General features: G+C 35.1%; 5 protein-coding genes and 1 long non-coding RNA gene across 6 annotated transcripts; 4 read left to right on the top strand and 2 right to left on the bottom strand.

Annotated features, from left to right (window-relative positions):
• Nucleotides 1-15,270: 15,270 nt before the first annotated feature.
• On the top strand, nt 15,271-21,628 carry LOC142631368 (flavonoid 3'-monooxygenase). The gene is made up of 3 exons (XM_075805507.1): nt 15,271-15,761; nt 17,561-18,004; nt 20,891-21,628. The coding sequence occupies exons 1-3, from the start codon at nt 15,312-15,314 to the stop codon at nt 21,536-21,538; spliced, it is 1,542 nt and encodes a 513-aa protein (XP_075661622.1). The 5' UTR covers nt 15,271-15,311; the 3' UTR covers nt 21,539-21,628.
• On the bottom strand, nt 21,007-22,242 carry LOC142631369 (uncharacterized). The gene is made up of 2 exons (XR_012843605.1): nt 21,979-22,242; nt 21,007-21,652 (listed from the first exon to the last, which is right to left on the bottom strand). It is a non-coding gene; the product is annotated as an uncharacterized LOC142631369 (long non-coding RNA).
• Nucleotides 22,243-24,004: 1,762 nt separating this feature from the next.
• On the top strand, nt 24,005-29,258 carry LOC142631953 (protein CANDIDATE G-PROTEIN COUPLED RECEPTOR 2-like). Its single transcript, XM_075806326.1, has 6 exons — nt 24,005-24,530; nt 25,547-25,738; nt 28,234-28,396; nt 28,484-28,586; nt 28,873-28,954; nt 29,065-29,258. Exons 1-6 carry the CDS (start codon nt 24,246-24,248, stop codon nt 29,140-29,142), a joined length of 903 nt encoding a protein of 300 aa, XP_075662441.1. The 5' UTR covers nt 24,005-24,245; the 3' UTR covers nt 29,143-29,258.
• Nucleotides 29,259-33,057: 3,799 nt separating this feature from the next.
• LOC142631527 (DExH-box ATP-dependent RNA helicase DExH14) lies at nt 33,058-72,146 on the bottom strand. Its single transcript, XM_075805693.1, has 49 exons — nt 71,880-72,146; nt 71,418-71,479; nt 71,123-71,288; nt 70,199-70,649; nt 70,022-70,087; nt 69,751-69,855; nt 69,317-69,619; nt 67,565-67,681; nt 67,420-67,479; nt 66,836-66,907; nt 66,581-66,697; nt 66,328-66,489; nt 64,451-64,516; nt 64,176-64,328; nt 64,013-64,096; nt 61,837-61,911; nt 61,619-61,750; nt 61,466-61,531; nt 59,325-59,390; nt 59,082-59,204; nt 53,297-53,446; nt 52,352-52,564; nt 51,847-52,002; nt 51,495-51,719; nt 51,316-51,417; nt 51,125-51,205; nt 50,890-50,970; nt 50,180-50,383; nt 49,953-50,069; nt 49,724-49,846; nt 48,905-48,994; nt 48,706-48,831; nt 48,498-48,560; nt 47,509-47,597; nt 47,045-47,135; nt 42,987-43,136; nt 42,713-42,904; nt 42,557-42,622; nt 40,604-40,759; nt 40,376-40,519; nt 40,029-40,096; nt 39,737-39,902; nt 39,600-39,662; nt 38,771-38,866; nt 38,472-38,639; nt 35,040-35,210; nt 34,681-34,830; nt 34,483-34,614; nt 33,058-33,557 (listed from the first exon to the last, which is right to left on the bottom strand). Exons 1-49 carry the CDS (start codon nt 71,987-71,989, stop codon nt 33,483-33,485), a joined length of 6,264 nt encoding a protein of 2,087 aa, XP_075661808.1. The 5' UTR covers nt 71,990-72,146; the 3' UTR covers nt 33,058-33,482.
• Nucleotides 72,147-87,544: 15,398 nt separating this feature from the next.
• On the top strand, nt 87,545-93,455 carry LOC142630587 (PLASMODESMATA CALLOSE-BINDING PROTEIN 2-like). The gene is made up of 4 exons (XM_075804602.1): nt 87,545-87,896; nt 88,453-88,692; nt 88,835-88,868; nt 92,830-93,455. The coding sequence occupies exons 1-4, from the start codon at nt 87,845-87,847 to the stop codon at nt 93,134-93,136; spliced, it is 633 nt and encodes a 210-aa protein (XP_075660717.1). The 5' UTR covers nt 87,545-87,844; the 3' UTR covers nt 93,137-93,455.
• Nucleotides 93,456-95,784: 2,329 nt separating this feature from the next.
• On the top strand, nt 95,785-96,579 carry LOC142632775 (uncharacterized). Its single transcript, XM_075807116.1, has one exon. The coding sequence runs from the start codon at nt 95,785-95,787 to the stop codon at nt 96,577-96,579; it is 795 nt and encodes a 264-aa protein (XP_075663231.1).
• The last annotated feature ends 17,519 nt before the right edge of the window (nt 96,580-114,098 follow it).

Genomic DNA, 114,098 nt, shown 5'->3' with positions numbered 1-114,098 from the left:
ACATTAAGAGAAAATATGTGAACCTAACTTTTGTATTATAATTTTTACCATAATTTTAATGTGGCAGACTGTGAACGGTGGAAACAAAGTTATAATTTGATGTGTCAATAGGTAGCTTGTTAGAGTTTGGCACATGACTTGTAACCAAAGTTCGGACATACAAATTGCGGTCGCATAAGAGAGAGTGCAAAATGTAAGTGCATTGTACCCAGTTTTTTCTTTTAGAGAACACTATTAATGGGGACGGGCCCGGCCCATGAACCCGTCTTTAAATACCTTGGACAAAACAAGACATCCTTTTCACTGGGTATAAAGCCTGTACGATTTTGGGTATTCTAAACTCTAAAGTGGCGCATAAAAACGACATGATTGTATGAATTGAATACGTTTCGTCCGGAATGCCAAAAAAAAAAAATTCTATTTTGCCATTTTCAAACTCACTCTATCTATTTTGTTATTTTATTTTCCAACATACTAATTTTTATTTTTATATACAACTCATTAAAATAATATAAACTATATATATAAAAATTAACTCTCTTTTCTAGGGATGACAATTTTTTCCCGCCCAGTTTGACCCACCCCTCTTCACTTCACCCCATGCGGGTTTTTCCTGCCCCGCAAAGATGATGGGGCGAGGATGGGGCAAGATTTTAGACCTGCACCACAGGCAGGGCGGGGATGGGTTTACACTTTCTAGACCCACCCCGCCCTGCCCCACGCCACGTTAATAAGGATTAAGTTGTAATTTTTTCATACTCTAAAATCCTATTATTTAAACAAAAATATCATCAGCTTATTTTATTCTACCTAACATGGTTCTACCTCTCTTTTCTCTCAAGCAAAGTTGAAAATAAGGTACCAATTTTAACTCTTTTTTTGTCTTTTCATTCATGATTCATATGTCTTTCTCAACTTACTTTTCATCATTAACATAATATGAGACTTTTGTATCATACTATGAGATTTTTGTTGTGATATTGTCTTGTTAAACATTTAAATAATGTTATTTAGTTTTTGCTAAAAATTAGTTTGATTTGATAGGATAAATTTATTTATAATTTCAAGTATATTTTTAATATTGAAACATGTCATTTTATTTGAAAAAATGGTAATAGTTATAGGGAAAATTAACAAGAAATAAAGTTTTACGGTGTAGGGCGGGGCTTCGCGGGTCTTCGCGGGGCCTTAAGGGGCGAGGATGGGGCAAGAAATTTCCCCTGTCATGCGGGACGAGGCGGGGATGGGGCAAGAAAAATTTATACGAGGCGGGGGCGAAGATCCCATCCTTCGGCCCCGCCCTGCCCCATTGCCATCCCTACTCTTTTCTCTCTAATCGGTCTCTCTTCCTATCTTTCTTAGCCACCATAGAGCAACCCAATGCACCACCGACCACCAATAGAGAACCAATACTCAAACAAAAGCCACCCACTGCCACCTCAAACTCCGATCATCAATGTTGTAGCTGCTAACAGAAACACTTCCAAAGCACAGGTTCGAAGAGCAACGCCTGGCCCATTGTCGTCGTAGCATCGGATCCTAATAAAAACACCACCAAACGCCTCATCGTCACTGCAGCTGCTGTTGCTTCGCCGATCTCCAAAGATGCCCATGATTCAACCCAAACAACCAATCCAAACACCACCGGCCCAACCCAAACGACAGCCACAACCACAACCACAAAGTACAAAAAGAAGAGAGATTCAGAGAGGCATTAAGGGAGAAGAGAGAAGAGAGATTCGTATTGTGAGAAGAAATACTATGAGATTGATGGAGAAGAGAGAAGGGAGAAGAAATACAGTCAGACGCAATGTGAGAGAGAGAGAGTCAGAGTGATAAAGTGAGAGAGAGAAAAAACGACTGCATAAAATATATACATTTTTAAGTTCAAACTCACATTTTTACATTTTAAACAACATTACACACATTTTTTCCACTTTTTCACCCACACGTATTTCAAAAAATTACAAAAATTACATCTCAAACTACTCTACCAAACACCCCATAATATTTCAGTTTACAAACTTATGAACAGTAAGTACTGTTCATAAGTTGTAAAAAAATTTAGGTTTACATCCTCAGTTGTAGCTCTTTTTTGGGGATCTTTGCACCCCTATGGCTAATGCTCTTAGAATAACAGATAGCGAAATGGTCGGCATGAATTGAAGATGTTTTGCTTGGTTATGAAATAAGTCTTGTGGAAAAAGAAAACACAATGTTTAAATTAAAAATCTGTAACAAATTATCAATTTTTGTGAAAATATTATGAATATAACACTTCTCTTAATAATATAAATTATATTTTTTACCAATTCCTAAAAGAAAAAAAAATTGATTTAAATTTTACTTGTTGTAAATTTAGTGTTCATTTGCCTCTAGTTTATTCAATAAGCTTTTAGTTTTTAACTTTTATGTATGGTTTTTTTTAAAATCTAACTCTTTTTCACATTTTTAAAGTACAAATATATTTTAGTATAATTTTAGCAAAAAAATTAAATAAGTTAATACCAAACGCACACTAAATTACGTTATTTAATAATATATTTTTATATTACATGTGTGTTTGGACAAATTTACACATTTTTTTTCTTTATATTCATCATGCTTATAAAATTTTAAGATGATTAGAGATTAATTACTATCTTATTTATAAATTTTTTATATTTCATTTTTTTTTTTTTTGGTTTTTTTAAATTATATAAAACATAAGTTTTGAATCTAATAACAAATGAAATTTGACCTAAACGGTATTGATTGTTGTAACATTCATAAAGAATTATATCAGGTTTATCCCACGGATACTTACCAATCTTAACATATATATATATACACTACTTAGACCCGGTCTAGGGGAATATATGAAACTACCAAATGGCGGTAGTTGGCTGCAACTCACTTTTCCTATTAATCCCCTTTTTTGTTTATTTTTTAATGAGTAATGAAAGAGAATGAGAATAGATGAAGATTTATAGTGGTCATCTCTTAAGCCCACATAAAAGGAGTATTCTGACCACCGCGCATTTTTGGTGGAATAATCACACCACTAGTATAAATATTTGTGAGGTGTGGGGGATAAGGGTTTCACACATATACACTTAGATTAGACTAGAGTAGATCTTATATCTTATATAAAAAATAAAAATAAAAAAAGGAGTACTCTGGCTTTCATTGGTTCTCTTGTAACAATCACCGTTTCTCTTGTAACCATAAAAGACCATCTTTGACCCTCACCATTTCTCTTGTAACCAAATTATTCATGAACAGCTTGAGCTCAACTTGAAATAGAGCTTGTTCATGTTAGTTTGTTTAGCAAACAAGTTAAGTTCAAACACAAGTTTTGACTCAACTATTAAACAAGCTAAGTTCAAACATAATAATCTATTTGCGAACAGGGGCGGAACCAGGATTCAAACTTAGGGAGGCCAAAGTTCTTTATTCACAAATTTTAAAAAATTCAAATATCATTACTAGAGGTTGACAATGTTGCATTATTAGCATCAATTTATTAATTATTATTTGTATTTGTATTTTTTTTAAAATCAATAATAGGATTTTATAATTAAGAGTTTTGTAAGTCAATTGACACGTCTTAAACTAATGTGTGGATGGAGCAATCAATATGTGGCATAGGAGTTGTCTCTATAGCTATGAGGGTGGAGTCATTTGAAAGGGGCATAGAGTTCTCAAGTGAGAGGGAAAAATTGGGTAAAGGTTATTGGGTTTTTGTGATTTTTTTTTGCTAGGATTTGTAATTGATATGTTGTTGTTATTGTTTTTGCTTAGACCGGATTTATAATTTGTTCAAAGATTTTTCTTTAAATTTTTTGAAAAAGGGAGGCCAAGTATATAATTTTCATTAATATACATACTAATATATATTTTTCAAAGGTTGAGAGGGGGGGGGGGGGGGGCATGGCCCCCCTTAGCCCTTGAATAGTTCTGTCACTGTTTGTGAACAAACTTGTGAACATATAGACTCAATTTAAGCATATGTGTATGTGCGTGTGTGCGCCCGCATGCAAAATTATTCTTGTATAGAATTGAGAATGGATTGTTGAAACTAGGTTCATTTAATATCAAATTCATATTTATAATTTATTGATAATATAAACAGTTCATTCGTAGTAAAATTCATAGATTTGTAAAATGGTAAGAAATTTTAGTCTTGGTTTTATTATATATGGGAAAAGAAATGAAAATCAAGTAGCTTGTGAATAAGTTTGTACTTGTTCGATAATAAAATGAACCAAGCTTGAATATGTAATATTGTTTAATAATAAACTGGAGCTCAACTCATGTTTAAAATAAAATTTAACAAAATTGAACTTTAAATACTTAGCTCAACTCGGCTCGTTTACCGCTTGCCTTTCTACCCTTTTTTTCCCCAAATACTATGTTGTTTAAGTTCCTTGTAATCTTTCAAAAAAAAAAAAAAATTTCCTTGTAATGTGACAATCTTACAAGATTTTAAACTCACCAGTCACGACAACTTTGGCTCTAATCTTTAATCCAGTTCTAGATACCTTGCAAGGCCAATGTCATTTTTGGTGTTGTCTTTTATATATAAGGAAGTGTTGTCCTAATATTGGATAGATTATTCCACAATAAACACAAAATCTCAAATTTGAAAATCAAACAATTGAGTATGTTTCATAAATGTATATTTGTGTTGATGAATTTGTAGGTACAATTCTCTATATTTAGATTTTAATACAATAAAATACTATTCCGATTCAATCTTTTTTGAAAAGTCTTCAATTCAAGTATTGTGTTGATGTAGTCTTGGCTTGAACACAAGATGTCCTCCACTTGGATTGGAAAGTAGATTGAAAAATTTTTGAAATGAAATTGATGAATATTTGGCTTTGTGCTTGTTTGAGATTTCTTGTTCTACGCGTTCTTCATGGATTCTTCGAATGTTCTTGATTTTCAAAGATTTGTGGTAAAAGTTCTTCGGGGTTTTAGAGCTTGAATCTGATGAAGTTTTAATGGATCAAAGTCTTTGAAGTTTCTAGAGGCTTTGAAGCTTGATTCCAGTAAAACTTTGAGACTTGGAAGAATGATATGGATGAATGTTCTTCATCTTCAAAGCTTTGTAGTGAAAGTTATTTGGGACTTTGGATCTTAATTTCGGCAGAGCTTCAAGACTCCTGAATGTTTCTGAATCCCCCTTCATAAGATTGAGGGGAGTCTCTATTATAGAGGATTTGAAGACATGTGATTGGCTCTCATCAGTGACACATGTCATAATTTGAATGGAGGGACTTCATGCCTTGTTCTCCAACAGATAAATGGCGTTATTTGATTAGCCAAAGTGTTTTAATTTAAATAACACATGACAGTATTTAATTTGACTGTTTATGTCATTTCAAAATTAAAATATCAACAAGTGTAGCCATGTAATTGGTCCTTAAGTATTTTTTGCAATTTTTATCTGGAAACACTTGGAATATTGCCATTGGTCTCTAGATAATGTCAGAGGGACCCACTAAGTAGCATGTGATGTTTTATGATTGGTTTAAATTTTGACAATTTAGAAGTCGCATAATTTGAATGGAGGGACTTTATGCCTTGTTCTCCAAGGGATACATGGCATTTTTTGATTAGCCAAAGTGCTTTAATTTAAAATAACACATGACAGTATTTAATTTGACTGTTTATGTCATTGCAAAATTAAAATATCAACAAGTGTAGCCATGTAACTGGCCCTTAAGTATTTTTTGCAATTTTTATCTAAAAACACTTGGAATATTGCCATTGGTCTCTAAATAATGTCAGTGGGACCCACTAAGTAGCATGTGACACTTTATGATTGGTTTAAATTTTGACAATTTAGAAGTCGCAAGATAATTTATCTCTAGAGAAAATTGTATAAGTCTACACAATGCATGCCTCAATCAAAAATTAAATGTATGAGTATTGTGCATCAAACCAACCAACCAAAAGAAACTTACTCAACCCAACCCAACGCCTTGGGTAGGTTTTTATATAGGGGTTAGTAAATTGGGTTGGGTTAAAATTTTATTTTGAACCTTGGGGTCAAGTTTTACAACCTCCTTTGCATTGCACAGGTTAACATGTAGTATGCTACTTACTTAGTTTTCTTTGTCTTCTAATGCAGGTTTCTAAATATGACTTAATGTTTATTTATTTTTTGCTAAAATGCAAATTGCACCTTCTAAGTTTGATTAAAATTCATTTCAGTTCTCTAACTTTACTTCTATTCAATTGAGTATTCTAAATTTCAATTTAAACATTCTGTCCAATTTCGTTAAAAATTGTCCATTAAAAAAATATTTTTCTCACATGAAAAAGAAATCTATAAAATTTATAAAATTATGTTATAGATTTTTTTTTTGCGAGAATTTTTTTTTTCATTAGGTATTTGCATACTTAACGAAATTGGACAAAAAGCTTGAATTGAATAAGTTTAAAACTTAGAGGACTCAGTTGAATAAAAGTAAAATTAGAGAGTTGAAATGAATATCAATCAACTTTAAAGAGTGCAATTTGTATTAATGATATGTCTTTAATGATTAACATCCATAATGTGCTTGATACAATTCCTAATAGAAGTATTGCTTCTTTACTTCTTTGTTTATACTTTGCATTTTGTTGAACAATAATTTCTCCCTTTTTCTTTTTATGCTTAAATGTAAAACAATTATTTCGATAGCTTTGGTCTGCACAAATGCATTTGGTTTTAATTTTATTTAGTTGATTTCATTCTGATATATGTCAAATATATTTATACTTCAAATAAAATTTTCTTGCTTTTACATGTGAGGTAAATATTTGTGCCTATGCATAGTAATTGAATATGAATTGTAATTGAATATTTAAGGGGTTTTGTGTGTACTTGTGTGCCCTATAAAATTGAATGTTATATAAATTCTTTGTATCATTTCTCAAATTTGTGTTACGCATGGCTAAGTCATATAAAATCTTTCTTTCTTAAGGAATTGAAGTGGTGTTAATTAAGCATGAAGAGATGTCTTATAATTCTTCCTTTTAGTTAATTCTTCCTTTTAGTAAATTAATATTTAGTTTTACAATATCTTGCGCATCACATAAAGCTAGTAATGTTAATTATTTTAATGTACTTATAACACATCAGATGACATAAAGAGAAAGTGATCGAGGTTAATAAAAAAAGAAGAGGATATCCTCTTGACATAATTACCACTTCTAAGAGATTCAATTAAATTAACTGGTAAAGTCTTTGATGGTTGAATAAGAGATTTGAGATTCAATCCCTACCTACACCAAAATTCGATTGGTGTTTTGGTCTGATAATAAAGAATTATCATCAGGAACGAACAATATAGGATGAAATTCTCTCAATAAAAGTAAAATTACCCCTTCTAAGACCTACATTTTATTATATAATAGGGAATTTACAGCGATATAAATATAATAAAAGGTGTATTAATTTAAGTGGTGATCAACCATCATCTTGACAAAAAATATAATGACACATAAAATATTGATTAAAGTACATTCCTGGCCTTAAAAGTTAGGAGTTATCTTTTATGTTGACTCTTTACAATTCAAAAGTTTCATTCTAACCATTCATCTTTCATTCCATTTTCATATTAACACTACCTTTTATATTTATTAGCAATCTCATACAGAGAACTTTTAATACAATATCTGTAAAACCCTATTAGGCAAACTATTTACATTTCCTACTAAGCAACTTGTAGTGAAACCAACCGTAAGTGCAAATCCCATGAGGCAAATGCCATTGTCATCTTAAAATAAGTCCAACTATTCTATAGGGACAGGAATACATTTTAAGCAGCAAGTTTTTTATTTCACTCTTCTTCTTTTTTATTTTTTTAAGGATTTTTTATTTTCACTTGACTATGGTTTGATGAGGACTAAGAGCATTAGCATTGGTGGTGTCAAATTGCCAAATTGCTATTTTTAACAACCAATATCACAAAAATGAACCTACATTAGTAGAGCTATTGCTATAAATTTTTCCACTTGAGTTACAATGCATTGCCTTATTTTATTTGATCCTCAATTAAATAGTGTTTTCTTTCTCTTTTTCTTTCTCTTTTTCCGTTTCATCCCTCTGTTCCACTCACCCTCACCCTTTTATTTTTCTTTTATCTCTTCCTCCACTCTCATCTCCCCTGCCCAGTCACCATTTCTCTTGTTCCACTCACTCTCTCTCTTTTTTTTTTTTCGCTTTCGCTTCTCCATTTCTCTCTAGCTAGGATTGGTGACGATGTGGGTCAGTTTGTTGCTGGGTTTTGTCTTTTGTGGGATTTGGGGATCGGTGGTGGTGGGTGTTTTGTCGTTGGTGTTGTGTTGAATGCTAAAATAAAGCCAAAAAGAAAAATTATTTTATCATCTAAGTTTAGTTACAAAATTGGTTGTGGCCTAAAGTTACAACTTTACTCAATATCATTAACATTACTACATATTTCAAAAATCTAACCGTTGGATTGCATGTTATTTACGCTTTTAATACACATGTCAAGTTTTGTACTAATCAGGTATTATTTACTATATAATCTATAAAATTATAGTTTATGCATAATTTTAAATTATAGAAACTTGCAATTTAAACAATTTATTAATAACATGGCTATTGATATTTAATTTTCTATAAATTTTACAAGTATGGAAGATATAAGAAAAAAAATGTAATTTAATGGTAGATGTGGGGAGCAAAAGGACCCAAGCGGGCATTTGGGCCTTTGGGCTCTAGCAAGAAGGGCCGATCTGTTCTTGAGCTAAGAATTTGTTAGTACTGCGAATCGGCCCATACGCCGAGGGTCCGAGGACACATTCGATGGTGAGTTTCTCCTCGGACAGACCCAAGAGAACTCGGAAATTCACTACGAAGGTCAAGGCAGAATTCCGGAAAGACTGTTGGTTAAGAGGGGGAAACCCTGAACCTTCTAGATACACTGGTGTTAGAAAAATATCATGAGCAAAGACTGCTACCTCCACATTAAAGACTCTGCACCTACCTCCCTGACCGCATTAATGGGGAAGTGACCCCTGAACAATAGAACTGAAACTTCTGGTCACTATTCAAAGGCACTAAGAGAAGAAATATCTAGAGGGGAGAGGGTTTGAGCAACACGTGGATAAAGTATCAGGAAAAGAAATATTTAAGGAGGGCAGTCTGTAACCAAGAAAAAGATAAAGAATTGTAATCTTTAAGAAAGAAAGAGAAATAATACAGAAGTAGTCCTCGGCTCACGTCCGAGGAGGTTCATCTGCCATTATCATTCGTTATTTACAAGCGTTTGCACACCATAGTCTGTTATTAAGTTCTCAGTACCTCTAATCTAGATTTCAAGCCCACACTCTACAAATTTTATTGTTTAAGGCTCATTGGGCCTGAGCTCATAATTGTCTTTGGGTCCAGGTGCAATTGTGCACTTACAGTAGATTTGTCAAAATTCACCTCCAATAAAAAGATATTGAGTAAGATTGTAACCTACTTTGTAGATATTTTGTTATGTTTTTTATATTATTTTATTGTGTTAAATGCTATAATAAAATCCTGATGTTGGGTGTTTTATAAAGTAAAATGGTAAAAAAGATAAAGTAGTTTTTTATGGTGAAATTGCTAATTTTTGGCACCACCATGCTGATGTTTTAATAAATCTGAAATCAATGGCAGACCTAGGATTTCAAGCTAGGGCGAAGGCATAAGAAGAAAAAAAAATCCAAATAGATATCTAGATAATACTAACAAACTATCAACCAATATCAGTACACAAAATCGTTATTTCTTAATACATTAAGATGTAATCATTTACCAACGAAGACAAAATAATATTATTTCTTAAGAGCATCAATTGTTGCAAAATATATATATATATATATATATTTTTTTTTTTTCACAAACCAAACTTACTTTTACTACTTTAATATATCATTTGAAATGTTTCGTACAGTAGTATTTTTGGTATTTGGTGTTTTAAATACTAAATATTTACCATTTAGAACACTTAACGCTAGTACTCTAATACTAAGCTAATTAGGATTTTTTTTTTTAATTTTGTTTTTGTAAAAAATTTTAGTTGAGTAGTTGCTAGTTGGGTTAGGCTAATTAAAAGAGAGGGAGTCCAAATTTTTGGAAGAATAAGGCACAACTCTAAAAATAAAAAAAATATATATATAATCATTAAAAAAAAAAATTCCTTTCGACCAGGGGGCACAATTGTTTTTTCATTTTTTTTTTATTTGGGCCGGGGGCCCGGGCCCCCTGTGGGTCCGTCCCTGTCTGAAATCCACTGCATAGTATTTTTTTTTTTATGGGACACTGCATAGTATTAGTAATAAGTAATAGTTGGGACTTGGGAGCCCATGAAAAAAGTGGGTGAGGGGGGTAGGTACCACTCGGATTTTCTGACTGTAATTATAATATGGGTTATATAACATGTCTGTTAGTGGTACAATAAAATTAAGAGCTATGAAAAAGACAGGACGGGTTAGGTGCCAACTTGATTATTTAAAAAAAAAAAATTGCTTCGACAAAAATAGTTAAATTTTAGAGTTTTTTTTTATAATTTTTTAAGTGATAATTGAATATGAATTAAGTGGGTTCCTTTCATAAATTGAAGTTTTATTTTTTATTTTTTTATGAGTTCATAAATTGAAGTTTAGAACAAGAGATAGCTGCAGAGGATACGAAAGGCTTCAATTAAACCATATATAATGCAGGATTGGTGGTTAAAGTTTACAAGAGATACATTTTTTTTTTTTTTTTTGGTGGCATTTGGATCAGGATGAAATAGCTAAGCGTTTGCATTTTTTTTTTTAGCTGTAATTTTTGACTTTTTTATAAGTATATTTTATGCACTGTTTACGAGATTTACAAACTTTAATTTTTAGCAATTTTTTCCATTCAAAATAGGTCTCACAGTACTATTTACACATTTAAAAATTATTTTATTACAATATTTTCAGTTTTCAATTCTCAATAGAGTAAGTTTTATCCAAACAGACCCTTTATATTGAATATGACTAAGTCAATATGAAGGATAATAAGTGGAAATTCAAATTTTCTGACAGAGTAATAAAGTCAGGTAACTTAAGGAAACATTCAAAATAGGTCATAGTCAGGACCTTTTATATTTAATTTTTAGCAATTTTTTCATTTAAAATAGGTCTCACAATACTATTTACACATTTAAAAATTATTTTATTACAGTATTTTTAATTTTCAATTCTCAATAGAGTAAGTTTTATCTAAACAGACATTTTATATTGAATATGACTCAGTCAATATGAAGGATAATAAGTGGAAATTCAAATTTTCTGACAGAGTAATAAAGTCAGGTAACTTAAGGAAGCATTCTAGAATAACTAATTAGATGAAACTGTAAAGAATTTGAATTATTATGACCACAAGGAACCCAGTTGTCAAATCAAAAAGAAAATGCAGCGTTGGTAGGTAATAAACTAATAATGGAGCCAGTTCTCAAAAAAAAAAAAAAACTAATAATGGAGCCAAGATTTGATTTTAAAGGATGCAAAAGTTATATATAAATAATATATACATATGTCTTGAATGAGCAAGCGTGTCGTGTGCTAGAAACACACAACTCCTGTCAATGATAGAAATACATAAAAAAGATTAAAGAATAAAACACAGTTCAATATCTTATATTTTGTTTGTTTGTTATATATGAATAAATCATAAATATTTTGAGCTCTTTACACTTTAATTTGGAAGGTAACAATTTTTGTTTTGTTTTGTTCTTTAATTTTTTTTTTCTCTTCAATGAGAACTTTTGCTTATTTAAAAGATTTTTTCCCTATCTTGGTTTTTCTTTAATGACTTTTGAACTTTAGAAACACTGATAACATAAGAAATATATATTTCTTCTTCTTTTTTTTTTTCAATAAAATTTGACATATAAGACATAATGAAATGTAAAAAGACATGCAATTGCTCTCCCTCCCCCTCCCTCCCCCACATTGGTCCGCTCATGCTTCTAGACATCTGATATTGTATCTCACACAATGAGTTTAGTCCCGTTCACCAATGATAATACATGAGGGAATCATTACTGAGGGTTTGATCAAGCAAGACACAAAAGAGCTCAAAATTCTTAGAAAGAAAATCCTTCCTACGCGTACGTAGAATTGGTCCATCCATACATATGTTGCTTATGGAAATTTCTACCCGGAAATCAGTTGCAGGACTGATCAGTTGCAAAACTGATCCTACATCGTTGGAGAAGACTTTGAACTTAGATTTTTAGCTATAAAAATCCCCACTCACCCCCTTCACAGAAGAGAAGCAAATGTCCTCAAAAATACACATTATAATTGCTACTCCCAAAGCAATTCCTCCTAAATAAAAGAGGGAGTTTAATTTAAATTCCTTTGAGTTCTTAGTTCTTGCTTGGCCAAAGCCTCTTCCATATCACTGTCCTTTAGTTTTAAACATTATTGGTTTCTTTATATGTGTGATATAATATATGCACAAATTAATTGAGGCAAACGATCAAATTTAAAGCTTTGGACCTTTGGTTCTCATTTTGAGGTAAGCTCTTTTTTTATGCCTTTTTATTTAGTTATTTTACTTTTCAGATTAATTGCTTTCTTGCCTTAGATTTTCTTAGGTTAGGAACATGTTTAGGCTAGCTTAGTGTGCGTTTGGTTCTAAATTAAAAAGTTAGTTTATTTTACTATTTAACTTATTTTTGCTTCTATTCAAGGGTCCACTACACTTTTTGGTACTATTCATGGGTCTCAATGTACTATTTGAGCTAATTTTTACCTTTATCTATAGTATTTTCATCAAAAAGTTTTCACTTTTAATAAAATAAATGAATCATAAACAGACCCTTAGATTGAATATATGGTATCTTTCCCAAAGCGCGTACTTAGGCTTGTCCATACATACATACGCATATTGAGGAGCCTATGTACATGGATTGGACATGTGTGCATAGGCTCGCCTAAAAACCCATATTTTAGGAGTTTATAGTTTGGGTTGTTGTTTGATTTGTTTCCAGATTTTAGAAGTATGCTAAAAACGTACTAAAGGTTTGAATAACACGCTATTAACATGCTTAAGGTGTTTGCATTGTTAGCTACACGTCTAAAATTGTTTGAATTTGAAATAAACATGGTTAGGGTTGATTGAAATGTTTTATTTAAAACCTTGGGTGAGCCTTGTGCACTTTATCTATAGAACTTTTAGCAAAAAAATTTCACTTTTAATAGAATAAATTAATCCTAAACAAACCCTTAGATTGAATATATGGTATCTTTCCCAAAGCGTGTACTTAGGCTTGTCCATACATACATACACATATTGAGGAGCCTATGTACATGGATTGGACATATGTGCGTAGGTTTGCCTAAAAACCCATGTTTTAGGAGTTTATAGTTTGGGTTGTTGTTTGATTTGTTTCCAGATTTTAGAAGTATGCTAAAAACGTACTGAAGGTTTGAATAACATGCTATTAACATGCTTAAGGTGTTTGCATTGTTAGCTGCACGTCTAAAATTGTTTGAATTTGATATAAACATGGTTAGGGTTGGTTGAAATGTTTTATTTAAAACCTTGGGTGAGCCTTGTGCACATTATAATCCTACAATAGCTAAGAGGGTCCTTATTGGAATGTAGCTACAAGCCTACAAGATCATAAGTGGAGGTTGACACACTTGGTTTGTAGTTTTGGGGGCTTAGCCATGGTTTAATAATTATATCAGACAAACCCAATGGGGTTGGCTGAGTGGTTGGACACTCGGTCTCAAAGTAGCTGTCTTGGATTTGACTAGGAGCTCCCTAGTTCAAGTTCGGGTATCAGCACTTTGAAAAAACTCCATAGACCAGCGATTTACCCCGCTATGGGCCCACCCGTTGCGAACAGTAATTAGTCTCTGGTTGAAAGTTTTGAGGAAACACTGTGGGAAACCAAAAAAATTATTATTATTATTATTATTATTATTATATCAGACAAAGAATCGGAAAAGAGACTGGTTCTCAATTTTTTGATTCAACCAAGGTTGGATGATGTCACAAATAATTAATTATAATTTAAAATTATAATAAAAATATATAATAGGTATATAACTAAGGATTTTGCTAATGTGTGTCTTAAGGGCACACAATAATTAATCATTTTTGAAAATATTTTCTCGAGAATTGATGAAGTATTGACAGTTTTTTCAATTTATGAGAAAATGTTTCCAACCCTATAACTAATAGTGTGTTTACAAGCTTGTTGAATTCACAGGAGCTACGAAGAGGTTCATAAGTAATGGATTCAACGCAAATAATGCAATCCGAAAATACTATGCACACAATCAAATTAACTTTTTTTTTAATAAAAGGCCATGCATAACACAACACCACACATTAGAAATACAGCAGGTAGAAGCAATCAAGGAACAAGAAATATGATTTTCAATGATAAAAATCAGACCTCCACAACCTACTCCCAATCCTTGTTTCTCTCCTCTGCTTTCTCTTTCACTCCCTCCTTCCAAACAACACTAATATAATTAATAGCCCACCAATCAAATCAGACTACTACAATCTATTCATAATCGCAATTAATACCATCCATGCATATGTACTTTAATTCTTGTGGAAAATTTGTTTAAAAAGATTTTTTTTATTTTTTTGGTAAGAAAAAATAGAGGATCGCTAGGTTACGCTAGCCACCGGGCAGAGCGCTAAGGTTAAAGCCTTTGGGCCAACCCGTATGGACGCCTACCAACAGAATCCTGCTGGCAGTAGAAAATCTAGGTGGGTTAAACGAAGTATTCGAGTCTTACCAACTGAGCCAAGCTTCCGTTGGCAAAGAAAAAATTATTATACTCTTACAAATAGGATCATACATACATAAGTATATTTATTTATTTATTTATTTGTAATAGATATAATAAAATTTCAATTTATAGTATTTATTTCATGATAATTAATCTTAATCATTCAGATTATGATACCAACCAGTTTATGGTGTAAGCAGAGTTTGAAGGTGAGATCTTTGACCCCACGACAAAAAACTTTACTGGATGGATCAAACAAAACCACTGACTTACATTTCTTTTTTAATCAGACAGCAACATTTACCCACAAAACAGTAACTTACCTAGGGGCAGATAGGACATAAGATTGTAGATGATGTACATGTGCTATGTAGCTATCTAACAGTCAAGTTGACCTACCACTCAACATATCAATAAATGAAATCACGTTTCAATCTAACGCAACGACAGCGTGACTCACCTGCCATCTCATCACATATTTGTTTATAAGCTCCACAAACAAGACGCTCGGACTAAAGCTAAACCCACAAGAAAAAACCATGTCTCCGTTCTCTCTCATTTTGGTCACCATAGCCATAGCTATCTTTGTATATTACCTCCTAAACCTTCGTAACCGTAGTAGTAGTGGTCTTTCTCTTCCACCAGGTCCAAAACCATGGCCCATAATTGGAAACTTGCCTCACTTGGGCGCAGTACCTCACCACTCTCTAGCAGACATGGCTCGAACCTATGGTCCTCTCATGCACCTCCGTCTAGGCTTTGTTGATGTTGTCGTGGCGGCCTCGGCTTCTGTTGCTGCACAGTTCTTGAAAGCCCATGACGCAAATTTTTCAAGCAGACCACCAAACTCGGGTGCTAAGCATATTGCGTATAACTATCAGGACCTTGTGTTTGCACCGTACGGCCCACGTTGGCGCATGCTCAGGAAGATCAGCTCAGTTCATTTGTTCTCTGGAAAAGCCTTGGATGATTTTAGGCATGTTCGCCAGGTTAGATACCAATTCAACATTTTCCAATTTCAATGCTGTTTTAGAGTAGTATTCATTTTTTTTTTTTTTTAAAGTTAAAAACAAACTATATGTATAGTGTGTGAATGAGAGTAATTATGGATATATATATATATATATATATATATATATATATATATATATATATATATATATATATAAAATAGGTATTTCACGTCTCAGATTATGTGAGGGACTTAAAAAAAAAAAAAGTATTTAGTATTAAATAATGTTATGTCAACGGTATTAAAATTTAGTAAATGTAAATTATGTCAACAGAAAATAATTACTTAAAAAATATATATTAATAAATAATTATTTTTATACACATCTCTTATTTATTAAGTTTTAATACAGATTACAGAAGTTTTAATACAGATTGCAGAGTATCATTTTATACCAAATATTTTTTCAAAGGTTACCCACAAAAATGAAAATATTCTATTATAGGGCATGAACACTCTTTCAATAATTCAATGAGTTGACTAGTCCCATTATACAATTGCATACTTTTTCTTTAAATTTTTTTATTATAATTATTTAACCAGATGTCCTTTTCCAGCGTTTTGTTGTTTTCTCTTCCTGTTTTGTTAATTAAGGATTCGATCTTTGAAGTATATATCACGAGAAAGATGTATGTGAGACAGTCACATCATCAGAGTCTGAGACTCCACTCTCTCTTGATGTGAGAAAGTGTAATTTTCTTTTTTCCAAAATGGATGAGTATTATGGACCACGACTTCATGAGACCTCATGTAACAGCATATGGGTAGGGGGACCCGTAAAAGGGACCCTCATTAATGGAGCATATATAGTTCCTGTATGGAAGGTTTTTGATTACTCTTTAATTGCGTTTTTATGAGTTTGTCTTTTATAAGGGTGTGTAGTTTTCAATTTTCATGATGGAATATTGTAATATATAATTTTTATTTTTATTTTTTTATGATTCGATGGTTAGTAAAGGCAGGACTTGAACCGTGACATTTCGGTTGAATATATTAGGAATTATCATTTGAGCAACAATGCTCTTAGCATAAAAGAAATAAATATATTTTTATATTATATTTTAAAATATATAATTATTTTCAAAAGGGAAAATAAATTAATGAGCATAATATTTTTTTTTCAATTGTTGTTTACTTTATTTAAAAAGTCACTATATATTTGTAATAGCTGTATTTTAGTTTGAATTAAGAATGATTGATTTAAAACTGATATTTTTTATTAAAAAATCTGAAATACAACTCATTGAATAATATTTACTTAAAACATTGAATTTTTTTACATAGGACCAATTGAAAGTGACAGATGTCACAATTAATTAGTAACATACAAGACAAAATATATGCAATATGGAATATATATATATATATATATATATATATATATACACACACGTTTGATTGGTTCAAATTTAAAAAATATATATATATTAAATATTCAAAATAAAAATGAAAAATGAAAGAACATAAATAGACGTATATATTAGTAGAGTAATTTTTAAGTACTCCCGGAGCACGGAGAATTGTGAAAATTTTGAGACTAAAAGAAAGATTGTAAAATTATTTGATCTATCATTCTATTTATTCCAATTTAATAGCATACTATACTATTAGGATAATTTCGTAAAATATTATAAAAATTAATTTAAGCAAGCATTCAACATATAAGTATTTATTTATTTATAAAAACTTTGTTAATAAAACAAAAGTTGAAACCACCAAATCTCTCTTTTTTTTGTTCAAGTAAATTGTATTGATTCAATCGACATGAATATCCAGGAAGAGGTGGCAGTGTTGATACGTGCTATAGCAAATGAAAAATCGAAGCTCGTGAATTTAGGACAATTGCTCAATGTATGTACCGTAAACGCCCTAGGGCGGGTGATGCTAGGGCGGAGGGTTTTTGGTGATGGTAGTGGTGGTGGTGATGCCAAGGCAGATGAATTCAAATCAATGGTGGTGGAGGTGATGGTGTTGGCTGGAGTGTTCAACATAGGTGACTTTATTCCATCATTGGAGTGGCTAGACTTACAAGGGGTAGCAGCTAAGATGAAGAAGCTACACAAGAGGTTTGATGCATTCTTGACCACAATTGTTGAGGAGCACAAGACTAACACTGGTGGGCAGCACAAGGACATGTTGAGTACCTTGCTTTCATTGAAAGACGTTGCTCACGATGAGGGAGAGAAGCTCACAGACACAGAGATCAAAGCCTTGCTTTTGGTACCTATCAATCTCTCTCCTTTTAATTCTCTTTTTTTTTTTGGCCAATCTTTCTCTTTGAATTAAAGAATAATTCTAGATCCACTCAATCGCACACATAATTTCACAATTTGTTGATTTGTAAAACTGTGAATAGTCCACATTTTATGCCCACTATTGACTCGTACAACCCACTACTTTTCATTAATCACTTACAATCACACAAGTTAGCAAGTTGTAAAATCGAGTATAGAAAATAAAACATTAAAATAAAAATGTATCACGATTTGGTGATAAATGGGCTTAAAAAAAATTAGGATATATAAGAATTGAATAAGTAATGTACATAGGGGGAACTTATACTTTAAATATGATCTGTTTTAGTGAATCATCATATTACACAAAAGAGTGCTAAAAAGTGAGAGATGAAGTATTGATCTTTTAAACGAGGTTAGTACAATTTTAAATTGACATTGCTACATAAATTTTCTCAAAAAATCTTAAGAGTTATTACGTAATGGACATAGAATTGAAAACTCGGATGCACTTGGTACACGTAAACATTAAAAAAAAAAAAAAAAAGATACCGATGGAGATTTTTATTATTTTGGACCTACAATTTAATTCTATCATTCTACTTTTTCACGTCTCTTACCAAATACACGAAAAAAAAAAAAAAAAAACAAAAACAAAAACAAAAGTCTAGTTGTCCAAACACACCGCACACTCTTGGTATGGTAGTTACTCCACAAGTATACAAGTACTTGTGGGGTGTGGAGAAAGGGTCGGGTTCAAGTCTTTAGGAGGGAGCTTCACACATATACACTTAAATTATGCTAGAGTAGAAATTCTATTTGTATTTAAAAAAAATTTGTCCAAACACAACCAACTCATTTAGCTACTCTCTTAAAATAAATTAAAAAAAAAAAAAAACTTATTTAACTACTCAACTCATAAATGCAAAGTTTTCTAAAAAAAAACTCATAAATGCAAATAAATAAAAGGGTCCACCTTGAATCAAAACAATTTATACTTTCATACATTCTCATAATGTCTTTCATGCTTATTATTGACTTTCGCAATCCAATACTTTTTGTCGATAGTCATAATTGCCCAACTGGCAAGTTGTAAACGAATTAAGGGTGTATTTAAATACCGTTTATTTTATTAAAATTGAAAAATTATTACTGAAAGTACTGTAAATAAATGTAAAAGTTAGTTGAAATAATACAGTAGAGCTTATAAATAATGCCAATAAATACAATGAGACTCATAAATAATAATAAAAAAAGTTAAATAGTGAAATAATTTTAATTTTTAATTCTAACACAAATGTACACTAAGAAATGTATACAGCATATGATTATCTTTTGAAAATATATACTTTAAATAAGCTTTGTTTTAACGAAACATATACCATTAAATAATACTAAAAAGTGACGTGTTCTTTTGAACGAGGGTAGTACAAGTCTAAATTGACATACAACTAACATAAAGTTTTGATAGGTAGGATTGCATTTTTACCAAAAAAAAAAAAAAAAAAAGATAGGTAGGATTGCTACAAAAATTTTCTCATAAAATCTTAGTGGAGTTATTAGGTGATTGGCATTGATAGGAAGATTGGATGCAATTGCTACACGTATAACATTTACGTGTCCCAACTATCTCAATTGAATTAATTAGGGTCTTTCAAAAAGTACAGATGGAGATGTGTCATTCGGACCTAGCAATTTAATTTGTTTCAAATCAGAGAGAAAATGGCTAGGAATAATAAAATTACAAAATTATCCGTGACTATAATAAAAGTATAGTAATATAATTTCTATCATTTTACTTCTTCATCGCTCTTACCAAACGCACGAAGTAAACAAAAATCTTTATTTTCTTTTTCTCCCACTTTTTCTATTGTCTCTATTTTTTTTTTTTCTATTTTTATCATCCTCTTAACCAAACATATACTAAAATAATTATCATTTTTATCAAAATTTTTATTTTGACAAGATCGTTTTTATTAATTAATATCTAAAAGAATAAGAGCGTGCATGGGAACATTAGCATTGTAGGGCCACTCCTTTTGCATGTTATTTTTTGTTTTTTATTTTATTTTTCCAAATGTGGTTAGTTAATTTATTTGCTTTAACAAATAACTTACTTTGTTAAAAGAAAAAAGTGATTTAAAAAATAAATTACTTTTTTAAAACAAAAAACTAAGCTAGCTTTTAAGCAAATTTTAAACAAATAAACGAGTTTATTTACTTTATATATGTGTCCTCAAAATGCCTCTGTGCCTAAAATGGTTAGCTCAAGGGTTTTTTTTTTTTTTAATAAGGAAATGCATGCACTTGTTGTCGTTTCAAATGCAATTGGAATCATTGCTCATTCCCCTTTCATGCTTGCTAGCTTATACCTACCATAACAAATTAACAATTCCCTTGCCTACTAGAATTGTTCAAAAGAAGAAAAGATTGCATGAGCCACTCTCTCTTATATACACTATTTGAAGATAGTGATTCGAATGTCTATCTCTTGTCCATGTGCTTGCCTTTACTACCTACCTACCTTAAACCACTGCACTTGCTTGTATCTTTTCTTGTTCTATCTAGATTACACTCCAACTTTCTAGAACTTTTTTTTTTTGGTTGTGTATAATTTTATAATTTGTATTTTTACCATTTTTTTGTAAACCCTTTATATTTTCTGTTAGGTATAATTGTATAATTTGTATTTTTACCATTTTTTTTAAGAGCTTATAAATTAATGAAAACAAAAACTCCCAAAACACAGAAAAGTGCTTGCTTATATATATTTTTTTCTCATAAAAGTAAATTTTACATAGATATTTTACATATTTTGCTATGACATGATTGAACGTTGCTGACAACCATTGTAATTAATTCATCTTTGCAGAATATGTTCACGGCAGGCACTGACACATCATCTAGCACAGTGGAATGGGCCATAGCCGAACTCATCCGGCACCCCAAGGTCCTGGCCCAAGTCCAACAAGAGCTTGACTCCATTGTGGGCCGAGATCGGCTTGTAGGCGAATTGGACCTAGCCCAACTCACTTATCTCCAGGCTGTGGTCAAGGAAACCTTCCGGCTCCACCCTTCAACCCCGCTCTCTCTGCCACGCATGGCAGCCGAAAGTTGCGAAATCAACGGCTACCACATTCCAAAGGGCTCCACTCTTTTAGTCAATGTTTGGGCCATAGCACGTGATCCAAAACAATGGACCAACCCATTAGAGTTTAGGCCCGAACGCTTCCTACCGGGTAGCGAAAAGGCCCATGTTGATATCAAGGGAAATGATTTTGAAGCCATACCATTTGGTGCTGGGCGGAGAATTTGTGCTGGGATGAGCTTAGGTTTACGCATGGTTCAACTATTAACTGCTACCTTAGTTCATGCATTTGATTGGGACCTGCCTGATGGATTGATGCCTGAGAAACTGAACATGGATGAGGCATATGGGCTGACCTTGCAGCGAGCCGCGCCCTTGATGGTGCACCCTCGGCCAAGGCTCTCCCCACGCGTCTATCGGGCATCCTCTTGAAAGGTTTTCATATCTAACAAAAAATTGGACCTTGTACGTTTTTTTTTTTCAAAGCTATATCTGGATAAGTAGGTGGTTGATTTGCCCAAATCAGTGCCACCAAGGTTTATTTATCTTAGTTTTCCATGATGGTTTTGTGTGATCAGTATATATGAATTATGGAATAACTCAATAAATACTTAGTCACCATATCCTAGTGCATCAAACGTCTTACTTTCTATAGTTTCACTTAGTTGTAGAACTAGTTAAATTAGTGGACTCGAAATTAATTAGAAGGCAATATTTTTAGCAGGTCATTACTTTTTGTGATCTCTTTGCTTCAATTCAACCTTTCATATATGTGGTGGAGAGTTGGTTCCATTCATTGGCTTTGAGATTTATTGCAAATAAATAACAATGTGACCATGTGGGCTTTGTCAAAAGGGAATGGCTTGTACAACCTTTTTTTATGTGGGTTGGTCATATGATCATATCTACTCTGAAGGACTGGATGAGCCTCTCCTTCAGTACTTTGGTTTGTTTTCATACTCCCTACCCTAAGTATTTCATGCCTTCAAGCCTAAAATTTCCAAAAACAAACAAGTTGGATAGAGTTTACCTCAAACGAGTTTGAATGAATTTTCTTCAACCTATTATATCATTATATTTGTAAAATCATTTAAGTATATTAAATCACATAATTCATTAAATTACTTAAACAAATTACATGACCCATTAAATATGACCAAATGTAATGGTAGTCTTATATGACCAAATGTATATGATAGTCTTATAAATTGATATATGGTGGTTTAGAAGAATTTGCCTTCAACTTTTTTTTTTTTTTTGAGAAACAATTTGCCTTCAACTTGATTGGTAAACAAATTTAGTCCAAAATGTTTTATACAATAACTAAAATGATTCATGGCCTACAAATTGCCTAAGCATCGAGGCTTTAATTTTCCTTTTTTTTTTGGCTCATAAGCAGTAAGCTTCAAGTTGACAAGTTAGGTTTTTTTGACCGGCATTTTAGAAATTATACAAAAAATTGAAGCCTTATTAATTAAAAATCATATATGCATGGAATATAGAGGGACAAGAATGGATGATAAATTACCTATTTCTAAAAAGGATTGATTAACAACTTCAACTGTAATATAAATAATTGAGGGTTGAACTGGGGTTTAGGTGATAATCTAATAGTAACGAAGTCATTTGTAGTAGTATATGTTTGTAATTTGATTCCCATCTCACCTCTCCACTATCTACATATCTTAAAACATAGATGGTCGAAATAAAAGAAGGTGCTTTACTGCCCTAGATAGTAATAAATAAATAAAAATCTAGAATCAAGTGAGTTACAAAAGACATAAACTTGATTTCTATTTATCTTTTTTACAACCTCCCAATCTCAAGATGCTAATAATACAAATAAGAGGAAAATTATTTCCCTTAAAAATCCGAGGAATAGGCAATAAGGATTATTTACATTCTATTATTATTGCTCACAAAACTTTCAAGTCAATTTTGCTTAAATAAATCTTTTCTTTTTTAAAAGAAACTTCACATTCTTTGTCAAATATCAACTAAAATTTTAAATTTTCCTTTTTTTTTTCAAAAAAACTAACTTTCTAAATACAATGACTTTGGAGACAAAAAATTTCATAATTGTTGAGAGAGTTAGTTGTTAACCACAACTCTTTTCCAACAAATCATAGGTGACAAATTATTATTAATTCTAATTTTAACCAACTACTAAAATCATTTTTTTGCCCGCATATATCAATTAGTAACAACCTGCTAATTAATATTTGTTATAAAGGTGTTGTGAAAATATAAATTATAGGTAGTAAATTGTTATTAAACTCCTACACTTTAAAACCCACAAACTTACGTACGCTTTGCAATTTTTATCTCTCATTCTTCTTTAGATTGAAGACATTTAGTTTAGCTCTACATCCTCCTTTCTTTTTCTTCAGATTAAAGACATTTATTGTCAGAGGCTCCAACAAATTTCCAAGTTTCCACAACATTTTTATAATATTTTCACAACAAATCATGGGTGATTAGTTGTTATTGGTTCAAATTTGAACCTAACACTAAGATTATTTTGTTACCCCAATAATAACAACCAGTAACAACCTGCCACTTATGATTTGTTATGAAAATGTTGTAAAAATATTATGGACATATCATTTCTCTTTTAAATACAATGACTTTGGAGACACAAAAAATTTCACAAGTATCAAGGTAGTTAGTTGTTAACCACAACATTTTTACAGCACTTTCTAACAAATTATGAGTATTAAATTGTTTTTAATTCTAATTTTAACCCACTATTGAAACCACTTATTTACCCGTATATAACAATCAATAATAACTTACTACTTAATATTTATTATAAAAATATTGTAAAAATGTTACAACAAATCTCAACTAAGTGATCTTTATTAGTTGTCATAAGTTGGAAAAAAAAAAAAGTAATTTAAAATAATACGGCGTCGTGTCAACCAGTGAATTCTGCTCTCCGCAAGTTCATCGAAATTCCACTCTTCCAACAAGTCCAACGACTCGCAAACTTTTCATTTCATCACAATCTCTTAAGAAAACTTTTTATTTTATTTTATTTTCTTCTCCTTTCTCTCTTATTTTCTCACCAACCAAACAATGCCCAACAGTCCAAAATTAGGGTTTCCATAACCCCCACCGACCAAACAAAAACCGGAAAATGTCGACGACAAGCCTCCAAATCAACCCTGAGTCTCCTCCCTTATCTCTCCAGCCACTGCTCACTCCGGCCATCGCCGACGGCCACGATGGTTCACCGGGATGCCACGGAGTATGGTTCGACGTGGTTCTGGTGGTGGCGTCAGTGGTGTTCATAGGGTACCTATCGATCCACGCGAAGAAGAACCTGAAGAAACTGTACAATCGAGGCTCATACATTTTAATTTCCTATTATGCCCTTCTCTGGTTCGCTACCTTGCTCAACCTCACTTGGTCCTCTCTTCAGGTCCCCTATTTACTTTCTTTCTTTTTTTTTTCTTTTTTTTGTGGTAATTGTTAATATATTATCACTTTGGTGAAATCTTGGGGTGCACTTGTATAAGCTGTTGTTGCAAAACGGTGTTTTGAGTTTAGAATGAATGTCTGGAAAAGAGTTATGTGGAAAACACTCTGAAATAGAGTTTTGGGTTTTTTTGGATTTTAAAAACGCTCTTTTTGCGAAACAGAGTTTTAGGTTTTAAAAATGCTCTTTTTAGGCACCCAGAATGTCTAACCAAACGGACCCTTAATATGACAATTCAGTTGTTATCAATTTGTATGGTTTAACTTTGATTCAAATCAATGGCATGGATAAGAGGCATGAAACTCAGTTAATAAATCTAGCAAAAAAATGCAGTTAATATAATAGCAGCAAAGCAATAAAAAGAATTTACTGTTTCAGTTCAAAACTAGATGTGTGCACATTTTGCATCAGCTTAATTGGATTTTTTATTGCTGAAATGGGGTTGAAAGTATATTTGTACTTCAAAAAAGGGAGGTTTTAAAAAGTTGTATATAAACAAAATAAGCTATAAGCTAAAAGCTTAAAGCTAAAGGAAAAAAGCTGGGGGCAAATGAACACGCATGTGATGATTTTTATAACTAAATCCCGATTGTTTGTTCCACACAGCATGTGTAAGGGTTTTGGTGAGGTTGCATTTTGTTCCTAATGAAACATTATACTGGCTCAACCTTAATGATGGAAAGAATAATAACTCTGATTATAATATTCATCATTATAGTTTTTCTAGTGGTGAGAATCCATAGTTGACCCCAAATTTTTGGGACTAAGGCATGGTTGTTGTTGTAGTTCTAGTGGTAGAGAGTGTTAGGTCTTAATATTGTGGAATGAAAAAGTATGTAGAAACTAGATAGTTAAAGAGATTGTCATTCATTTTATTTGACTTGCAGTTTCTTTTCTTTTTTTTATTCTTTATTTTTTGCTGATTTTTGAATGGTTAAGATTTGATTGTGATGAAGTAGACATGGCAATGCTCGCCGGGGAAGGAAGTGGCATGGAATCTCCTGTCATTGTTCACGACATCCGGAATGCTTTGTTTGGAGATTAGCTTGTTGGCTTTCTTACTCCAGGAGGATTACACAAGTGGGTTGGATGCTTTAGCGCATAATTTCATGGTATCAGGGATTATTGTAGGTGTGGATATGCTTCTTAAGGTAATATTTGGCTTTTTCTCTAAGAGGCCCTGTTTTTGGGTGGTTGTGTTTTTAGTTTTGTCACTGAGGCCCATTTAGGTCCTATGTTGAGGGTTTATTTTTCTGTCTTTTTCTCGTACCTTCTGCTTACGAGTGATCATTTTTATGGTAATAGTCTGTGGGATTGGTCTGTAAACATTGTCTCTTATCTCAATGATTACAGTTTCTGTTATTTGATGTTCTTACTGCTATTTTATTGAAGTAGTGAATGCTAAACAGGGCCTATCTAGACAATCTTTAAGCTGACCAAGTTGCCCTTTTGGCATATTACATTATTCTTACATAAAAGCGCTTAAAAGTTTATTACTGAAAAAGAATGCAAGAGTTAAAGAGTGATTTTGGTTCAGCATCTATTTTCCCATTAGATACTCTCTCTAGCAATAAAAATCGGAGAGCCTAAGCAAGTTATTACTTACATTTTTAGATTGTTTGAGGGATATTAGTAGAATCTATTTTAGACGTCTCTATGTGCAACTCATGGCTTTGTACTAGTATGATGTAAATGCAAATTGCTGTATGTAAGAAAAAGAGAGAGAGAGAGAGAAGGAAATTGTCTCATTCCACACCTTCCCCCCCCCCCCCTCCCCTCTCTCATCCTCCATTTTCATTCTATCCTGAAAAAGAAAGTGACTTTTTTGAATAACTTAATGTGATTGTTACTACAAGAGCTTGGGCACTCCTGTACTCCTGTTGGATGTGGATTGTGCAATAACAAAATTGTAATGAATACATTATAATTTCAGATGTGGGGCTGGCATTGCACTGGCACAAACTGATACAGTGGGAAGTGGTTAATTTAATTTACATCTCCTGGGGTTTAGTTATACTTATTCACAGAATGTACATGCATATTTGCTCATATTGTAAATTCTATCAAGTTTGCTCACAGTCCATCTTCAATGAAGATTCTGAGAGGAGGATCTCAGGGTTCTTTCTTACCTCTGGCATGCATTTTGTTCATTCAGTGATACATTGAGTCATATTATTCACTGATTGCAAGAGGAGATCCCATTGCTTAAAGCAGGCTGTTCAATTTGTTATATTTTTGTCACCTGTTTTATGCTTGTTAGAAGCAGCCTAGGTCATTAATAGTTCCAACGATGATAACTTGTTGTCATATTTGGTGAGATTATTAATTGCAGTTTCCTAGGTTTTTATGGTTTGGTAGATTTTTACTTATCAATAAAAAAAAGTTCTTATATTTTGGTAGTTGAAGCTACTATTTTTTTCTTTTCTTTTCTGGAATTATTCTGATGTTGGATTTGGTAGGCAAGTGCGTAGCAAATTTCTGTCCTACATGTGCATGTTTTTGTCCTTTATAGCTGGATATAATCGGTCTCATTTTCGGTAGGCAAGTGAGTGGCAAATTTCTGTCCCACACATCTGGTAGATTTTTACTTTAAAAAAAAAAAAAAAAGGTTCTTGTGATCTGGTAGTTGAAGCTATTATTATTATTTTTTGTTTCCTGGAATTATTCTGAAGTTGGTTTTGGCAGACAAGTGATGTCCTACATGTGCATGTATTTGTTCTGTATGGCTGGATATAAATTGGTCTCATTTTTTGTAGACAAGTGAGTGGAAACTTTCTGCCCTGTAGATTTGGTAGATTTTTACTTGTGAACAAAAAAAAAAAAGTCCTTATGATTTGGTAGTTGGCTTGAAGCTACCTTTTTTTTTGTTGGAATTATTCTGAAGTTGGTTTTGGTAGACAAGTGAGTAGCAAATTTTTGTCCTACATGTGCATGTATGATGTATAACTGAATATATTTGGTCTCATTTTTTGGTAGACATGTGAGTGGCAAATTTCTATCCTACATCTGCATGCACTTTTTTTTTTGATAAGTAATCCGGAAGCTTTTATAAATATAGGAAAGAAAGTCATACAAGGAGTTCATGATGATGAACAATAAGAAAAATCTACTAGGAAACAAAGTTAAGGGAGGGCAAAAACTCAGCGAGAGAAGAGCAATTAGAAAACCCCCAACAACGAGACCACTCTAAGAGACTACGCTGGCATAATAGATTCAACTCAACCAAGGTCTTCTCTTTGTCTTCAAAGGAACGACGATTTCGTTCCAACCACACAATCCACATTAAGCACCCTGGAACCAAATTCCATATGTCCGACTTATCCTTTCCATGCCACTGATGCCAACAAGGAATCAACTCTGCCACCGACCCTGGCATAACCCAAAGAATCCCAAAGGTCTGAAGCATACAAGACCAAAGAGAATGGGTAACAGGACAATGCAAAAGAAGATGGTTGTGTCCAGTGATAACCAGTGAAAGTTATCACTGGACACAAGCTGCACCCATAATATTAATTGGTCTCATTTTTGTTTTTGTTTTTTGGTCTGGCTATGTAAGAAAGTGAGTAGTCTCCACTTCGTCTATTTACTTGTACAACTATTGTTGAGACCATCAGCTTGTTCATATTCTTTAACACTTAATTTTCAGGTAATTTATGTATTTGGGTTTGGGGTCCCGCTGTTCGTTGATGGTGTTGGAATCACTAATAAGCTGAAGTGGAGTTTGTGGATAATCCACAAACTATTGCTGACTGCAGTTTATGGCTACATATTGTTTGTGCATTTCTCAAAATGGAGAGCCAGTCTGCCTCGTGAGTACATTTCTGATTCTCTTATCATCATTTTCTTGCAGGATTTAATCTTATTTAACACGCACTTCTCTCTTTTATCTTCTGCAGCCAGACCAGGATTCTACAACTACATTGTCATAATGTTTGTCGTTAATGCAGTAGCATTATTTGCTTGTGGGCTTGCTGGGCTTGGGGCCGGCTTTGGAATTTGGTACCTCTAAATTTCAATTTTCTTAAAATGAAAATCTATTATACTTTAAGGGTCATGTTAACGGGTGCTCTTAGGGCAATTGTTAATAAATCATATTAAGAAAGTTTTACAACTACTTTCATGGAAAATATAAGAGTTGACAGAAAAATTATTTGCTTTATCATTTTCTCATAAAATGTTTCTAAAAATAGTTCCTAAACCAATGCCCTAAAGATTTTAACATTTCCCATACTTTAATTTGGCACTTGATTTTTCTTCCCCCTCATCTATTACACTTCCACTGCAGGTTGTACAATCTCACAGTTACCTGCTATCACTCACTCTATCTTCCTCTTCTGTATGTAACTTTTCTAGCTGATTTTTTCCAGGTGATCCCTCCACCCGTCGTTATACAAACTTTTCTAGCTGTTTTTTTTTTTTTTGGGTGTGTTATGAAGGTAATAATTACACAACTTTTTTTTTTTTTTTTCTTTAGCAGGAGGACGATTTTCTTTTGGAAAATGCATATTACTCTGAGATGAAAGATGCTGGATTCTTCGATGCAGATTGGGATTAGTACTGTCCATGAACAATTTGTAAATGGGACTACAGCCTTTGTTGTATACTGTGTAAATTGTTTTAAAGAAAGTCACACTGTTGGATTCTGTTGATAAAATGAAGAGGAAAGGTTTAGGCGCAAATGCACTTTTAGTCCTTACATTTTGACCTGATTTTTATTTTAGTCCCTACATTTTATTTTTACCACTTTTAGTCCCTAAACCAATTAACGCGTAACGTTTAAGTCCTTACCGTCACTCAACTAACAGAAAATGTTAACGTGGCAAACGGAGGGTACTGTTTACACAGTAAATGCTGACGTGGCGAATAAAATAATAATTAAAAAATATATTTATTATTTAATAAATGTCCAGTCAGCATAAATAATAATTAAAAATGACATTTTCATTTTTTTTCTAAATTGTTTTAAAATAAAATAAGAAATTAAATTAAAAAAAATTTATTTCTTTCATTATTTTTTCTGAAGAATATGATTCATGTTCTGGGATGTTCATGTTCCTGGGTTCATCCCCAGAACATGAATCATATTCTTAGATCAATAAGAGTTAAACTTTATTACAAACTCAGAAAAAATTCACACAATAAGAATAAAAACTTTCCCAGATCATAAGAACGTAAGAACACAAACCCATATAACAAGAACACAAACCCAGATAACAAGAACAGTACTCAAAGAATTTCTATTCCAAAATTTGTATACATTCTTCCACCAAAAATCAATTGTAAATTAAATTAAAAATGGGTGCTATGTTCTTCGACAAAAATCAAAACCTAAACCATCAAACCCAATGACCACCACCACAATCCGCCACATTAACCCATATCCACCAACACCAAACCCAAATCTCCAGCACCACCACTACCAAATCCATCACCACCAAATCCTACAATCAAATTTCAACCACAACTCAAACATATTTTGAACCATTGAACAACCCAAACCTCCTACACCATCACGGAACAAAGAAAGAGGCACCTGTGGTTCTCTGCAACGCTTCGCGTCGAATTGAGGCGGCTCGTTTACAGTCACCGAGCTGTGATTCTAGCGAGTGCGAAGCGATTTTGCCGACGAGGACCGATTTGACGATCTCCTCGTCTTCTTCAGTGGAGAGAGTTGAAATCAACGGTTCAGGAGCTAGTTGTGGTTGCTGCGGTGGCGTACGGCGGGGATCTTGTACGTCGTCGATGAGGAAGTTGTGGCGGTTGTCGAGGTCCCACGCGTCGCGAGAGGCGCGTGAGATGAAGGATTGCACGAAGTCGATGCCGAAGAAACCGAGGAGGTAGATGAAGGAAGCCATGAGGGAAACAATGGCGGCGATCTCCAGGAGCGAGACCAAGTGGAGGGGCTTGGAGTTTCGGATCTTGTCGCGCCACCGGTGGAGCAAGTAGTATGCCACTGAGAAGAACAACGTGAAGGACACGATGTTCACCATATCCAGATCACTCTTTCTCTCTCTACACCCATATGAGTGAAGTGAAGAACACTCTTTCTCTCTCTGAATTTTTTTAATTTAATTATCTTATTTTATTTTAAAAGAATTTAGAAAAAAACATGAAATGTCTTTTTTAATTATTATTTTTGCTGATTGGGCATTTATTAAATAATAAATATAATTTTATTTTATTATTTTATTCGCCACGTCAGCATTTATTGTGTAAACAGTACCCTCTGTTTGCCACGTCAGCATTTTCTGTTAGTTGGGTGACGGTAAGGACTTAAACGTTACGCGTTAATTGGTTTAGGGACTAAAAGTGGTAAAAATAAAATGTAGGGACTAAAATAGAAATCAGGTCAAAATATAGGGACTAAAAGTGCATTTACGCCAAAGGTTTATTAGTTGCATCCTTTAAAAAATTATTCAATCATTCAATTCATTAACATTATGAATGAAACTTGGTGATGAAATGTTATGAAAGTTGCAAGGGTACTCTACCAAGTAGAGTTCATTAAATCCTAACCACTCTTTAATAATTTAATGGTCTAGATTTTGCCATGTCAGCATTTCATTAATAATCATCTTAATTGTTTTGTTTACAACATTATTTTATTATTTCAAGAATATTATTAATGAAATGTTGACATGGCAGAATCTAAACCATTAAATCATTAAAGAGTGGTTAGGATTTAATGAACTCTACTGGTAGAGTACCCTAAGAACTCTAGAGGATCTGCATCATAATTTATGCGGATGATAAACCACGATAAAAGTAGCATTAACGGAGCCGATATAAATGGTGGGATAAATCTATTTTATTTTTGGAAAAATTTAATTACGCTTGTCTCAAAATTTGCATGATATAAATTTTAGGGGGCAGATGAGGTCTTGGGTTCTGGTTCTAGACTCATCAGCTGCCTATGAAATTTACCAACAGAAAAATTCTAGATAGAAATTTAACGTTAAGCTCATATATAAATTTCAAATAATTTAGGTTTTCCGATATAATTAACAGATGTTCTCATCATAACATTTAATAAACCTAAGTTTTTTTTATAGATTTTGGCAATGAATAGTTACTCTCTAGAGCATTCAAATAGGTCTGCCAAAATAGTTAAAATACTATTTTAGAACCCCATACACCAAAAAAACATATTATATTGGAACTGCTAAATCTAAAAAAATATGACTAACGGGCTACTGTGAGCTGTTACTAGTAACAGCTTACTGTAATAAGTTGCTAATTTTGACTTATTCTTTTTTATTTCATCTCTCTCTCTCTCTCTCATATCGGGTTGTGGTCGTGGGTTGGTTTGATTGAGTTGTGATGGTTGGGTTCTTAGGTTTCGATTTTGTTGTGGGTTGTTGCAATTGTGGTGGGTGTTGATCAGGTTGCGGTGGTTGAGTTGGTGGTTCACGTTGTGGGCCATGGGTTGAATTTGGTGTGGTGGTCTTGGCCATGAGTGGTGGGTCATGCTAAGATTTGAGGTGTGGTGGTCTTGTAATGCGTTTGGTGTGCTAGTGGGTTTTAAGTGCCATGTGTTGCGGTGGATATGAGTTTGTAGAGGAGTTTTGACTTTTAGCTTGGGGTGGAAGATAAAAAGATGTATGGGAATTGTATTTTTCTGGAAATTTTTCTGGGTTTTCAAAGTGATTTTTAGGTTTCATGGCTGGCATTTTTACGAGTATTGCAGTGGGATTTGTGGGTGATCTTTTTGGGTTTCTTGTGTGATGTCACTGGAGGAGAATGTGATGAAAGAACGGGAAAATGTGGAAGAGGCAGAGAGATCTCAGCCAGGTCGTGCAAAAATGTGGGAGAGTTGTGGAAGGTGTTGGCGTGGCTGTGATATTGTGGTGGTTTTTTTTTTTTTGAAAAATTTGAAATTATTTTATATTATTTTTATGAGTTGAAATTAAAATAGAAAATGAGATATAAGGTATATTATTAAGTGAGATATTAAAATAGATAAAGTAAGTTTTTGAAGTACTAAAAGCTAAATTTTTTTAGTATTTCAAATGTAAATGTTTAAGAAGCCAAATAAGGTTAGCTGATCATAATATCTTATCACTATATAATTTTAACAATTAGAACTTGTTCCAATTTTAAGCCCAGCCTATTCTTTGCTATAAATACATTTTCACAGCATGTTATTATCACATCATTAACAATCAAACTATGCTAAGTTATAGAAATTACATAGATATTTAATCTTTTTTTATTAAGATTACAAGTTACGGATATCATATTATAGACATAGGGCTATGTTAACTTATAGATTTTGCTACAAATATTATATATACAACTAATAATCATGAAAATAGTAGTTCTCTTCTTAGTCACATATGAGAGATTCCATCAACATTGTGCGTACATTATCTTCAGCTAAATTTTGAAGAAATGTGGATTGAAAATGTTGTTTATAAAGCAAATTATTTATTGTTACTTTTTCCAACTTAAAACTTGAAAATTACCATAATGGTACCAATAAGAAAGATATTTCAAAAAAATCCGTAAAATGCACATGCTACAAGCTAGTATTAATAAATTCCAAATATGTACTCTCAAATACTATTGCTGGCTTTCTCAAAAAAAAAAAAACAAAAAAAAAAAAAAACTATTGCTGATACCTATGATAACGATTTTAAGGCTGACAGCACATTCGTCACAATAATAAAATGAATCTAAAACTATATGTGTGTGTGTATATATATATATATATCTACTTATTTGTCAAGGTGAGCTGAGACTCCATTACCCCCTTTGATGTTCAATCAGCAAGCCACCCCTGGTGTTGGGAAGAACATAAAATAATTTATTTCACAAAGCTTCGCCCCAATTCCAGCTCTGGGACAGCAAATGTGGTGGTTTTAAAACATCCACATTCCCACTATTTGCTGACATTCAATGAAGATCTTCGAGGGAGTATTCTCGTTCAAAACCAAGATAACAATCTGAAACTAAAATCAATTTCATACCCTGGAAAAAAAAAATACAATATCCAAGTATTATTCCTTTTTAGTTTTTGACGAAGTAACTTGAATAAATACTGTTTTATTTATTTCCAAATAGATTTTTGACAAAAAAAAAAAATTCATGTCAATGCTAATGTTATAAAAAATAAAAAATAAAAATCCCCTTTTTATGATAAATATGTTTGAATTTAAAATTATTAAAAAAAAGAGAGACATAATTCATATAACTTGATTGAATTTAATCCTCTTTGGGAAAAGATAATGCTATTTGTGATGTATTAGTCAATGTGAACATGGATCTGAATTTTGATAGGGAACCTAATATTCAGTACTGAAGTTTTGCCCTTCATATGATACTTCATCATTTTCTCTTCTTCCCATACTACAACCAAACAAAAGAAAACAACATCTACTCTCCTCTTCTCCCTCTTACATTTTAAAACATCCAAATAGAGGAAATAGATGACTAGTCTGTAAAGCCATATCAACTAGTCTATGATGCTATGCTTCCTTTAATACAATGAGATCGTTTTGATTGTTGACGAGTAGTAAAGACCTTCGGATGGATGTTTTTGTCATCTCACAGTTTCTTTTGCCTGCCCCTTTTTATGTATTATTGATTGGCAGACTTTATGGTCTGGTGAGTCAGGTTTTGGGTGTTATGAAATTAGATGGGGCAAATCCTAAACCAGATTGGATTGGGACAGGTTTTTCGATTGAATAATTAATTGGGTTCAAATGGGAACAGGTTTCTCAATTGAATATTTTAATTTTTTTTGGTGTTTTGGGAGGGCTTTGCCATCCCAAACCTAACTGGTTTCCATCCCTAACCATTAAAAACCTTTAACATGTAAAAGAACATTTAGAATAAGAAGAAAATAGGGGGGGGGGCTGCAGGACTGAAATAGAAAGAGGGAATTAAATTTGACCTGGAGACTGCCCAGGGTTGATGGTAACTCCATGTGGGTGACTAAGCGATCAGAGAAAGAAATCCTTTTCAGAGCATATAAATCAGAGGTGGAGGTGTTACCAAGAACCAACCACCATGCTTCAACTTTAACCTGTAAAAACAATCCAAGCTTAGTTGGTGCAACTGACTGCTAATATATAATGAGGTGAAATTTTACCTTGGGAAACCGGGGGGTAAAAGCTCTTGATTTGTTCCGTTTGAAATTGATCTTCTCCAATCTGATGGTTAGAGTGGGGGATTTTGCACCATCAGTGTCCCTTCTCTGAAGTTTTAATCTCACTTGAACAATGGGAAAATGCTGCAAATCCTGGTAAAACAAAATATAGAAGATTAACAACTACTGAAATCATTTGACATTCTTGCCAGCTAAGAATAAAAAATAGCAGCTGTGTTTCTAAATAATCAGACAACTGATGCCTCATATTGTCACCACCCTCCATGTGGGCATGTAGTTGCAAAGACAAAAGTTGCTAGAAGCATTAAAAAATTAAACCATTTTAGAGGGGCACTCCACACCTGATTCAATCTTGAAGCAGGAGAATTTCCAATCACAGTCTGGAAAGTAGCCTTTGGAAGATCCAACAGTTGCTGCACGGTGGAAATTCCTCTTTTGTTTAATGAGCTTGCAAGATCAACATTCATGGATGGCAACATCCAAAAACTGGAATCCTCATCAAACCATAAACTCTGAAAACAATCGAAAAGATCAGAGGCACAGAAGGAGAAAGTGATATTTTTATAAAAACAAATAGACTGAGCAAAAGAGCAAGATCTTTTTAAAATCCAATTTAATAACTTTAACACATAAATTAAGAACAATTTGGGTAAATTCCCCATTCACATACTGAGTAGGTGCAAGTATTCCTTTTGCTTACAAAAAGGTCATATATAATGCACAAAACTCCCACTTCTAAGGGGGTTTGGGAGAGTTATTGGTAGGAAGCCCCCAATGTTTTTATTAGAGGCTGATTCCCAATGCCTTCTGCTTACTGGTGAAATATAATTTATCAAAAAACGTAATTTACCATTGGATTTCATTGCTATAGAAAAGATAATCTATAAGTTATGTTCTCTCATATTTCTTAGACTTAGTATATAACTCATAAAACCCAAATCCTTCAAACTCTTAACTAGAACCCAGAACAAACAAATCCACAAATATGAACCTAACAAGGGTCGTTTTTGAGAAAGCTTCATTTTTCTCATTTCATTCGGTCAGCTGGCATCAAGACCCATATTCTATTCTGACTTTGGTTAAATCTCCCAACTTCAGTAGGAATGTTTATTGTCTAAGATTATGCCTTTTAAGGAAATATTTCACTTGGGAAAATAATTATTAAAAGAAGAAAAATACAGCAAACAGGAGCTTTCATTACAGTAACACCAGATGTAAAACACAGTAAAGAGATGGGAAGTAATGAAATCTAAGAATGCTCAACCATGGCTTCAGCCATTTAGCTGGCAACATCAAAGAAGATAATCATGTTAATATGAAATACTGCACGATCGCTACAGGTTTCTTGAATTTAACATTTATTATAAATAGTCATATGTGGCTTAATGAGAACAAATTATGAACCTTGTCTGTGTGCTTGTGGTGGGTTTTGATTTAGAAGGATTTATGGATCTAGGGTTTAGGGAGTTGTTGACGGAAAGGGTTAGGGTTCAAAATTGGCAAGGGTTTGATAAGTTTTTATGGACTATTTAGGGTTTCCATAGTTAAGAGGAAGTGCTTGAACTGGAGTTATAAGGAAAAAGGAAATTGTACACTGTTTTAAGGGTATGAACAGTATCCACGAGAAAGAGGAGGAAAGAGAAAATAAATAAAAAAGGAGAAAGAGAACAATAAGATTAACATGCCTCAATACTTAATGAACAAAATATTTATTAATCAAGTCCATCTATTCTTCGAGTACATTGGACATATATATATATATATATATATACTTGTTATTGTACTAGCAGTATTAGAGCTCCTAACTAGTAAACTAAAACCTAATAAAGTAATAACTATAAAAGATTGACATGAACTTAAAGAAAATAAAACATAAGATACCTAGGATCTCCTTGAAATTAGACAAATGAAATACCAAGATGTCATACAAAACCTTAATTCATAGGAATTGACGAAATTACAGTTTTACCCCTGAATACAAAATTGACCATAACTTGTAAATTAAAAATTGTTGTAATCCTGAGACGCATATAACTGAACTTTTAAAAACACATGACTTTTACTTCACATGTGGATCACATAAAAAAAATCTTGAATAGACTAAGGGCATGTTTGCTTCAGTGGATTGAAAACCGCACTTTTTCAAAGGTATAAATTTTTAAAGCCTCATTCTTTTTTTTCCTAGGTACAACCTTTTTAAATACCCTATTTCAAAAATCTGAAAAATAAGTTGTATCAAACGGGCACAAATTTGCATAGTAACAAATTAATCTTCCATAATTGTATCATTCTCCCTTGGTTGGAGCCTCAATGTCAAGTTTAAAGTGTTGACGAACAAGAACATTTGAATTTGAAATTTGCATAAACTCTTCAATCACCTTCAAATCAAAGCACTAAGGATAATGAATTTTTCTTCCGCAACACATCATTAATCATTAAATTCGTTTGAAATTGAAATGATAAAATAACTTTTCAATTTTTTTTTTATTAGTAAAAATGCTTTTACTATGGGTCGAACCTGTGTGTTATAGGTGTGAACACGCATGTCAAAAAGATAGAAATTCTACTCTAACATAATCTAAGTATATATTTGTATAAAGTTCACTCCTGAAGACTTGAACCTCAGTCCTTGCCTCCTATCTCACAAAAACTTTATACTTGTGGAGTGACCATCACACCTAGTGTGCGCGGTTTGGAAGACTTTTGAACTTAAACCCTTCTCAAATTGATCCATAGCGATAACATCAATATCTTACTTACTCTTGGGTTTTCCAAGATACCTATTGTGCATCAAGGGTTTAAGGAGTTGTACAAGAAAAGGTTAGGGTTCAAAATTAGCTAGGGTTGACAAGTTTTTCATGACTATTTGATAGAGAAAGTATATGACGTTTTAGGGTTTATTGGTAAAAGGAAAGACTTGAGTTGGGGTTGTAGGGAAGAAGAAAGAAAGATAGATAAATTTAGTGTTCAAGGGCTGTACAAACGGTACCATGGGAAAGAAAAGGAAAACAAAGAGAGAAAAAAGGATAGAAGACTAACAAGGGGAACATGTCTCAATACTAAACACTCATTATTTTTATTGATCAATTCCATTTAATCATCAAGTACATGGAACATTAATATGCAAACTCAAACTCCTCCTATATCTTTTTATTGGACGTGAATTTTGAAAATCTAACATTTGGATTGCATGTTTTTATTATATTCTTCATGCTTACAAAATTTCAAGAAGATCAATGATCAATAACTATGTCGTTAATCAAATATTTAAATTTCAAGTTTTTGTGGAACAAAATTATGCATAAAAAGATATAGGAATTTGAAGGGTTTGGAGAGAAACCTTGTCCTTAAAGTAATAACTAATAAAAGACTGAAATGAACTCAAAGAAAAGAAAACATGAAATACTAAGGATTTCCTAGAAAATTCTAGACTCAAATAAAAGCCATACCTAGTGCACAAAACTCCCAATTCTAGGGGGCTCTAGGAGAGGTGATTAGTAGGCCGCCTTCCCCAAATTTTAGACTCAAATAAATTATCAAAAAACCTTAATTCACAGGGATCTCAAAAATTCAAATTAGCCCCTGAATATAAAATTGACCACAACTTGTTAAATAAAAACCCAAATTAAAAATTGTTTTAAACCTAAGACACATATAATTAGACCTTTAAAATTGAATAGACAAATTTGTTTTAACCCAAATTGAATAGACAAATTTGCAAAAAGTAACAAATTAATCTTCCATAGCTTCATCATGATTGGTATGGAGGATACCTGCATGATCATTTGTAAAAGACGCATGCAAGTAATTGAGCTTGATAGCCATCCACTGTTTGCACATATATCTATCATGGCCTGGATGATACGTATACTTTGATCCAACACTGACTTTAAATCTGTGACATAGTCGCTGATTGGTAATTCTAACTGAGAAAAATGTGCCTGTCTCCCAAAAAATATGTATGGTAAGTAGATAAAACTTTAGGGAAAGGGAAAGTTCAATAGAAAGATAGAAGGATAGAGAAGGACAAAAAAAAAGACATGCTAAAATTGATGTCAAAAGCAGTTTCAACCTGAAATAGCAGATTTGCTTTGACATGTGGATCATCAAGGCGATTCTTATCCACCATATATCGAACTCTCTCAGACAATGCTTCATTGTAATTTTCCTATAAAGGGTAGAGATGAAACAGATATACATACAAAATTCAAACATGTCTTGCCAAAAATATCAACTAAGATGAGGCCATGCAAGCAATGGATGGCATGAATGTTAGAATTCAGTGTGTATGTGTCAAAAATTGAAGAAACAATAGCAAAAATTCATGAATAATTTAAAAGAATGAGATTTTGTTTATCAGTAAGTTATATACGCACTATGTGAGTCTTGAAACCACAACCTTACTCTCCATCCCATTATTAAGGGAGGAGGAATTGTCATTTGAGCTAGAGCTCATTGGAATTTAAAAAGAATGAGCTTATGATGAACAAACTGTTTCAGAACAATAATAATCAACAAAAAATTACATTGACCTTTTTTAGGCCTGAACTGTAGAAAAATAATCGGTACAATAATTTTACATGTCATAAAGAAAATATCTCAAGGGTAGATATAGAACTGACAACAGGAATGAAAATGAGTATGAATATAATTTTGAGGTCCTTTCTTTTTCTTCCAAGTTTTAATTAGCTGCCCGCTGAACAAAGTATCAAGTGCTATTCAGCTTGACAAGAAAGACATTTCTCAGAATTCAGTAAAGCAACACGTAAGTTCATTACCAAATAATATGGGCAAAGTCTCAGATATATTATATATAATTTATTCCTTTCAAACTTGTCACACTCGATTAGTATATAAAGATAGTCAGGATACAAGTATGGGCTACACATAATCAGAAATACCTCATTATGCCGCACAGGAAGTTCATTGTACTCAGAAGCAGCAGAAAGTATATGCAGAAACACCTACAATGAAGAATTTTTGTAAGATTCATGATTAAAATAATAGTAAAAATGAAACCAATATAACTACAACTTACTTCAAGCGACGTGTCTGGACCAATATTTGAACCAAACATAGAAACAGTCATGTAGCTGAGGTAATACTGAGAAGCTATTGAGCCCAACATCATAGGCTCCACAATGTCATCACTCATCTTGATGCATCCACTGTCTTCCAGATCCTCAAATGTGTTTTGCACTAACCTGCAAAAAGATAAAAGAGTTACCCAGCTTAGCACTATCACAAAGAAGATGGCACATCCCAACAAAATTCCATAAGGTCTGGCTAATAAATTACTTCTGATATAAATAAGAACTTAGAATTACTACCGAGATAAATAAGAACTTATAATTTCAGAATCTGTACTCTCCAAGCCATAGTAAGCAGGATTAACCGTCTGTAAAAATAAAACATGAAAAAAAAAATCATAAGCATTGATGTGCACAATATTATCTAATCTTTTTTTCCATATTTGATAAATCATGTTGTGAATCCTTTCTCTGAAAAAAGGTTTTCATGATCTTCAAATCTAGCACTTGAAGAGGAAGAATGGGGGAGGATTAGATCTGATAGGTATATTACATCTTCCAAACATTCAAGAGTGTTTAAAATAACTTGTATGACTAATTCCAGTCTAGCAACCATATATTTGTTTCTGTAATCACCAAAACAATACCAGTCTACGGAATAAGTAAGTCCAGGTAAGGTAATGCACTGCATCCTCCTTATGGCAAATTGTGCTGGAAACTATCTCTGCATTGATGTGATCATGCAACCGCTCTCTGAGACTACTCTCAACCGGAAATGGTTCATACAAAAACTGCATGCAAAAACATCAAACTTACTCTAGATTCCCAAACAAAGGACCATTGAAAGCATACACAGTTACCATTTTGAGTTTAACCTTTTTATAGAAGCTCTTTTTGGGTTCATGAACAAGAATTACTGCTTTCCCATGTTGATCAAATTGTGGGCGGCCAGCACGACCCATCATTTGCAAGATATCTGTGATTGGAAAATCAACATATCTCTTTGCTTTTCCATCATAATATTCTGTTCCCTGCAACAGAAACACAGGTTTTCTTAACAATATGGAGAAAAAAAGGATCTCACAATGGAAAGAGAGTATAGTGAGCTGCCAGACTAGCATGAATTTGAAGGCAGTACTTTCTTGCCTAGCATAAGATTCATGATCTTATGATCGACCAGTGATAAATCTGTATTACTTAAATCATATGAAATAATTTTGTTTACAAACTTCTTTGGAAAAGTGGCACTCCTACCCGTGTGGTCATCAAGATCCAGGGTTTGATCCCCTTGCCTTTATTTAGCAACCCCCTCCCCCCCCCCCCCCCCCGGCGGGCGCCCCCTAAAAAAAATGTTGCAACATCTTTCAAGTGGTACTTAATCCGTGACAGAAAAGCTTTTTTTTTCCTCAAAATTATTTTAAGCTCCTGAAATGTTCACTCTCTTCCTCGCACGAACTGAAACATGATTCTATATTGCAACATCTATCCATGACAGAAACTTTTTTTTTTCTTTAAAATTTCTTGTAAACTCATGAAATGTCAAACTCCTTGTCTCACCTTTAATATTTCCTATAAAACATTGCTAAATAATATACACAAGTTTCTGTAAAGATTATAGATATGTGTATAAAACTACACCATAGCTCTCAAAAACAAAGTCCAAGCTCCTCTCCAACTGATAAAAATATGGTTGATCAATTATCAATAAGGATTCATCCCTGCTGAAATCTGGTAAGTTCAACTAACTATAAGGCAGCTCCCTTTCCAGATGCTTTACAAATTACATGAGCTGCAAGTACAAAAAGTGTATTCTTTCCAGATCATATTAGGTTCATGAATCCTGACGCCAACTTTTAGTAAAACAAAGTTTGTTGGGTTCACTCCTAGATCAGCTGTTCTTGATTCAAATTGTCATAACATGAGTGTGGCACAATTTCACTTGAAATAGCTCAGGATTTTAATAAGTTAAGCAAAACAACACTAGGTAAAAATAAAATGCTAACTCAAAAAAATTCCAAATTTCATTGTGTGGAAATATATGAAAACACTAGCAAGAGATAAAATTGCACATATAATTGCAATCTTGTTATATGGAAGATGGAATTTTGTTTTAAGTGAAAAATTATGTCCCAATGGCTTGGAGGCAGATCAGTATCCCTGTACTTATCTCAAATCTTCATACAAATGACCTACTTAATACAACCTAAGAATATCACAAGTACAATATATCACATGAAGGAGACAAAGTAGAACACTTGGAATCAAGTATGAATACCTTTCACCTACAATGAAATATGATTTCTGCAGAATTTCAGGTGACAAAATGATAAAATACCTTGAAGAAAATTTTTGAAATCTTTTTTCTCTTTTTGATAAGTAAAATAAGAAAAATTTTGAAATCTACTCTTAGTTTGAGCATAACCCTCAACAAAGTGGACCAAAACTTTCAGTTAAAACATCATTTGGATTTTCTTCAAAAATTCAATAATAATTTACAGATGAAATTTGAATGGTCTGGAAGTTCAAATGAAATTTTCGAAATCAAGTATAATGTGTATAACATCCAAAATCTATCAAAATCAGTTAAGAAAGGCTTACAAAACAAGTGCACTTGATTTGAGGAGTATTTTTGAGCCAATTAGTAGGTGCTTGGACTGTTTCATTAGGAGTAGAGTGACTTAATTTGTCACCAGAAGACCAGATACATAGACCAATCTCTTGGATATTTATCTCAAAAGAACTTTGTCACTTTTTAATGCTTGCAATTTTTCTTTGCATGTAAAAGTGTGAAAAAGAACTTCATGACACCATATTTAATTTTTGTTCACCTTGATAATGACCAGATGTGCTGGAAGGTTCACACCCCACGCCAATGTGCTGGTACAAACCAATACCTATAATTGTATGATGTAATTCTTTAGTATAAAAAGTTGAAACAATTTTTTTCCTAAGTAGGAAATAAATGAAAGACTATAGAGTAGTGCCTGGATCTTGTTGTTTGCAAAAAGTTCCTCTGCCAGAGATCTATCCTTGTCATTCAAACCAGCATGGTGCAACCCAATGCCAAATTGTAATGTGTGCCTCAGGTTCTGATCAGTGACCTGAGATAGAACCATTTGAAATGCTTCTTCTGGCATATTAAGAAACTGCCTTGGATGCTCATCTGAAGCTGCAAACTTCCATTACAAAAAAAAACAGAGAAATTTAACGGCACTGGAAATTAAACAATTCATATTCAAGGTATGAAATGGATCACACCTGAATGAGGTCCAGAGCAGTAAGCCTTGTTTGGCGACGAGATGAAACAAATATAAGAACTGGTTTTGTAGGTGAATGGGTGCATATTGCAGCATATGTGGGTTTATTCATGCTATTCATCCTCGGGCAGTAAAACTTTCCAGGATAACCCTGTTCATAGAAACTGACATCAGAATTGAAATATGCAAATACATAAGGCCTCAATCAACTTTCACATCAACCAGAAGAAGTAATCATGAACAGGGGATTTGTTACTATCTCATTTACCATCCACTAAGAATATCATTGTAGTTTGAACAAATAAAGATTTATAAATCCAGAGCAAAAGATTCCAAATTTTGTAATAGTAGTTAGTTATACATGAAACAATTTTCAGAAATCTTGCGATGGTTAGACATGACAAAAAAGAAGAGAATAAAACATTGTCTAGACCTCATACACATCTTCTTACAAAGTAAATTGTCAATGGTGGCAATGATCAGGTAAAAATGTGGATCACTTTCTATACTACACTTCAACAACTATTGGTACTTACATGGCTGAATGTGATACCTTTAAACCATAGCATTTGATCATCAGTTCCCTTTTTTTTTGGGAGAGGTAAGAAGATCATCAGCTCTTATCAAGTGAAAGACATAATGTTCAAATATAAAGTATGTAGGAACATTTAAACAGGCACACATTAAGCAATAAGATTATTACTCACACTTCATTATTAAAATGAGTCAACAACACAAGGAAATAGACTTGATAATAAAGTTTTGCAAGAAAACACTCTTAATGTGTTTATCATGTCAATTGAGAACATACATGATAAAATAATTAATAGAAAGATATGCATAATCTCACAGTGACTTCATAAGAACAGGTAAATATTATACTGTTCATTAATTCTATAGTTTCAAATTCAGGAAGTACTGTTCATATCATTTTGTGTTTATTTTTAAGGGAAAATAAAAGTCCATTACTTGGAAAATATTATGCCATTCTTATTATCAAATTTGTTTTGGTCCCAAAACATCCATTAGAAAAGTTATAGCATAAGAGAGCAACTGTAGAAAGGCTTGGAGTTTGATTGTATTGGGGATATGGAGAGGGTTTGGCTTGAAAGAAAGTTTAAGAGAGAGGAGATTTCTCAAGTTGTAAGAGACTTGGAAGGGACAAATCTCCAGGTCTGGATGGGTTTACTATGGCTTTTTATCATCATTGTTGGAGAGTAGTGGAAAAAGACAACTTAGCGGTCTTTGATGAGTTTTTTCAATATTGTAAGTTTGAAAAATCTCTTAATACTACCTTTATTGCTTTAATTCCAAAAAAGAATGATGTCTCTAATATTAGAGATTTCCGGTCTATTAGCTTGGTGGGGAGTGTGTATAAAATCTTAGCTAAGGTTTTGGCAAATCGTATGAGAATGGTTTTAGATCTGTTGATTTTTGAAACTCAGAATAGCTTTGTGGGAGGTAGACAAATTCTTAATTCGGTTCTTATTGCGAATGAATGTGTTGATAGCCGAGTGAAGAGTCGGGTTCCTGGGGTCATATGTAAACTTGATGTTGAGAAAGCCTATGATCATGTGAATTGGGAGGCTTTTCTAGATTTGTTGAATAGGATGGGCTTTGGGGTGAAGTGGTGTAAGTGGATTCGTACTTGTATATCCACAGTTCAGTTCTCTATCTTGATTAAAGGGTCTCCAGAGGATTTTTTTTGGTAGCTCAAGGGGATCCGCTATCCCCTTTGTTGTTTTTGATTATGATGGAGGTTTTTAGTAGAATGTTGAGAAGAGTGGAAGGAGCTGGCTTAATCCGTGGTTTCAAAGTTGAAGGAATGAGGGGTGGTGGGGAATATGTTTCACATCTATTGTTTGCAGATGACACTATTCTTTCTTGTGATACAGATGTGGAGCAAATTCTTCATATTCGGTTGTTATTACTTTGTTTTCATGCTATAACAGGTTTGAAGGTCAATGTGCAAAAGACTGAAATGGTTCCAATAGGGGAGGTTGACGATGTGCATGCCTTGGCTGAAATTTTAGGCTGCAGAGTTGGAACTTTACCCATGACTTATCTTGGCATGCCGCTGGGGGCTGCGCATAAATCTCCTTCAATTTGGATCTTGGAAAAAATTGAGCGGAAGTTGGCCGAGTGGAAGAAGTTATATTTGTCTAAGGGGGGTAGATTGACGTTACTTAAAAGCACATTATCTAGTCCTTCTACCTATTTTCTATCGCTATTCACCATTCCTACTTATGTGGCTAATAGAATTGAAAAACTGCAAAGAGATTTTCTATGGAGTCATAGTAAGACTCATCTGGTACTTGGTTCCAGGGTGCTTAATGTGGATTGTGTGGTTGGAGCGGAATCGCCGTTCCTTTGAGGACTAAGAGAAGACCTTGATTGAGCTAAATCTTTTATGCCAGCGTAGTCTCTTAGAGTGGTCTCGTTGTTGGGGGTTTACTAATTGTTCTTCTCTCTCTGTGTTTATGTCCTCTCTTAGCTTATCTCTCTAGTAGCTTTTCTCTTGTTGTTCATCATCATGAACTTCTTGTATGACTTACTTTCTTTCATTTATAAAAGCTTTCTGATTACTTATCAAAAAAAAAAGACTCATCTAGTAGGATGGGATAAAGTTTGTGCACCCATAGCTAACGGTGGTTTAAGTATAAGGAAACTTACCACGTTCAATAAGGCATTATTGGGGAAATGGTTGTGGCGGTTTGGGAAAGAAGAGAATCGGCTATGGAGGAGGGTGATAGCTTTAAAGTTTGGGAAAGAGTGGGGGGATGGACTTCTAAGTTAGGTAGGGAAGTTCATGGGTGTGGTTTGTGAAGAGGTATTTGTATGGGCTGGGAGGATTTTAGCAAAAACGTTTATTTTGTTGTTGGGTTGGGAAATAGAGTGAGATTTTGGCAGGATGGGTGGTATGGGAATCAACATTTCCAAGTGGCTTTCTCAAGGCTGTATGGTATTGCTATTAACAAGGAGGCCTCTGTAGAAGCCTCTTTGTCAAGGCAAGGGGCGGAGGATAGAAGAATTTAGGATGTTCATTTTATTTGAGAATTTAATGATTGGGAGATGGATGAAGGGTTGCATTTTCTTCGTATCTTAGGAGCCAATACTCCTTCAATGGATGTTGGAGACCGGTTGAGATGGAAGTTGAAGCCTAATGGGGATTTTGACATCCAATCATATTATAACAAGTTGCGAGATTCTCCTTCAGTTATCTTTCCTTGGAAAGGTATATGGAGAGTTAAGGTCCCTAGACGTGTTTCTTTCTTCGTTTGGTATGTAGCTTGGAATAAGATCCTAACGGGTGATAACTTGAGATTGAGGGGCTTGGATTTTGTGGACTGATGCATTATGAGTCGACATTGTGAGGAGACAATGGACCACTTACTCCTTCATTGTGAGATGGCTTATCGGTTATGGAGCTTTGTTTTTATATCTTTTGGATTGTCGTGAGTCATACCTAGATCAATTCTAGAATTGTTTTTTGGCAGGTGGAACTAGTTGGAGAAGCATTCATCTCAGATTAGGAATTCAGTTCCGTTGTGCATATTATGGTGTCTTTGGAATGAACGGAATCGACGGACTTTTGAGGATTTGGATAGTTCCAGTGATCAGATGCTTGCTTCTTTTAGTGGAACTCTTTTTGATTGGTCTCGGGCTTGGGGACTCACAACTAGTGATTCTCTCCTTTCTTTTCTTAGCTCTCTTTCTCTTTGTAATTAATCTGTTGTTTGGTTTTATATTATGTATTTTCTTTGTTTTCTTTTTTCTCTTCTTGTAATTTTTTGGTTTGTTCTGTGCTTTTATTGCATAGAGTAGCCTTTCGTATATATATCATTCTTACTTATCAAAAAAAAAAAACTGTAGAAGTTATAAACTGAAGTATGAAGTGTCAAAGCATCATGTCCCCAAACCCCCCCACCCCCAACGCCAAACAAGTGTCTCTTTCAAAGAACATGCTTTTGAGTACAGAGGTAGTATATATCATAGAATACATAATATAATTGAAGAACATCTCAAGAAATATCAGACAGTATGAGAAGAAGGAACTACCTGGATATGAGCTTCAAGAGGTACAGGCCTCACACTTGGCTTGAAATTGAAGAGGCCGATTTCCCCAACACCCAACCAATCAGCCAAATCACTAAATTAAAAGAACATGAGAAAATCATAAAGTAAAAAGAATCGAGCATAGTGGTTGCAGACATTGTTCTCGTTATTCAATGTTCAAACAAATTTTTTTTAAGTAGTAGTGCAAACATTTTGTAAACACATAAAATTAACAAAAAATATTTCATGACATTAACTTAATCAAAAACTTATTTCACAAAATATTATTATAGATAGACAGGAATGGAAGCCAAAATATATATATATGCTCTGCTGAGGCCAAATAGTTGAGAAATGAAACACAAACATAATAATGATAATTCTAGGCATGGAAGTGAGATCCAACAGAAAAGAAGCAAGAGCATTCTGAAGATTCAAAGAAACTATAAAATTATGTATAAACATACCCTGCATTTGCTAAAGCTGTCGAAAGGCCTACAAACCGTACTGCGCGCTCTGTTTGTGAGGATATATATCTCATCCTTGAAACAATAACCTGGAAACATTTAGTTTTATAATTGAGATTTCTCTTTCGTTTTTTCTTTTTCTTTTTTTGGATAAGAAAAGGATTTTATTCCACTGGAACCACCTCATGACCAATATAAAAAACAAGATAGCCTAAAGAATTGTAACCATAGAATTCCAAAAAAAAATAAAAGAAATCAAATAAACAAACTCAGTAAGATTTCCACTGTCACTAAGACCCAGGACAGATGACCATCCATAGACTAAATGAAGAAAAAATTTGTAGAATTAAATATAATATTATTAATTTGTAGGTTAATGAAACAAGAAAGAAAAGGAAAAATATTTATTCCTTTAAACTGAGAGGTACTAGGTTTGAAACCTCTAGCCAGCATCTAGGGCCAACCAATTCCTCCCCATAATTACTTTTGTATGTGAAGAGGGGAGACTACACCCCCTGGGGGGATAATCAGGTGCTCAAAGAACTCGGGACACCCTTGTTAGCAAAAAAAAAAAAACGAAACAGAATATTTATTCAAATAAAATGAGAAATGTCTCAGCTATTTTCTGCTGTAAATTTTTTTCCAGTCCATTTTTGCCCTTTCACCAGCAAAAAAATTGCCTCTCTTGAAAATCAAAAGAAAAAGATATCCACTTGCGGAAATTACATGAATGTACACAACTCTAATGCAAAAAAACCTAGCAATATTTCACAACAGGAATCTAACAGACCAGTGAGTCTGGATATCTTAACAGTGAAATTTCTTTCAATGTGCTATGCATTACATTTTAATACAAGATAATAAAGAATCAGTTCTTCAATAAAAAAACCATCAAGAAAGACAAGACGAAAATAATGAAACTCAGAGAACTTAGATTCCATTATAGTGGCAGCACTCAGGAAAAGGTTACAGCAGTTGTTGAGTAATACCTCAAGGATAGGACCACGATCAGCTCCCAGTAAGTGAATCTCATCCAAAATCATAAGACCAACCTATTGATTAGATATTACACATCAATACCTAACTGGCAGAAATATGCATATGATCTAGCAATTCAGTATTGTAATATCTATAAAATGTACAAAAATGAAAGGAAAAAAAATTCCCATTAAATAAAATTACAACAAATAGATGCACCTTTGTGACATAGCTTCGACTATGCCAATTACGACTGATACCATCCCACTTCTCAGGAGTAGATATTATGATATCAGCTGACAAGAGGGCCATCATATCTGGAGTATAATCTCCAGTCATTTCAACCTGATAAAAATATCTTGTTAATACCATTACCAATGTTAAAATTTTTTAATGACTAATAAGCAAATCCTGTCACCATCTCCTTTCCAAGCTGAGAGACAAGACGCTTTTTCCAATCATTCATTCTTTCCCGAACAATAGCCTTCAATGGTGCTATATAAATAACCTGCATTTAGACAACAATTAAGCATACTGCCCTTCATGAAATAAAGCACCTAAAAAATTTAATGACTAAAACACTGATTATGAAACCATTTAGTTCACCTGCACAATAAGGAACCTAGTTTGTTTTTTGATAATGTTTTTAAAAGAACCATAGAATGTGTTCAAAACATATACTCTGGTACCATATGAAAATAGACATTTCTTCTTGTTAAGCAAATTTGGTTACTGTAGTTAAGGTGAGAACACATCTTCTTCTTTTCTTTTCTTTACTTTTTTTTTTTTGGTTTGTTTTCTGTTTTTGGGTATCCTAAACTCTAACCCAATAACTAAGCATCCATATAATTTGACATACTACTAGAGGAGTATATCTAGCAATACTGATTTGCCCATCAATAGAATTGCCCAATCAGCAAACATCCACCGAAAAAACCCTTGTCCTTTTTTGTTGTATTTGTCTCTATCAAATTGTTATATGCTGATCCACTTTTTGTTGGGCAGAGAAAATTTTGCACACATCTTTGTATCAGACTGAGGTTTTTTTTCTTGATACGCATATTTCATTCAAAAAGAAAACAAAAAGGTTGTAGCCTCAACACATGAAAAATATATGAGAGATATGCAAAAGAAGAAAGAAAAAATGAAAGAGGAAAAAAATAGAAAGCAAAACAAAGATCTATAGAGACAATACTCTTCTAGTTTTATAATGCATGGAGAAAATTAATTTACATACCTTCATATCAGGCTGAGTATTAAAGAGGCGAAGCATAGCAAGCTCAGCAGATATGGTTTTCCCACTTCCAGTGGGAGCTCCTAAAAGGACATTATTGTCTGTGTGATACAGGACATGAAAAGTCTGCCCAATTCCAGCAAATGCATCAAACCACAAATTCAAATTGTCATTGTTCTGAAATAGTAAAGTAGCAACTAACAATACTTGTGCTAAAATTTTGGAACCAAACCTGCGTTTGTATAGGATTAAAATGTGAAAATTTGTACAAGGCTTCATAAGAACTGTTACCCAGTGAAGTCACTGGAAGAGGTTTTAAATCTAGAAGTTCTGTGTGTGAAGTACGACCCTGAAGGAACCATAGTCTTTATATGAGAAAGAGATTTGGCATGAGCAAGTAGCAATACAAAACCACTACAATTTGAGTTTAGTCAAAATTGAAAAAATAAGATATGATACCTCTGGCAGTGCTAAATTATGGAAAGAAATGGTATAGAAAGCGTCTGCCTGCAACCAAGAATCACAAACAGCACGAATGTAGTATTGGGGTGGATGTGGTTCAAATATCGGCACAGTGAAGGAAAGCTTCTGAGGTTCCCCTCTAGCCATCCGCTTTGTCAGATTGAAAAGTTCAGAGTGGTAGATATGGTCATTCTCTGAATCCTGTTTTAAAGATTGATCAGGCATCCAATGCAGATGTTGGAAAATATGGAAACCTAATTATTACCATGACCCACAAGGAATGATAGTAAAACCTAGTCAGGACGTATTTTCCACCAAAAGTTTTAAACTACCAGTAGTGTACCAAGAATGAGATCAATTTCAAATGACATGAGCAATTCCTAGAAAACCTAGCAAAGTAAAATTTTCTATACTTAATCTAGTACAAACAGAATTGCCAGATATTAGCCACCGTGATAAAAATTAAAGATAGCATTGGTTGCAGAGAGTCTGAACTCATCAACCCTATTAAAATTTAAAGGATTTTTTCCTGTGCACTTAAAAATTCACATCCTACACGTATTAATCAACAATATTTTTCCCACAATTAAACCCTCAACGTTTTAAAGTGAAGTGATTCTTTAAGACAATTTAGCAGCTAATAAAATAGGTGCTAAATTCCCAAATTTTAACCAAGAAAGTATTTGTCAAGTCAGCAGACTCAGCACCTCAACTAGAATCCACCAACGCAAAGCAGCACCATGAAAACGATCTTTCCATGTAAAGTCTGGCGTTATGAACAGATCCACCTGAGAAATAAAAATTGATTACATAAAAAAGGATAATCAATTTAATCCAACAGAAAAATATATAAATTTTAATTTCACATGATTAGAAAGAAAGTTTCAATTTCAAAGATTTAATAGAAAAAATTCATTGGTTTCAAAGATTACACAGAATTACCTTGAGAACAGTTCTGGTGATTGGACTTACAGTTGCTGATAACTGGATCCATGGAAAATATCCTAAATATTGCTTAACCAACTTCCATCACCCAAAGAAAAGAAAGAGAGAGGGTTATTTAGAATCTAATTTTCATATGAATCCAAGACTGTTTAAAATTTTAAAACACCAATTTATGAAATGATTGATACCTTTCCTCCATGTGCATAACGAATCAGTGCTCCAATATCCTTTTCCTGCATCTCATGCAGGCGATCTAAATCAGCCCCTCGTTCTTCAAGCTTTCGCGTTATCTGGACCAACCAACATAGTTAATAAAAGAGGCAACAAAAGTTTAGCTTGAGAGATAGTAAAGGTATATCAGACAAACTTCTGCTGAAATATCCCTATCAAATTGTCTAAGTGGATGTTGATGGGGCCAAATTTGCCGATCCACAGCCTTGCAATATTCCAACATTAACAAAGACATCTCGGACCAGCCTCTGCGCAAACAAATTTCGAATAAAGCCCTCATAATACGAGCCAAACTAGCACTTATATATGCAGCATCAGAAACCAATGAAAAGGTATCAATCGAGCCTCGAGATATGTACAACTGCAAGTAAAATAACCAATATATTAGTCACTACATATTGCCTTTTCTTTCAGTTAAAAATTAGCAATAGTGCCAACTGCCAAAAAAAAAAAACCTAAAGAAAAAAAGGCGAAAGAAGAAATGTAACCTGAATAAGAATGGAAATTTTTCCATGTTTATTTGAAGGACCACCCTTAACTTCCAACGGACATGAATTGCGTGCCATCATCTCTAACTCATTCTGTTCCTCTTCACGAACAACAATATTTTCAAATTCAGAGGAATGGGCAACCATTTCAATTACCTACGGCAGAAAGAAAGTGGTATCAGGCATCAGCATGTATAAAATGAAATGAAAATTAACGCAAAGAAAGTAACCTTGAGAAAAGAAACTACAGATAAGTGTTTCATAGGGCTCTGCATCTAGAGAATTAAGACAACACAAAAGAAGACCAATCACTGAAAAGGTAATTGGCCTTTGGTCTCTAGGTAAGTATTCCTTAATCTATGTTTTCTTTAAAGGAATTTTTTTTATAAGTAAAGTTTAGCATAACAAAAAGAAGTTAAATAATATATCAAAAAGTAGCCCAAAAAATTTAAACATCAAGTACAAAGGAAACATGTAGCATAAGCAATAGGTTGTAAACAATAACCTCGCTATCATTCATGTGGCGTCTCAACATTTCATTGTAAGTTTCAACACTAGAATACTGAATATAGAAGTGGCTTGCAATGCGACCAAGCTCTGTACAGTAAAAATTGCCACTTTTCTCATCAAACCGCATCATTTTTGCTTTGTCAAGTGACCGCGCAGCATCTGTTACAAGAGCTCTTTGCTTTGAACTTAAACCAGGATCTACAATAACCTGTCAAAAAAAAGTAAAAGATCCATTGTGTAAGCACCCTTACAGTTAATAAAAATATACATTTGTGAGCACTTTATTAGTACCAAATTATGACCAATAACCAAGAACATGTTCAACAAGTGTCGGGGGGGGTAAAATGTCAGACATTTCCTCCAAGCTAAGTGCTCATAGTATATGCATTCCTTAGACATTCCACCAAGGAAGAGAAAGCTTGCCCACTGGAGAGAGAAAAAACTGGAAAGATCAACCCTTGTAGAAAGTTTAGTTATTGGGACTTGGGAGACATATTCCTCTCACCGGGCTGCTCATCAACAAATAGCCACCCACAGATTAAATCTGTAGATTTTTTATTCATTCTGGTTGATCTTATTTGCATTTGCATTAAGGCTTGTTACATGTCACCATCTCTCTATGTATCATTTCATAGCTAATATCCAAGATCACTCATTGGACTTCAAGGAGTACTCAAAGCGTATTACTAAAATTTTCATTAGGGAAAATTTTATTCAATGTGTGGTAACAGATATTATAGTAGTCTGTTAAGCAGAAAATATGAAAAAGCTAAAATCCAAAAATGTAGGGGAAAACAAATGGCATAGACATCAGTAAAAATGTTCAACACAAGTAAATGTCTATATTTACTTGTCAAACCAGACATTATCAGGAGCTAGACTATATCATATCAGATCATCATATTTGCATCAGAGAACAGTATGAACAGACATACAATACCTCATCCCATCCGATACCATATGCCAACGGATTCAACCTCATCCTTATAAAAAGATATGTATATCCAAGCCATGCACAAGCTTCCTTAACATTAGTGACTGTACCCAAAGCTACTTCCGCATTTAAATTATCTTTCAGGGAGCTAATAAACTGCAAAATATAAAGAAAGAAATCACAAAATCAAAAAGTGAAGCAATAATTAACAATATAATCTTCAGATTTATTGGACGATGCAAACATGTAAAACTTGCAGTATAGGGAAATAAAAAACATATGAATTGCAGCATCGCCGAATAATTAATCTGAAATAATGAAACACCAAGTGTATTATCTATCTCCTTCTAATTCCTGCTCTTACAAACAATTTATTAACTTAACATCTCACTTTGCACTAGCTTGGGAAAAAAAAAAAGGGTCCAATGATAAATATAGTTTATGAAAAGTTTCCATTTTCCAGTCTGATTATGGGTCCGTTTGATTACCGCTTATTTTGCTGAAAACTGAAAACACTGTAGCAAAATAATTTTTAAACGTGTGAATAGTGTCATGGAACCTATTTTTAATAAAAAAAGTTGCTAAAATAAAATATAAAAAAAAGTTTGTGGATTCCGTGAACAGTGCACGGGATCCACCGGTGTGACATAAAGCCATAGAAACACGATTCTAAAAAAAATAATAATAATAAATAAATAAATAATTGCAACGCAGACGCAATCCAAACGCATACTAACACCTTTACTTCATCATGAAATTTGCCCAAACTATACCAACCAAAAAAGGGGGCTTTTTTCAACATCTTGTTTGTGCATAAATCCTACGAGAGAGAATGAGGCATAATAGAGATAACTTAACTAAGTAAATTAACAAAATTTTGCATAAAGCCCAACCCTTCTATCACTTCTATTCTATTACATCTTATCCTAGTAACTCAGATCATAAACAACAACACTCTAAACTCAATAAATTATTGTTATGGTTTCTATTTTTGTTTCAAACACATTTAGGTGTAGAATAAGCATAATTGTTTAAAACTTCAGTACCCACTAGATTTTTTTTCCTTTTTTTTGGGGGGAGAGGGAGGGTGTGGGGGAAGTACAATCATAGATTTAGAGATCCATGAAATCAACCAAAGAGTTACAACGTACCCCAACATGGTACAACATTCAACCACCTGGTTTTGTTGCTCAGGGGGAGTCAGGTAAGGTGTACAGACTTCATAAAGCCATACATGGCCTTAAGCAATCTCTCGAGCTTGTTTTGGTAAGTTCAGTGAAGCAATGATCAAATTTAAATCACATCATTACTAATCTAATCACTCTATCTTCTCTTATACCTTTGAAAGAGGAAAGATCTCATTAATTGTGTATGTTGATTGCATAATTATCACTAGTGAGGACAAGAAGGAAATTAACAAGTTGGAAGACATTCCTTCAAAACTTGTTTTGCACTAAGGATTTAGGAAAGTTGTGCTACAACTTGGGCATTGAGATGGTGCAATCTAAAGAAGGAACTATTTTTTCACAGAGAAAATATGTGTTAAGACATTTCAGAAGAAACAGGTTTGTTAGGCTATAAACTTGTACAGATGCCTATGGATCCTAATGTCAAACTTTATAAGGATTTGGGAAGTTGTTATCCAATCCTAAGCGCTGCTGTCATCTAGTTGGTAAGTTGAATTATCTCACCATCACTCGCCTAGATATATCCTTTGCAGTTAGTGTTGAAATTTAGTACATGGTTGTTCCTCGTTTCTCACATTGGGAGGCAACTCTCAAGATTGTGAAGTATCTTTATATATATAATTAATATATATATTATAATAGAATTTCAACCTATGGTATCTGCTCCATGGTTATTGCTCTTTATCATTAGGCCAAGATACTAATTGGTTTTTGGTGTAGACAAGTTCGAATCCCAAATCTTTTTTTCGATGACAATAGACTTCACTAGTTGAGCTAACTAGAAAACCCATAGGATTGTGAAGTATCTCAAAGCACATCCAAGCCGCTGATTTTTGTATAAAGAAAATGGTCATTTATGTGTGGAAGCATTCACAAATTTAAATTGGGTAAGATCACCCTCAGATGGAGATCTACTACTGGATATTGCACCTTTCTAGGGGCAGTTTGATCACTTGAAAAAGCAAGAAGCATAATGTTATTTCCTGATCTAGTGCTAATTAAGCAATGAAATCTTTGCTCAAAAAAATAAATAAATAAATAAATAAGCAACGAAATCTTTTTTTTTGATAAGTAAGAATGATATATATACGAAGGTTACTCTATGCCTGAAAAACACAGAGCAACCCAGAAATACAAGAAAAAGAAAACAAAGAGAAACAAGAGAGAAAACCAAACAACAGAGAATTACAAAAAGAGAAGGGAACAAAGAAAAGAAGGGAGGGAATCACTAGACGTGAGTCCCCACGCCCGAGACCAATCAAAAAGAGTTCCACAAAAAGAAGCAAGCAACTGATCCCTAGAACTATCCAAATCCTCAAAAGTCCTCCGGTTCCGCTCCTTCCAAATACACCAAAGGATGCACAGCGGGACTAAATTCCAGATCTGAGACGAATGCTTCCCCAAATAATTCCACCATCCAAAAAGCAAGTCTCGGAACCAAACTAGGCATAACCCAAGCCAAGCCAAAAGTTATAAAAACAAAGCTCCATAACCGATAGGCCACCTCACAATGAAGAAGAAGGTGATCTATCGTCTCTCCACCATGACGGCACATAATGCACCAATCCACAAAAACCAATCTCCTCAATCTCGCATTGTCTCCCGTTAGGATCTTATTCCAAGCTACGCACCAAACAAAAAAAGAAACTCGCCTAGGGGCCTTAACTCTCCAAATAGCTTTCCAAGGAAAGATAGTTGAAGGAGAATTTCTTAATTTGTAATAGTACGACCGGATGTCAAAAGCCCCATTACGCTTCAATTTCCATCTCATCCGGTCACCAACATCCATAGGAGGGATTATAGCACCCAACATACGAAGAAACCGCAGCCCTTCATCCATCTCCCAATCATTAAAAAATCTACTAAACCGAACATTCCAAGATCTTCTATCCTCCGCCCCCTGCCTATGCAAAGAAGCTTCAACAGAAGCCTCCTTATCAATGACAATGCCATACAGCCTAGGAAAAGCCAACTGAAAAGGTTGATCCCCATGCCACCCATCCTGCCAAAACCTCACCCTATTCCCCAACCCAACCACAAATTGACAATTTTTACTGAAATCCTCCCAACCCATACGGATGCTTCTCCACAAACCACACCCATGAGCTCCCCTACCCAGCTTTGAGGTCCATCCCCCCCACTCTTCCCCATATTTTGAAGCTACTACCCGCCTCCATAAACGACCCTCTTCCGTACCAAACCGCCACAACCATTTCCCCAAAAGAGCCTTATTAAAGGTAGTGAGTTTCCTTATCCCTAAGCCACCATTGGCTATAGGCGCACAAACTTTGTCCCATCCTACCAAGTGAATCTTGCTATCTCCCCACAGGAAATCCCTTTGCATCTTTTCAATTTTATTAGCCACATGAGTAGGAATAGAGAACAACGATAGAAAGTAAGTCGGAAGACTAGAAAGCGTACTCTTGAGTAATGTCAAACGACCCCCCTTAGACAAGTACAACCTCTTCCATCCAGATAATTTCCGGTTAATACTTTCCAAAATTGTGTTCCAAATTGAAGGGGAGTTGTGAGGAGCCCCCAGCGGCATGCCAAGATACAACATAGGTAAAGATCCAACTCTGCAGCCCAAAATATCCTCGCAGCATGCACATCACCAACCTCCCCTATAGGAACCATTTCGCTCTTATGCACATTGACCTTCAAACCTGTTACCGCCTGAAAACTAAGGAGCAACAACCGAATATGAAGAATTTGCTCCACATTTGCATCACAAAAGAGTATAGTATCATCTGCAAATAGTAGATGTGAAACACGTTCCCCACCATCCCTCCTACCCTCAACATTAAAACCACGGATCAAGCCAGCTCCCTCCATTCTTCTCAACATCCTACTAAGCACCTCCATCAAAATCAAAAATAGCATAGGAGATAGCGGATCTCCCTGTCTTAAACCCCTTGAGCTACCAAAGAAATCAGCTGGGGACCCATTAATCAAAACAGAGAACTGAATTGTGGATATACAAGAACGGATCCACTTACACCACTTCACTCCAAAACCCATCCTGTTCAGCAAATACAACAAAGCCTCCCAATTCACATGATCGTAGGCTTTCTCCATATCGAGCTTACAAATGACTCCAGGGACCCTACTCTTCCCACGACTATCCACACACTCATTCGCAATGAGAACTGAGTCAAGGATTTGTCTTCCACCCACAAAGCTATTTTGATTCTCAGAAATCAATTGATCTAAAACCACTCTCAAGCGGTTAGCCAAGACCTTAGCCAGGATTTTATACACACTCCCCACCAAACTAATAGGACGAAAGTCTCTGATGTTGGAAGCACCATTCCTTTTAGGAATTAAAGCAATGAAGGTCGCATTAAGGGATTTTTCAAACTTGCAATGATGGAAAAATTCTTCAAAGACCGCTAAGACATCTTTCTCCACTACCTTCCAGCAATGATGATAGAACGCCATAGTGAACCCATCCGGACCTGGAGCTTTGTCCCCTTCCAGATCCCTAACAACTTGAAGAATCTCCTCTCTCTCAAACTTCCTTTCAAGCCAAACCCTTTCCCTGTTGTCAATGCGATCAAACTCCAAACCCTCCACAAAAGGCCTCCACTCCTCAGTCTCCTTGTACAAATTTTTATAAAATTGTACAGCTTGAAAAGTTACCTCGGAGGCCTCTTCAAAGACCACCCCATCCACCTCCAAAGTCTTTAGATGATTAGAACGTCTATGGGAGTTAGCCATTTTGTGAAAAAACTTGGTGTTATTATCCCCCTCCTTGATACATAACATCCTAGATTTTTGTCTCCAAGATATTTCTTCTAATGAAAGAAGATGCTCCACCTGGGATCTCAAACCAGCCCTATGAACAATCTCCCCATCAGAGAGACCTACATCCCCCTCCTTGGCGTCTAGGGTTATCAACTCCTCCAGGAATTGTTTCTTTTGACGCGCTATATTACCAAACTCTCGACGATTCCATTGCACAATGTCCTCTTTCAGAGCCTTTAATTTTTTCGCCAGCACAAAGCTAGGAGTACCTACGAAGGAATGTCCACCAAGCAACGAAATCTTACTCAAGTCTGTTTGGCAATAGCTTATTTGCATAGTGTTTATCAAAAGATATATAGTTTTTGATAACTTTTATGTTAAATGTGTGAAAAAAAACTAAAAGCTAGTTTATTTCCAAAAAGCTAAAAGTTAGATTATTTGCAAACAAGCTGAAACAAAAGGCAAATAAGCAATTGCCAAACAAACACAAAGCAACAAGAAGCATGAACTTCCTCGAAGAAATCTAAACATCCTTCTCCATAACTCCCCAACTATACCCACTAGAGTTCTTTTTAATGCGCATGTGTAGCTTCCTTGAAGAAATTAAACAACCATATAGACATAGTCCTACGTAATAGATGATAAGGGCGAAGCTTTTGAACTTTTAGTTAACCATGGTCCAAATTTTCACATAATGGTGTCGCAATTGTTTTCAACACCCAAGGAAAGTAACCTTCAGATATGGTTTCGGAGTTAATTATTCCTTAAGTGACCCAGCTCTGATGAACATTAAAAATACAGCATACATCTCTAATGAAATGTTTTAATCTTTTAAAATCAGTTAAACAACACATAACCTGGCTTTCAATGGGGAGTTGACTCGTCAGCAACCGCAAATAGTAGGCTAGTTTGTCATGGGATGTGATGATGATGCCTTCACCACTTTTGTCAAACTGAGGTCTACCAGCCCGTCCAAAGATCTAAAACAAATATATCAATGTGATCAGTAAAAACAGCTACACAGTAAATCAACAACCGCAGCTGTATATTAAATGAACTTGTTTTTATATGTATTTCCAACAGAAAATTTCAGGTCTTACCTGCATAACATCAAGCATGCCTAGATCTCGCCACCCACCAGCCTTCGGATCATATAATTGTGTCCCCTGAAGGATGACACCACGCAGATGGCAACATAAGAGGACAAACGTGAAAACTATATGAGACTTATCAGGCTACAAATGCTAATATATTCATAACCAATAACATTTGCAAGTATACACGTGTGCACACACATTTTGTGTGTGTATGTAAATCAGTAAATGTAGTCAAAATTGGTTTTGAACATTAGTACTTTCATAAATTTCCATCAAAGTTACAACTTTTCATACTAGCTTTTCTCTTAATGGGGCGACACTTCATTTAAGTGTTTCATAGAAAGGGTACTCTTGAGATGCAAAGATGCAAAATAAACCAACTGAATTGAAAAGGGATCCTATTGGTAACAAACAACCGTGATAGCACATGCAAATTTCAGTTTCAGCACATTGCTAGACAGAGCCATGCATCTGCTTGCTAAAACTGGCAAGTTAAAGTTTTCAACAAGCTGAACAAAAAGAAAGTCATCTCAGTTGCAGCATGTGTACTTTAATTAAGAGTACTTTATCTAATATACCAATTTATTTCCTCTCTTTTTCCTATCCCGGTGGAGGTTGCAAACCGTATTGAACAACTTCAACAAAACTTTCTTTGGAGTGGTATGGGGGATGATAAAAAAACTCACTTGGTGAAATGGGCTATGGTTTGTGCTCCTCTTCAATCTGGGGGCTTGGCTATTAGAAGTTTGAGAAGTTTTAATAAAGCGCTATTTGGAAAATGGCTAAGGAGATTTGGGAATGGGCGACAGGCTTTGTGGAGGAGAGTGATGGGGATTAACTATGGTTGTAAAGGGGGAGGTTGGTGCTCTCTTCCCGTAACTAGTCCTTCTGGAGTGAGTGTTGTGGAAGTCCATTAGCCGTGACTGGCCTTCTTTCTCTCGTCACATCCAGTTTGAGGTTGGGGTTAGGTCTATTGTTAAATTCTGGCAGGACATTTGGTGTGGGGACACCCCTTTGAGAATGTGCTATCGAGAATTATTCACTATAAGTCGAAATAAGGAGGCTTATGTAGCTGATTTGGGATTTGAATTTTGTAAGAGCAATTCAGGATTGAGAATTAGAGTCTTTATCCAATTTCATGGATAGTATTTATGGAGTCTCTTTGAGGGGAGATGGGGAAGATAATATTTGTTGGATGCCTGCTAAGAGAAGAGGTTTTGAGGTTCAATAGTATTACCAGATATTGACAAAAAGAATAGACCAGTCCTTCCCTTGGAAGACTATTTGGAAGCCTAAGATCCCTCCTAGAGTTTTTTTTTTTTTTTTTGGACTGTAAATTTAGGGAATATTTTGACAATTGATAATTTATGGAAACGGAAATTTTGGATTTTAGATTGATGTTATATATAAGAAACGGGGAATTAGTAGACCACCTCCTTTATCCATTGTCCTATTTGCTTCTGACTTATAGTCTATTGGGTTTTGCCGAAGACAATAGTTGAGCTTTTGGCTTGTTGGCAAGGAAAGTTTAGGCTACATTGGAATGGTGCTATGTGGATAGTTGTCCCTCATTTTTTGATGTGGTGCATTTGGTGGAAGAGAAATAACCGGCACTTTGAGGATTCAAAAAAAAAAAAACAGTTCCAGATCTTAAACCTTTCTTCATTGAGCCCCTTTTGGACTGAGTTGCAGTGTTAGGGTTTCATTCTTTTTTGTTTTAGTTCATGGTTTAATGGACTCTTGTACTTTATGCACTGGATTGTACTTTGTCCCTAATGTATACTTCCTGTAGACTCAGGCAACACTTTTTAAAATTTTAATATATTTTTCATTACTAATCAAAAAAAAATTTTAAAAAAAAAATGTGCTCAAACTTTACAGCAGAGGAGGGTTGAAAGCACGACCCAAATCGTCTATTATTCCAAAAACATGTAAAAGAAGTAGAAAAGTTTGACCAAGCAAAGAATAGACAGACTTAGAAGTAAAACAATTGATATTGAGGATAATGTAAAACTTTATTCCAACTAGCCTATTATCCACTTGTCTTTGGTTATGCGATTAGAAAATAGATTACTTAAATTGCACTGATGCAACAGTTAAACAGAGAACACTTGCAATGAACAAATAAAACAATTACCACAAACCTTTATCACAACAGTGTGAGCAGGCAAATTTACACCCCATGCCAAAGTTGCTGTACAAACAAGTACCTAAAGCAGCAAATTATAAAAATGCGCAAATATGTCAGTGAAAATCCAAAATTACTGAACTATGAGTGAAAATTGAATGAGCTTTACCTTCAAGAGTCCATCAGAGAAAAGCCGCTCAGTCAAACCTCTATCAGCACGTAGCATCCCAGCATGATGAACACCGATTCCATATTCAAAAAGTTCAACAAGATCTTTGTTTCTAGACTTAACTACTTCCCTCTGAAAAGCATAAAGGAAAATCTAAGAACAAAAAGAGAAAAAGGTCCTAAGAACAACCGAAGAAAATGAAGCATTAAGTTCCCTGCCTTGATTAAGTCAAACTGTGGATGTTTATCATTGCTAAAGAGATCAAGATCATCAAATTTTCGGCCAAGTTCAACCTGTTCAACATGCCATAAAAAAGATTAGTGTAAGCATAGAACACACTGATAAACTTCAAATAAGATTGCCCCATCATAGACACACATAATACCCATAAACGCATTCATTGGCATTTGAAATCTTTAACAAGAAATGTAATTTCAAAAAACATACAGATCTATCACTCATTGGAGAACAAAAGGCATAATCAGCTGTTGTCGACAAAAAATCAGACAGGTAAGATGATCAGATATAATGACAATATATTCATGAATGGAACGCTTGTTATGAGTAGAATTTGAAAAGGTGCATAAATTCATATTGCTATAGCTGCTTCAATTGCTTTGACAACCATCCAAAGTGATGCAGGACAAAATTCAATGGAAAAATTGAAGAAAATTAAACAAAAAGAAATGATAGGCCTAGGAATCAACACCTAGGTTGCCAGGAATCATCACCCAGCTATTGGAAAATTCCAACATTAAATTTTTATTTCTCAAATCATATGTCCCCTACATTAGATAGGCTTCCAGGAAACATCAATTAGGAAAATAACACAATCCCACACAATCCTCAATCATAACAAAACATTAATGAAAATTAAAATTCAAATAAACATTAAATTTGGTGATTCAATTCAAATGAGCACTAATATTATACATGTTTGTAAAATACGATGCCCTCTCTAATTTCTTCTTAATCCATAATAGTTTTCTCCTCTACATATAAATTTTAGCATTGCCGTCCTCTTCCCTAAGCCGCAAAACTCTTGACTTCAGTCTCCAGCTTTCCTCCTCAATTAACATGACTTATTGTAACTCACACCTCCACTCAACTCCCATTTGGATTTTCCCTCCACAAATAAAGCTCTCATCTCCTCTTTCGCATCCAATTCCTTGACCTCCCTTAGCAACTCTTTCTTCCAAACACCCACATCTCCAAATTTGTCTTTGTTCCATCAAATTTAGGTCTTGCTTCACAGCTCTTAATTTTGACAAAGTACAAAACTTAGCCCTCGTTTGGGAGGAGGGAATGTAATGGAATGAAAATGAATGAAAATAATAATTTTAGAATATTCTTCTCTTCCCTTGTTTGGGAGTTTAAGTGGGAGGGAATTGAATGGGTAAGAGGGAATATTCATTCCTCTTTATTTCCTTAAAACCTCTAATTTTCATTCCCCTGAAATTGGGAGGAATGGGAGGGAATGGAATTAGATTTAATAAATTTTTAACTAAAACTCTCAAAATACCCCTACATATCAACCCTCTATTTTAAAATAGGAGTCTAATAGTAATATTATCATAAAATGATTCCATTTCATTCCCTCTATATTACTCTCAAACAATATTACTTACATTCCATTCATTTTCATTCACTTTCATTCCTTTATTTTAAAACATCCAATCAAGGTTACTTAGTTTCATTCCATTCCATTATTTTCCCTTGCTTAAATACATTCATTTTCATTCCCTTAAGATCATTCCATCCCATTCCCTTAGAAACTCCCAAACGAAGCCTTAGGAACCTTGGTAATGATGATTCTCCCACCACTGCTTCACCTTCTACACAAACACCTCTGACCTCAGCCACATATTTTCGAACTTAAAGTGAGACTTACCCCTCTTGAAACTCCCATTTTCAAGCATAATAGGAAAATGGTCCAAAGCGTACTAGGAAGCAAGCTTTGAGCTGAGGAAAAATGTGCTTCCCAATCTTATGAAACCAGAAATCAATCCAATCTCGATATGGAAGGAACTTCCTGATTGTTGGACCACATGAATCGCCCACCCATCAATAAAAACCTCAGTCAAAACTTGCTCAGGAATGAAGTCTAAAAATTCCCACATAGCTAGAGAGGACCTGCTTCCACCAGCCTTTCACTGGGAAATATAACTACATTAAAATCCCATCCTCATCGGCCTTCCACAATCCAATTAGCACTAAATTTGGTGATTCAAATCCAAATGGTCACTAATTTTGGTACCCTCATCACAAAAGCTTTCTTAATAACAAGCTAATGTAGTGATAACAACATTATTAATGGAAACCTGCATAACAAGGAGTTCAAGGCAAAAATACATCCAAATTGATTACATTTAATTGGAAAGTAGAAGGGTATACCAATTTCTGAGCTGTTTTTGCTGTGTCCTTGCGTGAATGAACAAACACCATTGCCTGATGACCTTGCCTTAATGAATCAACAATCTGGCAAAAAAAGTATCATAAACTAATATATTGACATCCCAACAAATTACTCACATGAGCCAAGATCAAAAGCACAAACCTTTTTATAGCAAATCTCATTCAGCAATTCATTGCGAGCTAAATAGTTCTGCTCACTAATTCCAACATATTGTTGAGCAAGAGGAACAGGACGATAACTAGAATCAAAGAAGAAGAGTCCCGCCTCTGGATTCACTCTCAGAAATTGTGCCACCTGGGTGCTCACAGAAGAGATAGAATCCATATTAAAAAGCGAAATGCAAATGAGGCTTCAAATTTAGCCTCTACAGGCTAATGAGAAGGAAATTATAAGTAAGAATTATATGGCCAAAAAACCTCCAAATAATTTGGTAGGGTGGCTGAAAGCCCCACAATACGTATCATTGTTTGTGATGACTCCACCTGTAAGAGAAAAAAAAATACAAGCAAGTACATAGAATTACAACCAATTATGTTACAATTACTACATTTCCAAAGTATAATACAAAAACCAAATACTTTCGCAAAACTGACATATTGATCCACATGGCATCACCTAAGACATTTAGTCATACACATCATCAGGTTGGGTGAAACTTGTCTGTCAATAAGAACAAGTAAAAATTGCAGATTTTTCCACTAAAATAGTTAATGATCCACCCAGTCACAAGTTACTGGAGACACAAATCTAAACTTTATAGGACTAACTGAATTCTTTTTCTTTTTCTTTTTCTTTTTTGTCTCTGCAATCGGAAGGAGTATTACAAAAAAAAATGTAAATAATTGGAACAGTAAATTGATTCAATCTTATAAGATACGGCATTTAAGGCATTTTGCAGTGCCCTAATCTTCTACAACACACCATTCCCAACAAGATCCAATACTCTTAATACAATTATCCAATGTAAAACATGACAAAACAAAGGTTTTTTGGTACCAAAATCACTTTCTTCAGATTTTCTCAAATGCACTTTCCACAAGAAGATCCAATAATCTATATGATGTTATTCAATGTTAATCTTATGCTGCCCCCAAACTCAAAAAATCTCTTCATGCCGCACTCATTCTGAACTTTGTTATTGTTGTTGTTGTATCAGTTTTGGTTTTGTCGTGCATTAGGATTGCTTTTGGATTGTCATGTGGTAGCTGAATGTTGAGTAACATGCTTACATAGACTACTAGGGTTTTTGAGCTCCCAAAAAATAAAATAACTACTAGGACTACAAAAATAACCTCAACTCTAGAAATTAATATAATATTAATAACTTAATTAACCAATAAGTCCTAAAATAAAATCCAATTGACCAATAAAAATAATCGATTGGTGTTGACGTGATGTTTGTGTAAATCAGCTGGGGAAACTGTAATTCATATACTTCTTCACTCCCCTATTGCTTATGAGCTGTAGGGCATGACTTTCGCATTGTTCGGAGTTATGTAGAGCCAGAACGGGTGGAGGATCTCCTAAAAAGCTGGAACCGCAGGCTGCGTGGACCCAAAAGTCATGATTTGGAGTGCGAAACCCCATTGTCTCATATAGTGCCTATGGTGTGAAAGAAATGCATGGACCTTTGAGGGACAAGAGAAATCAGTACATGATCTTAAGACTCAAATCTTTATTTCAGTGGATAAATGCTTCGTCTCTGTTTTCTTTTGATAATATGTTTGAGATGCTTGATTCTTGTTCTTTTGGTGCTTAGCCTATTGTCCTCTTTGCACATATCCTGTGTACCAGTTTCTACTTTTTGATTTCTAATAAAAGTTTTATTACATATAAAAAATCCTCTATTGATCCATCACACTCTAACTCTATGCAATGTCCTTTAAATTATTCTTCCATTAATAGATGGTGGTCACATAAATTACAATGTTCTACACCAACTGTCAACCTATCAAAACCTTTCTGGTACTCTCTACAGATTCAGGACCAAATGTGTAAAAATTTTAATGGAAAAACTTGTGGCCCACCAAAAAAACAACAAAGGAAAGGAAAGAAGGATTAACGCTTGATCACATTATAACATACATAAGTATCTGACTTCTCCAAGCTGGTAAAAGAGGCATGAGTAAAGGAGGGCATAAAATTTATATGATGTTAAAAAAAGTCATCTAAAGCTAAGGCCTGAGAGTGATAATGAACAATATATTACAGTGGAACACATCTATTTAACTTCCATTGATGAAAGTGATTACTTTCAACAATGAGAAGAAATGATGATCTACTAAATCTTTACCTGACGGAGGGTCCGAGCAACAAGTGCCTCTATTACAGGGCCTCTATCATCATTCAAGAGATGCACTTCATCGATAATTAAGAGCTTCACCATCATTGAAAGTGACATGTCACTACTCTTGCGCGTAATGACATCCCACTTTTCAGGTGTTGTCACTATCATCTGATTGACAAGCAATTAGTAAACCATTAGTTCCACCATGCATGTCTCCAAAGCACCCCTAAGCATGCCTTTAAAAAAAAAAACAAGCAACCTGAGTTTCTTCAAGTTCATTCTTTGAAAGTTGCATGTCTCCAGTAAGTTCTCTCACAGTCATGTTCAGTGGAGATAAACGGTGACTAAATGTTGAAGTGACCTCTGCAGCTAATGCCTAGAAATACATGACCAGAAATAACCTATCAATCACGGTTACTGAGGCCCCCTTCCCAGTTCCCTCCCATCCCTCAAAAAAAAAATTAGAAAAAGGGGAAGGAAAGGGGGGGAAGAGTAATGTATGGGTTGGTTTTACCTTCATAGGAGCAACATAAACTATCTTAAACTCATTTTTATGCAAGTAACCATCCTTGAAGTGCTGACCAATCTGAAATAAACCATAAAACTCACTCATACATCTGAATTTCAGAAACTACAACAGACACTGCCAGTATCATTTCTTTAATTTAAGTTTAAATTTGAGTTCAAAAATATTTCATGTATCACACCTAAGAAGAACTTTAAATATCATAATATCACCAATAAGTTAAAACAATCTTAAACAGTCAAAAACTGAATTGTACTCATTTATATAGAGCATAAAATTTTACATATGCATATGACATGACAAAAGGCATGCCTTTATATCAATTAAAAAATAAAAAATAAAAAAATAACTGAAAATAAGAGGGGTGTCTATAAAAATATTGGATGTATTTATTCCTCAGCTCATACAAAATCATAGGACCTCTTCCATATAACGGCACAATGTGCTCAAGGAATCAAATATTATTATAAAACCAAAATTGTATTTTACTTCCACCTCAAAGTGCAAAGAATAACAAAATCTAAAACCCCAAAATAGTAAAGTAATCAAGGTACAGCTAACTGATTGCACACCTCATGTAGAATGGAAATCATAGCAATATTTGTTTTGCCAGCTCCTGTTGGAGCACAAACCTGCAAGTATATGAACACTTCAGAAATATTAAAAGCAGCACTTTTACTATTAAGGTGTTCCTGTTACTAAAATTCGATGACTCACTAGTATATTCTCATTAGTGTAATAAACTGTTTGAAATATCCGGCTCTGGATGCGGTTCAGAGATTTGTAGCCACGAAAAGCAGCTTGTGCGAAGTCATCTAATTCCTTTATCTCAATCTGACAGCATATGATAGTTTTACACAAAATGAAGAGAAAAATCAACATGAACAAATGACAACTAGAAGTAATAATAGAGTAGCAATAGCAACCCAATTGGTTATTAAAAACAGCAAGATAGACTTATCCAAAAAGAGAACTCTAATTTGTCACAATCTCTATGCTGCAACGAAATATGGTCAAATGACCATTGCAAGGCAACAAAGCATTCTATCTTACATAAAGTTCTCCAAAAGAGAGTAGTATCTACAAGCTTATAGATGAAAAGTAGCGTAAATTAATCAGTTTTTTTATTTTGTTTTACACACCTGCTGGATCTTGATCCCACAACCCCACCCTCCATCCCATTATTGTGGGCTCCATACCATTATTGTGGGAGGAGGAAGTGCTATTTGAGCTAGAGCTCATTGACTAGTGTAAATTAATCATTTATATCTTAAAGCCTGTCTTCAGTTAATGTCAAAGAGAAAAGAAAAGGGGAAGTTTCTATGAGGTAAACAAGTCAGGTCAGACAATATTTTAGTGCTGTCACAAATGGCAAAAGTCAGTTTCTTATATTTTTTGATAATTCAATTGTTACAACAAGTGGGGAGGGGGGTTTTAAGCTTTAAAGGAGACCAAACAATGCCATTGAGCGACAAGACTCTTGGCAATTAATTTCTTATGTTTTTTATTACAAAATGTAGAAATTGCACAGCAATTTTTGCTCTTGACCGCGCTTCTTAACAAAGTGTGCCAATCTTTAATTCTTTATTAAAGAATCTGCATATTCATAAAGCGATACCATTTATATCCCATAAGGAGCTCTGTATAATGTAGGGTCATGCTCTAAGAAGTTCAAATTCAGAGGTCCAGATCTGATGCATACAAAGGGATTCCTTCTTTTCACTGTATCCTCTGATAATGCCTCCCTCCCCCAACAAGCATTTTACAACTCACAAGGAAGATTTTATACTCATCCAGTACCAATGTCATTTGATATGAGTAAGCTATAGTGTTATACAGAACAGGAAATGATTGACGTGTTTTATCATAATTATCCAACCACTTGGCCCATAATTACAAGTAAAATAATGATAAATCAAGTGCTTATCAATGCCACAAATCAATGAAAAAACTTTTCCCATATCAAATCACATTACATTAATTCAAATGCAGATTTGGTTGCAACTACTTCCAGTAGAAATATAGAATCTCAAAGTGTCCAAAAGACACAGCAAGAGAGAGAAAGAGGGAGAGAGAGAGCACCATGCAAACAGGCAAACAGGATTAAAAAGGTATTAAGTGAACACAATAGATTTTGGTTTTAGACAAATTCTTTAAAAATTATATGTATATACACACACATACAAACAACAAACACCTTAGTAATGTACAGTAAGAATAATAACAAGCATATCTCAACCAGATTTTTTCTCACTTACAGCAATTTGCCACACAACTTGCTCATTATCAAATCTTCCCATGTACCTTAAAATGTTCTATATTTTTCTTTTCCCAGAATCTTGCTCTCTTATCAATTAGCGTCTCAAAGTCATCAATTTAAAGCACAAAGGTCAAGAGATCACCCAATAAAAAGATATTGATGATTTACTATGATGAATATGAATGTATAACACAACAAAAGAGAGGTACCAGTTTCTCTCCAGGTTTCATTTCTGCAGTTGGCAATGGGGGGATGATGACCTCCTCATAGCCCTTATAATGCTTCCTGACAGTTCCTTGAGGAAGAGCAGTAACTGCAAGTGAGAGGGGTCCTGGGCCAGATCCAATCAGATCATCAAATGGACTTTTCCTTTCACTTGCTTGAAGTAAAGAAGAAAAATTTGCAGCAGACAAGTCACTCTCAACCCCATATTCTGTTCCTCGTCTATGCCTTTTTTCCTCCTTGCGCCGAAGTTTATCAATTTGCCTTTCAGATTCTGTTTGAACTGTAACCTAAAACAGAGGTGGAAGCAAAGAATTGATGACAAATCTAACCTTTCAATGAATTATAGATTAATAAGAACAGTTTTTTCTCTTCACACAGAGATTTGATAGATTTTTTTCATACAAAATTGAGATGGTACCTGAGTACCATAACTCGGCATTCGTGATTGCGTATTCGAAGTCGTTTTGTCAGATTTCAGTACAAGCTTACCATGATGGATAGCATCAACAAGTTCCTTCCGATGCTGGAAAAAGAAAGAATATTTAAACCGCCGTCAGGAAAATTCCAGATTAAATTTCAACATTATGCCATCCATTGTTCAAGACTATTGCAATATGAATTTCTTTTGATGGGGGGACAGATGTTGCAAGACAAATTCATGAATCAATAAGAACAGTTCATATTCTTACCGATACAAGTTCTTGAACAGTCTCGAATGCACTATCCCCAACAAGATCCAACAGATCACCAGCAATCTTCACAAAAAGTCAAGATAAAGATATTTTAAATCGTCAAAAACCTATTTTCTTCACATGCATGCTCAAAAACTACACTCGTAAAGCCAAAATAAGAATAATTATTGATACCGCCTCGCCAGGTTTGTCTGAATCAAGCACCCGGCAAATGGCCATTGCCAGTTCGTCGCGTGAAAGCAGTGAAGTACTTCCCCCAACTATCCGGTCGCATGCATCTCTTAACCAACTCAAATTATAGTTTCCCCCATCAGAAGCAGAAGGGTAATGTGGAGAGCTGTCATGTTCATACCAGCCTTCATGAAACAAAGAAGGCACAGTCCTTTCCTCACCCAATAATTCCCCATCCTCCAAAGAAACATCTACCAGAAACCGAGCAGGTGCTTGAAAAACGAGGTCAGCTCCAAATTCTATATCATCGCCACTCCCATTTACATGCCACTCTGAAACAAGTGGAGGCCCATGGTCACTAGGCTGCAATCTAAAAAGATTTTGAGCTAGAGAGGCAACTCTCCGCAGGTTAGCATCAGAAACCATGTGACCAAGAAGTTTTTGCAAGTCCAACCTGCATTTCAGAATCACTAACTGTAATCACTACTAGCTCAAGTTACACACTCAATCTACATTTAAGATAAACCAAATGAAGGGGACTATTCATGCACCATGGTGTATTTCATTTGGAAACTAGTATCTGTTTTTATGAATTTTTACTTCTGGGCTGCAATTTATGCTTAATGTGTCACCATTTTTATCTCAGATTATGCAAATTCTTCACCAATATAGTTCACGACAATTATAGTTAAACCAACTCTGTTTTGTGTTATTCATAAATTACACACTTTGAACCAACCTCACCCTTCACCTTGCTCTTATAAAGAGAGGAGGTGTCATTTGAGCTAGAGCTCATTGGTGAAAATCATAATTAAACCAACATGCCGCTTACCACATTGCAAATGACATTTCATAATGTGATTTTATTTTCAATTTGAACAGAAAGAACATAAAAATAAAAAATAAAAAAGGACATCTAACTCTTACTTCTTCTCAGCAATATTTCTATCAACATTGTCCTCCTCCACTGGACCAAAAAGACGATAAGCAGTGAGTGCCACCTCACGAAACGCTTCAGAGGGCACTTCTCCATCAATCAACTCCACTACCGCCACAATGAACTGTTTATATGCTTGTCGAACTTCAAAAGAAGCTGCTCCACATATTTGCATTAACAGAGGAACATCATAACAAATTCAATGAGAAATAAATAAATACATCCACACAAAGATACATACATACACATATACATTGAGTAATATATAAGCATTTAAAAAAATACCTTCTTCCCATTGATATACAATTTTCCGTGCAAGTTCAGATTCATCAATTGTGCTCGCAGAACTAATCATACAGTTCAAAATTCAAATAATTATTTTTCATAATATCAAGCATAAAACAATAAGAACTAAAGAAATGCTTGAAATGAACGTGGCAATCAATGTCATAGACCCTATAAAGCGTTACCTCTCCGTTTGTTTGCCAAGAAAGCAGAAGAAAATCAAGATTACATAACATTTTAAACCCTGTGCCTTAAATTTGGTAAAATTTTCCAAACTGTACTAACCTCACTTGAAAAGATTTAAAAAGATAATTTTATCTTGTTATTGTTCTTGTTCTTTATCAATTATTTAAAAAACAATTTAGGACTCAGAATTCTGGTTTCCCATACTTTCCTATGATTTTCTTGGCAACCAAACAGAGAATAGACGAAGAATGAAAATGAATTGAGAGGAATGGTTACTTCCGAGGCTTGTTGAGGTTCTCGAGGATGACTTTCCGATGGAGATAGGCCTGATCGACATCGAAGGGGTTTCTCAGAGAGTTAGTCAAGCGGGGAAGTTGGACCAACATTCTTGCCGATTTTGCGTGTGGAGGTTTAAACTTTTCTGAAACCCTAGAAAGCGTTTCTTCTCGGAGAAGATCTTTGTGCGAAGGTTTTTTCTGAAATTCTTGAAACGTTTCTTTCTTGGTGCAATTTTTGTCGCCGGAGCGAGAGGTTGAAGAAGAAGTCGTAGGTGTGTTTCGTATTTATAGGTGTGAGGCATGGCAAAACGGCAAAGATGGCATGCCGTTTTCAATCAGACGACACCCCAAATGCCCAAACTTCAATTTGATTTTAAATCTCCATAATTATTAGCAAATATCTCCAATATTTCTTTTTAATTTCAAATTTATCACATTATATTTTTAAACTGTGCATTTTAATTCTTTTTTTTTTTTGGTAAATTTTTTTAATTCAATTCGTAGTTTACATTATGCACCTAAATTTTGGGAAGTCTTTGCACTTGGGTGCGCAGTTGTCAATATGTGTGTGTGAGAGGGAGATAATTTGATAGTTAAGGGAAGATAAATTTGAATTTTGAATGTGTCTATTACATACCCAGAAGTATTAGTTGAATTATAAAATTCTTGGCGCGCTTCTATTAATATTATTAGTATGAGAATTATAAATTGTAGTGGTAATATTGATGTTAGGTTGGGTTATAAAACATATAAGATATTAGTTCAATCAGAACATTTGGAGGTACTGAAGTAGTTTTTTCTTTCAATTTTTATGATATTGGTTATGCCAATTTTCTTATTACATTGCTATTATGTATATAATTTTAAAAATTGCTATTGGATACTACATATACAATATCAATTCATAATTACTATCCGTAAAATTCTACTAAATACAATACAAAATAAAATAATAAATTCATCCAATAATATCTCCTAAATTGAATGGGAATAGGTGCATGAGATTGTTCAGCTCAATTACAATTTGTTACGTTCAAGATTCTAGCATACAAAATATCTAAATAAAATAGTATAAAAAAATATGTTCATTAGTTCAAGGAAAAAATAACAACAAAAATCTAATTTGTATGGAAAACTTACAAAAGCAAAATTCAATTTTGAATCTAGTTAATTTTTTTCTAAGCATTGGTTGTGTGTGTGTGTGTGATTAGGTTTTTTATGGTTTACTTATATTGAATTCCTCGTTTTCTACATTGAATTAACTTACTTGGTACAAAAAAAAACTTACATTAGATGAGACATATGACGCAAAATTATACTCTAATTGAATTCCAATTTTTACACTGAATTAACTAACTTGGCACAAAAATTTAAAAACTCAGATTAGATGAAACACGTGGCACAAAATTAAACTCTAATTGAATTCCAATCTAAAATCTAATTGGATTTTCTCTCAGCTTTACATATATATATATATATTTATGATTCTACAATTGAAGTCCAATTTTGCGCCATGTGTCATAAATAATTTATTTTTAGAAAGAGTTTTATTTCTTAATTTTTGAATCAAATGTGTGAGCGCATCATAAATATCCATCCAAGTAAATTATTATGTACAAAAACCAAAGAGTTTATAATTAATTAATATAAAAAACATTTTAAAATTAAAAAATTGACAATTTACATTTTCTATCTAATAGTAATATTCTTACAAGACTTTTTCAAGAGTTAAAAAAAAAATATAAGAGCAATTGTCAATAATATTTAAATTATATATGTAAGAATTATACTATGCATTTTAACATATATATCTTTTGAGTATATTTATACATATGCATGGGGTTACAAGCTAGTAGATTACCTCACCTGGCACAAAAATTAAAAAACTTACATTAGATAAGACACGTAGCGCAAATTGAAGTCTAATTAAATTCTAATTTTTACACTGGATAACTGACTTGGCACAAAAAATTCAAAAATTTAGATTAGATAGGACACGTGGCACAAAATCTATATATATTTAAAAGCTGAAGTTTAGTAATATTTATTGTTATTACACTCCAGTTGAGCAACATCATCGACCGTGTCACCTTTTTTTCCTTCGTTTTTTAAACAATATTAATATATATAAAAAATAGTACAACTTTATATATTATATAACTCAGTAAATCCAACTCACTATGAACAATCTTATACATTATTTAACTCATTAAATCCAACTCACCATTAATTTAGCCTTCTTCAAACTCTCAACTCTTCATTTTTTCCTTCAAAACCGTTTCGCTCTTTTGAAGTTTAAACCCTTCAATTGCCACTCATGTGATTAAAAATGTTGTTTTTAACATTATAAATTTCCAGATGTTCTCTCTACCTCTGCAAAAGTTGCCAAAGTGGCATTAGATTTGGAAGTCCCTTTGAGGTGTGTTATTTCCCTTCTTATTTTTTCTTTTCCCCTAACTTCGGTTTTTTCATTGGATTTCTAAAGTTTGTGGATGATATGTTTTTTTGTGGGTTGCCGACAATGTGACCACTTTGGGACTATGGGTGGCTAGGGTTGATTTGTCGATTATGAGAAGGGTTTTCAAGAATTATAAACCACTACAACAACTTTTTACTTCATATTCATGTTGTACAATTTTTATTTTATATTTGTCTTTTTCCCGTTCAATTTGTTTATCTTTGACATTTTAGTTTTCTTACATTTGACATTTGTTTAACTGTATGTAACAAAAAATAAAAAGAAAAGAAAAGAAAACCAAAGTTTAATGTATTTATTTCTGATAGTTTTAAAACAACAATAGAGTATATACTGTAATTATACTCCAATTACTGCTTTCGAATTTGTTGACTCAATGATTATTTTTTGTTGTGGGACCTTCCCCAATTTTTGTTTGGCTTCGACAAATATTATGTTTAGCACACATTTTCTTATTATGTGTAGCACATAATAATTTGATCTTGCAGTCCAATAGATAACAAAAAATCTACCTCAAAACTTTGGTCACGACGAAATAGAAAATCTCAAAACATGATTGTGAGTTTAATTTTTATCTGATTTTGATAATACTAAATGTGGAATTTGATTCTTGCAGGGTTTAGGATCTTTGACCTAGATAGATGAGAGTTTGACAATAAAGATTTCTTAAGTGACCAGAGACACTTCTAAGGAACTTTAAGAGAAAAAATAAAGTTTTTTCAAAACATCAATTATTATATATATTATAGATATATATAGACATTATTTTTGGTTTTTGATTCTTTATTGATTTCATGATTTAGTTATTAAAAAAACCCAAAATAATAGAACAAAAATGGATAATACTTTTAAAAATAGTTCGATTTTTAAGGAGAACAAAATATTTTCAATAATTTTTAGAGAATAAATTATACATTATACTCTATTATAAAATAATTATATATTCTCACGCATCGAGAAAACAGAGAAGAAAACATCATTCCCACAAGTTTTTTTGCTTCCTGCGCCCTTACTAGAAAATGGGCTCTTTTTCCAAGGAGGCATTCTAGTAGGAAGGCCAACTGCTACATAAGCCGCCATCAGTCCAGGAGAGAGGCAAGCTACCTTTCTTTGATCCACCTTCCCAGGTAGGAAAGAGATCGAAAATAGGTCGTGTATGGTCGCACGAGTCTGCGACTAGTCTGTATATCTATATATATAATAATATGTGAAGTTAAGAGAAATTCAAATTAGAATTCTAAATTAGAGTTTCAATTTTGCGTTATGAGTCATAAATTATTTATTTTTAAAAAGTTTTATTTTTTAATTTTAGAATCAAATGTGAGACCACATCATAAATATTCATCAAAGTGAGTAATTAAGTACAAAACCCTCATTCTAAAAAAAAAAAAAAAAAGAGTACAAAACCCAAAAAGTCTATAATAAATTAATAGTAAAAAAAAGTGTTTCACAATTAAAAAAAAAGGGGACAAATTACATTTTGTGCCTAATAATTGTGAGGACACTAATCGGACTTATCCGCTTTGGGAAGCCAGTCCCTCACGGTTTAATCTCAGGCGACATGGGCACGTACGGATCTTCACCATCTGGGGGCTTTATACCGCAGTCCCACATCGGCAAGAAATCCCTCCCACTCATGGTTTATAAGCTTCTGGAGCGATCATGAGTGTACCACTACTACTCCCACTCATGGTCGCTCTAGAAGCTTATAAACCATGAGTGGGAGGGATTTCTTGCCGATGTGGGACTGCGGTGTAAAGCCCCCAAAGGGTGAAGATCCGTACGTGCCCATGTCGCCTGAGATTAAACCATGAGGGACTGACTCCCCAAAGCGGATAAGTCCGAGCCCTTTTAATGTGAGGTCACTTCCCCAATTAATCGGTTATTGTCCGCTTTGGGGAGCCAGTCCCTCACGGTTTTGTCCTCGTCCCCGAGTGCAGGCAGAATTTTCACCTGGACCAAGGGCTGGGCTTGTAATCGCAGGCTTGACACCAAGTCCCACATTGGTTAGAGAACCCTCCCACTCATGGTTTATAAGCTTCTGGAGCAACCATGAGTGTACCACTACAATAATATTCTTACAAAATTTTTTAAAGAGTCAACAAAATATAAAAATAACTATCAATAGTATTTAAATTATATATATAGGAATTATATTATACTTTTTATTGTATATCTTTAAGTGTATCAATACATATGCATGTGGTTACAAGCTAGTCTATATATATAATAATAGGTTAAGCTAAGAGAAAATACAATTAGATTTCAAATTGAAATTCAACTAGAGTTTAATTGTGCGCCACGTGTCCCATTTAATATAAGTTTTTAAATTTTTGTGCCAAGTGAGTTAATTTAATGTAAAAATTATATTTTAATTAAAGTTTAATTTTGCGACATGTGTCCCATTTAATCTAAGTTTTTTTTATTTTTGTGTCAAATTAGTTAATTTAATGTAAAAAAGAGGAGTCTAATATAAGTAAACCATAAAAAACATAATTTTTGAATGATTTTATATTTATGAGCCTTTCTTTTTTATAGAATTAAAAACAATTCAAGTTTATAAGTCATCTATATATACATATATATAGAGGGTTGGGTTCAAGTTACATTTGGTGTAACTTTAAGCAATATTACACCATTCAATGTTTTTTAATTAAATGCAAATATTGATAAATCCACCGTTAGATTACATTATCATTGTATATTCTTAATACTTGCAAAATTTTAAGGTAATCAAAGATTAATTGTCATGTCATCAATCAATTGTTAAAATTCAAGTTTTTGTGGTTTAAAATAATACATAAAAGTTGAATTTATTGATCAAATGGTAAATAACATCCGATTGATATGAAAATTGGTATGCATGTAAATAACATATAGAACATGTAATTCAACGGTTGGATTTTCAAAGTATTAATTCAATAACAAGTTATTGAGTTGTGTAATATTGCTTAGAGTGTAATTGAAATTTTTTAATTTTTGCGCCATATGTCATAAATTATTTATCTTTAGAGATATTTTTATTTCTTAATTTTTGAGTCAAATGTGGGATCACATTATAAATATTCATCAAGTGAGTCATTGCATACAAAAACCAAAAAGTGTATAATTAATGAATAGATTTTTAAAAAAAATTGACAATTTACATTTTTTATCTAATAATATTCTTACAAGCTTTTCTAAAAAGTTTTAAAAAATAATAATGACTATCAATAATATTTAAATTATACAAGTAAGAATTATACTATGCATCTTAATATATATCTTTTAAGTATATTTATGTATATACATAGGGTTACAAGTTAGTTGAATTAACTCACTCGACACAAAAATTAAAAAACTTATATTAAATAAGACACGTGACGCAAAATTAAACTCTGATTGAATTCTAATTTTTACACTGGTTAACTAACTTGTCACAAAAATTTAAAAATTTAGATTAGATGGGACACGTAAGGCAAAATTGGACTCTAATTGAATTCCAATTTGAAATCTAATTATATTTTCTCTAGTTTGCTTATTAATATATATATATATATATATATATATATATATATATATATATATATATATATATATATATATTAGAATTTGAAATTAGAATCCAACTTTGCGTTATGTGTCTAAATTTATGTGGAGATCGCACCATAATTATCTAATTAAGTTTGTGTCATGTGTCCACTTAAGTTTTTTAATCTTTGTGCCAAGTGAGTTAATATGTGCAAAATATTAAAAATTTAATATTAATGAACTATTAAAATAAAATACAATCATTATATTCAATAAAAAAATCACACAACAAAGATCACGACATGTTTTATTTTATTAAAATTTTTTAAAAAGATCATAAATAATTTTAGGTAAGAATTTTAATATGTGACTAATTATTTACTTTAAAAAAAATTATATTTTATGATAAAATTTGTATCTAATTTTAAATGTATCCATATGTATACATGTGTTACATAGTATTTTTTTAATAATTTGAATAATTATTTATATTTTTATGATAAAAATTGTGTTTAATTTTAAATGCATCCATGCATTTGCATGGGTTACATGCTAATTATACATAATATTAGCTTACACATTTTTTTTAAAGCAAACATTTCTAAAATATGTAATAGTTTCTCATTATATATATGTGTGTGTGTGTGTGTGCCCGCGCGTGGGGTGTGATTTAGAATTTAATTGAATTTAGACTCTTCCGTTTTTTCTTTCAATAATTCACTTACTACAAAAATTAAAAATTAAATGGACATGTGGCGGAAAATTGGACTCAAATTGAAATCCAATTTAAAATCTAATTGGATTTGAACTCTTCGATTTTTACACTCAATAATTCACTTTGCACAAAATTAAAATAAAAACTGATTAATTAATTTGGCACAAAAATTTAAAAATTTAAATTAGATGAGACGCGTAACGCAAAATTGGACTCTAATCGAATTCCAATTTAAAATCTAATTAAATTTTCTTTCAGCTTTATATATATAGATATATGTATATATATATATATATATATATATATTTATATGTACGTAGCCCTCTGCATATACTTAAATACAATTAAAGACAATTACAATTATACATTTTTTTAGAAGAGATTTAAATTATACATAATATTAGCTTACATTTTTTTTAAACTATATATTTCTAAAATATGTAATGGTTTCTCATTATATATATAATTTAGAATTTAATTGAATTTAGAATCTTAGGTTTTTTTTCTCAATAATTCACTTACCACAAAAATTAAAAAATAAATGGACACGTAGTGCAAAATTGGACTCCAATTGAAATCCAATTTAGAATCTAATTGAATTTAGACTCTTAGGTTTTTTCTCTCAATAATTCACTTACCACAAAAATTAAAAAATAAATTGACACGTGGTGAAAAATTGGACTCCAATTGAAATCCAATTTAGAATCTAATTGAATTTAGACTCTTCAATTTTTACGTTCAATAATTCACTTGGCACAAAATTTAAATTTAAATGGGAAATGTAACGCAAAATTGAGAATCAAATTAAAATCAAATTATATTTTCTCTAAGCTTTGTCTATTAATATATAATATTGATTCCTAACAAAAATATTCAACATTTATCTCAATTTTTTTTAGAAACATTTATCTCATTGTTTATTTAAGATAAAGTTCAAATTAATGATATTAAATATATAACTCTAATAATTTGCCATCGTGTCGTATGAAGAATCCAAAGCAAGTCAATAATTCAAACCCTCGAACTTAATCTTTACGTTGTGATAATATTGTTCATAGGAATGTCATCATCTCTTTCCATATAATTTGGATTAAGTTCAGTGTTTTTGTACTGTAAACATAACACATGTCCTAAAATGGACACGTGTTCGTATATTTTCTAATCTATAGGATCACCAGATAAAAACTTTCGCCTTTCCTATTAGAAAGTTTTCTCGTTATTTGCATAAGAAATTGATGTTGCCCTTTGGAAGAATATATACTCATCTTAATTCTTATTATATAACATGTATAAGAGACTTTTACTGCACAGCCACAAACCACAAGCTAAACAAACTAGGTCTAGGATCCAGGGGGCAGTGGCACTTACTGTGAGCCCCCTGACTTAACAAAATTTACATATATAATACTTATTATTTGTTTATTTTATCCTTAAGAATATTTTTGCACTCTTTAGTTGAAATCTTGCATACCCTAATCACAAAGTAGTCCAACCCAAAACTAAACAATAATTAGACATTTAGTTTATTATTTATGTTAGTGATTCAAGAAAAAACAAAAGTTAGTAATAGTTCGAGCGTTTGATTGGTTAAGTAGACATTTAGTGTAATATAATACATTTTATATTGTTTGGTTAGAATGGAAAATGAGAGGAAAAGAATTGGGGTGGATGAAGTTTTTCACTGAGACCCACTATTTTTTCCCTTCAAATTTAGGAAGAAAAAGGGTAAGTAAATGACATTGGGAATAAAAGTACAAAACTACCCCCGACTTTCCCATATTTGTACTTTTAAAATAAGTGCATAATAGTAATTTACTCTCTATCATTTCATGTTTCCATCCTCTCTACTAAACACATATGATAGAAAACACACATATGATAGAAAACACAAATATCTTAAACTCCATTTGTTTAGTTGCAAAATGTTTTATAATGCAAAATTTTCTTAATGAAAATGTTTTATTTTCCGATGTTTGATTGCATTTGTGAGAATGCTTTGAAAAAATAATTTCAGGCATTTGGTCATTGGTGTGGCGTAAAATGAAAAGAGAAAACATTCTATCAGGCTGTGGCGTAAAACCAGTGTTTTACGCCAGCCAACAGAATCCTGCCACGTAGACATTCTATTAAATCCCTCTCCAAACAGCTCCAACCTCACGCCAAAACAGAAAACAGAAAAACCCCTCAGACAAAAAGCTCCAAACCTCCCCCACCGCCAGCTTGATCGCCGGAGCAAAACAATTCCGAAGAAGAAAGAGTTCTCGCCGCCGTGCCGTCCTTTGCTTGCCCAAACCTCCACCACACCACACACCAAAGCTCACCGCCACAGAGGTCGTCGGAGCTGTGCGTGGAGCTTGGAAACATACCGGAGCCACCGTGAGCCATGGTCCAAAGGTTTGTTTTCATGATTTTCCCTTTTCCCCAATTTGGATTTCGAATTATTGATGGGTTTTTCTATTTTCTGGGCTTATGGGTTAATTGGGTTTTGATTTTTATTTTGACGGAAATGAGTATTATTTGGGTTTGATTGTTTTTGCGTAGTTGATTTTTGAGATCAAAGTTTTCAAATTGGGGGCTTTTGGTTGAAACTAGGGTTTTGATTTTTCTGGGTTTTTCGTTGCATGGTCTTGATTTCTTAAGATTGAAATTGGGGGATTTTTGGGTTTTGATTTCATGGGTTCATTTATTAAATTAGGATTTCTTTTCTTGAATTGGAAGTGTTGTCTTGCTTAATTGGATTCAATTCAATAAATTTTCAAGCTTTTATGAAATTTTTGAAATGATTGGGGACATGAGGTATTTGGATTTTCTGAAGTGAAATCAACCTTTTTTGGATTTATATCAATCTCGTTTTTTACAAAAAATTGGTTTGGATAATTCATTTTAATCTCCTTTCATTACCAAAATATTTGTCTTATTTTTAATGGGTTTGGATTATTAATGTGGCTTTGATTTTGGCATGTGTATTCGGGTACTGGAGCTTTCTGGAAATGCAGCTAGGGACAACAAGAAGAATAGAATTGTGCCGAGGCACATCCAGCTTGCGGTGAGGAACGACGAGGAGCTAAGCAAGCTTCTGGGTTCTGTAACTATCGCTAATGGAGGAGTGTTGCCGAATATCCACCAGACCCTTTTGCCTAAGTAGGTTGGCAAAGGAAAAGGCGACATTGGATCAGCTTCACTGGAGTTCTAGAATCCTAGTGCTTTCATATAGAGAGGGGTTGTTTTAGTAGTTTGTAACATATATCTATTTTTCTGTTTTTGTACTTGTGCCAACTAAATTTTCATGCTATGTTTCTTGTTGATGAAATGAATCTTATTGCTTCTACATACTTGTCCGATGCGCTTTCTTATATTTGTCTTTTTTTTACTGAGATTAAATTGAAGGGTGAGATTTTGGATGATGGTATTTATGTGATAGAATGGTTTTGTTGGGGAATTTGCTGTTGGGTTTCTCCACGAAGTTATATTGCCTATGAAGATGGTTCTGTTGTACTCAGGCGTTCTTCGCAATGCACTACCGTGTTTCCTCATACGCTTTTTTGGTGTAATTGTGTTTCAGATTAAGTGAAAGAGCCTGCTTTTTTAGATGTATTGTGTAAATGAGTGTGTGATGATATCTTCATATTGGGTTCACTTGATTTCAATTTTTATTCTAAATTGAGTTGTTATTATGTCAAATTCATTCCAAACTCCAAACATGCAGAGACCAGAGACCATCAACTCAAGCTTAACCTTCATTTAGCTCACCCATATCACATACTTACAATATACACACTCACCATGCATTATATTCAAAATTTTATTTCAAGCATCTCCCTTACAGCCCCTGCACCTCCTCTTTCTGCTTATCCTCACAGATGGCATTATGTTTTACTGCATCAAGGGGGCAAATTCACATAGCCAATAATAGCTGCTCACTTGATAACATGTAGAACCTCATTATTCACTACAAATACAAACCAAATCCCCTACACCCACAAAATGTTCTTTTCTATCAAATAATTATAGTGGGATACACAATGAAAAGTAGCCCTACTATATATCTTAAACCTTCATATCCTAGCTGAAAGTGGGATCTAATTTTAAGTCTTTTGTACAACACCTCAGAGACATTCTGAGCTAATCTAGCCAGAAATTTCAACTTTTGCAGGTACTTAAAACTCAAAATAAGTTATACAAGTTCCAAATAAAATGTTTTTTGATAAGTTCCAAATAAAATGTTAATAAAATATTATAACGGAGTATTCTTAACTAGTATTTCCACCTTCAAAAACTCCTCAGACTGGCTCTCCAAATAAAATTAGGAGTAAGGTAAGGCTGTCTACCAATCACCTCTCTCAAAAAAATAAAACTTATGTTGTTTCCATTCATGATTTGCATTGAGATTTTTCTTTTTATGATCTTTTGCTTCAAAACAAGCTATGAACCTGAAATGTATCCTAGTTCCATATATTCAAATGTACAAAGTATACTCAAAACACTAGTACACCATTACCAAACCAATTGATATATAAATAATCATTAGAGCATTTGTCCACAACCTATGTCAAAGATTACAAAACATTAACATGTCAAAGAAGTTATGAGAATCAGAAAACCACACCACAAGAAGAGATGATAAGAGCACCTTCTGTAAGCCTCATTATTTGACATGTGATACAAACCCCTTTTTTTTTTTTTTTAATTAAACAGCAGAAATGTTTTTCAAAACAAAGCAAACTATACACTAGGAGCAAACTTGCTCAGTACAATATAAGACACCTCCGACTGAAAGGTTTTTGAAACAATATCAAATCTCTAGCATACAAGACACGTTCTAGAGAATATACAATATCTTCCTAGTCTACCATATATTTTCCTATCTATACAGAATTAAGAAGGAAAAGGGGGCATTCCTTCACCCAGATTCCCTTAGAATTTCTCTTGAGAGCTTCCTTTGCTATCACATGAGCTGCTTGATTACATAAAGAATTTGTAAAACTAAAAACTTTTCTGAAGTGTGATGCTCTCCACTGGATGTCTTCAACCAATGTTCCAAAACGGGCGAAGACATTTCTCTGGATTTTGTAGAGCTAGGAATAGATTAGTAGTCACCTTCAAGCATGAGATCATACAAACTCAAGTCAGCAGCAAACTATATATATTAATAAACTTATTATTTGACAAGTGATACAAACTGTATTAGTAACAAGAAAATCTATATAAAAGCAACATATATGTGTGTGTGTGTGTATATATATATATATATATATATATATTTTTGGATAAGTATATACAAGCAGCATACATAGACTCCCTCTAAATAATTACAAGCTAAAATTCAAATTATTAACAAAGTCTACAAAGGAAGGGATACAAACACCACAAAATCTAGTAGAATACTTATACTACTCCAACAAAAATAAATATTTTAGCTCAAGAATTGATAACTCAAAGCCGTTAAATGTGTGGTTACTTATCTCTATCGTTATTGTCCATATAAGCAAAGGGGTATCCTAATAAGAAACAATTACATATGAAAGCTCATTCAAGTTGCAACTTTGATCCTGATGATTACCAAACTCACATTAGGCATTCAAATCAGCCAATGTTCTGAAATTTGGAACTTACTCTCGGTTAATGCCAAAGCCAAGAGACCTATACACACACCAACTACAAGCAGGTCACTTTCAGTTCAATCACTGCACATTCGGCCATAGCCAATATCCCAATTTTAAAACCCAAGCAAAATCAGCAAGCTTTATACTTAACAAAAAAACTTAGTCATCAGACAGATCAAAATTGAAACAAAATGAGATCCAAGGGTTCGGTAAACAAAAATAAAAATTAAAGAAAAAAAATAACAGAGGGACCCTTAACACCAACTATAGTTACCACAAATCTATGGCAAGGAAGAGAAACAAATTAAAATGAATAAGCAGCCTCCAAGCTTGAAAGACCAACCATCACATAAGGAGAAATTTAATTGGTATAGTATTTTCTTACCAAATGAAACAAAATTTCCCTAAACCATTGAAGACTATTAGGAATAAAAATACGTTCAAAATTTTGATATTACTCTTCAGAAATGTTGAACAAAGAGAAAACTTTATATATATACAAAAAATATCCCAAAATAATTCTATTATAAATTTGGAACTAGATGTTTCTCTATTATAAGTTTATACATGATAGCCAATGTAAATTTTACAAATAAATAACAAAATTAGAGGTCACAATAACTCAAGCATAAAGTTTTGTAGTAAAACTTAGAGAGCCTGCTGAAGATCAGCTAAGGTTGAACCTCCTACAAACAACAAAATTATCCAATGTTTCAATAACTGAGGTCTCACAATTAGTAAAGCAATATCAAGTTTTTTCTATAACAAACCATGTTGGGTTTTTCTCCTAGTTCTTGTAACTGTAGGAGCTTCTTGACCAGCCATTACATCGGTACGAGTTCTCAGAGCAGATAGGCGCTCCACTAAATTCTTGGACAAGTGATCATCCAATGAGTGGGAGAAATCAACAGGTTTAGGAATCCGAAAACCAGGAACATACACAGAAACATCCCCAATATTCCCTGGCCTCCTCAAACATCCACAGGTTTGATAAACCCATAAACCCAGAAAAACCCATCAATAATGTTTTCTCTTCTCAAAATCACACCCAGCAATAACAATTCAAAGACTAATAATATTAGCACAAAACCCACAATTAGCACAAAATTAGCACAAAACCTCAAGCTATCAGTAATGAGCAATATTAGCACAAAACTAGCAATACCCAGAACCCTTAAACTCCAATTCCAAAACCCAATATCCCAAACACAACTGTACTGAACCCATAAAACTCAGAAAACAGAAAAACCCATAAACCCAGAAAATAGAAAAACCCATCAATAATTCAAAATCCAAATTGGGGAAAAGGGAAAATCATGAAAACAAACCTTTGGATCGTGGCTCACGGCGGCTCTGGTATTTTTACAAGCTCCACGCACAGCTCCGACAACCTCTATGGCGGTGAGCTTCGGTGTGTGGTGTGGTGGAGGTTTGGGCAAGCAAAGGACGGCACGGCGATGAGAACTCTTTCTTTTTCGGAATTGTTTTGCTCCGTGATCAGGATGGCGGTGGTGGAGGTTCGGAGCTTTTTGTCTGAGGGGCTTTTCTGTTTTCTATTTTGTCTGAGATGAAGGGCGTGAGGTTGGAGCTGTTTGGAGAGGGATTTAATAGAATGTCTACGTGGCAGGATTCTACTGGCTGGCGTAAAACACTGGTTTTACGCCACAGCCTGATAGAATGTTTTCTCAAATGAAAATATTTTCCTATCTCACAAACCAATCCACCATCACACACAACTCACCAAACTAATGCAATCTCAACAGTCTACAAACAAAACAACCGAATCAATGCAAATTTGACTGAATCCACACACAAGACAACTAAATTGACACAAACCTGATTGGATCTAGACACAAAACCACTAGATCGTCACCAATTTGCGCCAATTGAGAACCTCACAAACCCATTGAATAGATTTCAACTTAGCACAACCTTTCAGCTCATTCCAACCTCGATTACCTCAAGTGTTGCCTCCCAATGACACCCCTAACTCACTACCATCAATGATCACCACTTACCTCGTGCCATCATGCTCACGACTTGGTGCCCCACCATCAACATGCTCTATGTGAGAGAAAGGGAGAAGGGATGGTTAGGGGTATGTACAAGCATCGATTAGGAAAATGTTTTGCCAAAATTTTGTTAGTAAAACATTTTACAACTTCTCCACCCAAGTTTTCTGGTCAACATAAAATGCTTTCATGTTTGACCAAGGTTTTACAACTACAAAAAACACTATAAAATGTTGAAAATGTCTTTTAAGAAAATTTTTACAATGAAACAAATAGAAGCTTATATCCTCTCACTTTCCAATCCTTTAAGTCTTGAAATTTTTCATCTTCCCAACCAAAGTGCCGAATAGTGCTTAAACACATTTGATGTGAAACTTTCCATCCATCTAGCTGGATGGAGAGAGTGGAAGTCATGATGCAAGGGCCAATGAGTAACACAATTAGCGTGTGTTTGCGTAGAGATGTTTCTACATTTGAGTTTATTTATTTATTTATTTTTTGGTCCCATGACACTATTTATGGACCAACCAACACTTGAAAAACGCGTGAAAAATGTTTTTGCATTTTAAAAATTATTTTACTATAGTATTTTAAGCAATAAATTTTCAGTTTTCAATAAAATAAGCGATATTTAAATAAACCCTTAGTAACTTGGCCATAAATTAGTTTTTGGGAACAAGAGCTTAGTGTTGAGTATCTCTTTTTGAATGGAAACTAAATTTAGATATGTTTCAAGAATTCTTGACCATAAAAATAAGACTTTTATTAACTGCTATCATCATACACCCTTTTAAGTAAGAATATAATAGGCTCAAATGCATCGAAAAGCAACAAAACAAGCAAACAAATATCAGTTTAATTGACTTATGTGTGACTTAAAAAAAAAAAAGCTAATCAATTACAAAAAAAAAAAAATTCAACCATATAGTAGAATTTAAACTCATTACGTCCACTATATAATGATGGTTCTTACAATTATATTAATTAAGACATTAAATTAATTTTGAGTTTAGACAACATTCAAATCCTATATTTTTATTCAACGAGAAAAAACTTTTAGAGTTAAATAAAATCACCGTTTTCAACACACTCGTGACCTTAAAAATAATTCTTTGTATTTTACCGACAAAAAAAAGTTACTGAAATTTTTGTTAAATCAATGAGAAGAAAGTTTATCTATCTACCGTCACCAAAATACTATCACAGTGTCATGGGCCAAGGAGCTAGTCAGGTCCTTAGTTTGCACGTGTCCCCACCAAAACTGTGTTTTCCTTTCCCTCCTCCTCGAGAACTGGTAAAGATAATCGAGATGGTGAAAACAAACAGCTCAATACGCACATAGAGCAAAGAAACAAACAAAAAAAATAAGAGCACTCGCAACTCGCAACTCGCAACTCGCAACAACATAATAAATAACATGGATTAACCAAACCGACACCAAACAAAGACAGAGCCACTGTCATCCACATACCCCACACTTTTCACATCACACTCTTGCTAGTATTTTTTGTCTAGATATTCTTCTCACGCTCTCATTTCTGACACTCCCATAGCACTATCTCTCTCTCTCTCTCATTCACTCACTCAGCACCATTGATATCTCTTCTAAGTTCTGAGTTCTAACCCATCACTCTTCCTTCTTCAATAATGGCTGTTTTAGCTTTCCTGGTGCTCTTCTTGGCCATGACAGACTTTTCAAGTAAGCTCTTCAAGCTGCATTATTATTATTATTATTATTTTTATTTTTATTTTCTTCCAACTAATTAAAGCTCAAACCAGTTTCTCTTTGCTCCTTGTTAAAAAGAGGGAAAAAAAAAAGATGGTTCACATTTGTTGGTCAATTTCCTTGGAATCAAGAACAGCACAACATATTCCTTGCTAGAAAGGGGTTTATATTCCATATTGTACATAATAATATTATTATACATTTACAGTATAAGCTTCTTTTGTCATATGTTTAAAGTTGCAAGCTCTAGATTTATTTCTACATAAACTTTTTTTCCCTTTTAGTTTGTATACCTTTTACATAAGCTAGAAATGGTTTTGATGGGCCTTAATGACTCTCTCTCCAGCTAAAAATTTCTGAATACATATTTTCTTCCTTTTTTTTTGGTATAAATAAACATACTTCTCTCTCAAATCATAAATCCAAAGTAGTTAAAATTTTGCTAGCATGCACACGCACTCGCTAGAAGGCTGATCTACTTTTCCTCTGTGTATTTTTTTTTTTTTTTGGGTGGGATTTTGGTTTTTAGGTGCTACATGGTGTGTTTGCAAAGATGGGCTGAGTGACGCAGTGCTACAGAAGTCACTGGACTTTGCCTGTGGAGCTGGGGCTGATTGTAACCCTATCCATCAAGCTGGGTCCTGTTTTAATCCCAACACTGTTAAGAACCATTGCTCCTATGCTGTTAACAGCTACTTCCAGAAAAAGGGTCAAGCTCAAGGCACCTGTGATTTTGCTGGCAGTGCTGCCATTTCTACATCTGACCCTAGTAAGTTTCCCTTAATTTCTTTGTTAAACAATGTTTATTTTACCTTACTCTATATACAAGTAAGGGAAAAAAAAAGTTTGAAAATCAGAGAACTCATATACATAACTCTTCTAATTTTCTTTTTGTTTTTGATGATTTGCAGGCAGTACTGGTTGTCCATACCCTTCTAGCGCCAGGTATACTAGTTTTCTTTACTTATTTGCCATGAACAGAAATCATAATAATAATTAATAAGTGGTTAATGATAATCACTATAATGGTAGTAGTGATTAACTGATTATAGTATTTTTAGACAAAAAAAAGAAAAGAAAAGCTTTTTTCTTTTTCTTAAAAGAAAAGCTGATTATAGTACTAGCATTTCTTTCGTTTTCTTGTTTGGATGTGGTGGTGGGCCCTGATGGGTCCTTTGATTATTTTGAAAATGAGGGCCCACTATCTGAATGACAATAACAACCGAATAAAGGTCTTCATCCCGTGATCAAAGCTTATCAGGGGAAAATTAATGGTGTGGGGCAATACAAATCCGATTAAAGAAAAATAATGATAGTCAGTCTGATGCTCATAGGTATTTAATTGTAAAAAACAATAAATTTTTTTTGGTTAATATAAAAAACAGCTAAAATTTAAAATTATACATTTTAAGTATAATTTTAATATGTTAGGAACAGCAGAAAGTATTCGGACTTAAAAAACCGTTATAACTTAGAGAATGGTCTATTTATATTAAAGGAAAAGGCAGCATTACAGGCGCTACATTAAATAAAGTGGTCATTTTTTTTAATAATAACACGCGAGTAAATTTAAGTACCTCATAAAAAGTCATAACTATCTTACATAATAGTTTGTGACTGATGTGGTTGTAGAATTTTTGATAAAGTGTGTGTGGTTGGAAAAGTTGAATGTGGAGTGTAAAGTTAATAAAAGTGGTCATTTTTAGATTACTCTATTCTTTATGCAGTATCTTTTTGCCCTGCAAATGCCAAGTCCAATAGGCATTTTGTGGGAAGTAAAGTTAAGCTCTAGGAGAGGCCAAAGAGTTTTTGGGCTGTATGGATGAACAAGTTCCAGGGATGGAATTTGATAAGAATTTTTCAGGGCTTGTGAGTTTGTATAAAGTTAGTGCACGGCTCTGTACTCAAACCTCTTGCATGGGGTGGGGTATGAGACTCATTGATGCCACCACTTGCAAGATGTTTGTGGACAAGTTTGCACACAAGCTTTGTGGGAGTGGGATTAACCAATTTTAAATTTGCTTAAAGAAAATCTACCTGCAGGTGAAAATTTTGAAAAAAGTTGTTTTGATCTGACTTTATATAATTGAAATTCAAATGTATCCAAAAAAGTAATTGATATATTTAAAATAAAGTTACTCAAATGTGTACCCGAAAAAAGAATAATAATGAATAAGGTCACCGAAAAGAGTAATAGTCTACGATTCAAGGATTAGAAAAACAATGACCTATCTCAAGTTGAGCTTTTATTTCTTTTTTTCCTTTTGCTTTCTTATAGAGATTCCTTTGTTAAAGCTCCTGCCTTTTCTAGTTTACATGTGGAATAAGCACTTCTCTTTTCAATATTGGAGAAGGGATAGCTTTTTTGATAATGTTCAAGACTCCAATTATAGTCCTTCGATAATAATCTATAATTTCTTTAATGATATTTTTAGCATGCAAGTCTAATTACCCCACTTTTTCTTTCCCCAAATGGTCCAATCTAAATGCCTTCTTTTTGTTTTGACTAATATCATATATGCATGATGATGTTCCTGACTCATTACTCATTTATTGACGGTAACACTACTGTAGATATCATACTACCTTTCACTTTCATAAAAAAAGATGCTATATAATTATTGGGATCCGATGCCATCTACTAAAGGTTAATCTATATAGAATCCAATTGTGTGAAGGAGAGTTAGAAAAAGACAACAGCGTCCCTTATTTAACCCAGCTGTTTGTCTTTGGGTAATCTACAGTGGCATGAACATGGAGGGATACCCCAACAGTCAAAAGTTGTGGCTACTATGGGATGGGATGGTTTTTTAGGCTCTAGCTAATTAGGCCTGTCCACAATGAATTCTTAAAAACAGTGCTATTGCAACTTTTGGATTGTGGGGCAATAATTACGTGTGATTCATTGTAATATATAGGCTTGGGGTGGTCAAGGTTTTTTGAGCTTTGAGCCTACTTTTGAAGTTAATGTCTCGTGGATTGTGCATCTTTTACCCCACTCCACCGTATTAAGGGGACACTCCTGGGACACTCCTTGTAGTACCATTCCCTTTTTAAGTTGAAAATTAATAGAAATACACCTTTTTTGTTTTTTAAATTTCAAATAAGACCATTCTTAACTGTTGAAGACTGTGTATGAACTGGGGAAGCAAAAAAGAATGAAATTCAATATGATCAACTTTGCTAGGAGAAGATTCATGCAATACCTACTTAATTAGGCTACCTTTGCCATGTGTTATTCCTATTTTATTAAATATTGGTGTGTACCATTGGATAAATCTCATTTGAGGAAAATATTGCTAAAATCAATAATTCTTGGTAATAGGTTCAAGTAATGATCTGAAATTGCATGAAAAAAATGTTGCTAAAATCAATAATTCTTGGTTCTTGACCTGTTGTTCTCTTGTGGGGCCAATCACTTGTTGGCTATTGTTTATGTATGTTTTGATTTTGGATTCAGCTACCACATGCTGAACAGTTGACAGTCATGTTATCTAAACATGATGAAAGACTGTTGTTAACCTGACAAATATTGGTGCATGTTTGCAAGGAAATGGATGATGGCCTCTAATTCTCCTTTCATGAAGTGACTGTCATGGAGATGGACGGATGGAAACTTTGCTAATAGGAAAACCTAAAGTATCATAAAATTCTAGGAACGTATTAACCTTAGATGGACTGATGTTTTTCAATTTATTGAATACAAGTTCCATATACTTGTAGAAATGAACTAGAATGTACCTTAATCCACTCCAAAGCCAATTTGTTTGCCAAAGACAACAGTTAATTCATCTTCTGACATTGAGCAAGTAGGGAGTTGACAAGCTTAAACTTTATTCTGTTCAATATCTTATTTTCATGGTGATGCAATAAGCTCAAGGGTTGTATTTGATCTACTGCCATTGAAATATATTCCATTGCTAATTTTGATTCTCATTCTTACACATTATTCTTGCTTTCAGAAAATAAAGACGCATGCCTTAATCAACACGTTTTCCATATTTTATTGAAGAAAGATTTAAATTTGCAGTGCATGATTGTGCAAAAATGTAAAATCAAATTGTTTTAAGTGTTTTTTTATCAGTCATATTCTCAGTCTGCATTTAGAAAGATATTGTCACTTACTGTTGATCACATTCAACCCAAAAGTTAAAAGACACTCAGAATGCAAAAACTTCTAAATTTCAAACTTGTCATGTTTTTGTTTTTGTTTAGTATATATTGACTAATGAACATTTAATAAGTATAAAAGCTCATGAATTCCAAATAAAGCTGAGACCTGTCTCGTCATATATCTGTCTATGGTTTCAATTTGCTTTGCATTGTAAAAGTGAGGTTAGAGTAATGTTATACATATTTTCTTTAAATGGCTGAAATTATTATGTCAAAATACTTGAAATACTACTTGCCCATTAATATTTTGCAGTGATATATTCTTGAGTTTGCAAAAAATTAGAGGACTTGTTATTGTGTTTCCTGTGTCTTGTTGGAATGATCTAGAGAACAAAGTTTATGATAATACGATTTTCCATCTCAAAATTGTGGACCAAGCTATGGGGCTTAATGACAAGTGAAACAATTGAGCTTAGTAAGCTTATTTAAAAAACAAGGGGCATTCTCCTTTTATAAACTTAGCTGTTGTAAAGTACAAATGCTAGTAACTACTGCCATCTTGGTTTCTGACTCTCTGAGGAAGCAATGGATATTAAATCTTGTAGACTCTGTAAAATTCTTGTAAATGTAAAACTAGCGGCACTGAAGTCTTTATATTTTGACTAGCTTAAACTCCTGTCTTTATTTTTCAAATTTTTTATGATTCAACCTATGTTTTCAAAGATGTGCTTGATTCGGGATTTCTGGTTTTCGAGGTTGGTTTGGTGACTCCTGGCTTGTTTTCTTAACACAGCACTGCAGGCACCAGTACAACTCCTGTGACGACGACACCATCCACCACCACACCCTCAACCACAACTCCATCTACCACCACACCCACAACCACCACGCCAACAACCACAACGCCAACAACCGCATCTCCTTACACAACAACAACGCCTTCCAATGGAGTGCTAGGAGGCATTGGTACCGGCATAGGTCCATCAGGAGTTGGCATCAATACAGATGACAGTCATGGTGGGCTTAGACTTGCAGACACCACATTCTTCTCTTTCTTCATGACCATCTTGTTTACGGGTTTAATGTTTTGCTGGAGTTGAAGAGAAAAAGGAGTGGCTGCCTGTGATGGTGGAGGGGTAAGGTGGTCAGAGGTGATGCTGCATTTCAATGTGCATGTGATTGGTTGTTGTTCTGAAGGTGTTCATGTTATCTTGCTAGGTTTTGTATTTTTCTTCTCCCTCCTACTTAAGTAAAATTTGGGCTTATTATTCCTTTTGGTAGTTTTGTTGTGTTGCTGGTGGGACTATGAGAGTTCTCTTTCACTCTCCTCCTTTTTCCTCTTTTTGTACATCTAGATCTAGAAGATTTATTAGTAATTATTAATTTTATGAGAGTTGGGCAGCCTATTTTCCTAGTTTATACTGGATGGTCATCGCATTTTAATATCACTCCTTCGTACATAGTATGCATGTGTGTGTTAAATCATTGCGATTGTCTGTTACCTTTGGGAAAAAGGATCATCTTCATTTGAAATTGATCCTTTGAGTGCCTCCATGTAAAGACTGAAGAGGTTTTATTTCACAATAGGATTCAATTCTATATGGGGCGAGCATATATTTCCAACATTCATTAGTGTCATCATACTAAAAATGATTATGTCTATGTGCTAGGGATCCGGGATGGGATGTTTAAAACCAACTTAGGTTCAGGGAATGGTTTGAGGGGGTTAGTTACATTTGATTGCTAATTGAAGTTGTTCAAAAGTTCTTAGAACTGTTATAATATAAATTATCCGACAGCCTAACAATATTTACTCAGATCCAACCTAATGGGTAATTAGGTATATTTCTGCTTGGACAGAGTTGGATATCAATTTGAGTCGGCTCTGTTTGATTTTTAATGATAATTTTAGGTGTCATTGGAGGTAGAAAGCTACCTGGGTTGAGTGTGTACTGTGTTTTACAACCCAGAACCATTTCGTTTCCTTTCTCTAAACCTGTACAATGGCCAAGACTAATAAAATCAACTGTATCCCAGAAAGTTATGCAGAATTTCCTTAACCATGATGTACATTTGGGGAGCCATAGTTAGAAGAAATCAGTAATAGCCACAAGTGCCTTATTGCACTGATCACGAAATCTTGCTCAGCACTGAATGTTTATCTGGCTGTATAGGTCATTTGGTCTTGTGAAATGAGACGGTGCTTTACAACATAATCACTAATCTAGCATGTAATGAAAGTTCAACTTGAACATGTATTGCGCAAAATTTAGGTACAAATTCTTAGGTTCAGATGTGTGGTACATTAGATTACACCAAATAAGTTCAAACAGATGGCTGTATTGCGGTTACAAGCTATTCTGATCTTATTTCTTTATGGGGATAAATGGAAGGCAGCTGTATGGAATTCCTCATCCATTCGTGCAGTGTTTTTGTGTAATATACACCAGTTGTTGGAGTATTTACCATCTTGATGTTGTTATTGTTTTCAAGTTTCAACTTTAAATCATGAGTCTCTATTATTGCACTGTCCCATTCAATCCTTGTGGGGTTAAAGCAACGTGAAAAGTTTATGCTGGTGATCATAAAATCATTATTTCTATGAAATATTGAGAATGTGATATGCATGTGAATCTTTTCTGATTTTGTCAGTTCTTTTGTCTTGACTCTTGACATAGGTGGAAATAAATTGTCAGATCTGCAGAGGGTGTATGCATTCCATTATTTTCTGTCTATGCAGGACATTCTGTCACTTCTAGTCCTTCATGAATTTTCTTTCACTTATAGAATCATGGGGGAGAATAGTTTATTTAATTGTGATTTGTTTAAATGATTTAATAATAGGCTTGTAAATTCTCACGTTTGAGTAGTTTGGATATTTTTTTTACCCAATTTGTAGAAAAACTTATGGAAGGTAAAAAAGTGACTCAATTTACATGAATATGAAATTTGAATTATAAATTTCAATTGGAAACATCAAAAATTCAAATTTAAAAAAAAAAAAAAAGGAACAGATACTTAAATAACTTGCAAGCCTAAGATGGTATCAATTGTCTCAATAAACTGCAAATTTGGGGCCACAGAGGGTAGCAAGAGTCTATGAAAGCCTAAGATGCTTGCAAATTTGGGGCCACAGAGGTTGCAAGGGCATGGGTCCTAAAAACAAACACTAGGCTTTATGTTGGCATTTACCGCTAAACGCTTTTTTAGTTTTAAGTGCTAGACGTGTGTCTATGTCACAATCACAAACACCAAACATGTTTCTTTTTGAGAAACCACAGACACCAAACTAAGCTATCACATAACGTGAGATTTTTAATGATTTCTGCTTGGTCCGAGAGCTAAAATATTCCTTAAAATAGTGTGAGGCCACAATTGGTGAGTCTTGTCATATGTGTGTGTGAAAAGGGAAATTATTGTGTACTAGTACCATAAAGGTCTATTCTCTCATCTCACATGAATATTGGGTTATACTAATTAAATATATAGTAGGATCTATTATTTATATGAGAAGGAAGAGTGCGCATTAATGGTACTATGAGAATACTCAATAATTTTTTATGTGAAAATTGTGTCTTCTTGGAAATGCCATTCTCATGGGCCCTCCTTCAAGCCATTCGAAAGGTTTATTGAACCTTGAGGTGAAACTTGGGCTTGCCGCTTAAGGCAAACTTTTTTCTTCGTACTTTCCAGTAGTAGAACTCGCTTCGATCAGTTTCTTTTTCATCTCCCTCATAACACTAGTCATATGAAGGGGATCACAAACCAATGTGCAAGCTTGAAACTATCAGAAAGGGAAGGGAATGAGGTGGACCTTGCACCGACTATGAGAAAGCATGGATGTGTACTGGCAGGAAAGTTCTACACGAAGAGAAGAGTGAATTTGGAGTTAGTGGCAAGAGTCCTGAAGACGGTGTGGAGGACCAAGGATAACTTCGAAGTATACGACATGGGGGATAGTAAGGCCATCTTCCACTTTAGTCACAAGGAGGATCTCAACAAGGTACTTCTATTGGGCCCGTGGTCCTTCGACAAGTACCTACTGATTCTTCACAAACTTGAAGCAGGGGAAGCGGCAACAAAAGTGGAGTTCAATAGAGCAACCTTCTGGGTTCAAATCCATGGGCTCCCTACCATGTGTCAGACAAAAGATGCAGGATTTCAGATCGGCAGAACCTTGGGTAAGGTGGAAAGGGTGGACGTGGATGATGATGGCTTTCGCTTGGGAGGATACATGTGCATCAGAGTGTCAATGGATATTTTCGTTCCTTTATGCCGAGGAAGGCTTGTTCGCCTCGGAGGGCTGTCACCACAATGGGTGGACTTCAAATACGAATGTTTTCTAATATTTTGCTACTGGTGTGGGATGGTCGACCATGATGAGCGAGACTGCATCCAGTGGATGCGGAGTGGAGAAACTTTGCGAGCGGAGGAGAAGCAGTATGGCCCTTGGTTGCGAGCAACACCAAAACGGCTTCAAAAGCCGCAACTTCGTGTTGCAATAAAGGGCGATGGGGGAGGGAAGAAACCGCAACGTAATTAAGATAGTCCAAGGAAGGAAGAATGGCCAGCTTGCATGGTGGCGATGGTTACAGAGGAAGATCGAGACATAGGGCCCGAGACAGCCCGTGAGAGGCACATGAGGCGTGATGTGGCAATCCAAGCTCCTTTTATGACGCAACCGATATGTCCAATCCCGAAAAATCTGCAACCCACAGCTTCTGAAAGCAACTGAGTGAAATAGACGCAGTTTGGAAGAAACTCCAAAGTTTGGTAGGTAGAGCTAGGAAACAAAGTTTCAATTACATCAAGGAGCGTGTTTGGAAGAAACTCCAAGGTTGGAAGGAGAAACTTCTCTCACAGGTTGGAAGAGAGGTTCTTATCAAATTAGTGATCCAAGCCATCCTTACTTATTCTATGAGTTGTTTCAAACTCCTAAAAGGTTAAATAAAGGAACTTGAGACTCTGATTCGAAAATTTTGGTGGGGTTACACCGAAGATAGTAAGAAAGTACATTGGGTGACATGGGAATGTCTCTGTGAGGCAAAGGTTTAATGATTCATTATTAGCTAAGCAAGTTTGGTGTATCATGAATAATAAGGAGTCCCTTTGTTATAAGGCATTTAAGGCTAGATTCTTCCTGGATTGTTCTATCCTGGAGGCAAAAGATTTTGTTCTTGGATCCTATGCATGGAAAAGCATTTTGAGTGCTAGGGATATCATTAAAAGAGGGACTGTTTGGCGTATTGGTGATGGGCAATCTATCTGCATTAAAAAGGATAAGTGGCTAGTGGACAAAGTTCATAGAAAGGTTATCTCTACGATCCCGTCCATCCCCCCTGATGCCAAGGTGAGCTGCCTTATTGATGCTAATACAGGTGGTTGGAAAGCTGATTGGATCAATAAGTTGTTCTTACCTCATGAAGCTAGCTTAGTTTTGAGCATACCCCTGAGCATCAGAATTCTAGTAGATTGTCTAATCTGGTCCCATTCTTCTTCGAGTGAATTCACTACCCGCAGTGCCAACAAATTGTAGGTCTCTCGTGCTTCAGCCAGCAATGCTAGTAGCTTAAATCCTAACCCTTAGAAACAACTTTGGAGAGGCTTATGGATGCTATGAGTTCCAATAAGGTAAAGCACTTCATTTGGAGGGCCTGTAACAATGCTTTCCTTACAATGGACAAACCTCCTTCGTCGTCACATTGCTCATTTTGCTACTTGCAACATCTGTAAAATTCAAACAGAGGACACCCTGCATGCAATTTGGGGCTGTTAGGAGTTCGATGTGGTGTGGACTAACTTGTGCTGGGCTAAACAAATGGTCACATCCCTCCTAGATTTTTAGGTTTTTGTCAGTCTTGAAAGAGTACAGAGGTGAAATTTTCTCCCTCATTGCGTGGCTCTTGTGGAATAGGCGTAATGCTATACGCTTGGGCAAATAAGTCCAACCAGCACAGCTGATGCCATCCTTAGCTGGTAGAATGCTTCAAGACTTCCTAAATGCCCAAGTATTTGACCTTAGTCTTGTTGAGGCCTCCCCACTACCCCATTGGCTTCCCCGGGATCAACAATTCTATAAGGTGAATTTCAACAGAGCTATTTTCAAGAACATTGATGCAGCTGGTCTGGGCGTAGTCATCCGTGACAAATGGGAGCAATGTCCCATCGTGTTCCTCTACCCCAAACAATTGTGGAAGTTGAAGCTCTTGCATGTCGATGTGCTGTTTCCTTTTCCATTGAGCTTGGTCTTCTCAAGTTAGTCATTGAAGGTGATTCTGCACTAGTAATCCAAGCTATCAAAGATGGACAACCATGCCAATCCTTTTATGGCCACATTGTGGATGACATTCTCCATTTATCTGCTTAGTTACGGAGTTTTAATTTTTTTCATATGAAACGTAATTGTAATAGAGTAGCAGATGCTTTGGCTAAAAAATCTCGGGTTGGGTTAGACTTTTAGGTGCGGGTTGAAGACTTACTGGGAGATATTCTCCCTGTTGCTATGTTGGATGTTCATTTAGTTTTATTCTTGTTTCAATAAAAGCTTTAGTCTGGTGTTCCAGTTTGGTTTCTCAAAAAAAAAAAATTTATGTATATGTAACATAGGATTTGGGATGGGATGTTTAAAACCAACTTATAAGTTTAATGAATGGTTTGATTGTTAATTAAAGTTGTTCAAAATTTCTCATAACTGTTACAATATAAATTATTTGATAGCATCATCGCGCACCCTTGGTGCGGTTGTCACTCTACAAGTATAAATGCTTGTGGAGTGTGGGGGGCAAGGGAAGGGGTTCAAGTCTCCAAGAGGGAGTTTCACACACATATACACTTAGATTAGGCTAGAGTAGAAATTCTATTTTGTATATAAAAAAAAAATATTATCTGACAGCCTAACAATAAATACTCATTTGATATTGGGGGTTGATATTTAAATATACTTATAATAGTCAAGTTAGGACAAAGCCAGAACTTTGAATTAGAGATGCAATTTTACTGTTGGTTGTGTGCGGTGGTTTCAATCTGAGATTTTGTGCGTGTGTGTGTGGATAAGAATAAAATTATTTTTTTTTAGAATTTTTTTAAGGACAAGGTTGTTTATTTTAGATAAAATTTGTTAATTGAGCTTAATTTTTTTAGTTTTTACTATTAGTAATTTTTGTTGTTGAACTTTTTTTCTTGGCTTATATATTTTGTTTTAGATTCTAGATCTATAATTTTTTTTTATGGTCACTAAAATGAAGAAAATGCTAGAGCTACAAGCTTGTTTTATTATTATAAATTACAGATGTGGTAAGTGGCTACTGCTAAGTAAAAAAAATGATATGAATGGTGGGCCCATATGCAAACTAATAAGAATTTGCTACCAAAATAGTTTGTAAAAATGTTGTAAAAACATTTGTGAGTATAGCATTACTCTTAAAAGAATCAATGATATTGTTTAAGGGAAACAAAATGTAATTTTATAAAAAAAAATTGCTAAAATTAGTACACACACATATATAATAATATTTTTAACCCCCCCCCCCCCCCCCCACCAAGTCTAATGGTGGCTCCAATCCCTTAGTCAAATAACTAATCATTAAGAAAGAGCATTGTGAGAACAGAGAACATACATATAATTTTGTGAGTGCTCTCTTAAATAGTCTATTTTCTCTAGGGACACCATCTATAGTGCCCCATATTTTGGAGCATGGAATAAATGGGAGACTTTAGTAGCCTCTCCAGTGATTTGAAGGTGTTCCATAAGGTGAATAGATCGTGATGATGAGTTTGTAAAGCAAGTAAAGAGAAAGATTTGCAAGCAGGTATTCCATTCTAGTTTCTACAAAGGTATGTGTCTTCATCCTAATCAACACTATATTAAGAATAGACCTTTGTCTGCATTCAAATACAAAATTATTCTCTCTTGTTTAAATAGATTTTTTATAATTTTTTTTGGTAATTATCAAAATAGGAGATACAAATTGAAATATCTTGGTATTTAAATCCATATGTTTCAAGGAGTTAGCTATACCTATTTGATCATAAACCAATTTTTAATTAATTTTGGTCCCTTATTAGTGTTTGCAAGTTACTCTAAGTGAAACTTGAGGTGAAAAGCCTAATTCAAAGTGAATTTTTGACTTCTTGGACTAGAGTTCAAGGTTGCCTCACTTAAGAGGACTCTTTGTCAAAATGCAAGCAATAATGAAAGATAAGAAATTAAATTGACTAAAATTCAGGACAAAATGGGCATTTGTCCATTTCGTCAAAATTTTCCAGCAAAATACTCTTGTTTTAAACTCGATTTTTAGAAAATCTAGTTATGTGAAATCAAACTATAAAAAAAAAAAACATGGAACTTGAGTTCCATGTAAAATTTCTCACATTACTCGATTTTCATCAAATTGAGTTTTTCATTGAAACTCAATTTTCTAAAAATCGAGTTTCAAAACAGGGGCATTTTGCTAGATAGTTTCAGAACATGAGTATTTTGTTACATTTTTTGGGCGAAAGGGGTAAATTGATTAAAGTGAACTGTTATGAAGTAATCTAGATTGAAGTGAATTGATTCAAAGTAAATTAATTCAAAGTAATCCTAAGCCATTATTGTAGCATCAAATGATTGAAAGCCTAAAATAGGCCTAGATCAAACACATCCTAACAACTAAATATTGCATTGATATATATTTGATTAAACATGATCACTAGTTATATTGGAATCACTTCCAAGCATAAATTTTTCATATGTCCTAAGAAACTAAGTACAAATGCTCTTAGAATTGTTCTCAATAATTTATCTCTGTGGGTTCATGGTGCCTTTTCTTGGGAAATGAGTCTTCATTTATACTTGAGGTTGAAGTGGCTACTGGCTACTTCCTATTTTGCTTTGCACATGTCGCTCCCTTGTTCAATCTCAATGCCATTTGTTGAGCAACCAATTGGTCTTGGTAAACTTTTATATCTCCCTTAAGCAACTACTCCCATATTGATTGTGTTGCATGTGTCATTGCCTTGTTTGTGGTCCTGTATCTCCTCAAACCGATTTGAAGTAGATCAAAACAATGCTATTTCTCATCATTCCAAGCAATTTTCTATCTTGCCTCGATTTCCAAAAAATGCAATTTGCCACATAATTCTTTCTTTTTCTACCTTGTCTATCTCTCAGTATGCCATGTGTTCATGCTTTAAATCATTGATTTTCACCCTAACAATTTTAGATTACTAGTAGCTGGTACTATATCACAGTCAATATAGTATAGTACTTGTAAAAATGCTCCTCTCTCATTTGTGAGAGGATTTTAACCAATAGGATTCAAGCCATAATAAATGTGATTTACCATCAACTATGAGTCTATGACTCTTGTCTTCGTATGCTAATATGTAACTTATGCAACACGAGAAAGTTTAATATAACTCACCCAAAAAATTAAAGAAAGTTTAATATAAGATAATTTTTCAACTTTTTTTTTTACATAAATATGAAATTTCATAATTATAGTAGTTGTGGGGACTAAAAGGACCTAAGTAAGTATTTGAGCCTTGGGCTTTATTGATGGGCACTAGTTCGTTTTTTACTAAAAAGCCTCTAGGGCTACAGGTCGGCCCATAGGTCGAGAGTCCGAGGATTCGTTCGAGGACGAATCTCTCCTCGGACAGACCCACGATGACCCTGGGATTCGCCAAAAAGATCAAGGCAGAGTTCTGAAAAAACCGTTGGTTAAGAGGGGGATTCAAGTACCCTCTAGACCCAACGATGTGAGAGAAATATCTTAGAAAAAGGCTGCTACCTCCATATTAAAGATCTTGCACCTACTTCCCTGGCCGCATTAATGGGGAAGTGACCTCTGAACAGTAAAATTCCACCTTACTGTTATTATTTAAGGACTTTAGGAAGGTGGTGGAAGAAAAAAAGAAGGTTTAGGTGACACGTGGACAAAAGGGAAATGAGAAGTATTTAAAGAGGGAAGAGAGTAAAGAAATGGGGGAGGGGTTTTTTAGCTGAAGAGGAACTAGATCTGTAATCTTTGGAGAAAAAAGAGAAATAATACATAGATTGTCCTCGATTTACGTTCGAGGAGTTTCCTTTGTCACTTTTGTTTATTATTTGCAAATATTGTAGCACTTTAGCCTATTTGTCAAACTTCCAACATCCCTAAACTAGATTGCAAATCCACGCTCTACAAATTTAATTGTTTAATGCTCATTGGGCCTGAGCCCACGTTTGTCTTGGGGTTCAGGCGCAATTGTGCACTTACAATTGGCGCTGTCTGTGGGAAATCTAGTGTTGAAGGAGCTGAAACACCATGGCAGGCTTAGGCTCACACCATGCAAAGTCTCAGGGATCGCAACCTAAGGATCTTTTCGAGCGTCTTGAGCGCCGGAGGGATCGAGAGGGTAGCGTTCACACCGAGTATCCTAGAGCGAGTCATACTCACGGTGGAGGCAGTACTACCCATGAAGATGGTGCCAAAGCCATGCAGAAGGAGATTAATCATCTTAAGAGGAAGCTACGCCGCGTCAGATGGAGGCGTTCGCCATCCTCATCTAGTCCTTCTTTAGGGAGATCCCGGGGAAGTAGTTACAGTTCAAGGTTATGGTCACCCCCCAGCAAAACATCCTCTTGTGAAGAGAATGACCCACCAGGTCGTAGTCACAGGAAGCTCCCCTTCAGGGGCTTGGGGAACGATGCTATGAGTCGGGCGTTGCACCAACTCTCTAAATCACCATTTTCACGTAGGATTAAGAATGAAAGACTCCCCAGAAGGTTCACCCAGCCCACCTTTACCATTTATAACGGTCGGACTGATCCCGTGGAACATGTGAGCCACTTTAACCAAAGAATGGCGGTGCATTCTCATAATGAGACCCTGATGTGCAAAGTCTTCCCTTCTAGCTTGAGACCTGTTGCTATGAGGTGGTTCAATGGCCTTAAATCGGGGTCTGTAGGTTCGTTCGGAGAACTTACAAGGGCATTCGCGTCACGGTTTATTACATGTAGCAGAGTTCCTAGACCATTGGACTCACTGTTGTCTATGGCTATGAAGGAGGGAGAGACGTTGAAAGCATATTCCGACAGGTATTGGGAGATGTTTAATGAGATAGACGGTGATTTTGACGAGGTGGCGATTAATACCTTTAAAGTTGGCCTTCCAACTGATCACAACTTGAGGAAGTCCTTGACCAAAAAACCTGTGCGGAGTGTACGTCGCCTCATGGACTGTATCGACGAATACAAAAGGGTCGAGGAAGACCAACAATAGGGAAAGGGTAAAGCGAAAGTTAGATAAGGGATTTCAGGTCAGACAAATATCACAACAACAAGCCGAGGAGAGATTACTCCGTGCAGTCTAGCTCGGCAGTGCCCCAGGTTGTTAATACTATGTTCCGGGAGCCAGTGCACCAGCTACTGGAGAAAGTTCGTAAGGAACCCTACTTCAGATGACCCAGTAAGATGGCAGGGGATCTTGCCAAGAGGAATCAGAATCTCTTTTGTCAGTATCATCAAGACGTGGGTCATACTACCGAGAACTGTCGGACCCTCTGGAATCACTTGGAGCAGCTTGTCGGCGAAGGAAAATTAAAGCAGCACCGGTACCAACCTAACGGGCAGGGCAGTCAGTCCGGCTCCAATAATCAAAAGAATAATTTATCTTGGCCGTCATTGGGAACCATTAATGTTATTTTCGCTGCCCCTGGCAGGACTGGTTCATGTCCCACTAGGGTAATGGCAGTTTCGCACTCCCATGCCGAGGAGGCGGGCTCTAAGCCGAAGAAGCTGAAGGTGAATGTGCCTGTCTTGGGATTTTCGGAGGAGGATAAGGTTGGGACTATCCAACCCCATGACGACGCTTTGGTGGTCACTCTGAGGATAGGGAATTCGATGTAAAAAGGGTGATGATTGATCAAGGCAATGACGCCGACATCATGTATCCTGATTTATTCAAGGGGCTAAGGTTGAAACTGGAGGATCTTGCTCCTTATGACTCGCCACTTATAAGCTTTGAAGGTAAAGCTGTCGCACTGAAGGGACATATTCGTTTGCCCGTGTAATCTAGCTCGGAAACGGTTGAGGTGGATTTTATTGTGGTTGACGTATATTACCCGTACATAGCCATCCTTGCCAAGCCATGACTGCATGCTTTGGGTGCTGTTTCCTCCACCTTGCATGTTAAGGTCAAGTTCCCTTCGGGAGAATACATTGAGGAAATTCTTGGCAGCCAGGCGGTGGCCAGGCAATGCATATCGGCTGCAGTGTTGCATCAGGCCGAAACAGTGTCTTCGACCTCGGCCGTGAAAGACTTATAGCAATTAACAACTCTGGATGCGCTCGATGTGGTAGCAGCAGAGGAAGCCCTATGCGAGGATTTGGAGAAGTTTCTGATAACGGATGATCCTGAAAGGTTCTTTCAAGTTGGCATACGTTTACCACACCAGGAGAAGATGAACTTGTTGGAGTTTCTGAAGGACAACATCGATGTTTTCGCGTGGGATCCCTACGAGGCTCCGGGGGTAGACCCAAGCTTCATTTGTCATCATTTAAACTTCAACCCTGTTGTTATTCCTAGAAGGTAGCCGCCTCGACGTTCTTCCAAGGAACACTTCGAGGCTGTCAAAGAAAAGGTGCTCAAGCTCAAGAGGGCTGGGGCTATTAAGGAAGTGTTCTACCCGGAGTGGTTGACGCACATGGTGGTGGTCAAGAAGAAAAATGGAAAATGGCGAGTATATGTGGACTTCACAGATTTAAACAAAGCCTGCCTAAAGGACTCGTTCCCGATGCTGCACATCGACCAGCTGGTAGATGCCACAGTCGGACATTCTCGGATGAGTTTTTTGGATACCTTCCAAGGTTATCACCAAATCCCACTGGCGGCAGAAGATCAGGAGAAAACCACCTTTATTACTCCAACAGGGAATTATCACTATAAAGTGATGCCGTTCGGATTGAAGAATGCTGGGGCTACTTACCAAAGGATGATGACTAGAATGTTTGAACTACAGCTCGAAAAGACCATAGAGATATACGTGGATGACATGGTGGTTAAGAGTAAGACGATATCTGTGCACGTGAAAGATTTGGACGACACTTTTTAGGTACTTAGAAAGTACAAGTTGCGTCTTAATGCCTCGAAGTGTTCTTTCGGGGTGGGTTCTGGGAAGTTCCTAGGATATATGGTTACTCATAGAGGAATAGAGGTGAATCCGGTGCAGGTCAGGGCTATTCAAACCTTACAGCCACCTTGGAATCCAAAGGAAGTTCAGAAATTAACTGGAATGATCGCTGCTCTTAGCAGGTTCATCTCTCGGTCAGCTGACAGATGCCGGCCTTTCTTCCAACTGTTGAATAAGTGGAAGGGGTTCCAATGGTCCGAAGAGTATGTTGTAGCCTTCCAACAACTTATGGAATATCTTTCCCGGCCACCCATCATGTCCCGGCCTGAAGTAGATGAAGTCCTGTTTGCATATCTGGCGGTGGCCATTCATGCGGTCAGCCTGGTACTCATAAGGGACGACGGTGGGGTGCAAAAACCGGTCTACTACGTCAGTAAATCCTTAAATGAAGCTGAGGTGTGCTACCTACTTTTGGAGAAAGCACTTTTAGCCGTAGTTCATGCCACACGGAAGCTTCCTCACTATTTTCAATCCCACATCGTCGTGGTTCTGACCCAACTGCCTCTCAAGTCAGTGTTGCATAGTGCGGACTACTCTGGAAAGGTGGCCAAGTGGGGAACTATTTTGGGAACTTTCGATATTAAATACATGCCGCGCACCTCGATGAAGAGCCAGGTTCTTGCAGATTTGACGGCGGAATTCGCGGAACCATTGTTGAAAGAAATTGTGAAGGAATCACACATGGATGAAAAATCAATTGGTGTGATTACACGCACAAAACCTCCCACTTGGAAAGTATTCGTTGATGGGGCAGCTAACCAGAAAGGGTCTGGTATCGGACTTGTCCTGATATCTCCCGAGGGAATCATCTTTGAAAAATCTCTAAGGTTTGCGTTCTCGGCTACTAATAATGAGGTTGAGTACGAGGCAGTCTTGGTCGGAATGAACATGGTGTATAGGATGGGCGGAAAGGGAGTACATATGCTTTCAAATTCTCAATTAGTGGTCGCCAGGTGACAAGGACCATGGAGGCCAGGGATTCAAGAATGCAAGAATACCTGACCCGGGTCAAAAATTTGCAATCTAAGTTCGATTCCTTCATCCTGTCTCACATTTCAAGAAGTGGAAATACACATGCAGATTCTTTGGCTACCTTAGCGACATCCTCGGCTCAGGGTTTGCCTAGAATTATCCTTGTTTAAGATTTGCTAGAGCCAGCTCTTGCCACCGTTGGTGCACCCCGTATCCATTTGATAAGGTCTGGACCTAGTTGGATAGACCCTGTGATATCCTTTCTGAAAAATGACATTCTTCCCGAGGACAAGTCTGAGGCAGATAAGATCCGACGAAAGGCACCGCGTTTCTGGTTGTCCAAGGACTAGAGGCTGTATAAACAATCCTTCTCAGGGCCTTATCTGTTATGCGTACACCCTGAGTCAACGGAGGCACTTTTGGAAGAACTACATGAAGAAATTTGTGGAAGTCACACTGGGGGAAGATCGCTAGCTCATAGGGCTTTGACTCAGGGATATTGGTGGCCGAATATGTAGAGGGAAGCTCAGGACTATGCAAGAAAGTGTGACCAATGCCAGAGGTTCGCTCCTAATATTCATCAGCTTGAAGGAGTCCTCAATCATCTCTCCAGTCCTTGGCCCTTCGCTCAATGGGGATTGGACATAGTAGGGACATTCTCAAGGGCTGTAGGAAACAAAAGGTGGCTACTTGTGAGAACCGACTACTTCACCAAGTGGGTTGAGGCCGAGCCCTTAGCAAATATTAGGGACGTCGATTCCAAGAAGTTTATTTGGAAGAACATCATCACTAGGTTTGGGATACCGCACACACTCATTTCGGACAACGGTGTTCAATTTGATAGTAGAGCTTTTAGGAAATATTGTGGTGACATGGGCATCATAAATAGATACTCTACTCCAGCTTATCCTCAAGGAAATGGGCAAGTCGAGGCCGTTAACAAGGTCATAGTCAGTGGACTCAAGAAAAGGCTAGACGATACGAAGGGCAGGTGGGTAGAAGAACTACCACATGTCTTATGGACATATCGAACTACGCCGCGAAGATCCACTGGGGAGACGCCATTCTCTATGACTTATGGGGCCGAGGCAGTGATACCGTTAGAGTTTGGTTTCCCCACACTAAGGACGAGTTATTTTAGCACAGAAAATAACCACAGCCTCCTGGAGAAGAGCCTGGATTTAGTTGAGGAACGGCGAGAGGCAGCTATGGTCCAAATGACTTATTATCAGCAGAAGCTTAAACGAGGGTATGATGCCCATGTGAAGTTAAGGCCACTTGCGCCTGGGGATCTGGTGCTGAGAAAGGTTGTAGGTACTACTAAAAACCCAGCTTGGGGTAAGTTAGGACCGAATTGGGAAGGACCATATCAGATTGTTTCCGTAGCGGGCATAGGGTCATATTGGCTAGTTTATCTAGATGAAAATGTTGTACAACGCCCATGGAATGTAAATAACCTTCGAAGGTATTATTATTAATAAAAGGTACTTTTGTCGATTCGCAGTTTAAATTATGAATGTATATGGGCTTACAAATTATGACCCCCGAAGTATCAAACAGAAACTTGGTTAAGTATGGTCCTCGGACCCCATACCTAGTGAAAATTGATATCTTATAATTTATTAAACAGAACCTTAGTTATGCTGGGTTCTCGGACCTTCTACTTTGGGAAAATTAACATCTTAAGTTACTGTTCTTAAGTATTAAACAGAAACTTGGTTAAGTATGGTCCTCGGACCACATACCTTGTGAAAATTGATATCTTATCACTTGTTAAACAGAACCTTAGTTATGCTGGGTCCTCGAACCTTCTACTTTGGGAAAATTAACATCTTAAGTTACTGTTCCTAAGTATCAAACAGAAACTTGGTTAAGTGTGGTCCTCGGACCCCATACCTAGTGAAAATTGATATCTTATCATTTGTTAAACAGAACCTTAGTTATGCTGGGTCCTCGGACCTTCTACTTTGGGAAAATTAACATCTTAAGTTACTGTTCTTAAGTAGTAAACAGAAACTTGGTTAAGTATGGTCCTTGGACCACATACCTTGTGAAAATTGATATCTTATCATTTGTTAAACAGAACCTTAGTTATGCCGGGTCCTCGGACCTTCTACTTTGGGGAAATTAACATATTAAGTTACTGTTCCTAAGTATCAAACAAAAACTTGGTTAAGTATGGTCCTCGGACCACATACCTTGTGAAAATTGATATCTTATCATTTGTTAAACAGAACCTTAATTATGCTGGGTTCTCGGACCTTCTACTTTGGGAAAATTAACATCTTAAGTTGTTGTTCCTAAGTATCAAACAGAAACTTGGTTAAGTATGGTCCTCGGACTACATACCTTGTGGAAATTAATATCTTATCATTTGTTAAACAGAACCTTAGTTATGCTGGGTCCTCGGACCTTCTACTTTGGGGAAATTAACATCTTAAGTTACTGTTCCTAAGTATCAAACAGAAACTTGGTTAAGTGTGGTCCTCGGACCCCATACCTAGTGGAAATTGATATCTTATCATTTGTTAAACATGACCTTAGTTATGCCGGGTCCTCGGACCTTCTACTTTGGGAAAATTAACATCTTAAGTTACTATTCCTAAGTATCAAACAGATACTTGGTTAAGTGTGGTCCTCGGACCACATACCTTGTGGAAATTGATATCTTATCATTTGTTAAATAGAACCTTAGTTATGCCGAGTCCTCGGACCTTCTACTTTGGGAAAATTAACATCTTAAGTTACTGTTCGTAAGTATCAAACAGAAACTTGGTTAAGTGTGGTCCTCGGACCCTACCTAGTGGAAATTGATATCTTATTATTTGTTAAATAGAATCATGGTTAAATAGAATCTTAAGTTGTACATTTTTAAGTATCAAGCAGAAATTTGGTAAGTTAGGGTCCTTGGACCCTATACTTTACTAAAATAGCATTTCAGGATACAAATTTAGAGTATCACATTGGTTTGCAAAATGAGGCACTACTTACCATCTAAACCAAGTTTGTTTTTGTCAGGTTCTTGAACGTTTTACTTTACAAGGCAAGTAGATGTATTGTTGTTTAAAGTTTTAATTGTTCAACTGCTGAAAGTGGACTTAGTCATTTCATCCTTTCTTTCACTGTGTGCTAAATAAGAACTCTTAAGGTAAACACAAAGATGAAATAAATACAAGTCAAATGAAAATCAAACGAAATTGTCTTTCATTAATTGTTTTGATATACATCGCATGGAAAATTTCAAATACAAAGAAAAAGAAGCCCTAGGCTTGGCCCTAAGCTTTTGGAGGGGGGTCTTGCTGAGAAGTGCTGGTAGCTTCAGTGTTTTTTAGCTCCAACTCAAAGGAAGACAGGACTTGTTTCCCTTTGTCTGCTGTAGTTGTTGGAGGGATGATAGGCTCCACACTTTGGCTTAGGTCCTTCTCGGCACCTCCACACCCTTCCTTCTCTTTATTGGAACCTGTATGTTCTGTAGAATCCAGAATGAGTTCAGGAATCGCAGGAGGGAGAGCAGAAGTGGTTGTCTCAGGGGCAGGTGCGACAGCAGGAGCCTCATCTATTTCCTGTATGTCAAGGGGAAGCCAAACGTTCTCAGGCTTCCTCAGCTCGGAAGCTGAAGGAACCCCTGCTGCGTTTAAGGCTTCGCCCTAGACCTGTTGACAGTATTCTTGGCACAAGGCTGCGAACGCCTCTGTCAACTGGTCTTCTGTCGCCGCCACCCCCTCCTTGTAACTAGCCTTCTTCACGGCCTCCAACGAATCCTTGAAGGTGCAAGCTTCCTCTTTCATTTTTGCAAGCTCCTTCTCCAAGTCAGAGCGTTCCTTCTCAGTTTTGGAGAGCTTATCATCCTTTTCATGAAGAAGCTTGCGTTGCCCTTCCACTTGTGTCCTCATTGTTCTCACGTTGGCCTCGGCGCCGTCTCTTTCTCTTTTTAGGTTGGTCAGCTGAGAGGAGAGTCTCTCGTTTTCTGCTAGGGCCTGGCCTAGGGACTTCTCACTCTCTTGGCGAATCTCTTGTTCCATTCCGGCTTTCTTCCGAGAATCCTCCACGAACTTCTCGGCAGCAAAGACCTCTTGAACGGCCTATGACAAAGCATCAGAGGGTTAAACGCAGGAAAATATTTACTAATAGTCAGAAATCATGAAAAACGAAGTGTACACACGGAGTGAAACTTACCAGGGCTAAGTCCATTTTCAAAGAAAGGAATAGCTGAGGCTGGCTCATTTTTTCCAAGGCTTCCATATCCTTGGGCAGCAGAAGGGGACATTCCAACGCATCGGCCAGGTGGAGGGCGTGGCCTTGTTGGAACGCCCTGATGTTGGACTGGAGGGGGATTGGTGCTCCGTCTAGTCTCAGCTCGGGAGATCAGGTAGCCGGTGCTCGGCGCACTTTGGCCATGTCCCTAATTTCCCCACTTTCAACTGAACGAGCACGTCCTTTGCCCTTGTCCAGTTTCTGCTGCTGAGCCTGTTGTTTCAGCTTCTTCTGTTTTTCGCCACCAGCCTCCTCGGTCTCCCCCTTTCTTTTCTTCTTGGGCTCCTCAATGGGAGGCCTGGGATCAGTTGGAGGAGGGGGTGGTGGCAAGGACGGGGGAACTTGAGATCCCCCCGCCCCTTTCTTGGCAACTCTCTCGCCTCTCTTATTTAGAAGGCCCTTGAGCACGTCCATATCTTCGTCCTCGGAACTGTCGTCAGGACGTGCAACCACTAGACCTGCAATCCCGGAGGCCTCGGCGGGCTCTTCTTCCTTGTCAGAGAGTACGACAAACTGGTTTCCTCGGGGTCTTTCGACGTCCTCAAGCTGAAACTGGTCTATCTCCTCGTCCAACGTGTGCGACGAGGACACTTGCTCCTCCGGGATGGCGGTTGCTTGAGAGTGCGTCGAGAGAGGGATTGCCGCGATGGGTCACGTGTATAGGATGGTGTTGAGGTCGTCGGGGATGTCGTGGTCGGCAAGAAAGTTTGGCCTTGCTACGTTTATTCTCCTGCGCCTCCTGTCCCCCGCGATAATCGCGTTTTCTATCTCCTGGAAATCGAAGGATATATGGTCGTACCATAGTATTAAGTGAGCCGCTCTAAGTTGCAGGTTTTCACTCACGAAAACTTCTGAGCGCAGTACGCGGTTTAGGTCAACAACGTTGCAGTGGCTTAGGCGTGGACGCATGTGTTGTTTATCTGCGAGGAAGGATACCAAAGAAGCCAAGTATGGTAAGATTTTTAATGCATATGGGAAATCGAAATTGACAGTGTGCAAAGGAAAATAAATGTTAGAAGATTTTGAGATTAAAGTTCGGGGTAGAGAAATTAGCTCCTAAGGAGTCACACCTGGGTCTCCACATACGACTGGGTAGTGAGGGCTGTCGTGCCAGTTGCCTGAGGTGATGAGGTAGTCGTCCTTCATGCCTTTGTTAGACTTGGGCAGATAAGAAATTACCCTAACTACACTAGACCGGGATTTAATGTAATAACCTACGCTTTTAAGTTTGTGGCATTCATACATAAAGACAACATCATGCCAAGTAAGGTTCAAGCCCATCTGCTCATTTAGAGCGTCGACACTTCCTAAGAACCTAAACACATTGGGTGCGCATTGGTCTGGACATAACTTGTGGTTGTGAAGGTATTTCCTAGTTACACTTCTCATAGGGAGGGTCATCCCACCTTCTATGAAGGCAATCATAGGGATAATAACCTCTCCCGTCTTCCTAGAACCACCTACGGCTTCCGCCGGACAGTACTTCAAACCTATGTCACTGAGAATCTGATATTTGGCCCTGAAGCCTTCCATCCCAGCGGCGGTATCAACTAAGCACTTAAATCTACCCATCTAAGAGAAAGGAAATGGCAAGTTTCAAGAGGAAAATGGTTAAGAAGGGAGCTGAGGATAGAATCCGAGGAGAAAGGAGCAGATAAAGTAAGAACTTACAAGTTTGTAGTTATGCGAGTTTCCACGGGTTTCTGGAGAGAAAAGATGATCACTGATGCTCTGATGTGATAAAATTTTGAAGAAATGAATGAAGGCGCAGATTTCCAAGCGTTATGACGTGTAGGAGGCGGCCTCGAAATTGGATGTTTTCCGCCCAAATTTTCAGGAGGTGACAAGAACCGTTGGATATTCATCTCACCGTTGAATGTGGGGAACAGAGAGCGACATGCGGTCATAAATGTGCGTGTTCAGGAAATCAAAGCGCTAAACGGCATTTTCTAGGAACGAAACGACCCCCATACACCTGGTGATGCACGAAACATGTGAAGGGAGCTCTGGTCGGATCAAAACCCTATTTTTCTCCTCGGATGAGGAAAAATAAAGTTTTGAGGGGCTATTGTGAGGAATAAAAGGACCTAAGTAAGTATTTGGGCCTTGGGCTTTATTGATGGGCACTAGTTCATTTTTTACTAAAAAGCCTCTAGGGCTGCAGGTCGGCCCATAGGTCGAGAGTCCGAGGATTCGTCCGAGGACGAATCTCTCCTCGGACAAACCTGCGATGACCCTGGGATTCGCCAAAAAGATCAAGGCAGAGTTCTGGAAAAACCGTTGGTTAAGAGGGGGATTCAAGTACCCTCTAGACCCAACGATGTGAGAGAAATATCTCAGAAAAAGGCTGCTACCTCCACATTAAAAATCCTGCACCTACTTCCCTGGCCGCATTAATGGGGAAGTGACCCCTGAACAGTAGAATTCCACCTTACTGTTATTATTTAAGGACTTTAGGAAGGTGGTGGAAGAAAAAAAGAAGGTTTAGGTGACACGTGGACAAAAGGGAAAGGAGAAGTATTTAAAGAGAGAAGAGAGTAAAGAAATGGGGGAGGGGTTTTTTAGCTGAAAAGGAACTAGATCTGTAATCTTTGGAGAAAAAAGAGAAATAATACATAGATCGTCCTTGGCTTACGTCCGAGGAGTTTCCTTTGTCACTTTTGTTTATTATTTGCAAATATTGTAGCACTTTAGCCTGTTTGTCAAACTTCTAACATCCTTAAACTAGATTTCGAATCCACATTCTACAAATTTAATTGTTTAAGGCTCATTGGGCCCGAACCCACGTTTGTCTTGGGGTCCAGGCGCAATTGTGCACTTACAGTAGTTATTAATGCACATTTATTATAATTGTGTGTGTTTATAGAATTATAAAGTCTACTGTTTAGAGAAAATATGATGAACCAAGATTTTAATAGGGGGTTTAAATATAAAATAAAATTTAAATTCAATTTTAAATATATATTAGAATAAGAACATGTAAAATTGTGGGTTTCAGTTAGCTCAATAGGTAAAGTTGTAGTCTTTCTTCACCTCCCCCAACAATTGATTCGCTGGTTGAGGGGATGAAACTCCTAATTTCTAGATTTTCGTACGGTCTTTGTATCACATGTGAGGAGGCAAGGGAACAAACCTGCCCATATTTTAGCTAAGTATGCTTTCAGCATAAATGAATCTACTGTATGGATTGAGGAGACTCATTCTTGTATTGAACAAGCCCTCATCCAAGACTCTGTAATTGTTTCCAGTAGTTGAATAATATTGGCTGATTTCACATAAAAAAAAAAAGGTAAAGTTTTTGATAGTTCAATAAGAGATTTATTAGGATTTAATTATCGTCTACACCTAAAACCAATTAGCCTAAAAAAAAGAGTACAATTCTTATATGGAATAGTATTATACATCTAACTCATTTATAACAAACAAAATCTGCCCAACCAAACCCAACTACCACACCTAATACAAAAAACTTTTATTCAAATTTTAGCTTGTTATCAAACCAAAGACAAAGAACAACACACTTTCATGCATGGTTTCACAAAGAACAACATACAAGGCGAAGCGCTCATCATCATGGCATAATGGTTGCACGAAAGAAGAGCTAGCAAACATAAGATAATACAATGAAAGTAAAGCAAGAAAGTGCTTGAAAATGAATAGAGAAATTGATAGACCCATAAT

Source organism: Castanea sativa, chromosome 4, assembly GCF_040712315.1.
Source record: "Castanea sativa cultivar Marrone di Chiusa Pesio chromosome 4, ASM4071231v1".
NCBI lineage: Eukaryota > Viridiplantae > Streptophyta > Magnoliopsida > Fagales > Fagaceae > Castanea > Castanea sativa.
Note: the sequence above shows the minus strand (reverse complement) of the source record. Positions and strands in the feature narration are given on the sequence as shown.

Coding starts and splice junctions, on each gene's coding strand:
- LOC142631953 (XM_075806326.1), top strand. CDS start 24,246: ATGTCGACGACAAGCCTCCAAATCAACCCTGAGTCTCCTCCCTTATCT. Junction 25,739..28,233: donor GTGTGGATATGCTTCTTAAG/GTAATATTTGGC, acceptor CTTAATTTTCAG/GTAATTTATGTATTTGGGTT. Junction 28,397..28,483: donor ATGGAGAGCCAGTCTGCCTC/GTGAGTACATTT, acceptor TATCTTCTGCAG/CCAGACCAGGATTCTACAAC.
- LOC142632775 (XM_075807116.1), top strand. CDS start 95,785: ATGAAGGGGATCACAAACCAATGTGCAAGCTTGAAACTATCAGAAAGG.
- LOC142630587 (XM_075804602.1), top strand. CDS start 87,845: ATGGCTGTTTTAGCTTTCCTGGTGCTCTTCTTGGCCATGACAGACTTT. Junction 88,693..88,834: donor CATTTCTACATCTGACCCTA/GTAAGTTTCCCT, acceptor GATGATTTGCAG/GCAGTACTGGTTGTCCATAC. Junction 88,869..92,829: donor CCATACCCTTCTAGCGCCAG/GTATACTAGTTT, acceptor TTCTTAACACAG/CACTGCAGGCACCAGTACAA.
- LOC142631527 (XM_075805693.1), bottom strand. CDS start 71,989: ATGTTGGTCCAACTTCCCCGCTTGACTAACTCTCTGAGAAACCCCTTC. Junction 42,905..42,986: donor CTGCTCTGGACCTCATTCAG/GTGTGATCCATT, acceptor TTGTAATGGAAG/TTTGCAGCTTCAGATGAGCA. Junction 34,831..35,039: donor CTGCTTCAAGATTGAATCAG/GTGTGGAGTGCC, acceptor TTGTTTTACCAG/GATTTGCAGCATTTTCCCAT.
- LOC142631368 (XM_075805507.1), top strand. CDS start 15,312: ATGTCTCCGTTCTCTCTCATTTTGGTCACCATAGCCATAGCTATCTTT. Junction 15,762..17,560: donor ATTTTAGGCATGTTCGCCAG/GTTAGATACCAA, acceptor ATGAATATCCAG/GAAGAGGTGGCAGTGTTGAT. Junction 18,005..20,890: donor AGATCAAAGCCTTGCTTTTG/GTACCTATCAAT, acceptor TCATCTTTGCAG/AATATGTTCACGGCAGGCAC.